The sequence below is a fragment of the Aythya fuligula genome, chromosome 1 (genome assembly GCF_009819795.1).
Source record: "Aythya fuligula isolate bAytFul2 chromosome 1, bAytFul2.pri, whole genome shotgun sequence".
Taxonomy (NCBI): Eukaryota; Metazoa; Chordata; class Aves; order Anseriformes; family Anatidae; genus Aythya; species Aythya fuligula.
The window spans coordinates 117,662,371-117,806,549 of record NC_045559.1 but is presented as its reverse complement, the minus strand read 5'-3'; the positions used below and the strand labels follow the sequence as shown (position 1 = coordinate 117,806,549).

Genomic DNA, 144,179 nt, shown 5'->3' with positions numbered 1-144,179 from the left:
ACCTGCCAAAATCGTAAGACTGAAAACTGTAAGGCCAGCAGCTTTGCTAGAAAATGTCAGGCAGCCAAACATTTTTCGGAAGAACAACAGAGTCTATTTTATCTTGGGCAGCATTGTTTAAAATTGAGTTTCTAAAGTCCCCAGGTTTCCATTTCCAAGCCAAGGCTAGCAGAGAAATTTCCCTTCCAAAGGTAAGATACACAGCAACTGCAAACAGGGATTTAGGGAGGAACGGCCGTCTCAGCAGTCATTTTGAACATTGGTATCTTTTGACGTTTTAATACTGGTGGCAGTGATTCACCTGGAAGAGAGACTTAGCTGGGATTTGTTTATATGTCTTCCAAACACCGAGCGTCAATCACCACTCTTTCATGTTTCCGCTTTTCCTCCACAGGAAAAGCTCTCAGGGCTTCTGCCTTCCACTGAATCATCATGCGGCACAGGTTTTATTATTTACTCCCCATTCATTGTGTTAGGCAAGCTTTTCTCTCCTCCAGCAGCTTCATTCTCTGCCGACTGAGCAGGGCCTGAGCTGCAGGCGTGCTCCCAGGTTCTGGGTGAATGAGGGGGCCTCCATTTCCACCCGCACCACTCAGAGGCCAAGGTCGTGCGCAAGAAGGCAGAAGGCAGCACAACTGGTTGGGAAAATGTCTATGAGTATGAGGAAACGGCATTATTGGAGACTGCAGAAGAAAGCTTTGGGTTGTTGTCTGTAAGAGAAGTTAGCTCAAGGGACTTTTTTTTCATGCAGCATATGGAAATGTTGCTTTGGCCAGATCCTAGGGATGGATAAAGGAGGCATTGCCACACACCGATGCTCTCCTGCTGGTAAGCAAATATCATGGCCTTTATTTGAATACACAGGCATAATAACTCTTTGGCAGATGACTCATAAACACTACCAGGAGTTCCCTTGAAATTAGGAACATTCAAGTATTTCTCCACTTCAGGAATTTTTCTGGCCCAGGAGCCTTCTCCAGTCCGGCCATGCTGTTGAATTGCCCACCTTCCTTTGAACCCGCTGCTTGCAAAACCAGGGTGGCAGCCTGTGCTCCCGGGCTGGGAGTGCAAGGCTGGCAGGAGGAAGACAACGCACACCGTGGGAGAGGAGCAGCACTGAAATAACAAAATGGAAATGATCTTCCGTGGCATGGAAGCAGAGCGGTGGAGTCAAAAAGCAAGGCCGTCCTCTCCGCTGGATCATCACCTGCACCATTTAAATGCAGACAGTCATACAGTCCTCGCAGGCACGTTTCCTGTTTATTTCAGCTGGAGGAAGTTAGGTAGCAGAGAATACAAAAGGGCCAGGCAAAGGACCTGCCCCAAATGATGGCTTGTGCAGCTGTCCTCAGAGCAAGGCGAGGCTGACAAAGAAGGCTGCAGAAGAGAGGGAGCTTAGGCCAGTAGAAATTCTTTTTCCTGCTCCCTTTCCCCTACTGTCTGATTTCCCTCCATGTATCTTTCCCCTGACTTTTGTGTCCTGCTTCCAATCTTCTGACTTCAAAAAAGTTGTGGTAGCTCTTTACCTACCTGGTCACTGTTTCCTGCACAACCGAGTAAAGAGCACAGCCTGAGCAGGAGCGCTGAGCATCTTGCTGCAGAGCCACAGGTTGTCTGGGGTGAGCTTTTACAGCCTTGATTTCCTCTCTTCTCCCCTCCCTGCCCCAAGCTTCAGTTCAACGCAGACCAAGCTGTCCACAACACGGTCCCATGCTGCTGCTGAGAGCTGTCAGTGAGCTTTTTTTCTTCTAGTGGTTGTACATCTGTGGTCCAACAGGCATGTATACTTCATAAAACTTCTTCTATAAAAACACATGCCTTTACAGGATCCAAAGAGGTTATTTATCACTAGCCTAAATTTTCTCCCATGAAATGTATGCCCGAACTTAGGCATCTGTTTTTGCCCAGATAGACTCATAGCAATCTGCTGGTCCCTAGGGACACGGGGTTATCGCTCCAAACACTTGAAAATGCTTCCACAGGGCAAAGGCTTGTATACAGACCAATTACTTATCTAATGCAAAATTTTCTGAGGATCACTTCTTCCATTTAGAGAAGAGTCAAAAAAAAAAAGAAAAAAAAAAAAGAAAAAAAAAAAAAGAAACCTCTCAAAAAAAATAATTTTCAGTTGCTCTGTACTAAAGGAATGCAAGAGTACTTGTCGCAGTAGTCACATTAATGTACTCTGTAATTCTGTCTGGAATGGGAAAGGAATATAAACAAATTATTTCATACAGTGTGGTTCTGTCTGTGACAGAGAGGAAGTGAAACTGTTCAGTGACACTATTTAACCCTTGGAGGATCAAATATTAGCAGCCCAGCTTAAATGACGGCATTGTTTTGCATGTTTTCTCTTCCCAAGTAGAAGCAGAGGCAAGGGAATACACACTCTTTTCAAGGAGAAACAAGCTTTCAGAGTGTATGCCTACTTCCTTTCAAAAATATTGCAGAATGAGTGCGTGCCTTTTTCTGAAACTAGGTAAATATGATTTTGTGCCCCCTCATTTAAACTAAACCCCAGCTTAACCCCAAAGTTAAGGAGGACTGTTTAAGAACTTATTCTAAGCATAAGTCTAAGTTGAATATATTGCATACTGTTTTATCAAATAATACAAGGGGAATTTAGTAATCTGTGCTGAACTGTGACTCTTCACGCAACTTTCTGAGTGAGAGTGTTTATTGCCATCAATATGCTCAGCAGCCCATCACCTGCAGCCCCAGAACAAACGAATCAAAATCCGCAGTCAAAACCTGTGCTGGAAGAAATAAAATGTGCAGACACCGAGGCCAAGCACAATAGGTGCCACTTCTTGTACCAGCTGTGCACGAGATGTCCAACCAGTGCACTCTGTTGACAAAATATCCCTGATATGGGACAGGGCATGGCTGAATTGATAAAGCTTTCTGGGTTTCTGCTGTAGCAGAACCACCACCCCTTGGAGGAAACAATTGCTGCCAGTGGAAGTGCTGTATTGCCAGTGTCACTCTGTTTGCACAAGGGGTTTCTTCTGGCAGCAGTGAGTATTTTGCCTCGTTATGCCCCTGGGAGATGTAGGTGCGTTGGCAGTTTCCCATCGCTGGCAAAACGCTATGACGGAGACCTGGGCATCCACACTGAATAGTGCTGATCCACACAGTGTTATTTCTGAACAATTATTACCTTCAGCATTTACACAGCCTTAAAGGTAGATTACTGTTCAGAATGAAAATTGAGTAGCATCTACCTTTGGCATTTAAGTGAGCCAAATAACAGTTTTCTAAACAAGCAACAACAGCGAAATAGATCTTAAGACTCTAATGTCAAAACAAACTGCATTACAGGTGTCAAGGCTAAGCCATAAAGAAGCAGCTGTGTGGTCAGCATCACACTGAATTCATCTGACAGAGCTGAATTTATGGCAATTTTTCTTCTTCTTTCAAAAGTTTTTTGTTCTTTGTCCTTTGGAGAATGGAATGCAGCTCCTTCTTTCATCATTACCTTTCCCTCCAAGTCTGACGCAATTTTTAGTTACGGCTTTATGATGAGAATGTGTTTATGGTTCTGCAAACATGCAGAAACATTTCCTCACGTTTCCTCATCCCTCAGGTCCCGGGAGAGAAATGATGGGATCCATCTGACCAAGTGTGTGCTCCCGCAAGCCACAGAAGGCTCTCTGGAGTGTCAGCTGGAAAGAAACAGGCCCTTGTAGGGCACAATTCCCTCGTTTAAAAAACAGCTGCCTTTGGAGAAGGCAGCCTTTTTGAATTTTCAAAGTATTTATCACCTTTACGTGTGTGTATCTACATCAGGATGGGGTGAATTGCATCCCGAAAAGGCTTGCTTCCCTCCAGTTGGCTCCAAAGGGAGCCTTGTCAGCTACAGCAGGTGTAGCTGTCTACACCACAGAGGTCTGAAGTTAGAAGAGACCAGTCTTGCCCCAAAATGTCGTCCTACCTCAGCCTCTTCTGTAACACGGCTGCACAGACATGCAGGTTTATCCTGTGCTATAGGCACATAATGCCAGTTGAGCATCCCTGGCTGCCTCTGCCACGAACCCACCTGCAGGTTGGCCTACGCACCGAACTTTAAGCTCTTCAGGTCCACCTCTGCAGCTGGTGGGACTCACCCCGAATGTGAACGCTTCCTTTAGGGCTGCAGGTAATGCTAGCCTTGGACGAGAAAGCTGCTGCATTAGCAGTATGACAACAAACCTGAGCTGTCGGGGATGGCCCTGTTACCGCCCGCCAGATATCTGCTGGTAACCAACCCCCCTTACACACACAGCCAGGCTCCGCAGTGGTGTGGTGCAACTCCAGGTGTGGTTTGACACGATGGCAGAGCCTGTCCAGCAGCTCACTGCGGCTGCACAGGCAGCCCCGCTCCCCCTCTGCAATGCCCCGGTTCCCACCCCTCCGCCTCCTCCTCCCTGACACTGGGGCTCCTCCTTTCTACCAAAGTGGGTCGTGGTTTTCTGAGTGCCCTAAATACCAGTTTTCTGTTAATCCCTCTTTTTTCTCAAGTAACTGTTGCTTCATCACCACTTTGTCATCCTTAGCATTACAACAGGAGATCTGTTTGATTACTTTGTGTAATCTGAAGTGGTCCTCGGTCTCTGGTCCCTTTTCCTGTCCTGTTATTTTGGTAGCTGGAACCAACGAGGGACCAGCAAAGCAGCTGGTGGGAACATGACACGCAGCAGCACGAACTTAGCTGAGTCAAGCCTGAATCCCCTCCCTAGGACCTCAAATAAGGCTTCAGCAAAAGGGCAGATATGGGCACAAAGCCCATGCTGAGTCAGAGAGGTCGCCAATGCTGTCATGATCATTTTCACGACCATCACGACTTCTCTGCCTGGGTCCAAAGAGCACTGGGACAGAGCCAGGGACTTGGGTCTTTTTTTGTGTGTTAAATGATTTGGATGGCTCTGTTTATCTTGTATCTATGTGATAAAGCCATTCTGAAAGACTTCTAACCAAAGCTGCTGTGGAAGTCACTCGCCAACGCTTGGTTCTCTGACAGCCTTGAGGAAGCTCCCAGGGTGAGATGCCACCAGATGATCTCAGTCCTTGTGACAAATAGCAGCAATTGTAAGGGAATCCTGAGGTGTCACTTGAAATGAAAGGTTGAACTGAAGGGTGTACTGTTTGACAAGGCGCAGACACCAAAGGAGGTTGTGCTGCTCTCCCCTTACCCCCAGTCATCCCACCCAGCCTTGCTGAGTCTGCCAGAACAGCTGGTTCTGGGTTCACATGGCAAGATAGCACCAGGAGACTGACCAGGTTGAAAACAACCTTATTTTCCCTTTCCCTTTCCCTTTCCCTTTCCCTTTCCCTTTCCCTTTCCCTTTCCCTTTCCCTTTCCCTTTCCCTTTCCCTTTCCCTTTCCCTTTCCCTTTCCCTTTCCCTTTCCCTTTCCCTTTCCCTTTCCCTTTCCCTTTCCCTTCCCCTTTCCCTTTCCCTTTCCCTTCCCCTTCCCCTTCCCCTTCCCCTTCCCCTTCCCCTTTCCCTTCCCTTTCCCCTTCCCCTTCCCCTTTCCCCTTCCCCTTCCCCTTTCCCTTCCCTTTCCCCTTCCCCTTCCCCTTTCCCCTTCCCCTTCCCCTTTTTCTTTTTTCCCAGGGACAGAGAGAAGCTGCTGGAAGTGAGCAGAACTATTCCATGTGATAGCAGTATCTATTTGCTTAAACACTGAACAAGTTGCACACCAAGGAGAAAGGTAAAAATGACTGTCAGCAAAAGTTTAGAGGTGGTTGTTAAGTGTGTGTCCTATCAAGACAAATTGTTCCTAGAATGTAGTAAATGTTAATTATTTCTGCATGGCAGCTCTAGAAAGGGCAATGTATTTAAGCAGCACTAGAAAATGTGGTCTATCTACCAGCTTCAAACAGTCCCTGCCGACAAGCTTCCTAATTTGGGGCAGTTTGAGATGTCATCCTGCAAAGGAGGTCTGAGCAATAAGCAAAACACATTGGGACCTTAGTTTCAGTTCTGCTTTGTGTTGCTTGCAGCCCAGTCATTTTCTAGTTACAGCCTTTGAACTTTTCACAAGCACTCAGAGTGCTCGATTTCAGGACTGGCTGGTAGGCAGGATGTGTTGCAACTGCCAGGAGAAATTAATTGAAAGAGAAGTGTAAATGAACACCAGTAGCTGCACACGCACACACACAAACACATCAATTTAACTACTTTCATTTAGAAAAGATTGAAACAAATTGGTACAATCTTCTTTATGGACAACATTAGAATGCAGAATGCATTTTGTACCCTGTCAGGTACAAAACCTGAGTGTTTGAACTGCACCATCGCCGATAAAGGGAAGCTGTAGCTGTGACTCTCTACCAGTTATAAGATGCAGTTACAACAAAATAGGTGTAAAAGTAGCTATGAGCTACCCATATTTTTGTAGAAATTACCTCCACATGCATTGCACTGAATTCAGTTGGAGTTGCTGACATTTCTCCTGTAGCAAAGTTATCATTTTGTTTTACTGTGGGGTTTTCATTAATTTGTCTGGGATGTATCTGCATGGATGTCCTAGCTCTAACAAAGCCACTAAAAATCTGTCAGTGATGTCAGGATGACTAGGAGTTCACATTAAATGATTTACCGCAATGCAAAAAGAATTTAATAAATGCATCTCTGTAGCCATTGAATTCTGGCTATTATGTAATTCCTGAAACTTCATGGACATCCGTATTATGTGTACTCAGCACACAGGTTAAAAGGTACACGCAGAAATGTATTACTGTTTCAAAGAGAACAAAATAGCAAATAGCCTTGAGCAAAATGAAGCACAGGATCATGGAGCCATAGCATGGTTTATGTTGGAAGGACCTCAAAGACCACCTGGTTCCAACCCCCCTGCCATGGGCAGGGACACCTCCCACCAGACCAGGCTGCCCAAAGCCCCATCCAGCCTGGCCTTGAGCACCTCCAGGGATGGGGCAGCCACAGCTTCTCTGGGCAGCCTGTGCCAGGGCCTCACCACGCCCAGAATATAGAGTTTTTTCCTTTTATCTAATTGAAATTTACCCTTTTTTAGTTTAAAACCATTACTCCTTGTCCTATCACTACACTCCCTGACAGAATCCCTCTCCTACTTCACTGCAGCCCCCCTTTAGGTACTGGAAAGCCACTATAAGGTCTCCCCAGAGTCTTCTCTTCTCCAGGCTGAACAACCCCAACTCTCTGCCTATCTTCATAGGAGCCCTCTGATCATCTATGAACATACCTAAATAAAATTTATCTTGATTATAAAGACTGTATTGACTATAAAGACTATACTGAAACAGGGGTTTTCTGCTGATGAGCATACCATAAATTATTCCAGCTCCGTTTTCAGATACTAATAATTATAATTAATTATGAGTTGGAGCAAATGGAGTCAAAGATAAAGGGTTAGAGGCATCTGTCCAAACATAAGTGGTACCTACCATCCATGCCTGCTTCAGAGACCGGCCCATTGGCTGTGCTGAGGCAGAGCAGACACAGGTTTTGTGGGAGTGATTCCTCAGCCTACAGCAGACCAGGATGAACTTACTTCTCCACATTTTACACTCCCAAATGCCCAAAAGGACACCTCCCGATGCTTTATTTGCTTATTCAGTTTGAATAGAGATCAGACATCAATCTTTACAAGAGGAGAGAAAAATGTGGTTTTCTCAAGTGTGACTGAAAATAGGAAATTACGATGCCAACAGCTGCTCGGTCTGACCTCTGATATAAATGCTGCCATGGGCGTTTGTGAACACATTTAGGAGAAAAGGGGAAAATGGCGCTTGTTAAATTGATTTATCTGTGTTAGCTATGCTGTATGAAAGTGCTGGCAGTCAGATTACCTCTCCTAATGCTGCAGTGAGAGGCCACATCCCCTGCCGTGTTGAACCCAAATCACCAGATTAATCTGGGAGTCCCTGAGGAAAAGTGGGGAAGTTCCAAAAACATCGACAGCTGGTGGAGGGGAAGTTTCAACAAACTCAGTGCTTCCCCAGCACTTAATCCTAGTGCTCAGGAAATGCTTGCAGTCTAACATTGGAGCAGATTTTTTATGGGGTTAGTTTATGTCGCTTGGAGGATTCATGTGACTGTCACTGCTGGGTTTTGCTTTCATTTTCAGTAGTACTGAATTTTATGGCCTGATCACACCAACCCTTTCATTTTTTATTCAGTTTCAAGTCTTGCAAGGGGATGGTTTCTAATATGCCTATAGTTAAAGGCAAGTTTACCCCTGAGCTGCATAACAAACTGATGTGACATCTAATACAACCTGTTTTCCATCTCACAACATTTAGTTCCTCAGACTATAAGCAAATACATCATTTGTCTAGAAAGGACTTTCATTTCCTTCTGATGCACATTACCTCAAGAATTATTAAACTCGGGGCTTATTTTGCGAAATGCAATTTCCGCTTCATCCAACAACCCCCAGTGGCTGCTGGCGGGGCTGTGCACGGTAGCAACAGTGCCAGCAGAGCTGCTGGGCTGCGAGGATGCCCATGCACATCCTAAGGTGTGCAGGGAGAAACTTTCTCCTCCTCACTGCTCAGAAGGACATGGCAGGAAGCAGAGGGCTTGGTGCTAACCTCTTTGGAAGTGCAAACAGGACTTCAGCTGCTCCCTGCCACCTCCCTGGGAAGTGCACAGTTCACAGTAGCTCTGAGCATCTCTATCCCTCTCCATAAATATTGCCTAAAAATAGAGCTGAAATGTGACTGTTTAAGATATAGCTTCATGGTAAACAAGGAAATTGAACACATAGCCATGCAAAGCTTTGTTTATTTTTTCTGTTGGGGTATGTAAACTGTTAAAATGTATTGACTGTAGTTTATTATTTTGGAGCCAATTCCCAATAAGTTTAAGAAAACCTTCTGCTCTTAGGCTGCTCCAGCTTGCTGCAGATCTCATTGGCTGCTTGCACATCTATGAGCTTTTCTGCAGTAGGCATTTGGATTCATTTAGCTTACAAGGTAAAAATGTCGCAGACATATGCCAAGTAGTATAAACATTTATATTATGATTGCCTAAAATTGTCCATTATAACCTAATTTTCAATTGCCTATGACTGAGGTAAACATTTTCCAGTTTTTAAATTAGATTAAAAGTAGGAGTCCATTTTCAAGGCCAAAAGACCCCACTCAAGAAGCTCAGACATTTAAAAATACAGAGACACTGCCAGTCTAGATAATGTCAACATATTCTTATTTAAATGTATGTTGCTTAAGCATTTCTACAGATGATCAGGAATCAGCAATTTCAGCCCATTCATAGAGCTGACAGACTTGTCTTTCATAAGTCTTTTGCATGTGCATGGTGGACATGCTCAGAGCCACAGGGAGCATCACACACTGGACCTGCAACAAAGATCTGGGTCTCTCAGGCAGGACGTACACTAGGCCTCGCCTCCAGTACTGTGTGCAATTTGGGGCACCACAGTATAAAAAGGACATTAAACCATTAGAGAGTGTCCAAAGGAGGGCTACAAAGATGGTGAATGTGTATGAGCAGCAGCTGAGGTCCCTTGGTTTGCTCAGCCCCGAGCAGAGCAGGCTGAGGGGAGGCCTCATGGCGGCCTGCAGCTCCCTCACGAGGGGAGCAGAGGGGCAGGCGCTGAGCTCTGCTCTCTGGGGACAGCGACAGGACCCGAGGGAACAGCATGGAGCTGGGACAGGGGAGGGTCAGGCTGGGGGTTAGGGAAAGGGTCTGCACCCAGAGGGGGGTCAGGCACTGGGACAGGCTTCCCAGGGCAGTGGTCACAGCACTGAGCCTGCTGGAGTTGAACAAGTGAAAAACACTCCCAGACATAGGTTTTAATTGTAGGTACTCCTGTGTGGAGACAGAAGTTGGACTCTATGATCCTTGTGGGTCCCTTCCAACTGGGGTTGTTCTGTGATTCTATGAAAACTGTGACTTTTCCAGGCTTGCGTGGCCAAGGGCAACCGTAATTCTGACATCTGAAAACCCTTGAGCACCTCAGTTTGCAACCTGAATGATCCTGCAGCTCAGTTTGCAGTGTAAGCATAATGTGATGTGCCTGCAGCCATGCCCATAGATGTTTGCCATTTATACCTAAAGCTTTCCTATGAAGGCTTGGAGAAAGACTGACCAGGAGTGTCTGGCAGGGCAGATTCTTGAAAGTCTGGCAATAAGGGATTTCAAAATCCTAATGATCAGTCTCCCTCCTTTCCCAGCTTCCTCTGGATGCTCACAGCTGTGTCCTTCTCAGCTGCTGCATGGGAGAGAGCAGCCGTGCCAGCAGGAGTGGGAGGAGGGGTGAGACAGAGATGTGCCAGACAGTTGACCCCAGCTATCAAAAAAAAAAAAAAAAAAGCTGCTGCCCTCTCTTGTTTAGAGATGATCAGAGGCTGAACTGGCAAGCTTGCTTTAATGATGACTGCATATCCACTGTAACCTGCCTTCCCACTCGCTCATGACAATTTGTGGAAGTAGCACGTTCCAAGTATGAAGGAAGACTCAAATGCAGCTGAACCTTCTCTGGCACAGCTCTCCATGTCTCCTGTGCAGGACTCCTCCTAAGCCTGTAATTCCTGGGAGCTGGGACACTTTGCCATATGTGGTCTTTAACCCTGGTGGCTGTTCTGCTGTTCCCCGTGGTTCACCTGTGCTATGACAAGCTAAGGAAGTCTCCTGGCATGCAGGTAGCTGTTAAGAAGAGCATGCACAAAGTCTCAAGAGTCTATGAAAGAAAGACACCAGGAATCTCATTTTTTTTGCCAAACCACCCCAGCTGTTCACTGCTATCATGCCATTTCTGGCAACTCTGGCTATCGATAGGACTGTCAATGCTGGGAGCAGATCAAACATGCTGACCAGAAATACTTTCAGGTGGAAGCTGCTAACTGGGCTGCCTTCCTTCTCTAACACCAAAGATTCGCAGACAACCCAGAAAAGATGTAAAAAGGACAAAAAAACAAGAGTATGGAAAGCCACGTCTATGTGGATTGTAAAAGATCATGTGAACCTTTAGAAATAAGCAATGTCTCACCCACTCTTTTTTTTTTTTTTTTTTTTTTTTTTTTTTTTTTTTGTTAATAGATCCTGAATCCTGTGTCATGCTGCCCTGCCTCCTCTCAGCAAGCCTGTTGTCCCTGGCATGTTTCCCACCTCATGTAGTACCTTTGGCTCCCTCACCACCACTTCCCTTACAGATACCTCCTGGTAGCCTGGACCCTTCCATAATGCAGGGGTTCATTCCCTAAGCCCCTCCATCGGACTCTCGGCTTTGTCTCATTTCTCCAGCATTCCTGCTGTTTCCCCTCCCGGCATGGGAAGATGACGCACACGCGTTTGTCATGCAGCAGGAATGTCAGTCAGCCTGTGAAGGTAGCCGAGAGGGCAAACTTGGCATTTTTTCCCCTGCAACCGGCTGACCCTTCCCCTCACTGATTTGTCATGCTTTCTTCTGACTCTGAAAAATCCCGCTGGAGTATCACAGTGACTCTATACACCAGTCTGAGATGCCTCTTCCTGGCCTTGCAGAATCTTCTCCGATTTTTGTCTTTATTGGCATGCCTGGAAAATGATCCAGTAACCTAAGCTTAAAATTAAAGCCTTGGTAAGTTATCATCCAAACCCTACGATATGGGCAGCCAACTTTGCTGTATGCTTTAAAATAAATATAAAAAAAACATGGTACAGAGTGCAGTAATGTTTACAGATGTCTTTTTACTAAATTTACACCTACAGTTTTTGCGCAGCTGATCTTGCAAACGACAAGCACAGGCATACTAAAAATAAGCTGGAAACTGCACAGAGGAACAAGGATGGAAAAGGTTTTGTTGTTGTTAAGGACTGCATGAAAGAGGGGAGGCGATGAATGCACTGTCTTTCATTGCCTCAGCAGGACAAGAGCTGTGAAGGGGCCTAAGCGTGCTTAGTGCAACAGAAGAGAAAGCGAGAGAGCTGCAGATGACATCCTCCCCAGTACGCAAAAGAGGAACAGAGACTATGAGAAGATGCAACAAAGCAGGGAAAAGGAAACATGGAGACAGTCGGAGAGTCCCTGGAGCAGCGGAGGAGTGGAGAGGAGTGAGACTGGGAACTCTGAATCCTCTGTGCAGCTGCCCTGGTCACAGCTCTGCCTCTCTTCTGCCTAGGGTGGACATCAGGAAGCTGGGTTATGCTCCCACAACTTCGAGCTGCAAATGCACCTGCCTGGGGAGAGACTGCAGCTAGACCAGGCAGGGAACACATGGGACCATGCCGCATGGATAAATGGGAGTTTTACCCAGCTCAAACTGTTAGGACAGGAGACAAGGTATGGGCATGTAGAGTGGTTAGATGTACTCCTGACTATATACCATATGTGTGTGCCTTACTCTGAAGAATGTAGCATTCCTAAAGCATGCTATAATGTGGGAGTCAGAGCAGCTATTATCCCTCATCCTTTCAAACGGGCAGACCTTTTCAGCAAAGTCCCTCCCTCAGCAAGAGGGGCCAGGAGGACATGAAAAACTAAAGGTCCAGGGCAGCTGGAGTGAAGAAAGGGAAACCAAAGAGAGAAAAGGGATCCCCCCAGTGAACCACATGTGGTGGAGGCAGAAGGGGGCAAGGGATGGGCAGCGGGGAGAAAGGGAGATAAAGTTATGATGAATGGCGTGGGAGATGCAATTGTGTTGCTGAAGATTGGAAAAGAAAAGGGCAAATGCAAAAAGAAGCCAGCAGAACTAGAGGAGGGAGAGAACATGCGAGAAGAATTGAGTGATGGAAAACCTTGGAAGGGAAAGGGGTATTGGGGTTTGCAGCCCTAGCTGTAAGAAAGCTTGATCTCCAGCTCTATGGCTTGCACTTGCATCCAGTGGTTGAAACTTGCTTAGAAGTACAAACCCACGTCTCCCAAGTAGTGATCATTTCTTCTGGGCAATAAAGAAGCTCAGAAGTTGGTAATGCTCACGCTGAGGAATTTGGCACTGGCAGTATTCGTTATCGGGTGCATTTACAAAGGTCCCCATCACCAACAGTACCTGAGCACACAAGGAAGTTGACAGAGTCAGGGCAGCCAGGTACAAACCTCCCCGCAGCATGTCATGTTCATTGCTAACAATTCTGCAGCTCATTTGAGACAGCCTCTACCAACATTACTGTACATTATAGATTTAAAAGAAACTTTTCAACACATACATTTAATTTGTGTTCATAACAGGAGATGATGATTTGAAAATATTTGTGAAGAATTACCTAGATCTATGCCAGATTTATATATATATACAAATATATATATGTTATTTTTTTTACATCAAAAGCATTTATAAAGTAGGGGAGGCTGATGAAAAAAAAGCTGATTTTTAGATTGCAAATACTGTGGTATCATGACAGCTTTTAACTGAGAGTTGTAGCCTGTGTGTTAGCACTTTTATTACAAATCCTTGCTCAGCAGCCGAAGGAGCTAAACCAATTCTTAGGTTCTCTAAAAGATCTTTTTAATTCTCCGCTCTCCCTGTGGGAGACTGGAGGCCAGGTATTCTTTCCACTTGAAGAGTAGGTACCTAGAATTTTTGACAAGTAAAGTTCTTTGCAAGCAGGCAGATGTAGACTACAATCAAACACACTTGTTAGGAGTTATTTCATTAAATACAGAAATTAAAAGTAGTTGCTTTTTATCCTATGTCACTCAATTTCTCACACATGTTAAAACAGTTATTCTTGAAGAAAAGAGCTTTTTCTTAAAAAAAAAACAACAACAACAAAAAAAAACATATTTCCATGCTCACAATGGAGTAAAGAAACATATTACTGATAATATTACTGTAACAAAACCAAGTAACGTGTTTAAGTACACACCTACCAAAATTTAAAATATTCACTCAGTTTATGTATTGGTGGATGAAAAATAATTCTTCTAAAACTCAGTCTGTAGCAATCTTTTCCTGTTTTTGTGCAGAGTGTTCTCAGATGTGCTCTGGATTTGGATAGTAAATGCAACAGGCAGCATGATTCTAACTGAAAAGGGAAACCTTCATCTACAAGATTTTAGCCAAAGAGAAGTCACACAATTGCAGGCAATGTCAGAGGAGAGTTGGAAGGACCTCCTAAGAAGCCTGTAGCTTACCTCAGCCAATGTTTCAGTGGTAGGATTCCTACAATGACTTCCAAAATATCCACCCTCCCTACAGAATTAGGAAGAAAAAAAAAGAAAAAAAAAGAAAAAAAAAAAAAAAATAAGCAGAAAATAATCATTCTTAATCCTTAATATAAGCATTATTAAACATTTAAATTTCCCTTTTAAATATGTCTGTTTTTGCTTTTGTAGCCAGTGCGTGTTTCCTAATTTTATCTCAGGAGACAGTTGTCTAAATCAATATTTACTGCAATGATTCAGTATAACCACTAAATCAGACATATCTCTAGAATCATAGCATCTTAATATTTTATTTTAAAAGACATCAATTCTAAGAATTGGGATACAAGAAATATAACCCTGAAATTGTCCGCCCTCATTTATGCTCACTGGACAAAGTTCACTGCCACAAATGAGCTTCTGTAAAGCAACACCATCACCTGATTTTTATCATTCCTTTTAATCACATTAGATTAACAGCAGCATAGAAACCATTCACCACTTGTCATCTAATAATAAGAAGAGGAAAAATACCACCAGTGGTATCCACATGATGTATTCCTTATGCCACCAGCTCTCCATTATCTAGGACAGCCTGGGCCTGAGATACACCATGGATGTGAAAACACAGGGGCAGTGCTGTTGCAGACCCAAGAGTCACTCTGGCATCTCTGTACTGCATTCCAATTTCTACAAGAGCTTGTTAGCCAAGCCGGCTCCTCACAGATAAGATACAGAAATAAGACCATACCACTGACACAGTCTGCTCACGGCCTGGGTAATCTTCCCACAGGCTACAGAGCAGGAATGATCTGAGCAGTGAGACTCTCAGAAATTTAAATCTGAAGTCTTAGTGATCTTGAGAAGGTATCCTCCTTGTTGACTTGTTCTTTTCTTTTCTTTTCTTTTCTTTTCTTTTCTTTTCTTTTCTTTTCTTTTCTTTTCTTTTCTTTTCTTTTCTTTTCTTTCCTTTCCTTTCCTTTCCTTTCCTTTCCTTTCCTTTCCTTTCCTTTCCTTTCCTTTCCTTTCCTTTCCTTTCCTTTCCTTTCCTTTCATTTACTTTCCTTTCCTTTCCTTTACTTTCCTTTCCTTTACTTTCCTTTCCTTTCCTTTCCTTTCCTTTCCTTTCCTTTCCTTTCCTTTCCTTTCCTTTCCTTTCTTTTCCTTTCCTTTCCTTTTCTTTTCTTTTTCTCCCTTCCTTCCTTCCTTCCTTCCTTCCTTCCTTCCTTCCTTCCTTCCTTCCTTCCTTCCTTCCTTCCTTCCTTCCTTCCTTCCTTCCTTTGCCACCAATCACTCATGGTACCAGCAGGAACAAGATAGCTTCATCACCTCTTTGGTCAAGGGGTTTTGGTGGGTTTCAGATATATCTTAGAGAGGCAGAGAACAGAGCAATTGCATGTATCTAATATCCTAGACGAAACAAAACAAAACAAAAAACAGAAGACCCCAACCATCTGGAAGTGTCCCATCTCACAAAATAAAAATTCTTAGTGATAATAACTCAGGATTTTCTTTCTTTTAGCTTTTCCTGTGTTAGTGAGAGTTGAGGAGGTTTTAGATCAAATTACTCCTTTTTTTTTTTGTGTGTGTGTTTGTTTGTTGTTCAGTTCCTTCCTATTGCCCTACATTTTGAGCTTTTACTTTCTAAAACCTCAGAACGTGGTTTTGCCATCTGGAAGTTCCTCACATTAGTGCTTCCATTAATAAAAAGGAAAAACCTGATGTATTTCCTCTTCTGTTTTTGGAGTGAATCCTCCAGGACAGAACACCCTCTTGCTGGTTGCATTAGCAATATCTACCCTTTGCATCTGTCATTTGTTGTAACCTTTTCTCCTTCATTATCTCATTTCCTATTAGAAATGAACACTTTTTAAATGTTAGATACTGCTTCTATCAGTGTGTGTTACCACTGGCAAAAATACAACAGGAGTGCAGCTGGTGGAATTGTGCTATTCTGGAGACACATTTAGAGTTTTTAAATCAAACCGTTTGTTTTTCTTTCATCCTTATGCAGAAATAGCTCCTTAATATAATAGGCATTATTTTGAAGAGACACTCAAGCACTAGGTGAGGATTTCCCTTTTGTTATACACTCCTGACTGTCACGTACCGTTTTGCCTTGAAATCTATGTAGGGAGAAAAAAAAAAAGTCATTAAGAACTTGTATCCTGTACAGGAGAAGATTTTACTCAGAGATGTCCATCCTAGTCTTCGGGCCATTCTCCAGTCCTACCAAGCATGGAATCAGAAGCTCCTCATAGCCCAAGGCATACCAATTAGATCTAGGCTGCATCTAATCAGATAATGTAAAACTCAACACTTGAAAAGGAGAAGAAATAGCATCTTCAGCAAAATCACTGGTGTCCCTGGATCCTGTCCCTATGTGTCCAGGAATGTAAAATACTTCATCCAGTGCATGATAGCAAGCAAAGAAAACAAAAAAGAAAACCCTTGGGTTTCAGAAAGAATTCATTAAAAATACCTGCAGAGGGAGAAACACCTCCATGCTGGTTGGGGAACGTTTCTCACAAAATAGTCCTTCTGTCCTAATCCTTCCATCCTGTTCTTCAGGAGGAGCCTCCTAAAGATGAGCCTGGGAACTATGGACTCACTTATAACTCTGCCCAGTCCCAGAAACCAGAGAACTAACATGAAGATATTTCTGACATTTTGTAATCTCTCTTCCCCACAGTTAACCTCTCCATTTCCTACAGGGAGTAAAATACAAGTCTCTCTTTTTCCCTCAGGAGGTAGAAAACCTGAAATTTCTCTGTCTCATGCATTTTCCTCTCTCCATCAGTTTGCCCCATACTTCCCAGGTACCAGTCACCTTTATTTTTAAGCAATGATGTAAGTGGTACATAATCAGCTAAACTCTGAGCAATCATTCCCGACTCACATTAATCTTTGACATTATTTGCTTTTATTTCAGTTCTGAAGAATGGCTTTGTATATCAAAGTTTGTCTAAATTTCTCCGCTATGACAGTTGGCATTAAAAAAAAAAATCCTCTTCCTACAAGCCTCATAGCCACAGAAAAATAGTCTATCATTTTTATCTGATCTTTCTTAATCAATATATCAATGCTAGAAAAGACACAGTACACTTTATAATTATTTTTATTTTATAATTAAGCATGCACAGTATGTAATCACTTAACAATACACTACGTACACATGTATGACAGGGAAGGACTTAGCCTGTGCATTATCCTTTCACATTTTCTCATGTGTGAGCAGCTCTGTAGTTGTAACCCTTCATTATGCAATTGTAAATATTTATCTTTGTTTCATACTCCTACGAAAATTGACACAACTCATGTTTTGATTATGATAGATTTGTTAACTAAAATTTACCTCTGTTAAACACATCATCCATTTTTACTGTACAGAATTACTGTACTGTAACAGAATTGACAGATTAGATGGTCATCTTACAGTGCTGGTGATATCTACGAAGTCAAAGTTTTCTGTGTACACAGAAGGAATAGTAGGTCAAAGCTACTTAGTATGGTGAGAATATGGGAGGGAATTTTCTGACTGCAATAAATGCTTTCTGACAATCTGCAAGGGTGATTATACACTTTTGTATTTGTTTTAAATAATATTTCCATGTTTATATGCAGGAATTTCTTAAGTGAATACATAGTGCTTACTTATGTAAAAATAATACTTTTTTTCTTTTCTATCTTAAAAAACAGTTGGTTTTAAAATTTTGTGTTCACAGAAGCTGAGTAACACACTGAATGTTTCCTAATTTTTTGCCTCTTAACCCAACAGTAGATTGCAGTTGGAGAAACTTCCTTATGTGTTATATACCAAGAGAAAAAAATGCGCTGCTGCACTTCAGCTCTGTGGGAAATAGTTAAATAGATAACTGTAATATTTACTAAGATTAAGCTTTTATAAAAACTAAAACTTCTACCTTGTATTTTTCTTCAATGAGAAAGAGAAATATGGGATTTAGAAAAAATAACGGGGTTTTCTAGCATGTTCAAAATATAGCATGCTGTGCTCTGCTGCATGAAATTGGAAATGAGAGAATTGCATGAAAATGCATGAAATGAGAGAATCCAAACAATATTCATTGAAAGTAGGCAACTTACTCTCCCTTTATATTTTTTTTATCCAGCCAAAGTGAGAGTGAATATCGCCAATCACAAATTTAGATGGTCTTTCATAAACTCTCAAAAGAAAGATGAGAAAGGCAACAAGACATTTTCTGTTCTCTGCTGCTGCTGCTTTCTCTGTATAATATGAAGACAAGATGCAGTCTCTGCATGTGTTCCAAGACAACGTCAAGTGTTACAACAGTAATCCTCAGTGTCTGAGGTACCATTTTTGTTATTGACTGGGAGATTATAGGGTTAGAAAACAATATTGTTTACAGAAAATTAAGAAATAAAGTTTAAGATAAGTTTATTATTATTATTATTTATTTATTTATTTTCAATTTGCAATGGTTTTGAATGAATTAGGTATTTCTCCCAGGTAATAAGATGTGCTAATGCGACTTAAAATACTTGATACTGAATTTTGCCATTGAGGAAATGGCTTTCATGGTCGACCTTTGACAGCTGTTAAAAGTAAGTGAACAAAAAAGTATCAGCCACACATAGGAGAAAAAAAAAAAAAAAAAAAAAAAAAGTAAAATTTTGGTGATTTCTTCACATGTATGAGACTGAGCTAGCATGTCACACAGTAATTCATGTAAGCACCATTGACATCTAAATTTAGCACCCTTAAGACAACTACAAGAGGCTACATCTGAAAAATGTTTGCAATGTGATGAACGCCACATTCCCTAAGTCCAGTTTACATTTTGTAAATTAATTTTAAAACAATTATTTTATATATATATATATACGCAGTTTCCAAGAACAACTTGGACCCCAAACCTTCAAACTGCACATAAACAATGGTCATCTTGTAATTTCTACTGTCTGATACAATGAATTAGGCCTTTGAAGCAGTAAAACGAGGAATAATGCTTGACTGAAGTCAAACAGTGAGTATCTTCATGTGCAGGACAGATACTCTCTGAGAAGACCAGCCATTTCCTGAACAGCTGACCAAGATTCGAGTCATACAAATGTCCATGAACGCTCAGCGAAGGGCACGTATCGAACAGCTGTTTGCTGTTAGGATGAGTGTTCTCAAGTACTGTGTAGGTAATATTTGGACAGTGCGTCCCATTGTGTAGGATAAGCTAGAGAAACTGTTCTCTGGACATAATTCTTTCTGCTCAGACTCCCAGTATCACTTCTATTTTCTCACCCTATCTTTCTCCCCCATTAGCTGCGGTGGCACCTCGTCTGTGTCTGGTGGAACAGATAAGTGGTTGTCATCAACCCCACTACATGAATTACTCATTATATCTGCTCTCTGAATCCTTCAGAAGCCCTGGACAGTACATTTCTCTTCCTGTGGACTGAGCTGTTTGTAATACACTTGCTGTCCAATTGCTGACTAAGGGAAAAGTGAATGCCAGGCTTCCTCCGGGCCCGACCACAGGCACTTGCTTGCTGGCGCACTCCTTGGTCAGCCTGCTTACAGCTGCAAAACTCAGTTTTGTCCAGACATCCGACTTTCTGAGAACCCCAATTTCACAGCACCGAATGCTCGCAGAGACTGAAAGCTACGCTTATGCTCTCCCTGCAGTCAGTGGAGGGCAATGGTTGTGTGGGGTGGTGCTGGGGGGATGTCCACCTTTCCCCATAGACTGCTGCAGGATGCCAGGCGGCACCAGGGGATGGGGTGCCTGATTTGTACGTGGTTACAACTGGGTGAGATGTACTCAGCTGAAACGACTATTGTTCAACATGTTACGAGCCTAATTCTCCTTTGAAACATAGAGAGACTTACGAGGGGTTTAGCCCATTACGTAGGGGTTAGATCTGTGCTAAACTGCAATCAGCTGCGGTCTTTCGGCCATATGTTTTTGATGCTTCTAACATTCCTTGAAAAGAGGTTCAAGGAAAACTTTGAAGTCTACTATTCCTCAGTGAAATAAATACTGCTAATGGCATTAACCCATGCACATCAGTCAGACTCTCCACCTGAGAATGATAAGGAATTAGTCTGTCATAATGATGTATAGTCACAAATTAAAATCCCTAAGAACTGCTGGTACTTTATCATTCACCTACTACAAATCTTATTTAGAGGAGGAGAAAAAAAGCAACAACAAAACAACAACACAAAACATCGGTGATTTAAGACTTTTCTGTTATTTCAGAAAATAAAGAAGTAACTACTTTGTCTCCAGGGAGTTAAAACTACAAATCTGGCGGCTTGTTTTAATTTGGTTTTGTTTTTTCAGTTACAGATTTTTAGAAAACAAACAAGCAGCCAAGCAAACAACAACAACAACAACAACAAACAAAAAAACAGAAGTACAGAAGTACCCCTAAAGGTGTATTACTACATGTGCATGTAAAAGTATAAACACAGGAGTAGACAAACAAATAAAGATTATGATCTGAAATCTGACTCTCATTTTACCTTCGGAAATAACCAACAGTGAGTTTAAAAGCAGAAGAAATGCAGAATTCCAGCAGTTAAGATTTCCAAAGGAAAATTAACTTGTTGGTATCAGATTTGTCCATTTGGTCTCAATTTGTAATTGTGAGCAGTGCAAGAGAGAGACGTAATGACAAATCAATTGGAATTTTAAAGTGTGTTAATACTCAAAAAGGCAATATGCAGAAATAAACTATTCTTTACAACATAAACTCTGGCTTTTCACGTGAGGTTATTTCCATACATATACATACCTTCCCAAAATAGAATGTTAAAAAAAAAAAAAAAAAAAAAAAAAGGAAAAGAATTATTGCTCTGAGAAAAAACAGACTGCCTGTGGATGATAAAGGATCTACTTATGTTTTGTTTCAATAGGCCAACTGATACGTCTAGTAAAAACAGACAAGCTTTGATGCATACAAGGCTGTTTTCAGATCTAATAAAAGATACTGCCCCTCCTCGCAGGTTTTGGCTTGCTTATAGCCTTATACCATTTTGGCTACAAGGCCAGTGTTATTGCTCAAACAACACGATCGCTGCCACTCACCTCCCAGGTAAAACAACACTACAGAAGTCCTAGTCAGAGCCCCTTCATATTTATCACACATTTTAAACGTATGTAAGCTCTCAGAAATGCTATAGGGCTACATGAAATACAATATGGCATAAAGCTAATCTGCATTGTGTTCTGAAACGACCTGTCACAGTGAGATAGTGGAATAGCAATACAGTTGCAGTCACCAAAACTCTTTAAAAATCAGCAATGTAAACTGAAATTTCCTTACTTTTATTGTTTCATGGAAAGACAAATAATGCTGTTTTAGAGAAGCTTTTGACGATGGGAATTATTTTTGTGGCTAACTGACAAAAAGATAGGGACAGAGGAGAAAAAACTTCTGACAAAGAAGAAAAGAGTGGAGGGACAAACATGTAACTAAAGGTTCCAAAACCCTATCACTCTGCACGCTGGACTGTTAAATTCCTCTTTAGACTGAAACAACAACAACAAAACTTTAATTCCAGGAACGGAAAAGAAAACTGATTTTACAACATTACGAACTTCCTTAATGTACATATTTGGGGGTTTAAACTTTTCTGACAAACTATTTCATAAAGCTCGGATAGAACTGTTGATCGAAGATGTGAGACAACGGGGCCGTGCTTTGGTTTGAATAATGTTAGTGTGTTTGTTTCAGATTTTGTGGTTTACTCTTGAATAAGCTTTTTCTATTGTTTCTTTCTCACTGATAAAGGTCACACCTCTGCCTTGTTTTTCCCTTCCAAAACTGCAGTAGCAAGCTTTGTCCTATCAGACTGGCCTGTTTTGAAACTTTTAATGGTTTCTTAATGACACTGGGTTCACATGATCCGGTTGTTTCTCTGTACCCCTGCCTATCAGTTCCCCTTGAGCCTTTCGGCCAGTCCCAATAAACTTTGAACGAGGGACAAAGGCTTTCAAGGAGAAGTTAATTCCTACAAATTTTAGGAAGATGGTTAGCAAGGGAAGGGAGAAACACAAAAGAAGCATGCACTAGTGGAAAGGCAAGTAGGATTTAGCTATTATACACCCTGCTTGCTATGAGCCAATTAAGCTACCAAGTAGCCCAGCATATTTAACATGAAGCAGACACTTTTAGCATGGTAGGGATGTAATTCAAGGCTGGAAGGAGCTCAGGGCTGGAAGGGTGTAAGACGCCCTTGCAGGAGAACAAACTTCCTTAGTTCTGCTGCTCATGTGGCAACCCTTGTGCTTAGAAACTCTGTGTAAGTGAAAATGAGCCTGATGTGCAAGGGATGTCATTTTGCGGACAGCAGTCCCCCTCGAGTTCATGCTGGTGCAATGACAAACACTGTGCAGAGACGCATTCAGAAAAAGTGAGGAAGTTGCAGTAGTTCAGGAATCTCCGAAATTCCTAGCGGTTTGTAGACAGTGTTCTCGTCTAGAAAACTTAGGAGTGACATTGACAAGCTTTAAGAACCATTCCTGTCTTCCCTCACTCTACTCATCAGGCTGGAAGGAAGTCAGACTTTGTTCAAGGTTCATGTGGATGAAGAGGACCATATGGTTGTCAAATCAATTTGCTGAACTCTGTCCAAATCCTATGAGACTGATACTTTTCACATGGACACCACATGGTTTATCCGAGGACAGTTCGGCTAGGAACCAGCTAGGCAGGAACAATCAAGTACACTGAATTGCTTCCTCTCCAAAAGATGGACAAGATGAAGTTTGGGGTCTGCAAATCAAAGTTTTCACAGCCGGTCTCTGTGATATCTTCTCAGAGTCTCTGTTTATGCCATTCATTTAACCCTTATTTGAACAACTAAACAATTAACAGAAAAATATTGTGGCGTATTTTTCTTATTATAAGAACGATTCATAATCAGGGACCATTCTTCCTTCAACTGAAGGGACCAAGGCTCCCTACTGAATCTTTTTCTTATCAAATTTCTATGATTTTTACCTAAGTGTGCATTCTTTTCTAACTGTAAGTATGGAGCAGAAGCTGTGTTTAACAGCTTCAGCAGTGACATTATGGGCTCCCTGCAACATGACTGTTAACATCTCATGCAACCAGAAATCAAAAGCAGAAAGATGGAAAGTTATGAGTATGAAAAGAAGTCATGTATTGATGCGAGGAACAGCAGTTACAGCAGCCATCTCAGTAGAAAATGAAAGAAAATGTCCATACTTGATCTTTATTCGTAAAAGAAAAGAGATACAGCTTCACTCCAGAATGGTTTTTACAACTTCTTGATATATCACTCCTATTGGATTTTATTTTATTTTTCTAATTTTGAGTGTTAATCTGTATGTGCACTGTCTGATACCTCAGGGTGACCCTCCAGACCCCAAGTTTATTAAACACAGAGCAGTATGGAGGGCACAGATTCCAGAGGAGGCCTGGAGTATGTAAACAATAGCTAAATTTCTAAATTTACTGCTTTTCGAGTCCAGCTTTTTTCCATACTGAAAAGCCTAAATATATAGTGTCTAGATACATTAATTATATGTTAAACACTTTAAACTCATCCTAAATTTTATTATTAGGATAACTTTATCAGTGTTTTCTTGCCAACATATTGGCTACAGAAGGCAAAGTTCTCACTAAGGTGCACGGCATTTTCCTGTCCAACACACTGATCACCTCCCGCTGTTGGCTGGGAAATGCAAATGGGCCCAGGCCCTGAAAGCATCATGGGCCCCTTGGCAGCCCCACAGCCCTACTTGTGACCCCATTTCATCCCATCCCAGCCAGTGTGTGGGGCTGCCCCCCAGCTGCCCTGCCGGTGGTGCGCAACACCGAGCACCTAGAGCGTGAGTGTGAAAACATCAAACACCGCCTGCCCTTACTGTGCTGCACGCGGGCTCCGCTGTTTTACCCAAGCTGAAAATATCCCTTAATTGTCTACGTAGTGTTCTCTTCACCTCTGTGATATGATAATGTTTTTGCACGGGAAATGGTACTTGTGAAAAATAGAAGTTCTTTTCTGAAAGGGGAGATATCCTACAATTCTCTGTCCTACCAAACGACACACATCCACACGTCATTAGTGCCAAAATGCTATATAAAATATATGTTGCATAAACCAAAGACTTGGGCAAGCACGAGCTATTATTTTCCTTACTGGTGCTTTCATGCAGGCTTAAATAAGTCAATGAAAAAATTATGTAAACCAACAGCGCTACTCATGTGCTTAAGTGATTTGTTGGATTGGGCCCAAAAATACCGAAAATGTTGCAAAGATTGATCCTTGATGCGATCCCCTAAAACAGATCTTAATGTCCAGGCAGTGACTTGTTTGGTTTTCAAGCGGCATTTTATTTCCTTGTCTGCTGCACTGCCTACTTTGTTTTCTGAACGTCAGTGGATATTACATAGTACAGTGCCTAGGGGGCTGAACCGGAAGAAAAAAAATGATCTTTTATTGGTCCGTGGTAACAATCTGCTTTCTCTTATAGGTTTTTATTCTTTTATGCTCCTGGGTTGCAAAGCTCCTTAGCATTACTCTGGGTGAGCAACTTTACTTCCATATATTTAGATCCTGAATTTTATTTTTGGTGCAGTATTAAGAAATGGGGATAAAGGCACCTATTAAGAGAGACATTTTCTAAATTCTGACTCATTCCTTCTCTGTTTCCTTCTACATTTCTTTTGGTTTAGTCAATGATGAACACAATCAGCCTGCCTGCGACCGGTTTCACTTTTTATTTGATAAGGCTGATTGCAATGCCTGAGCTGGAAAGCCTGCAGGGAAATGCTTCAATTCCCCACGTTCACCCACTGAACTAAAAATGTTGCAAAAGCATTTCTAACCATACCAAAGGTTGTGTACACAGGGAAAGTAACCAGAGTGACTACTGAGGGATGCATTTTTCTGGCATAGTTCTCTGCGTGGACACCTCTTTGAGAACAATCAGTGAGTTTTGCACGTGCCTACTGACTTCTGCCTTCATGCCATGGATTCTCTAATCAGCAATTTCCTCTAACGTGTAGCTTTTTGTTTCCATATCTGCTGCAGAGATAAAATTGTGACATGGATTTGCAGTTCCAGGAGGAAAAGAAAAAAATAAAAAAGAGAGAGAGAGAAAAAGTGAGATTTTTTTCCAGAGGCCAAACAGTGTCATACAAGCCGAGCCAAGGTGATCCCCTCAGAGAGCCCTGGGAGCCAACATGAGCAGGGACAGGCACAAGTTTTGGTTCAGGAGAACGGAGAGGGTTCCCCAGCCAGAGGTCTGGTGCAGGCTTTGCTTGTTTAGCAACCACAAAGTGCCATTGCTGTCCCAATATCTTCTTTTATTTGGTGCCATAAATAGCTGTCTACTTCAGCCTATCGTGACCTTTGATTAGCACGGCTACAAGCAACTGCTGCTCTGTCAAAGCACTTTAGAACGTACTTTTAAAACAGGAAGGAGGTCAAATATAAAAGTTAAGAGAATAAACATGGCATAATGCATGTCTTATTTTTCTGCACACAAACACAACATTTCTCTTATATCTCATTACAGGACAGTAATGCTGTTCTGCAAACTGTACATAAAGTAGAATCTAAAATAAGAAAAATACCACCAAAGGTCCCAGAAAGCTGAAAAGGAATCAATTCTTAAGTTTGTTCCAGACCTAAGGTTTCAATTAAATTAAACAAAGCTTCTACTCTTCCTCTTGGCTGAAAAAACAAACAAACAAACAAACAAACAAACAAAAACTTCTTTACAAGAGGGAATACTTGCTACAAGTTGCACCAGTATTGTTTCTAGAAGTGTTGTTCATCTCCCTCCCCCTTTTTGTTGACTTTTATGTGAACCGACAGTCAATTTCTTGGTGGACAATTGCCCACATTATAAAGCCCCACTGATGTGTCACTATTTGGCTCTGCCAAAAAAGCCATAATAGTGAGAAGGCACATAATATTTGGCATGCCATTAAAAAACGGGGTCTAACTAACAATAAAAAGAAAGGAACATCAATAAACAGAGCGGTTTATTTTTTAAGGACCAAGAACCGTCAAACGATATACAACCAAAATTGTCTGAGGTGCGCTCGTGCCCCTGTAAGTCATCAGAAAGAGTCAAGGGCTCCAGGGAGAGAGAACTGAGGCAAGAAAGTTATATGCATTATGGCTGCAGGAACTTTAAACGCTTCCTAGGAGGATAAACTGGATAAATTGGAAATAGGAGGGAAAGCCTAACCGGTAAGGCACAAAAAAGGAGTGAGGAGGCCAGGCTAACGCAACCATAGGCATGAAAATTAGTGAGATAAAAGGGCTGCTGTTTCCAGGATTAAACGTATTTCTGAAACGAACGGGCGTACACAGACTTTCACCACGGTTATGGCTTTATTATTGGTGAGGAAAGACGTGCTGCAGGCTCCCTCCCCGAATAATCCCCGTGACCAACAAGCAGCCTGACTGAGCGTAACTTTATTGGAACGGGGAGTAACGGCAGGCACCACCGCCTGCTTCCGAGTCACACTTTTTTTTTAACGTGAAAACAGAGAAGGGCCAAAAGATGACGAAAAAGGACAAAAACAAGGCGTGAGGCGCCGCTTGAGGTGAGGCGAGACCGTGTGGGACGGAGCGCGTCGCCGCGAGGCTGCCCGGCGGCCATTTCCTCACGCCCCGCTGCCGGGCGGGGGGCGGCCCCTGAGGCGGAGCGGGAGGCGGGGGCGCGGCCGCGTGACGTCACTCGGCGGCCGGCCCGGCGGGTCACAATGGAGCCCGCGCGGGCCCAACCGGCGTGAAACGGCGGCGCGCGTGACACGCCCCCAACAACCCCCCCCCCAAAAAAAAATAATAAATAAAATAATAAATAAAAATCACAAAAAAAAAAACACAAAATCGGTGTCTCTCCCTCGCGTGTGCGTGTGTAAAAGTGTGTGAGGAGCGCGTGTGAGGGCCGCCGCCACCGGGGCCGCCATCTTGTGCAGGTCCCCGCGAGACTGAGGAGCCGCCGCCGCCTCCCTCCCTCCCTCCCTCCTTCCCCCCCCCTGCCCCCGTCCCTCCCTCCCCATCTCCTCCTCGGAGCCGTCAGCGCCCGGCGCTCCCCTCCGCCGCCGCCGCCGCCTTCCTTCCTGCCCGCCCCCGCCCAGCCCAGCCGAGCCCCGGGCCCCCGAGGCGAGCGGCGCGGCGCGGCTGCCTCCTCCTCCTCCTCCTCCTCCTCCTCCTCCTCCTCCTCCTCCTCCTCCTGCTGCTGCTGCTGCTCCATCCCCCCCCGTGGCCGCGGTGCCCGGACGGGGCGGAGCGGAGCGCGCAGGCCCCGGCCGAGCCCCGTCGGCAGCCGGAGCGCAGCGCAGGGCGGCCGGGCAGCAGCTGGTGACGCAGGAAAAACGCCCGAGCCCAGCCGAGCCGCGGGGACGGAGCGCAGCCGGGAGCCGCAGCGGCTTGGCCCCCTTCCTCCTCCTCCTCCTCCTCCTTCCTTCTCTTTCTCCTCGCCTTTCTCTCCCGGCGGAGCGGAGCCGCCCCCCTCGTCGCCCGAGCCGGCAGCGCGGGGCCTGCCATGAGCCCCGGCGGCCGCCGGGGATGAGGCAGGCGCCGGCCGCGCTCCGCCAGCAGCAGCAGCAGCAGCGGGCGGCGGGGCTCCGGGCTGTGGCAGCGGCAGCCGCGGGACGAGCAGGGGACGACGCCGTGCGGGGGTGAGTGGCGGCGGCCAGACCGGGGCCGGGACCGGGGCCGGGTGGGGCCGGGAGGGCGACGCGTGTGGGGAGCTCCCCGGGGACGGGGTGCAGCGAGGAGGAGGAAGGAGGGAGGAAGGAGGAGAAGGAGGAGGAGGGGGCGATGCCGGGCGGCAGGCCCCGCGCCGCCGGTGTTTTGGAGGGCAAGGGAAAATGGCTGACGGCTGCTCAGCCTCGGCCTCAGCCTCCAACGGCGGCGCCCCCCGCCCCGTTCCTCCTCCTCCTCCTCCTCCTCCTTTTTTCCCCCCCCTCCTCCCTCTCTCTCCTCCTCACCGGCCGAGCCCCCCAGAGGCAGCCGCTGGAGGGCCGGGGGCTGCCCGGCCGCCCCGCTGGGCAGCCCCCGGGTCTGGCTGGGCTCCGCAGCGAACGCCATTACTGAGGTGGAGTGATTGGAGCCGCCTAGGCCCGGGCGACGCCTGGAGAGCAGGCCCTGCCGAGCCGCCCGGGCTCTGCCCTCAATGAAAAACCCCACCAGCAGCACCAGCTCCTCGCTCACACCCGCTGTAAACATTATTAACGCGGAGGCCACTCCTCTAGCCTCGGCTTCCAGCTTAGCCCGGTGTCGATGCACGACAAAAAAAATACCCCCTCCGTGGCTGTCCAAAATAAAGCGGCTCCCTCGGGTTATTCTGGGGGACGCCGGCCTCTCCCCACCAAGTCCGAGGGGCCACAGCCGTTCGCTGTTATTGTCCTCGAGAAAAGCGAGGGTTTTGCCGGTAGGATGGATCGCCGGTGTCTGCCTGTGTTGGTAATCGCCCCGCTAACGTGTGCCGACCCGCTTGGTGCACCGTTGTTTGGCTGCCGAGGGAACAGTCTCCCAAAATCGTTCGTTTCAGTCTGGTTTTCTTTGTAAAAGAGTTGAGGTGGACTTCAAGATGCCATATTTGATTTTCAGCTTGCTCCTTCAGAAGTTCGCTAGAGTGTTTTGGAGACGTGCGGCGATACGCAACATGCACAACTGTGCAGGAGGAAAAAAAAAATCTTTTGAAAAATAATTCTTCTAATTAAATATTCAAGGGACTCCCAGGCTCAGCTGCCCTCGTGTTGTCTGTACAACCTGCTTTACATTCACAGCTCTGCAGTTGTATTCGTATTGGACGTTTGTATCGGCCCAAAGACCTCTCTGAAGTCACAGGATCAAAGCTAGCACAAGGCCCACTTTTGCTGACCTAGTTACAGAACTGGGGCCTGTTTTTTTGTTGTGTTTTTTTTTTGTTTTGTTTTGTTTTTTGAAAAGCTTTTGAATTTAGATATTAAGATGGTTTCTTCAGAATACAAGTAGCAATACTTGTTATGACAGCTGGACCAGGTAATCTGCATTTTCCAGCAGGCTTCTCAAATGCCCAACAAATGGATGTTGAAGTCGTTATGTTTAGGAAGGGCCCAGTGATGGATTTTTGGACATTTGACCTGTATCAATTATGGAATTCAAGTGACAGTAAGGAGTATTAGGGGTGACTGAAATCTGTAGCCAGCTAACTTTTTCTTGATCTTTTAAGGTTCTACTTTGAGAAATTGCCTGGACTCGCCAACATAAATGCTCCTGTTCAAGTAACACACTTATTTCAGCAAAATCTAAGTCGTGTATGAGTGGGGGTTCATTTGTTTTTCTTTTTTCTTTTTTTTTTTTTTTTTTTTAAAAAAAAAGCAATGCCTTTGATTCTGAGTCGAAGTAACATTGTTTTCTGGAACCAACAGAGTACAATAGCTAATATCAAGACTTTTGGAGAAGCACGTCGAGTACATGCATTGATTGTTCTGTTGCAATACCCTGGACCACAGGGATGCCTAATGATAGATTTGAACAAAAACGTAAACATAATCATAAAGCTGCAGTGGAAGAAACTCACAGATCAGCATGATTGTTTTGGAGGGGGGAAATACAGCTAAAAATAAACATGTAAGATTGTAGCATAGTCACTTTCCTCTCTTCAGTATCTTCCATACCTTTCTTCTTGCCCTTCGTGTAGATTATCTTCATGGTATTTCTTTTGGGTAGTCCCTGTTTTAATCTTTCCAGGCTGCTGTTTCATGTCTTGCAGAATTTGCCCTTGTGGTGATACTTCTGCCCATTGAATTGACAGGAAGACTACATCTGGAGGTGGTAATCAATGAGGATAGCGGTCCCAAAGCTGTTTACTGTTTCTATATCTGTAGAACACCATCACCCTTATGTAAACATTTTCTTTCCCACATTGTGGTGCATTTGTATTCAGAAGTAGGCCAGTGCAACTTCTCTCTGTTCAAACGCACACTTTAAGGTTTATCTGTTTTGTGTAGCGTGCTGGAATTCTTACGAGTGAGACTCGGGACAAATGAAAACATTGGATTGGTGCACAGACATTTAAGAAAGTAAAGGTACCTTTCTTCCAAGACAAATTTAAAGACGTCTTTCAATTTAAAATTGAAATTGGGACTTTGCAGCATGAATACAACTTTGAATAAAAATAAGGAGTTCAGTTACTTGTTAGTTGGAACAACTTATTTTTAAATGGCCATAAAGTTACATTTCTGTCAGGTATGTAATGGTATTTTTATTTTTTATAAGTTCCTTTGGGAAATATTTCTGGTCTTCCCTCTCCAGTTTAGAAGTAAGTTTTGAACTTGCTTCAGGTATTTGACTAGTGAGTGCTATTGTGTTTGGTAGGATGTTGTAGGTTTTGTTTTGTTTCAGAGACGCTCTTTTATATATCCTAATAGATCTAAAGACACTGGATATATTTTGAAAACATCCTGAGCAGGTTATCCCTATCTGTAAGGTAATTGAATCAAAGCTGTCCCTTACTGTTTTTCGTTAAAGCAAGGTTAAAACAGCACAGAAACCCAAACCCCCACCCCCAGCACAAACTATTACATTTACCTTAATTCATTTCCTTGTCAGCACAAACATTGCTTAATCAAACCAGTAGTCTTGCTTACCCAGCACTTGCGGAGACCAGTGTTAGGTGGTCATCTGAAGATACAGGAAACCTCACCGGGCTTCTGATCACTTGGGAAGTTGTACGTGTGAAGGCTTTTGTGCCCTTTAGAAAATTATTTCCTGGATGTTAGTGTTTGTATTCATTTGAACATGTGGGCATGGTTTCTCTTGGTCAGGAATCCATATTTTTCTTACACTATTGGTGCATCTCTGCTTGAAGCTCTGTGTAGGTCCATCCGTTTTTATTATCCACATTATCTTTATTTAAAAATGGAGTTCAGCATCTTATTCAGAACACTTGAGGGTATGTTACAGGAACATAACTTGATGATATCCCCTTTTTGCTGTAGTACCTTGCCTTTTGCAAAACTGGCAGTGCTGTGTGCATTGCTGTGGACTTCCCTTATTTCATACGTAACATTTGTGGTATATACATACGCAACATCATCTCTTTTTTTTTTTTTTCTTTCTAACTAAACTTTCTTATGCGTGCTTTCACCCTGACACAAACTAATGAGAAAAAAGATAAAAATTAAGCTACAGTGTTGTACCTGCCCTGTCCCACCAGTGTAGAACATTCATCACGGTTGTTATTCTGCTCTGTTTTGAACACTTCAGTGGTTGCTTTTCTGCAATATCCAGTAGTGGCAAATGTCCATTGGTTAGCAGGCTGGTTGGGTAGTTAGTTATGTTTAGGAAGGGGAATTTGGTAAACCTTTGCATTGCAGAATGGTAGTTACAAGAAGTGCTTTTTTTCATAGAGCAGCAGGGGATGGGAAGAGGGTCTTTTCATAAACCTATGCTTGCATGCAACAAGACTCAAGTTTTTGTACAAATGACCTGGGAAGTTTGAGCTACTTTGAGTTATAAAAATGCAGTAACATCTTTCATATATTAAATCTCGTTTTTGTTCTCTTATTCCTGGAGGGCCATCTTGAAGTTCTTACGCTGTTATAAGGAATTACAGTTTCATAATGAGTCGAGCTGTCATTTTAAAACTCTTCTTTTATATTGGATGTCTCAAAGTTCTGCTGTGTTCAAGGCTGGAGCTTGACTTGGGAATAGGCTTAACAAAGATTCCCTCTGCACCTCCTGACAAGACTGTTTTGACTGAGGTCCTCTTGTTTAGAGTCGTGGAGAGATAGTGGCAGAAAGCCCTTCCATTGTGACTTTACTCCTGCAGAGTGTCAAATGTTGTGTTTCCTAGACATGCCAGTGTCCCTTGGGCCCCACTCTGCGTGTCCAGCACTTTCTGTGCAGTAGGTCTTGTTTGGTATAAATCGTTAAAAACATAATTATCGGTGAGTTGACAGGAGAGCTGTTAGTAGCTTTGCCCACAACAGAAGAGGGGAGGAAGGTAAATAAGATGTTAAAGTAGACAGTTGTGACTTAGTGTAATTTTTTTTTGATAGAGAGAGAGCTTAATGGCACAGACAGTTCCTTTTGCATTTTCTGTTGTGAACTTTCTGGTATTTTCTCTTTATATGAGCCCATTAGTCTCGTTTTATTTGAGAGTTGAAGTCAGTCGTCTTGGTATCAAAGCTTTTTGGCTACCAGCTGTCTTCGATGTGTTTTCAAATAAAAATTGGAACGCTGGGAATTAAATATACGTGTGTGTGTTTGTGCCTTGCTTGCTGCAGGAAACATCACCGCGCCGTGGTTTGCTTTAAGGATAAGTTATTATTAATTGTGAGACTGATTAATTGCTTTGTTTTACTTCTTCGTTATTACACCTCTAAAAGAGATCTGTGAGATATCTTTCATTTTAAAATCTAGTCATGTTTTCAATGCTAGTATTTCTAACTTTTTTCATGCAGTTAAAATGTAAACTGCTTACCAGTAATGCATAGCTATCAGGAATTTTGCAGTGGAATACTTTTGTTTGTGGCATCCTTGGTCTGTTTACAAAACAGTCAGTAAGCCTGTTTTGTGATTTCGTTTTCCTAACACGTGTAACTGCCAGGAGAAAAATGTGGGTTTCTTGCATGTAAAAAAGAAAAAATAATAAATTAAATTTAACCTTACTTGACATCTTAGCAAATAATATTGTCTGGTAGCTAGCATTTAGCCATGAATTTACTCATAGGAGGGGAATTCCACATTACATCACTTCTTAAAGATGTACGTCTATGAATGGAGAGCTCTCAACTTTTTTTTTCTAAAATTTTTTTAAGCTGATACTCAAAAATATGTTGAAGGCAAGACACAAACATACGACTCCTTAATATTTGCTCGACTTCTCTTACTCTCTGCTGTATCCTCTAAAATACTTCCTGGATAAAAACTCTGCTATAAACTAACAAGTTTTTGTTGTTTGTTTTGTTTGTTTTTAAAGATGGACACTTCAAGATATTGAAAAGTCCATGGTGGCAATTTCATGGCCAACTTTTCATTAGGCTTCGATGTAAATATCCCAAACTTAAATACTAGAAAATATTCCCTAGAAGAGGCTTTCTTTTACGGAAGTAACACTTTTTGTAACAGCTGAATGCCAACACGGAAAGGCATGGAAATGTACATTATTAATTCTGTAGGCCTCAATCCTTAAGACACTTAGATGCTGCTCAATTTTTTGCCTAACTTCAATGGGATTAGACGTGGGATGAGGTAAAGGTGTTATTTTGTGGAAGAGTGGTCTTAGCTATAGCACTCTGAAATGACAAAGGAGTGTTAAGATGTGTTCCCTAAAGAGCAAAGTCGTGGTGTGTGTGCCAGGTAGGATCCCTCAGATCAGGAGGAGGGGTAGGATCCCAACCAGCCGGGCTTTTTTGGTTGGAGGGGAACACCTTTGCCAGCACTGTGGTGTAGGACAGTAGTGACAGATGTGTATTGGTTGTGAGTGGAAGTTTGCTTTTTGCCCACTTTCGCTAGAAATGAACATTTATGGTGAAGGGGGGAAGTCTGTCATTTTTCTAACTCAATACGAGAGTGAACGCTATTGTCAAAATGTTCTGGCATCTCAGCAGATGAGCCTTTTGTCTTTTGGTGTTTAATTTTTCTGCTGTTGTAGCAATGAAATACTTCAATTTTTAATACATTTCAGCAGAAACAAGACCGTGAATTTGAATCTTAAATAAGGAGCGTGGATCTGCTTGGCCTATTATTAGGTGACTAAAGCGATGAGAGACCACAATTCCAATCAGCTAAAAGAGCTTAAACTACAGTTTTATTTGCTAGAAGGCTTCGTATATTTCTAATTTAGAAATAGAATGTTAATTGGTTGCTGATTGCTGACCTTTCTGTTTTGTGCATGTTCCTGAATCCTCTGACTGTGACGATCTCCACAATATTTCTGTTTATTTATTTTACAAATTATGACACAAACTCCCTGCAGCTTGAAGGTGAAAACTCCGGTGATTTATTCGATAGTTTCAGGCTCCACTTTTGCACAGCCCTCCATATGCCCGCACCCGTCTTCCAGACAGTGCTTTATTAATCGCAGTGGGACCTTAAACTCCCAGGTGTTTTCCCTTGCTGCATGTAGTTGTTTATACAGACGTACACACGTATACCATCAGATATTTCTGAGGTGATGCACAGGCTTCTTTCTCCAGGTAAGGTGGGAGCGTCAGATTTCTTCAGTGCTTTAGAGCTCTCTTTGAGTTTCTTCATGATAGTTCTGGTACTTAGAGAGGAAGATAACCTCCAGATTGTCTGAAAGCGCTCTCTGTTTTTATTCCTACTGCAGTTTAGCCAGATTGCTGTGGTTGACAGTTTGTAACGTGTCTAGTGAAGATGTAACTCGAAACATGGATTCCCCTTATGGCATTTGAGAAGCCGTTAATTCCTTTACCTTTCCTCCCTAGTCTAGGATTGGGAAAACACCTAGATTTCTTTTCATACAATTAAAAGGTCAGAAGTAAAAATGAAAAGCTTCGTTTTCCTCAGTGGCAGTAGATGCAGGAAGGCCAGCAAAGTGGGAAGGAAACCTTGCCGTGGTAAGGAAAGTTACTATGACTCGTGTTTTCAGCCATGGGGAAAAATGTGCTCGGTATCAGCCTCTGCTTAGCGGGTATGCCACTGAAGTTTTTTAGTTATCTGCCCATCCCAAGATTTTTGACTGGATGAAGTAGATTTTGGTAATGCACCCTGTCATGATTTTTCCTTTTTCATCATATTTTCCCGATAATGCAACATTTAGAGAACTGGTAGCAGCTTCTGGATACAGTGCCTGGAGGCAGCTGAATAGCACTAGCGGATGGCCAACCTGTTAGTTTGGTTTTGTTGCTGGCAAGCAGTAGCCAAAATCAGTTTGATTTGCAGATTTGTTTGTACTTCTGAAAGTTGTCTTTGGAACTGTGCTGCTGTAGAAAATTCAGTGTAAATAAAGCTGATGTCTTCAGGTTTCTGAAGACTTTTTGCAGTAGTTGGGCACAAAGGAAGGAGATAGAAGATGAGGTAAAACATATCTAAAATTGAAATTGTACTCAGTACCTGTTGTGCCGTTTGTATAAATGCTAGGTGTTTGCTTACGTGTGTGTATCACTGGGGAAGACTGAGATGTTGCAGAAGTTGTGTACATTATTGAGTCCAGCAGCAAGTAGCTAACAGCTGGGAGCAGAGAAGTAAAGTCTCTGCTGTCAGAGTTGCTTCAAACTTCTAAGTATGTTCTTACACTGCCCTACACGTAAAACAATTTGAGGGTTTTAATGTTGATAAGCCCACGTGGTTCCTCATGAGCCTGAAAATACAATATAGAGTAGTCATTCACGCTTACAATGAAAACTGTCTCTTCTATTTTCTGTTGTTCTAAGTTTAATTTTTTGCTTTAAGTATGACTATCATATATTTTTTAATTTCTAAATGACAGTTGTACAGTAGGATTCTTTATGGTCTCTTATCTACTTAAGCTTCTCTAGTGTATTTGCTACATGTAATTTTTCTTCTCAGAACTTCTGCACTTGAAGTAGGAAAGAAAGCCTTACCAACCACCTTAAACAGTTCAGTTGCAAGTTTTTCCATCGATCTGAAGGAATTATGAAGAACTTATTTTTGGGGCACATTTCTGTAGACTGGTACAGTAGATATAAAAAAAGACTTAAGTGTTTGTTTCACAACCTCTGAAAATTTTTCTTTTAAGGTATCTTAAACATCATGAAAAAGAGTTTTAATAAGAAATGGACTTTTTTTTAACTTTGTTTACATTTTTGGAGTTTGGTCTTATTCACCTGCATGGTCTAGTGTTGCTTAACTGCTCCGTGGTGAGATTTTATTTATCTTGTCAAACTCCTAGCTATGCCTTTACCTTTTTCTTTTCCTTCCTGAATATCTTCTGTTTAGCCCATTGTATGCTTCTCATGCCATTTTTTTCCTTGGCAATGTTACTTGTGAATTTGGAGTGCCTAACTATTTAAATGCCCATCTTCCTTTGGAGTTTTTTATCTTTCTCCCTGTCATGCCTGCATACTGCTAGGTAGCTAATACTTCATTTTCCTCAGATTGGTAGGGCTGGGTGCATACTTTGGGCAGACTTCCTTGCTTTTGGAAGTAAGTGTCTTATTTACAGACAACAACTTGTCACAGGTATATATAGCTGGTGGCTGCTTTGTCACTGCTAAGCTTGTAAGTATGAGGTACTGTATTTTTGGCCAGATACTTGATAAATGCAAGTGAAAAGTTTAATTTCTCCCACGGCCTACTCCCATATTAAGACTTAAATAGAATTCAGATAGGAGTATTACTCTTTTTTTGACCCATCTATTGTGTGTATTGTTTCATCAGGGCTTGTGGTTTGTAGTACTTCGGTAAAACCCAAAGCTTGATTTAAAAAGCTTCCATCGTGCCTTTTCGGTTGAGTTATCAGGTGGCTCAGGGAAGTCTCTTGAAAATTGTGTGCTATGTAAAGCAAATGAAGCAGAGAGCCTTGCAAAAGTGCAAAGGTCATGAATGATGTAAGCATTTTATGATTTAAGGGTGAAATTTTCACTTACCTGCAGGTGAACTAAGAAGATTTCTCTAAGTGAAGGTGGAAAATTCAGCAACCCAAGAATTACATTTTTCATTAACTGCTGTTTCCCCCGCTTAATTATGAACTCTTCTTCCCATTGAATCCCCGACTCCATCAGTTTGGAAGATTGATTGAATGGTGTTGTCATTCAGTACTTTATCTTTTGACTTAATTCTGCAAATGCATGTCTTACATCGGTCTAACTCCCATACTGATTAGATTTATTAATCTATTAATAACCTTTAGAGGAGCTTTTCATTCTCAACCTTTAAATTTCCCAAACATTACTGTATTACTTCTCACCTCACCCTGTAAATTAAAAGGCTTGTGTTGTCTTCTGTTTTATTGATGAGGAATTATAACAGTGCTTCAAAAGTGCCTCCTATTGTAATGTTTCTGCAGATTTTTCTTAGACGTTCTTTCGTTACAGACACAGCTTATGTTGGCTTAAGTTGCTGTTCTGCTTCTTCGCTCTTCGTCAGTTTTGCCCATGTGGCTCAATACCCAGAAAAATGGGAAGAAGATGAAGAGATTAATCTGAAAAAAACAGTTCCTCCAGCAAGGTGTATGAACAAGACAGGCAGAATTCGGTTCTCAGGAGTTCTGTATAGCTGCCTTAAAACTTTGAGGCTTTTCTTTGGCTCTGAAGTTCTGTTTCTTTTCCTGTGAACACCATTTCTGCAAAAAATAAGGTATGGGCAATTGTTCTTTCTTGTCCCTCAGTTGATAACCGTCCGTGCAGGGGACTTGCTGATGGAAGCAAACTATTCTGAATAAAATTAAATTACGATGGAAACTAGTGCACTCTGAAAATCCCGAATTGTGGAGGAGAAAAATGGCACGTTGAGCCTTTGACCAGTTTAGAGAGCATTTGTCTGTCTGTCTGTCTGTCTGTATCTCGCACACAGGGTTGTTAGATGGAAATTCCTTTCGCTGAAAGGTGCTGAGACTTTGGCTGTCATGGTGGGTACAGCTGCTGTGCTCAGTTACTCACACTCTCAACTCCAATTCCAGTTTTTTTAACCTGTCTGCAGACAATAATTAGATTATGCAGTCTTGTTTACAGGTTTGCAACTGGCCATTTTCTTTGTCAACAGAAATAAAACTTTTGCCTGCTTCTGAGTGATACATCTTGTACCTTCCCTCCTGCTTTGTCACAGTTTTATGAGGTAGTGGTGAGGCTATTCAAAGTGTTGCTGCTAAATCAATTTTCCTGACTGCGTGTCGTTTGCTATTGTTCATTCCAGTGGTGTTTCCATAATGTCCAGGGCAAAGAGGATTTTTTGCCTTTACCTTCGTAATCTTCTCACCCTTTGCCCTATTTGCTCCGGCTAGTTAATGTGACTTTCATGACTGAACTTGTGCTATTTATGAATTGACATTCCTGGCATTTGTTGTGTACTAATCAGCTTTCTCTCTGCGCTTTTTCCTGTGTACTCATTATGCTTGAGAAGAGTATCGGTCTTCGTGATGCTTCTGCATTGTCAAGACCCAGCTCTTGCCCTGGTGTTTGTGAGCTTTGGTTGCTATCGTCACTAGTTACCCATGTAGGGTTTCCTTTCTCCTCCTCTCTCAGATCTATTTCATGATGGATTTGCACCCATGCTAAAAGAATCGGTTCTATCTGTGGATATATATATATATATATATTCTGCCTGCTTCTTGTGCCATTGTTAGTGCTCACATGGCGTGTGATCCAGACGAAATCTAAAATAATTTTCATTCCTTTCCCCCAGTTACCTTTCAGCCAGAAGGGTTTCTTGATGTGGCTGACTATGCGATGATGCAAGGGCTAATGCTAGCAGTGAGGAGGTGGCTGGGATGCAAGCAAACAACATGGCTCTCCTGCTCTTCTCCTGACAGTTGAGACTTACCTGATTTCAAGCAGACTGTGAGACCGTACCTGCAGCTAAGGCTTGTCCATGTGCCGAAATACAGTGAAATTCCTGTTGGAAAATCTACCAGGGTATAACACTGTTATTGGGGAATAAGCTGGCCTTTTCTCACTGAGAGTCCAACAATACACGCTGAGGAGTTTCACTTATGCACTGTGACGGTACAGCTCTGTCACTGTCACGTTGTGCCACTGTGGGAAGTGAACAGTTGGATGCTCTTGTTCTCTCCTGGCCCGTTCATGGATCCAGCTGAAAACTGGTGTCTTTATTAGTCTGGTTTGTGTACTGGAGGGAGGTGGTGCTTGTTAGCAAAGGGGCTTATGTGACTTAGTGTTTAACCATTTTCTGTGCAGGGAGAGGAGTAGTTGTGTGGGTTTGTTTTGGTTTTGTGTGTTTGGGAGGGGGGTTGGTTTGTGTTTTGTTTGGGTTTTGGTGTGTTGTTTTTTTTAGTAGAATAAGTTTTTGGGTTTTAGTCTTAACTGCAATGGAATTTTTTTAAAAAAAAAAAAAAAAAAAAAAACAGCTCAGTCCTTGGGATATAGTAGTACTAGTAGATGGTTATCTTCTGCATTTCCCAAGAAGGGAGGTTATGGCATGCTTTCTGATAGGTTTTACAGCTACAGGAATATTAAGTTTCTGGGACAGAGGAGCCACTGGGCTGTGGGTATGAAAATAACTCTCCTGTTTTCAGCCCTATGCTATCTTCATATGCTTTCGGGGGGCTTTCTTACTTGTCTGTATCCGGCTTTCTCTGCTGCTACCCTTTTGGCATTTAAATCCAACAACCACCTTCGTTGTACTGGCAGAAGGAGCACGAAGACAAAACTGTTGCTCCTGCTGCCACTTCTTATTTCCCTTCAGAGAGGCCAGGATTTTAAAGGGGATTTGTTATACAAGTCCTCTGGAGCAGATAGATCATTTTCAGTGTTTCCTGGAGCATTCAGCCTGCTTGGGCAGATGGCTTGTATGAGTTTAATTGGAATAGAGCATATTTCAGGCAGGCAGGCTTCAAAAAAAATTCTCTCTGCAAAATCTCCAGGCTGAGGTAGGCAGTTGGCACGTTGAAAACTAGTTGGAAGTTTGGCTAAGCTTGTTGAGCAATTAGGAGCAAGCAGCATATAACCAAAAGATCAATTTTAATGCTGGTAACACTTTCATCTGAATCTGAGGTATTTTAATTTATTCTTGATGATGCTGATGGTAATGTCTGAGTGCCTGTGCTTAGTTTGTGCTTTCTAATTCAGTATTACATGAAAAGCAGAGTTAGAAAATGCAGTGAAATGAAGGCTGGTACAATACTGGGAATTCTCCAAGTGTTTGAACACAGGGATTTTTAAATGTCTACGTATTTCATAAAGTTAAATTTGTCATGATTCAAGAGTATAAAATGCTTCCAGCTTAACATCTGGCTTAGGTGCTGTACCATGCTTTAACTCTTTGCATTAAACCAAGCAGTAGGTTTTCTGAATTCTGTTGTTTAAGGGAGAGCTTGTATAAGGTATTGATAATGGCACGGGACGTTATGAATATAGACTTTGAATAATTCTCTTTAATGCAATGTTTAAAGTAGTTTGGTGAAGCCCTTGAGTTCTGCATAGAACATGAAACACAAAGGGAGTCAGAAGGGTCTAGTCTGATTTGGCAGGCTAACTTCAAACTTCACTTTTCTAACAGAATCCTTACCGTGTAATTTATGCTGTTGAGTTGCTTGGGAGTCTTAAGTGCGCTATACTATAAATACTTTCATGTTCTAAAGCCGTAGTTGAAATGAACCTGAAAGATGCCATTAAGCTTCCCTTCCACTGCTTGAGGAAGAATGAAGGTCGGAGAGGCCGTGCAGCGTCTACCCATAGCCTGGTAGGACACAGAAACCACAGCAGAAATAAGAGCAGCCATGATGTATTAATGTCCTTCTGGCAGAAACCAAGCACAGGGATGGCAGAGAGCATGGGGAATCGTAACGTGAACATTTGTACAGCTCTGCGTTGAGCAGGATCTCCCAAGGGTGGAATGCTGGAGTGCTGCTACCTTTTTCATTCTATCCCGCAGCAAGAAGTTGTGAAATGTATGAAACTGCTCTGGTATAGCAGATCAAAGGGAGTACTTTCGATTTAAACTCTTTTTTTTTTTTTTTTTTTTTTTCCCATCAACTTTTCTTCTATTTTTGTCTGCAGTTGCAGATGTGTGAATTACCTCTCTTTCCTTGGAGGAGGAGCTGTATGCTTCTTGGTTTCAGCTTCATTCCCCTTACTTACAAAAAGCCGCTAAAAACCCTAGGATTTCTTTGTGGGCCCTGCAGCAAAGGAAGAACACAGTTTTCAAGGAAGTTCTGAAGGTCACTGGAGCTGGAGGGTAAAGGGCCTTAACAGTCATTAAGGGCTTGAGCCCAGTTCCATAATAATTTTATATTATTTTGTGGACACTTCTTGGAATTCACAAACTCGTGCTGTTCTCTGGTTAACAGTAGGACCTGATTTAGAAGGAAACTATAGAACTTAATGCAACCTGAAATAACAAGAAAAGCTGCCTCCAGAAGTTGCAGAACTAAAGTTATGGATAACGATATAATGTTCAAAGAAAACAAGATCAAGTTAGGCTTAAGCTACTCAAGTTAGGCTTAAGCTACTGAAAAATGTAGTGCTGACATTCATCTCTCAAAGGCAAAACAAAAGTGAGACTGGCAGTTCTTTCACAAACAGAAACTTTGGCCGCCCGTTTCTTGAGCACTTGCTTTAATGCTTTAAGAATGGAAATTCCTCCACGCAGAAGAATGCAAAGGCAACAAACCGTTTTCTTTTTAGTTGAGTTGCTTAGGAGGAGGTTACATGTTAACAAAAGCAATTTTTCTTTGTTTTAACATTACCTTGTAGTTTATTGCTGAGTACTTGCTTAAGAAAAAACACCACCTCCCCCAATAAAACCAACCAGCCATCTAGATTTTGGGGGTAAAAATAAAAAAAAAATAAGGCTTTACCGCACCTTTTCTTGCGTGATTTGACTCCTTTTAAGAGCTTTGTTCTGAGGTGCTTTTTTGGTTTTGTTTTTCAACAATGAAGGCTTACCGATATTCTTTCCTGTTTATAGCTGGTAGTAATTTTTTTACACCCCGTTATTACTCATTTTGTTTCAAGCATACTAAGCCTGGCCATTCATCCCTGTTTAACTGGTATTTTGCTAAAATTTCCAATGTAAAATCATGACAGTGTCACAGTACTTAGTTCCTCCTGTGTCAGAAGCTACAATTCCTGACCCCTTCCAGTGTGTTATCCCTGGGAGAGTGGCACTGGATGGAGTTACCCAGTGCTCTGGGCAGGCATTCAGTATCCTCCTATCTCACCTGGTATGAAGAACAGCGTTACTGAATTTATTATTCTTCATCATTTACAGTTTCAGAGTTATGTTTAAAGATGGTTTCTGCATCTGGGCATTAGTTTTTAGTTGAAAATGTATCTTAAAGCTGGGAGGGGTATCAGCTGGTCTTCTTAGCTTTGTGTACTTTTTCAAACATCCAAGAAATGTTTGAGTGCATAACTAGCCAAACTTCTGCAAAACACCCATTTCAGGTGTTGGTTCTGTTCTTGCAGTCTGCTGCTTGAAATCTCTTAGCATGAAATAATACCTGACTGTATTTATAGCTTGGGGTTTCCACACTGTAAAGGACTTATGTTGTGTGGAAAGCTACGCCTCTCCTCCAAAGTTGTAGGGTGGCAGCAGGTCCTCTCTGTTCTTTATGACTTTGTTTACGTGCCTGATTGGCAATGAGTTTTTTCTTTGAAAAGAAAACGTCAGTAATAAATGCAGCTCATATAGGACTTGCCTGCTGAATTCTCAGTACTTTTTCTCCTCCGATAGGTTCAAAAGTTGAGCGAGAGAGTAGAAATGACAGCCTGAAAAGGACATCTTTATTCCCTTACTGTAAGGGGGTGAGATAAACAGCGGTTCAAAATCCCAGAACAAGTAGGCTGTCTCAGAAGTGGCTGCTGTGTCCTGTGGCCAGTCTTGTAATCACTTCAGATATTTAATTCAGCATGTGACGCTTTCTTCTCACCGGGCAACTAATTCATGTGGAGGGTATCTGTGTTGTTACTTGTTTTTTTTTCTAGATGTAAAAGGCTGCAATTCACAAGTTTCTTACCAGTTCTGCAACCAAAATGATACGCTTCTTTTAAAAAGATAACGATCCAGAGATTTATACTTGCTAAAAACATACAATTGTGGTGTTCATATTTGGTTGCTTTTCTAGAATAAGTATTCTTCCAGTCATGTTTCCCAATGTACACAAAAATTTTTATACCCTTTCTTTTTTTTCCTAGTCAAATGACCTGTCACTTGGCTATGTTAGTGCACATTTTATTGTGCCAGGCTTATCAGATGATAATGAGAACTCATCACAGGGTAATCTGTGTATATCACCCTGTTAGTTTGTATACCATATGTAGAATTTATGACAGATTTTATAGCTTTTTTCCGAGTTATCAGTAATAATGAGTAATACAGGATTGAGAATTGATAACCTGTAAGGTTTGGCTACGAGCATTTGTCCATGTTTGTTAAAGCCCTGTTAGTAGCTTCACATTTAATCACTGGATATAGGTTTTTCATTTTATTTAGGAAAAGCTGTTTTGTTTACTGTAAACATATTCAAAAAAGCATATAAAAATGCAGGTAACTTTTAACACCTTTCACGTTCATGATAAGATATTAGCCTGATCTTTCTTACTAGACTGTAGGAAGTTGCATTAGTGGCAACAGGTTTATGTCCAGAGATGGTAATTTGATTTCCTCTCTCTATTCCCCCCACTTCTCCCCCTCTTCCGTTCTGTGCTATTTTGGACGATATCCTGTTTTCAAAGATCTAGTAGAAGTCACATCTATAGATTTCTTAGGGTTCTTGATTATCTCATACTAAACGTATAAATACTAAATACTCAGATCAGCTTCACACAAGAGTTTTTGTAAGATGTTTTAATGTATTACATGAAAAATATTGGAAACAGTTTTTTATCTTGTGTTCAATCTCATAACAAAATGCATCAGATTCAGAGCAGAAATATTACTTAATATGGCAGAAAAGCTTGAATTGTTTAATGATTTCTATAATGATTGCCAGAACATTTTAAATATATTTCTTAATTATGTATGATGATAATATGCTGGGAAATCCATAAGTGCGGATAAGGATTAAAAATTAAAATAAATTTGTGGACTGTACATTAAATGAATTGGTTGGGGAGGGGGAGTGATTTAGGAACACCTCATTCTATTTTGATAGTATTTTGTAATATATTTACCTAAAAACTAATCGTGTTTAGAAGTGCAGCAAAAATGAGGTGTTATTTACTGCCTGCATTGGTATACAAAGCTTTGTATTCCACTGAAAGTTTTAAAGACTCAATATGTCAAAAAATTACCTCTGTTACCATTGCTGTCCAGGTATTGTTTCCTGATCCGCTGCTAGATGTTGTCCCAATGAAGAACAAGAACAAAACTTTCAGTGCCATTACAGACTTACATAGTTTGTGTTTGCTCTTAAAAAAGTGTATTAATTGGCAAGAATTGGAGGCTGTGTCGTGCGCATGCTCATGCAGGGAAGACACGAAGATGAGTACTGCTGTGTAAACATACATGTCTGGTCTGCTGTCTCTTTCAGACTCCGTAATGCATCCCATTCCCCAAACCTTTAATTCGCCTTTTGTAGTGTGCTTGGGCAGCTCATAGGAGGTCACTGATACCTCAGTGTTAGGAATTTTTAAAATTTCCTCTGTTCCCTAGTGCATTGCTGTAGGAATTCATGCCTTGCTGAGAAAAGCTTTCATTTTTAAGTGGAATTAAGTCTTTATTTTTTGCTACCCATAATAATGAGAATGTATTTTGATGTTTCACATTGACTATTGAGCATCCAGTAATAATGCTCTTTGTAGCAAAAAGGCAGAGCAGTCAAGTAGAATGTGAAATAACGTTAAAAGTTAATTACACCTTTTCAAAATCAAGCAAAATGAAATCTTTTCAAAAAGTCTAGTAGCGTAGCATCTTGTAATTATTAACATTTGGATTAATTTTTTAAGGAGCAAACGGGGTTCTTAAGGTATTGGGGACTATAAACTTCACTATATCACTTTGAGAGTTGTAACTACCACATCCATTTTAAAACTGGATAAACAATGTGAAGTACTTAATATGGCCATGACTGAGCAACAAATATAATAAGGAACTGAGAGCATTTTATCCATCCTTGTTGCAAACATTAGACACATTCTTTACTTCCTTGCTCCAGCAGTAAGTAGACATAATATAGTGTCTCTGTAGATGGGAGAGTATCAATTGCAAATGTGTATATTCCTTTTAATAAATCCAGAGCACTGTCTAAATATAAACATGAAACCACGATTTGTCCTTGCTTACAGTGTTCCACTGCGGCCTGTAAGGGACTAAGATTGCAGTTGGATCCACGATATCAACTCGATCCTAATTGGCTCTATTGCCAGGAATACATTTTTGGAATGCAGAAGGGCAGCTTCCTAAGTAAATAAACTGTAGCATAATTGGAAAAAAAAAAAGTACAGCATTGTGTTGCTCAGCTGGGAAAGATTGAATCTGACTCTGAAGCAAACGTACGTAATAGAATTCTTAGAACTGGTTTTTAATTATTTTTTTAGTTTTGAGGTTGTTTCCTGTTGAAGCTTGTTCTTTTAATATAAAGGTGGAAGGAAATCTTACCCACTTCTTTTGCATATTCATTGTGAATTCAAGGTCCGTATAGTAAATGGAAGTCATAGCTCAAAACATTTAAACAGTTTTTAAAACAGATGGTAGCATTTTCCAGATAGAAATGACTCCGGGTTACTAAGTGTGGTATTCTTAGGCTGTAGTGCATGCATTTACTGGTGTTTTGTTTTATTTACATGACTTCTTGATGTGCTTGCAAAGTCTGGTTTGTTTATACTATTGTGACCAAAATCATCCTCTCCCAGCGTAAAACACACGTCATCTCACTACTTACCAGTGGCTTGAATGTAGTTTCTTGATCACCTGGAAGCATTTAAGTACTTAAGAAACAGAATTGCAGGGTCTGTAAATTGTACATCCCTCCTTCATCCGTCATTCAGCTGCAGTAAGTGTCGCTGAGGACACAGTTTGATAGCAGTTGAGCCAGGGGAGCTTGCACAGAGAGCTCCTGTGAACAAAGGAACAGTCTGCTCAGTGAGAGGCCGTCCCACTCCAGGCTCTGTCTAGGGCAGAGTCCTGACCATGTACATGCAGAAGAGCACAGCAAGGCCGTGGCTGACGGGAGCCTGGTTAGTTGCCATAAAATTTGCTGGGTTTGTGTGTACGGCATTGACTGTGTTATTTCTTGATGCTGTGTCTTTGGCATTCTACTTGATCTACCGTCACATGAGCAAAACACTTTTTCTTCTTCAGAATGGGAACTAAAATTGACTTTTCTGTTCAGTAGCCAGAGGAATGATGTGCATGATCTGAACACTTGACCTCTTGCTGATACGCTCTCTGGGGAAAAAGCATCCTGTACCTTAAGTACCCACTGGTATACTGGGACTGAACTTCATTGATTCTTGCCTTTAAGTTAGACAATCCTTCTGATGTTCTAAAGGATATCCTTGTTTGTCTGTGCATGTGGTGGTTTTTGTTGTTGTTTTTTCTTTCTTCAAGTCTTTTGGGAAGTTACTCCATGTGGAGACAAGATGTCAGTTTTACTGTCCTGATGTGCAGGGCCAAACTGAGTTCTCAGCCTTCACTTGAACACAGTTTGCTTTGATTAAAATTTCTTGGGCTTTAACCTTGGCATTTAAATGAGATCAAGACTCATGGGGCAACTTCAGCCATGGGAATGTGAGAAGAGGGTTTACTTCTGATCACCTGATGAGCCTGTCCATGTGAACCACAAGCTGAGGCTTCTTGTTGTACCTGGAAGAGTGAAACGTAGCTGGATTCTGCTCTTCATCACTATGTCTCGAGTCCATTTACAGAGGAAACCCGAACAGCAAATGGGATGGAAAACTTCTCAAAAGGTGAAATAATTCACATTGATTTTGCAGTAACAGAGCTATCAAAAAATTTTGCTCTTCGCATCGTCAGTACTACTAGGACCAGTTGTGTTTAAGTGACTGAAAAATCCTGATTTCCATATCCCTGTTCTTGAATTACACAACACAATCAGTATCACAGTTCTCATAACACGTGAATTAGATGCTTTCATTTCTCTCACATTATTGAACTTCGTTTTCTCCGGATCTTGATTCACATTAAGGCTCCAGTCTTTGAATGTCCCTAGAACTTTAAATTTTCCACGAGACTCCTGCATAAAGTCCAGAGTTACCTAAAGCACAGGTGGAAGACAGTAGGATCAGGCTGTCACATCTCTATTTGTGTAATGCAAATTGTATTTGTTGATCAAGCAGCATGACGCATCATTGCTTGAAACCAGCATTTTCTGCAGCATTCCTGTGCAGTCTCTTCAGCACAGAATGCTGCATAGCTGGTACCGGACAAGCTGAATGCATTGAGGCAACTCCTCCTTTGAGAATGCATTTAGGCAACTCCTTTTTTGAGACTATACTTAACGCGGTTGTGAGCTGTGGTCCCTTTGCTTTCCCCTTGACCTGGCAGCAGAAGGTGATGCTTTGTTACGGAAGCTCGTTCTCTGTGCTTTTACAGTTTGCTCAATTCATCTGAATGGTACATGTAGGAGCTCCGGGCAAGCGAAGCTGCATACCAAGAAGTAGATATAGGTTAGTTTACACCTGTCTCAACGGTATTTTATTATTATTTTGACATAATGTATTGTTACCTGCTATAGTTGTCTAAGTTCCATAATGCACTTCTTTACTGGGAGAATGAATGAATTGTCTTTGTAATATAAATTATTTAAAATAAATAACAGTTTCTCCAATCGCTGCTAATGGGGTATATTTTAAACACCATTGTGTGTTAGGCACCTCTTGCTCTACAGAATAGTAGCTTACTGATGACTTTGTATGAATCATGAATACGTTTCAATTTTAGTGCCTGTCAGTGTTAATGAGCAAGTTGCTGGGACCACCGGTTTTATTTGCCGATGATATAAATCATTTCCTCCTTCCTGAAAGATACGAGGCACGGAGAAGGAGGATAATGATAAGTCTGTGGGGGTGTGTATAGAATGTAACTGCTGAATTAGGTCAGTGTTACACTGCTGGGAACCTGTTTCTAGACGAGAAGGTGTTCTGATAGAAACGGAGGAATAGGGCAGAAGGTCAGGTTCCAAAGTCTAGAATTTTTAACCGAGAAGCACGTCACGACCCGTGTGATGAGTCAGGATTTATGAGGACTTGAAGAAGGCAGTTCCCAGAACCCTCTGTGAAGTGAGGCTGCGATACCTTTCAATCGAACATTTGTACTGCAGCAGTTACAGTTTTTGTACCTACGATTCAAAAGCTCGTCTTCTGTGAGATCCTGGTAAGAGAGGAATATAGCTGTAAATGTTGGGAAAAACTCGTTGTATTCATTGTAAATTCTTAGCACGGTTGTGTGATTTTTAGAAAGCTCTAGTCTTACCTGTCAGGTAGGTTAGTATCCTGGGGTACATTGTTACCACACATCCAATGGGTTTAGTACTGGGGCACATATCTTTGCTCATATATCTACTCAGATCCATTTAAATAAAAGGTAGGGCTTCGGTAACGCACACGAATGATGAGCTGTCTTTTGAGGTCTGCTGCTGTCATCTGTCCCCGTGTACTTCCTTCTTTCTGGGATTTGAGAGTACATGTAGCTCACCTGGGAGGAAGGCTCTGTGTTATGGGGTATTTTGGTGACATCTGAGGGAGTGAGCAGCTGAGGCATAGGTGTGCAACCACACTGAGCTATTTCTCATTCCTCAGCACAGAGACCCTGACACGGGCAGAGCACTGCCTGCAGTGGCCGCATGGGCAGCATGTGGAGTCGAAGCTGCGGTCGTCTTTTCCCAGTGTGACTGATGTGGCAGGGCCCCAGCAGAAGCAGAACTTTACCTGGAATTTAATGGCAGATCAGCATGATGTAAAGAAATGGGAAGAAGCACGGCGAATCAGGATTTGCTCAGCTGGCAGTCAAAACTGAATGTCAAGGGGATTTATTTGTCTTCATAGCCTCGTGCATTGCTTGATTAACAATGGAATAGTTAGTGGGGCAGGTAATAGGTGTTTGTCTCCATCCTGCCACTGTATCAAGACATCCATTCAAAGCCTTTGGATGAGGATGGTAATTTCTTTAAACCACTGCTTGGTAGGTTGAATCCTAAATCAACTCTAGTAGAAATGCGACAAAAATTACCACAAAGTCTCCACAGGATTCAGCTGAATACAGGCAGTTAGAATTGCTTCTGTTGGGCTACCTGTGTGCTCAAAATGGGATGGCACTGCATCAGTTTCCGTGTGAATATGGACAGGTTAATTATAACTAGGTGGAAAGGTTAATCTTGGGCTGAGCCAAACTATATCACAGAATCACAGAATTTCTAGGTTGGAAGAGACCCCCAAGATCATCGAGTCCAACCTCTGACCTAACGCTAGCAGTCCCCACTAAACCATTTCCCTAAGCTCTACATCTAAACATCTTTTAAAGACTTCCAGGGATGGTGACTCCACCACTTCCCTGGGCAGCCTGTTCCAGTGCCTCACAACCCTTTCGGTAAAGAAGTTCTTCCTAACATCCAACCTAAAACTCCCCTGGCTCAACTTAAGCCCATTCCCCCTCGTCCTGTCACCAGGCACGTGGGAGAACAGGCCAACCCCCACCTCGCTACAGCCTCCCTTGAGGTACCCATAGAGAGCGATAAGGTCGCCCCTGAGCCTCCTCTCCTCCAGGCTGAACAAGCCCAGCTCCCTCAGCCGCTCCTCGTAGGACTATGTGTTAGTGAGTTTTAATTCTTAACATTTGCAAGTGAATAATCTGAATTAAAGAAATGATGGGAATTCAGAATTTCATGGTTAATTGGTTTGACGGAATTATAATTAATAAAACATAATGCCGAGATGAAAGCAGTACTGTGTTCTGTGAAGGTGTGCAGTTCGATGCCTTCTCTATATCATAAATGGCTAAATTGGTGCCTGAAGTGGTAAATGACTCCCTTTTACATGTACTACTGCTTAAAATACCTAAATCGATAATGATTTGTGCTTACAAAAGCATGTTTTCTTTTGTAATTAGAAGGAAAAATTAAAATACGTGGATACTGTAAGAAGCAATCAGACTGCTTATTGGAGGTGCAGTGGTTTCAGTTAGCTGCCGTAGAGCTTGAAGTTACTTCTGTATCTCTGAGTATATCCCAGAGATAATGGGGAGAAGAGGAGAGGGAAGTGAACAGTCCTTGCAGTTGTCCTTATCTTAAGTATTCTGACATGGCCAAACCAGGTGAACTTCTCCCAAAATAAGCTTCTGTGGAGAATGGGAATATAGTATGAGTAGTATACATAGACTGTCATGATTAGTGTCTTCAGCAAAAAGTCACTATGTAGAAGGAAGAAGACGCACCAGAAAGTCATTTCTGTAAATGTTCTGTATTTGCTGGTGTCTACAGAATTCTGGGTATTTTTACTACACAGATCTTGTTTTAACCTGTGAATTTGCAAGATTGTGAATAAGTTGGTCAATGCAATTACTCGTTTTCTTCTGTCTCCTGGTTAAATTACATCACATGCCTTGGGCAGAAATTAATTTACACGAACGCTTTGCCCAGACTTTTCAACAAAGCACAGAGGCAAAATCTGAGTGTAAGTCCATGCTAGTTGCAAGGTCATTGTAACGGGAGAGCTGCAGTTTTGTCCTGGCTTAGCACTCGGATGAGCATTCTGTGGTTTTGCAGTGTTTCCAGTTCAGGTAATTACAGAAGCTGAAAAATAATCAGTGTTTGTTTTTTTTTTCCCATACTCTGCAGTGGTTCACTTGAGGATGAGTTGAGCAAAAGAATTCGAATCAGAAGGAGATGAGACGGAAGCAGCTCGCATGGCACGCAAGGCGTAGGGGAATCCCAGGTGTCAGAGGTCGCTTCCTTCTGCATTTTAGGGGCAGCCTAGACCAGGATTTCCACCCTTTCCTCCCGGCCTCTTCGCTGCCTCAGTCAATGTGCCAGCACAAGTTTTTATGCGGCCAAATTGCAGACCAGACCTGTTGAGGAAGGAGAGAGGTGTTTATTGTGGTCATAGAGTTGGCTTAGGGCTGTTGAAAAACACAATGTAAGTTGGCAGAAGTTTAATTTCATTGGCTTATGCAGGCACTTAAAAGCCTCAGTCAGGTAATGCAGAGGAACTGAGTGCATTGAACTGTGGTACAGCCTGTATTCACATGGTCGGAAACTTAGTCATGCTGGTATTTTCTACCTAGCAAGCTTTCTGAACTTCATCGGAAGAAAAATACTCGGATGAGGGCACTTAAAAAAAAAAAAAAAAAAAAAAAGAACACCAATTAAAACAAGTTAGTTTTTTAAAGTTGCGTTTTAAAAGTCAGATTCATTCTGAAGAAAACTTGAGTTGGTGATGCCTTTTGCTCTAGATTTAGCAGGCTTAGTAAACTCTATGAATGTAAGCCCTGAAGGGTGGGGATGGATTACAATTGACTGTATTCCAAGGACACAGTTTTGTTCAGATGCAAGCATTAGTTTAGTGGCAATGTTAGAGTTCTCTAAATTTGTTGGTGATAATAAGATCAGGGGCCGGGTAGAGGAGGAGGGGTATATTTGGTCAAAATTTGCACTGTATTTGTAACCGGCCTTGCAAATTTGCACAATTTAGGAAAGGATTTTGAAGTGTATTAGAGAAAGACAGCGACAGCGTTGAAAAGGAACTGGCGTGAGATGTTGTAATGAAACAATTGGTAATATGCGTAGTGTTTCAGCAGAAACTTTAACTTGTTAACCTGAGTAGAATAAAACAGTTGAGTTGGAAGAGGCCTTCTAAGATCTTCAAGTCCAACTGGCTGACTGCTTCAGGGCTGACCCAAAGTTAAAACTTACCATCAAGGGCCTTACCCAAATGCCTCAAATGTGGGCGGGCATGGGGCATCAACCACCTCACCAGGCAGCCTGTTGCAACGTTTGATCACCCTAACAGGAAAGAAATCTTTACTGATGTCCACTCTGAACGTCCTCTGGGGTGGATTTGTGCTGTTCTTGCATGTCCTCTTGTTGGTTACCAGTGAGAAGAGACCGGTGCCTCTCTCTTCACTTTCCCTCCTCAGGAGGCTACAGGGAGCAATGAGGTCTCTCTTGGCCTCCTCTTCTCCAGACTGGCAACCCAGGTGTTCTCAGCCTCTCCTCACAGGATGTGCCTTCCAGCCTTTAACAACTTTGTTGCCCTCCTTTGGATGCTATCAAGGACCTTAACATCCTTTTTGTCACAGTGGAGTCCAGAACTGCTCATGATACGCAAAGTGAGGCCGCACCACCACTAGAAATGGAGAATCTCTATTCCTGGCCTCTTTTGACCAGCTGCCTATGCTGTGTTTAGTGCACCCCAAAACTTGGTTTGCCTTCTTGACTTGCCAGGGCGCACTGCTGGCTCATGTTGAAGCTCTTTTCTGAATATCTGCAGCCAAGCTTCAATACCTGACAGAAGGGTGCAAAGAGGACGGAGCCAGGCCCTTTTCAGTGGTGCCCAGCGCCAGGACAAGAGGCAGCAGGCACAAAGTGGAGCCCAGGAGGCTCCCCCTGAGCAGCAGGCAGCACTTCTGTGCTGTGCGGGTGAGGAGCCCTGGCACAGGCTGCCCAGAGAGCTGTGGGGGCTCCTCCTTGGGGACCTCCAAAGCCCACCTGGGCACGGCCCTGGGCAGCCTGCTCTGGGGGGCCCTGCTTGGGCAGGTGGCCTCCAGGGGTCCCTGCAAGCCTCAGCCGTGCTGTGATGCTGTGAATCAGGAGCTTAGCAGCGCCAAATCACTCTTCCTGAAAGCTTAGAGAATTCTTTTTACCACCCTACTTTTTTTTTTTTTTTTTTTTTTTTTTTTTCCCCCAAACGTTGAGTACTCTTGTTGGTTTATGTAGCACTTGGAAGTCTGAGTTGGTCTGGAACATAACATGGTTATGTAGTGCCCTGTGATAGAGTACGTAGTTGTTTGTGTAACTTAGTACTGCTATTTTTGATAAATTATTATAGAGTAAAATAAATAAATAATAAAACTTTTTTTACTTAAATGATAAATAGTGAAGTTTAAATATGTAACAATTATTGAACTGTTGGTATATTGTTATTACAACATCAGTAACTAAATCTGATATCCCCACTTCCATCTAATCACCTAAAATACTTGGTGGGGGTGAGATGAGCTTTGTAGTGGGCTTGAGAAGTCGACAGATCCAGGTTTCCATAGGCACGTGCTGGAGCTGGAACAAGGGAATACAGGTCAGATGCCCAGAATGAATACTGGTGTGCTTACAGAAGGTTGGCTGCAGACTGTGTTAGTCTGAACTGAAGTAGAAACAACCTCCCTTAGCTCCCCTCAGACAGCTGCAGTTGGACACAGTCGGGAAGAGAATATTGGAAAAGCTAACAGATGTGCTGGTTTACGCTTAGTCAGGTCATGAGGTATGCTTCTTTGTGGGCCTAGATCAGCGCCTTGAATCCCATTTGAAAATCTACTGTAGCAGTTTAAGCACCATTGTGTCAGAGTAAACAGCTGCATGTGTTTGGCTGTGTGTCAGTTTCTCGGTGGTGTAACGGTAATTACCAGGATAATTTTTGCTTAGAGTGTTAAAATCATGTTAAATATTTCAACTGTTACCTTTTGATGTCAGTTGCACTCAGTAAAAAGAAATACTAAGTCTAAAATAAAAGATCCTCTATAGCAGTATATACTTTTTTTGCTGTGCTCTTTTCCAGGTGTAGATTACTTTTCTTTTATGTATGTGGCAATGTAGCATATTGTCTTTTCTTTTTTTCAGGTTATGCAATGGTCTCTGCAAGATGGCATGTTCTTGAGTTGGAGCTTTTTAAGGCAAGCATATGCTGGTACTTCAACTTTACTAAGTGGACTATAATTTCTTCTCTCACAACAACTACTTAAGCAGACAAAATTGCAAAGATCTGCCCTGTGTCGAGTATGACAGCCACGACTCGTGGCTCTCCGGTAGGAGGCAATGATAGCCAGGGCCAGGCTCCTGATGGACAGTCCCAGCCTCCCCTCCAGCAGAATCAGGTATGTTACTGACTATCAAGTTATCTAGCAATAAAGGAGTCGTTTCTTTACAGATGGCATTTATGACTTATTTGAACTGTGAGTTTGTATAGTCCTCGAGATGTCTAGTGAAGTTAGCTATTCTTTTTTTCTTTCTGGAAGTACAAAAGGAATTTCAGGGATGGAGGCAGTGCCATTGGCAAATTAGGTACTGTTAGGGAGCATGCAAAAAATGCTGCCTTTTCAGGCAGTGGCGTAGCTTTTTCAAGCATATTTATTTTGAAAAATAAGTGTTCTTGGAATTATATTGGAAGATTGCTTAGAACTGCATTGTTGTTGTGTCTGCCACAGACTGGTAAAGCTACTCTGTGACTTCAGTTCTGCAAAAGCACTTTTGGGGTAAAAGAGCTTATGGGCATAGCTATCTCTTTATTATCAGCTTCATCTAAGTCTGTGTTCATTGCTCTTGACTACCTGAACCCCATAGTGTGTTGTTTGTTGTTTTTTTTTAACGTGATATCCTGCTTTCAAAAGAAAATGAAAAACTTTCAGATACACTACATGATAATGTGATGATGCTTTTCTGTCAGGCAAAAAAAAAAAAAAAAGGAAAAGATGCATTTAAACATTGTGACCAAGCCTGGTTAAAAGAAAAGCCACACTTTTTCATTTAATGCAGTATGAAGGTGATGGTTTTTTAATATCGTAGGATTTAATGTTTGTTATTTCTTGAGAATGAATTGTTCCTTGGTATGTATGTGGTGGGCCAACAGGTAAGCTCCCACCCATTTACTTGCTCTCTCCATCTATGTGGAATGGGAGAGAGGATTGGAAGGAGAAAGTGAAGAAATTTGCAGGTTGTGATGAAGACATTTTTAATAAGTGAAGGGGCGGAGGAGTAGGAAGTGATGCAAAAGCCGTCACACACCACCAGTCAATGGATGCCCAGCTAGTCCCCAGCCTGGTGCTCCCCTGGGGAAAAAACTGCCCTCAGTCTTATTGCCAAACATGACACTAGGGTATGGAATATCTCTTTGGTCAGCTGTCCCAGCTGTGTCCCCTCCCAGCCTCTTGTTCAGCCATAAGCTACCCACTGTGGGGACAGAGTGAGAAATGGAGAAGGCCTTGACACTCTAAGCAGTGTTCAGCAGCATCTAAAACATTGGCGTGTTATCAGTACTGTTGTGGTCACACATCCAAAACCCAGCACCATACGGTCTGCTGTGAAGAAAATTAACTCCATGCCAGCCAAATCCAGTATAATGTGTTTAAAAAAAAAAAAATCTTGAGGTTTTGGTCTTTTTGGTCCTCGTTTGTCTTGGTTTTGGTCTTTTTGGTCCTCGTTTGTCTTCTGATCTTGCTCTTCTGATCTGAACCTTTATTTTCAATTTCAAATTCCAAACAATCCATACTGTTTCTGTACACAAATAAATGTGCATCTACAAAACACACTGTAGTTCGCACAGCCCATCAAAATGGGCTTAACTAATTGTGTGCTTGGAGGTTGGTTAGTAGTCAGCTGCAGTAGTATTCATTTTAAACGTTTTCAGAAAATATTTTCATGATCCTTCTGTGCTGTTGCTGAAGGTTTTCTACCTGAATTATTCATATTTTCTTCAGAAGATATGTAAAAACAGAGCATCCAGGTAGTCTGTTTTCATCTTCTCGATAGGTGACTGAAAGAAAGTCTCAAAAAAAATTCCTCTCTGGGAAAGTACATAAATTCTTAAACCATTAAGATAAAACAATAAACATGCTGTATGCTTTCTATTATTTTTTGTTAATAGATCTAAAATCAAATTATTTTATTACACTGTGTGATAATAGGCATATAGTTCAAGTGATTCTTTGAAATATAATGTGAAGGAAGAAGGCAAAATAAGTGGCACAGGAGTACACGCAGTTCTTAAAAGTATTTTCTACATCAATTTTAGACATCTTCACCTGATTCTTCCAATGAGAACTCCCCAGCTACCCCGCCTGATGAGCAGGGACAAGGAGATGCTCCACCCCAGCTTGAAGATGAGGAGCCTGCATTTCCACACACAGACCTGGCAAAGTTGGATGACATGATCAACAGGTACTTTCATACTCCATGCTTTTTTTTTTTTTTTTTCCAGTGTGTGCAGATTACTTGTGCAACTGTCTTGACAGCAGAAGTAGGATTTGTGCACTTTTGTTTCACTGGATTTCTTGAATTTCCTTATTGTATTGGATTAGAGTTGTAAAGAGAGGCTCAAATTATTATCTTTTTGAAAAGTGGAGTCTTTATCAGGGCTTTTAAAAATGCTTATTTTTACTCTATATTAAAAGTTTTACAAAGGATTGTGGATTCCTGATTTTTAAGAAGAACAATTGAGTTATGTGGATTTGTTTTATTTTGCTTTTGAATATAGGCCTCGATGGGTTGTTCCTGTATTGCCGAAAGGGGAATTAGAAGTTCTTCTAGAAGCTGCTATTGACCTGAGTAAAAAAGGTAAGCTGAAAAAACAATGAATGGATTTGGACCACTCCAAATCTTTGCTTGAGTTCGTTTGAGTTCCTGGTGGAGGCTTAAAAGTTCTTAATTATTACCATTACAGCCCTGATGTGAGTGGCATGCAGAACCCTCATAAAGCAGAAACTTTAATATAAAAAAAAAAAAAAGACATCAATGTAGGTAGAAATTAGGTACTCTATGCAGTATGATTAGCGAGGTTGAAGAAGCTCACAGCAATAAAAATCTTGTCATTCCTGTCCTACCTGTTCTCTGTATTCAGTTAGATATCAGACCTACTGGGTTTGGTCTTCATAACAGATACTAACACTTATAGAATTATTTTTTTTTGTTTCCAAAACCAAGTTGCTCATCTAGCTTTCCAAATATCTTGCTATGCATTTTTGTTCAACTTCGGCATATAGATGCTTTTGAGACTATTAGAGGAAAAGTTAGAGCATCAAACAGCATGACTTAGTGGTAATTCTGCCATACTGCTTGCTGTAGCTAACTTACTTGGAACTAGGATAGTTCCCTGTCAGGATTGAGTATATGTTTGCTAAATTGACAAATTTGACCCATGTTGTGGAAAGTTGTGTTTCTTGAAGGTTGTTCTGGACAATATTTGTAGCTCCAGTGTTTATGTAATACCTCAAGTCAGATAAAAATACTGTTCTCAGCTATCTATACTTACCAGCCAGTTGTGTTTTATATATAGTGACATACAAAGTGCCTGTTCCTTACTGTGACATAGCTAGACCAGGATGACTTCATTTCTATGATGATAAAGGTTATTCTTAGGCAGTTTCAAGAATAAAAAGCTGGCTGTGGTCATTAAATTCTTGGTTATCCTAATGTATTTTCTATGTATTTTTTTGCTTTGGAGCTCTAGAGAAACAAAAGATAGGCTGCACCCAGGTGATCCAAAATAGGTTAATTATACGCTGTTGCTAACACTGATTTATCAGCTGGAGTTGCATTTGGAATTGGCTTTCATTGCATGTAGTGAGATCTGGCAGGAATTTTAAGGAGAGTGTAGAATTTTTTTTTTTACGAGATCACACCTGTTCAGGAACAAAAGAAATGGCAACTTACAGAAAGAAAATGCAGCCTTTACCAGTGCCTTAATTTTTTTTTCTGCTTGTTATTTATGAGAGATGTATGTACTGCCAGCTGTTAGGTCATGAAAACAAAACAAAACAACAACAAAACAAAAAAACATGTCAGCGCAATGCAATGAAGTAATATGAGCAGAATGAGATTCTTGGCTACTCTTAACATCATTGTACTTCACAAAAGCATCATACATGGCTGAAAGTTCCCAGTCATCTGTTTCTTTCCTCTTGAAGCTCTGAAAAACAGTGAAAGTCTAAGCATGTACTTGCTACAGTATGATTTTATTAAATCAGTGTCTAGTTCTGAAAAGTGCTGCTGCATTGCTATTTAATTAATGTTCCTCTTGCCCTCTAAATTCCTTTGTGTGGTCATTCCATGAAAGCTGTTAGAAATAGTTGCTTTTTAACTGTTATAGTGTTAGTTACATTATAGATTTATTTTTTTCCCGTGATACTTGAAGTTGTGCAGTGGCTAAGATGGCACTTACTTCTTTTTAAAACAAGTTTCAGTTCTCAAGGCATATGGTAGGTTGCTCACTTGCTGTAACAGACACTGCTTTTCTAATTCAGAACTTGGCTGATGCTGTCTGTTTCAAGAAGTAATAAAAACGATTTTTATGTAAATTTCTTAACTGGAAAATGTGTTCTGCTACCTCAGTAAGATCAGGAACTGGACATCTTGCTACCTATCTATGGACGTGTTTTTTTTAACCGGAGGTGTTGTATTTCAAGACAAGAACTGAAAGCAGAAATTGAAAATTAACCAACTGTTAAACTGCATACATTTTTATTATGATCTGTAACTCATTAGAGCCCATTGATTTTATTTTGTTTAATCAAGCACCTTTACCTTTTTGTAGTGGTTAGAGTTCCTAAGTAGCTTTTCTTCCTGATGTTGCCAGTGGCCATGGGCATTGGCTTTCTGGAGTGACTCTGGAGTAATTTCTTTCATTGTGACCCTGTCTTTATGGTGATGTTTGCATCCTCTTGAAATTGCTTCAGGAACTAAAATTGAAAGGAACTTAACAGAATTGAAAGTACTTATTAAGAACAAAATTGCATCATTGTTCTGTTCAAGTGCAAGGAGCAAATTTGACAGAGTAGTATGAATCCTGTCTAGACTGTGACTTGCATTATTCCTGGCAAATGCTTGCTTTTATGGAAGATTATCTCTTTATGTGTAGACATCAATGAATTATTCTTCATTAAGCAAGCCATAAGACTATCAAGTGATAGTCTGGAGTTTCTATTTGAAAAACAGCATTGAACAGCCATACTGATGTTTATTTTCACATAATTCTGGAATGCTTACAAAGTGTTTTGAATAATGGGCCTTGCTCCAGAAATAAATGTCATAATGATTTGGATGCTATAAATTTATAAGGGAAAAAATGGTTCTTGTTAGTTTTTTTTATAGGCTAGAATATTCTTCATTCTTTCTTTTAAAATCTCATCGGCTCTCTACTGCTGTCTTTGTTGTGGATTTTGTTATTTGTAATATTTACATTCTGTTTTTAACATGCTGCCAAAACATCTCTGCACAACACACACAAGCAAGGTGCAATGCAATTTAACAATTTGTAGCTTATTGAAACTGAAACGAGATTTCACCACATAACTTAAGCCTTCAATTTCTATCCCAAATCTTTGGCTTTGTTGAATTGCAAAGACTTACAGAGGGTGAAAAAGTAGAGGGGCAGGCCCTAGAACCTATGAAGGGGAAAAAAAAAAAAAAAGAAGGCTTTTTCTAAAGATCATCTTTCTGGATGTCCACTTGCAATTCTGTTGGACCACCCTTGAGTGAACTTAACTAAGTACTTAAATACTTCAGAACATAAATACTTGTGATAATTAAGAGTTCTTCAAGGTGCTAGAATCCGAGTGCCATGTGTAGCCACTGCCTCCATGGGCAAGTGCGTGTTCCTCAGGGCTTATCAGCTCCAGGTCATCTTCTGTTCTGCAGGGCCTGAGCCAGCCCTTGTCAAGCCACTGAAAAGATCCTTTGCTGTACTGCCCAAGGCTTCAGGTTTAGGGGGGACTTTGCAGGCCTAGTGCCATAACAAGGCATGGAGCCAGCTCAGGTTTTGGGGGTTTCCAGCTGTGAAGTTATGAAATCCGGAGTCCTAGAGAGGAGCTGTTTGATTCTGCTTGGGGCTTTGGTGCTCCACCTTTTCCTTTTCCAATCCCCCTAATTGCAGCTTGCATTTACTGTATGTTGCACATCGCCTTTTTAATTCATGTTTACTTTTTTTCTCATTGCACAACCCTTCTCTGAATACACAGCTCAGAGCTGCATGCATGCAATTCTGTCTTGTTTTCTTCCTCATCATTCTCTGCCTTCAGAATTTGGAAAATGAGCGAGAAAGGGCTGCTTGTGGTCTTACCTAAGAGTTACTGATATTGAATCTGATTCAAGCAGTAGATACCAGGTGACTAATAGAACTGCTGCTTCTCTTCTCACTGCCCTTGGATTGCTCTTCCTTCCTCTCCCACCCTGCTGTCTTCCTGTACCTTGCTTTTGTTGATTCTCCTGTCCTTGTAGATACCCAGTCTTGGTTCCTTCCATGAGTAGCGTATATTATTTCAGCAGCACAGAGCATTGTGGAAGAAGGTAGAAGGTCATTTTATATCCAGGAGTTAGTTACACAGGTACCTTTCAAGGTTCTCCAGCTTTCCTTTCTTCCCAAGTTCAGTGAAACACAGAAAGGACAATGCATTTTGAAACATAATCTGTTTTGGTGTTCCTAAACTTCATTTGAAAAGTCTTGCTGACTGAAGCTGTCCCACCATTGTGGGAGGAGGTGGTGCTGGAAGTACTTGAAAGTTTTAGAGATTTTAGTGCAATGTACTGGTATTCAGAGGAACATCAAAATCACTTGAGGGCATGCTTTAATTTATGTTTGAGAACTAAGTTCATTGTTAAATTTGAAAGGAGCATTTCCTCTAGGTCAAGTTGAGTGGGTTTGGATGCCTTCTCTTGTCCTCTTCTTTGTATGTAGGCTGAAGTTGTCATCTTTACGCTCTTGGGGAGTTAACTTAAAGTCCTTTGTTTACTACCAATGTAGAAGTTTGAGGCAGAGTCCATGTTATAATGTGCAGGTGTCAGACTGAGCTAGATGGGAAGCTAATGTGGAATTTTTGATAGTTGGCTACACAGTGTATATCGTGCACCTCTAGTAGTGGTAGAAGAGAGAATGCTGGTGTAGTTCTCAAGGTGTAACAGTGACTTTCCAAAGATTCTTGCTTTACTAGAGCTGCACCCACTGTAAACATAGACTGCCAAGCCTTGTTGTGAGAGTTTGGAAAGGCTTTATGGTGTGTAATAATACCATGGTGGACAGATGTTATGTGATCACTTTTGAAAGGAACCTTTATTGTACTGTTGTTTGCGAGTATGAAGAACTTCAATTTGATAAAAATAAAGAAAATACTGTACTGATTTTTGCTACTATACCTTTAGTTTCACAAGCATGGCAAAAAACTATCATGTTTTTCAAAATAATTGAAAAATAAGCTAGAGGAGTGCAGTTGTTCAGGTGTCTTTACTAGAACATTAATTCACCATTTATTTTGTCCATTCAATCTTACCTAAGTTTGGCTTCATACAAAGTATCTCTTAAAAAATAACTCTGAAACATTGGACACCAAACCTTTGATGTCTAAGTCACTACTTTCAGTATTTAAAAGTTTGTGTAACAACTAATGAAATTACATATGTAATAGTTGTGGCTGGTTTTCTTTTTTTTTCTTTCTTTTAAAATAGGCCTTGATGTCAAAAGTGAAGCATGCCAGCGATTTTTTCGAGATGGGTTAACAATATCTTTCACAAAAATCCTTACTGATGAGGCAGTGAGCGGCTGGAAGTTTGAAATCCATGTAAGTGGTTTTGTTTGTTCTGTTTCTGAAAAACATAATAATTTAAGTGAGAATGGAGACTGCATTTGTGACTGAGGAGACTGAATGTCAGAAATCATCACAACTGGGAAATGGAAATGTTCTCATATACGTGGCTCTTGGGAGGAAAAATCACCCTTGTTGCATCATTATTTCATCTTTATTGCCTCTGGTGTCTTTGGAAGGGAATAAAACACAAGATGATATGGACAGGAACTGAACTTTGAATGTTCAGTATGGCAGTTCTTGTTCGCAAGACTGTCTTTGGTCAGATGTATAGAGAAGAGACCTGCTTATTTTTATGTGCATAGTATGAAAACTTCATTTTATTTTTTTTTTAGTAAAAGCTTTCATCAGTCTTTAAATTCTGAATGTTTGTAGCAGCTACTTGAATGTGAAAAGCTGCCTCTTGGACAGCTGGTCAGGTGCCAAATGAGAAACTGTAAAGATCTTGATAAGCAAATTGAAATCTGTGAGAGGGATGGGTGGAAGAAAGAAAAGTCAGTAGTTCGGTGTTGATTTGTGAGTGTTTCAAATAACCAAAAATATTTGGGTCTTTTTCCCAAATTATCTTTTTAGCTGAAAACAGATATAAGTTTTTTTTTTTTTTTTTTTTTTTTAAACCCTTTATTGGAGGAAGTACAAAGTTGTAAGTACAGCATTGTAAAACTCTTATGCAACTCTGCATGCTAGGTGCAAATGGTTCAGAGTTTATAGTTCATGTTGGAGTAGTCACCTGCCATATTGTTTGTTTTTTCTTAATAGAGATGTATTATTAACAACACCCATCGACTAGTTGAACTCTGTGTGGCCAAGCTGTCCCAGGATTGGTTTCCCCTTCTTGAACTTCTTGCCATGGCCTTAAATCCTCACTGCAAATTCCATCTATACAATGGTACGCGTCCCTCTGAAACAGTTCCTGCAGGAGTACAGCTTGCTGAAGATGAACTTTATGCCCGTCCTCCTGACCCACGATCACCAAAGGTATCAGCTTTTTCAGCCCTGAATATTGAAATGCTTATTTTATTACCTACTGTTACCTAGCTACCCAGTAGCCATAGAGAAGTGTTTGGGAGTAGGGGGGTGTACTTGATTTTTGTATATCAGTAAAATGTTGTGCTGCTTTTCACTCTTCGATCAATCATGATTTAATACATGCTTGCTCTTCTGACTCTTTCAGTCTTTGGTCCACAATGAAACCGAGTTGTGTTTCTGTGGTAAACTGGCACAAGTCTATTGGAATGCTATTCCTACTGTGTTAATGTGATTGCTTGTATTTGCCAGGTGATGGATTTAACTTCTCATTCAATGAGATTTTGTTGGTGACACATCTTAAGGAGGGGATTATGTGATAACATAGGAATTTTCCCTCCCTTTTCTTAGAGTTCCAGAAGATGGGAGCTAGGGATTTTTTTTTTTCCAACTGGCAGTTCAGATCAGTAATTTATTTCAGTTCTCGGGTCTGAATTTTTCAGTATTGTTTGCCCACTGGTATTGGTATAAATTCAGGAGATACATGAATTAAATTTTTGTTGCTTTCTTCTTTTTTTTTTTTTTCTTTTTAGTAGAACTGGTAGCTATTGATATGTGAGAACAGAAGATAAAGAACTCTGTGTCCTTGGACTTCCTTGCATTGCTAGCCTTGTTTGTAAGAATGTTATTTTGTGTTCTTGCTGCATTTTTATGCAGCATTATCACATCCAGGACCAGAAAAGAGTATCAGAATCATCCTGTTTTCTGTAGAAATTTAGCAGCCAAGCCTGAAGTACAGGCATTTAAATTCTTATATATTTGTTAAATTTCCTTGAATATCTAACATACTGTATGTTTGCCACGATAATGGGAAAAATAGAGTTGTCTATTTCTAAGCATTTCCATAAAACTGAATATTTAAACAATATAGGCTCATTCCCTGATAATTGTTACCTTCTAACAGTTTATTCTGTAAATAGTTTTTTAAAGTAATTTTGTTACCGATAGGTACTTAAAAGTACTTCTAGATGGTTATTTGTAAAAGTCAGATAATAACTGATTATTATATTTCAGGGTTGGCTAGTAGATCTTATCAACAAGTTTGGCACATTAAATGGATTTCAGATCTTGCATGATCGCTTCATGAGTGGATCAGCATTGAATGTTCAGATAATTGCAGCTCTCATTAAGTAAGTTTTTTAAAGAGTATGTTACATAGTTCAAGTTTGCCAAATATGTTTAATAGAATAATGAATTAGTACGAAACTGAGTCTTTTGAAGCACTCCCATTGCCACACCTCTTAACTAGTTGCCTTTAACTTTGATGTTTCGCATGCTTGTAAAGAGACTTAAGTTTCTAGAATAAATTGCTCCTTACTATCTTAATATTATACAACTATTGATTATGGCATTTGATGACTTTTTTCTTTGTTTTTAGGCCATTTGGACAATGTTATGAATTTCTAACATTACATACAGTGAAGAAATACTTCCTTCCAATTATAGAAATGGTTCCACAATTTTTAGAAAATTTAACAGATGATGAACTGAAAAAAGAAGCAAAGAATGAAGCCAAAAACGATGCTCTGTCAATGATAATCAAATCTCTAAAGAACTTAGCTTCAAGAGTTCCAGGACAAGAAGAAACTGTAAAAAACTTAGAAATATTTAGGTTAAAAATGATACTTAGGTAAGATGCTACTCCTAATATGATATGATCCCATTAATATTTATTTCACACTTCTTACGTTTAATTTCTCTTACAGGTTGTTACAAATTTCTTCTTTCAATGGTAAAATGAACGCACTAAATGAAGTTAACAAAGTAATAACCAGTGTGTCATATTATACCCATCGGCATGGTAATCCTGAAGAGGAAGAATGGCTCACAGCTGAAAGAATGGCAGTAAGTTCTCCTCTTCATCATAATTCACTGAATAGGTTCTCTTCCTTCTTATCACTTAAACTGTAGAAGGATCCGTATACGATGGATCTTGTACAGTACTTGTTTTCATATGTCATGTTGTAAACAGTAGGTATTGCATCATAGTAATAAGTCATTTTAATATCTTTCTGTGAAAAATGCTGTATTTGTTTCAAAGCTTCTGTTAAGAAATATTTTCAGTGCTGCTAAAAACGTGCTCTAAAAAGGGATCCTCGAATAGCATGTTTTTTATATAGGGTTTAAAAAGGAAAAAAAAATAGATGAAACAGGTGTTATTTATTTGAAACTTCAGTGACACTGTACCTAAAAATTGAACGTTCATTTAAATAAGAGTGTAGTCCACTTTTTATGCTTCGAATTATTTTCTTCTACTCAGAATTCTGAATGATTACACTCCTTTCCACCTTTCAGAAGCTGAAGTGTGTGGAAAAGTAAAATGTTCATCTGTATTCTTTTGTACAGAAAGTTCTAGACATAACATTTTGTGATTTTATTTAACATTCACAAACTTTGGATACTGTTCTATGCTTGAAAGCATATGTGACTAACAAATAACATGAGCATGTATGAAGTTAGAACAGTTTTGCTCTTTTAATCTTTGCAGAAGAACTTATTTTTGTTATTTTTGCACTATTCTGCCTCAGCATTGTAAATAGCTAATGGTTTATAATCTGCAGAAGGACTGCTGGCAGAATGGAATCATTGCTAAATTTGACCTTTTCAAGCAACAGGGAGAAATAGCTCTTTTCTTATGTACTCTTTATAGTTTGGCATCTCAGACAAGACCTCTGTTTTTAAATGAAAGTATCTAGGTTTATATATTTTGCAAGACTAGATTGAACATTTTAAGTCTATAATGAAGGACACTGCATTGGACAGTTTGCTGTGTATGTTTTTCTTTTTTGATGCTCAAAGTGCACACAGCTTTGTTTCAGTTGGAACAAAAAAATAAGTGTATGAAGCTATTTTCAGTCAATGACATCACTGAAAAAAATTGTATCTACTCAAATAGTTTGAATATTTGCCTCTAATTCAATTAGAAGCATTAAAAAAAATGCAAGTGGAAATACATAAATAATCTAAGCTTTTTACACATCAGTCTTTGCTTATGCCCTTCTTGTGTGCTATAGTATAGGGCATAAAAAAGCTAAAAGCGTCTTAAAATGGTTTTGATATTTAATGATTTTGAATCGGAAAAGTTTTGTTCCTTGAATAGAAGACCTAACTATTCTTCCTATTGGCTTTTTGTTTGAATTTGTCTGAACTTTTTTTATGCTTAGAGTTCATGATTTTAATATGCCAGGAAAAAATATCTTCCTTAAGGTATCACAATGTTGGGCACGTTGGATTACTTAAAACACTGATATTTTTAAAAGAGGAAATTAGAGATAAATACCTTCCTCTTGTTCTTAATCTTTCTAGCTTCTCACAATCAGAATATTGTATATAAAAACAATCCTTAACAGTCTGATTTATTATTATTTTTTAATTTGCTTAAATACTGATAGCACTTCAGTAATTTGAGATGGCATTACTTTCTTTTTATATTCAGGAATGGATCCAGCAGAATAATATTTTATCAATTGTGTTGAGAGATAGTCTTCATCAACCTCAGTATGTAGAGAAGTTAGAGAAGATTCTTCGTTTTGTCATCAAAGAGAAAGCCCTCACTTTGCAGGATCTTGACAACATTTGGGCTGCACAGGTAAAGAATTAAGCTGCTAGTCTGCTTCTGAGCAAGAAGGAGCTTATTCTATGTCATGTACTGAGAAGAGGAAGACTTGTGCTTCTTATGATTGGTACCAGACAAAGCTGAAGAAAAATCTGAAATCGAGTGATGGTCTTTTTCAGGATTCTGTATCTGAGAATTATCTTCTCAAATGTGGTCAGTAAAAGAGATCAAGTATCTATGTATACAAAGTCTTAAAGAACAGCATCCTCTGGCAATCTGCTTTTAAGGGCTTAAGGGTCCACAAGAGCTGGTTACTTCTCAAGAACCACCTTATAAAATCACAGGAGCAAGCAATTCTGGTGTATCATAAGTCAAGTAAGCCGGGTGGGAGACCATCTTGGCTGAGTAGGGAACTCCTTTTGGAACTCAAGCAGTGAAAGAAAGCATGTGGTCTCTCTAAGGTCACGCAGGAAGATTACAGAGCTGCAGTTTGCATTTACAGAAGAAAACACAAAGGCCAAAGCTCAACTAGAGTTAAAGCTGTGCAGTGAGGTTTCAGATAACAAGCAAAGCTTTTTAGAAGTATGTTAATAGCAAGAGGAGGTCTAAAGAAAATAGTGGAACATTACTGGATGATGCTGGTCACTCTCCAGGTGGGGCTGCACCTACACAGTGTTCTATGTAGTTCTGGGCTCAACAACTTAAAAACTTAAGTGTTAAGATACTTGACTGTGTCCAGGGGAGGACAACAAAACTGGTAAAAGGGCTGGAGGGCGTGTCCTGTGAGGAGAGGCTGAGGACACTGGGTTTGATAAGCTTGGAGAAGAGGAGGTTTTGGGGTAACCTCATTGCTCTCCACAACATTGTGATGAGAGGAAATGAAGAGGGATGTGCTCATCTTTTCTCTTTGGTATCTAAGTGACAGTTTGCATGGGTATGGGGCAAAGGTACATCAGGGGAGGTTCAGACTAGACATTAGGAAAACCTTTCTTACAGTGAGAGTGGTCAAACATTGGAACCTGCTACCTAGTGAGGTGGTTGATGCCCCATGCCTGTCCGTGTTTGAGGCATTTGGATAAGGCCCTTAATGATATGTTTTAACTTTGGGTCAGCCCTGAAATACTCTGACAGTAGGACTCGGTCTTTGTAGGTCTGCTTCAGCTAAAACTAATTTATTCTATGATTCAACTTTATTCTGTGATCCAACGTTATTGTTGGTAAGTCTTCAGGAAACACCAGAGTTGAGCAAAGTCTGAATTATTGAAAAAGAAAAAAAAAAAAAAAAAAGATTATGATGTAATGTTTTAAAATACAGTAAAAATATAGATTGTTATTCTCTAAATTTGCTACAGTTGTTTCACGTGTTTGTTTTTGTTGTTTTTTTTTTGTTGTTGTTGTTTTGTTGTGTTTTTTTTTTTTTACTCTTTTTTTTTTTTCCTGAGCAAGGAGCTATTAATGAGGCTTACAATAATGACTGTTCTGGAAATTGTTTAACAGCAAATGCTTTCATTTGTAATTTTTTGAATATTCACTTGATTACTTAAATGATCAGTGAAAATTGGCTTTCTAGTCTTGGGCTGCATGAGTTAGATCCCATAAAGGGCAGTTGAAGAGACATAATGATTATTAAATATTGAGTATACAGAAAATACACAGAAAATGAAGGGTAGTTTTAGGATAGAAATAAGCGTGAGAGCACATATCCTTGTTCATAAATAATTGGTAGTAAAACTGTACGTAATTGTACAAGCCCTTTAGTCAGGTCAAGTGTGGGAAGGCTAAATCCTGTTTTCAAGATAGAGGGCTAACACAGCAATTGGGTACTACTATACCCCCTGTTAATATGTGTTTACAGTCTTCTGAACTGTAACAGTTTGACTTAAACAGATTATAGGTGTCCATATTCAGGCACCCCCTGTCCAGGTTTGTTTAAAGCACTTGGGACTGCAGGCAGTGTAGTGGCAGCTTGACTTGACATCTCTGATGTTTCAACTTCGTAATCTCTAGACTTCAGTTCCAGCACGATAGTAACTACATAGGCTGAAACTTGAGACTTTTTTTTTTTTCCTACTTATCCTCAAATATCATGTAAAAAAAAATACATCTTGTAACTCAAAGCAATCACGGATCACTTGAATTAAGGTGATCATACTGTTTGTTTTCCAGACTGTCTGTGTAAGAAATCTGGGCAGTGGGGAAAGATTTAGAGAAGTAATTATGCTACTTGTAGGCTTGTGTTAGCTATATTAGAGCCTCACCTTCTATAGGAAAAAGTAACCAAAATTTGCGCAGAGGGAATCTTAGTCAGTTAAGTAGATTACTCAGAGGCCCTGAAAACAGGAACTTGTGGATAAGTTAAAGCCATACTTCTGCTGTTCCAGAAATGTATGAACAAGTGGTGCAACCCTTAAAAGATAGGGATAGCCCACCACAACAGTTAGAAAATAAGTATAGGAATAAATCTTCCATGCTTTCAAATCTGCTTTACTCTGCTCACTTTTTTTCTTGCTTTCAGTTGGATTGTTGCCACAGTGCACTTGCAAGTTTGTTCTGTGTTTTTGTATTTCTTTTTTTTTCCATTGAAAATTGGATTCAGTAGGCCTTACTCAGGTAGATGTTTTCACTGTGGCTTTAGCCATGAAATTAAAACAGACTTAAAAAAAAAAAAAAAAAAAAAGGGGGGGGGGGAGGGTCGGGGTTAAGAATAGCCAAGTCTGCTAATATAGATTTTTTTTTTCCATGTTCACTACTTCGCATGTTTAGTAGTTTTTAGTAGTTCTTATTAAATGATTGCCTCTAAGAGCAGCTGGAGCATGAAATTCGGTAGCGGGAGTTGATTTACTGTGTAGCTTTATATAACAGGCAGGCTATTTTAGCTCTGACTCAGTGCAGTACTGATGTGGTTTTGCTTTCAGACTGGAGCCATTATGTTTTTGCCTGGGTTTAGAGGGTGAGCATGCACAAATTTACGGTTAATGATACAGTAGTGCCCTGAGAATCTCAATATACAACTGGAATAAAAATAAGTAGTCCATGAGAAGTAATAAAAATATGCTACTTTTGGCCTTAGAAGGCAACATAAGCTTTAAGTTTTACCGATCTTATGAAGACGGTGTTTACAAAATACAAATATGTTTGATTCAAGGAATAATGTTGAAGTGTCTAAAGGCAAGAATTAAGTTGCAACCTGTTGAGTTACAGGAGTTCATCCAGATGGACAAGAAACAAAATCGCAAAGATTAGTGTTGAGATTTTATTACTTACATTCTAGAGCATTTAACTGGAACTCTAAATGGGCTTCCCTGTTTCCATACAGTAAGCTCACAGTTCACACACCAGGTTTTGTATCTCCTCTTGCTGTGTTGTGCAGCTCAGTACATGCTTCTCCTTTCATATGTTACACTAGAGATGTTTTTTCTGTCCTGTACGCTCTCAGTTTTTCTTTCTATTCAGAAAATGGACTGCTAAGACAATAAAAATAGATGTTTTGCAAAATTGAGTGGTATAATTGGTTTAGTAATTCTTTCTCTCATAATCTGACTGATAACATGAAAATGAATGTTGCTACTTGTTTTTTTTGTTTGTTTTGTTTTGTTTTTTAGTAAATTTAGGGCCCACAATTAAGAATTCTACAGTACATAAGCGGCTGTTTTTGTTGTTTTTAAGTGAACTACTGATGCAAGCTTTTAGAAGGAAATTATTTCCAAAACTGCTCAAGCATGTATTTTTAATACTGTAAAAGATTAATTACATCAGAGATTTTTTTTTCTGTCTTGCATATTTTATTCTACACTTGGAGGAAATTTTTCTATAGTAGAGCAGCTACTGATACATATAGTCCAAAACTGTTGTTTTTCATGATTGTAGATTTAAGATGTGCTATCCTGCTGGGAATTATAGGAAGGAAATGTTCTTCTCACCCAGAGTCAAAATTCAGTTAGCTGTTTTTTCTGTATTGTCTTGCTTCTTAAATGTCAAAATTGTGATATAGGCCAACCTAATATAAAATATTATCTAGTATATAACTCGACTTTGCCATTAGTTGTTCGGTTGATAGATTTTATAAGGTTATAAGCTGCTGTTGGCTAACAAGTTGTTCATGAATCTGCTAGCACAAAAGAAATATTTTAGCCTAAGAAATCATGTGGAAATATGTGGAAATACTGAAAATGCAGCTTAAATGAAATGCAGTGAAATTTCATCGAAAGTAGATTTTGAGTCCTTTCCTTTAAAAAAAAAAAAAAAAAAAAAAAGAGAAAATACCGATTTGTAAATTTAAATGCTGGTGTAGACTTCATTTTACCATCCCAGATTTAAAAAATAAATATTGTGACTGCAGTAGTCATAATTCTAAATAAATACTTGTGTACATGCACAATGCACACACTTTTTGAATAGTTACACATACAAGGCAAACTTAAATAATATGATTTCCCAGTGAAATAGATACCAGTTTGACGCTGCTCCCACAACATCAGCTATTATTGCTGAGCACTTCAGACAGCCTTCTTGTAAAACCAATAGAGGATGTCGTACTACTTGAGTTAATATTGATTGTTACAAACGTTGGTCAATTCTTTTTGTCTTCTTGACAGGCAGGAAAACATGAAGCCATTGTAAAGAATGTACATGACCTCCTGGCAAAATTAGCTTGGGATTTCTCTCCTGAACAGCTTGATCATCTGTTCGATTGTTTTAAGGTAATTATGCATGTTTTGACTATACTCAGGAAACGGATTGTGAAGTTGGCTACAGATTTGTGACTCTTTCAACATGTTCTTTATGTGGGCAGTTTTCTTGTGTTAAAAGGCTTTTCTGTATATAGCAACAATTTGTAATGTCTACTGTTGAAACTGCTAGATTGTGTTACACTTTATTGAGCATCCACTGTGAGATTTTGTTTACTTCTTGTCTAAAGCAAAGGTTCATTATGCTAGTTTAATTGATGACCACTTCTGGATAATGCACATACATGCTGAGGACTGTAGGATTGCTAAATGTCACTTCAATACTATGCATATTGACCTTTTCAAATAAATTACTTACATTTAATACTGTATTGTGTTCATTCAAAATTATTAATTGTTGGTGGTTTGATAAATAATGTTTTTATCTTAGTGTTAGAGTACCTTTCATGATATTTATCAGTTATTGCTACTTACCGTCTTCAAGTAGAGGAGGAAGTGAGGGACTCCTTTCCCCACTTCATCTTTATCATGTAATAATTTTTCCCTGGTTAACATACACATAGGAGGAAACAGTCTCAGGAAGATAAAGTAAAATGTTTATAAACATAGAATGACTCGATTGTAGCCATTACACAAAACAACTTGTTTCTGAAAGATTGTGTTATTCACTGGCTTTTTGTGTATGCTAACATTTACATTTTTAGCTTCTAGTAGTAGTCATATGGACTGTTCTCCTGTTGCACTTTCAGGAGGTGAGAAAATGCAAGCGAGCTTTGTAGACTCAGTTTTCTGTTTTTAGATAAATGCCTGACAGTAACATTTTGGCTTTCATGCAATTTGTGCTCCAATTAATGGGTGACTTCTGATTTAGTAAATACGAGCGGAATGCTCCATAATTTAGATATAGACATAAATGCTCAGAAGTTTTATGGGTAAGCCATCATGTCTGACTCAGAGATGGATATGAAGCAATGTTATATTGATAACTCACTCAGAAAAAAGGTTAACTTGATAGAGAGAGCACTTGTTTCTGTCAGATTCAGAGGCACCAGTAATACTGCATTTTTACTCATTTAGTGATTGTAAGTTAATTAGGAGTGTTTTAAGTATAAGCACAGGAGATTTGAGAAAGCATTTGTAAGAAACAGCTGAGTCCAGTATGTTTTGACTACTTGTGAACTGGTCAGTGTTGTTAACTTTTACAAGCATATCTGTGGTGTTTATATAAAGATTCTTAATTTCTAAGTCTCAAAGTTAAATACATTTTAACTGTAAATGCTAGAACTGTTCAGTTTTGACTTAGGTATTTCTGTAACGTGGTATTTTTAATGAAAAAATGTGAATACTATTTATATTTTTACATCATTTTTAATTGTTCATGTTACAGCATATGAGATTAAAAAAGCGTAACTTTGATATTGAATAAAATCTTTCTTTAGGCAAGTTGGACAAATGCAAGCAAGAAACAGCGTGAGAAGCTACTTGAGTTAATCCGTCGTCTTGCAGAGGATGACAAGGATGGTGTGATGGCGCACAAAGTGCTGAACCTTTTATGGAATTTGGCTCATAGTGACGATGTACCAGTTGATATCATGGACCAGGCTCTTAGTGCCCATATTAAAATCTTAGATTACAGCTGTTCACAGGTGTGTAATCTGGTATGATTCTGTTCTGAAATCAGGCACTAAAAGTCCTCCCCATTCCCCCTCCGTCCCTCTGCCCCCCACCCCCAAAAAAAAAATGTAAGGGTGTTGGTAATACAGCAAAAGTCATCCAGAATATTTAATTCATCATGCTTAAAAATGAATCTATTATACAAATTTACAGCCATTGGCAGGTTTTGTTTTGTAGTTGAGAAACTGCTCCTCATGGTTTCTTGATATTTTATAGCAGTTTAGTCTAACCATTAGTAGAACTATTTGAAAGGAGAAAAGGCAAATTAATTTAAGATGGATGATCCTATCTAACTGTAGTTTCTCTTGAATATGTACTGAATTCTTCAGTGGTTGTTGCAGGAATAGTTTGTATCACACTGATGGCTTCTGCTAGGATGCAGTGCTGTTCAGATAATCTTAAGAATGAATGCTTGAGAACTAAGCTGGTCTAGTAGTTGTGTGGCTTTGTATGTTCTGTTCTGTTGTGGAAGCAAATAAAGTAGGGGAATGATTATTGTTTCTGAAATATACTTGATTGTGAACACTTGTTCTTTAAGGATCGAGATACACAAAAGATCCAGTGGATAGATCGTTTTATAGAAGAGCTTCGCACAAATGACAAATGGGTCATTCCTGCACTGAAACAAATTAGAGAAATTTGCAGTTTGTTTGGTGAAGCACCACAGAATATGAGGTAAGAATGGAATGCAAATACCGTGTTGTCTCTTATAAGTTGAGAGAATTGGAACAAAGCATTTTTTTGCTTTTTTCTTTTTTTAATTTTAAATGAGAGGCAGGGAGACCTTAGTTAAATCATTACATGTGTTTGAAGATGTTCTTTTGTGTTTTAATGTGTATAGACCACATCTAAAAATTAAAATACATAGTGTTTTGTAAGAGAGCATTGACATGAACTCTTCTTCTGAAACATGCTTTTACTTGTTTTTAGAAGAATAGTAGTCTGATTTGCAGATATTTGCAGAGAATCTGGATTTGTTTTCTGTTACCTATGGGCTTCAGTGCTTAACAGTGAAATTAGATTACGAAGTATAAATAAAATATATCGTGTATAATTAAAAATATATATATGAAAAGCCAAAAAAGGACTTGCTCAATGAAACCAAGTTTCTAGATTTTAAGTATTTTCTCACTACAGAAATTGTTTGCCAAAAAAATTTTGTATCTGCATGAGAAATTTTACAAACTTTAGGAAACTGTTGTTTATTTATCAGTGCTATACAATTGCTTTGTTTTCATTCCTGTAAGCAAGTAAACTATTCAAATCGACATTGCTGTTAAAGTCTGCTTACAAGATCTAGGCAGGGAAAGTTGAAGAAAACAAACCTTCAGTTTGCCCAACACTACCTTCTTACTGATACTGGTTGAAGTAGCTGTGATGTTGCATTTCTGGCTCTTGGAGGCTTCTTTATTAATTTAGTTTGCAACATATTTCTCAGTTTTCATGACCCTTTAATCCATTACAATTTTTCATTAATGATTGCTTGTGGTTTTTGCAGCAAGGTCACAAAGATACTAATTTTATTAGCACATGTGTCTGTTTTCTGTGTATTAGTTCTTAACTTTTACAGGCTCTAAGATCTAGGGGAATGTAGCTACCTGGTTACTTGTGGTACTTGTTCCAGTTGGACACTTCTTAGCATAGTGCCTGAACAAAAAAGTTTTGCTTTCAATTCTTGAAGCAGAGCTCATTCAAGGCACTGATTGGGTTTCTGCTCTGAACTAATCTTGGAAGGAACCTAGGTTTTGTGTTTTGTTTTGTGTTGTTTTTTGTTGTTTTTTTTTTTTTTAGACTACAGAAATTTAATTTTGTTATAAGGTAAGCATATGTACAGTTGGATGGCTTGAATCTCTCCCTACTTTTGGTCAGATCGTCTCTTCCATTTGTCAAACTTCATTGATATCTGCATTGCAGTATGTGGTAATATGTCAGTTTTATGCAGAATTTGAAAACACATGAAGTAGGAAAGAAAACTTTGGATTAAGGTTTTTAAACAGGGAACTCTCATATGAAGAAGCATTTATTAGGGAGATGCATTTGAGGGAGTTCTTTAATCAGAAATTATTGTACAGGTGACAGGGACACCATAGTGAGTTAAAACATGATTTTGAAGTAATTAGTGACTTTCCAGTCCTCCAAGTTCCAGATAATTTGTAATATTGATACAGTTGGGAAACTGTAATGCATGCATCTCACACACATCAACTTAAAACCTAAATCTCTAATGTCCTTCTAGAATTTGGGTTGAAGATAGGTTGAAACAGTTGGTCATTGTGACAGTTGTCTTAAAATATCTCACAGAGCTTTCTGTGTGTGACATTAGTTCCATAATCCATATACTACTCTTTTGGGTGTTTAAATTCATTTGCAATTAAAAGTTTAGTCCAGAAGGAGTAAGGCTGTTGATGGTTGGCAAACATAAGTATAAATTACCTTCTGTCATTGGCACTGTAGAGATTCTTTTGGGGAGGAGGATCTAATTGTTGACAGGTATTTCTGAAGTTGAGCAAAGTGACAAATAGGTTATAAACGTTGCCAAAGCAACTATAACTTCCTGACCACAGGGAAACACTGTATGTTTTGGGAGTTTAGCTTAACTAGAATTGCAGTAACATTAGAAAGTAGTTCTTGGATAGGTGCAAGGATACCAGTTAATGTTAAGAAATAGTCAGCTTCGTTACTCAGTGATTCTTAGGGTACAGAAAATTACCCATTTTTCTGTGTTGAAAAGGAGAATGTCTCCAGTAGACCACTCTCAAGTGCTTAGGCTTGACCTGTGTCTACCCTAGCAGTACAAGGTTGGTCTCCAAAATTACTTGCCTAGAAGAATTAACTGAACATTGATAGGACCTTCTGTAACAGTTTGAATTTTGTAACTGCTTTAAGACAATGATGAACTTAGTCTCAAGTAACTTTTTTTTTTTAACCTAAAAGAAGAATTTGCTGGTTTATGTCTCTGGACCTTTAATGTCTGTTTTTAATGGTAGATAGCATTTACTGGCTTAATAGAAAATCTCTCGACTTTGAAAGCTGAGTCATATGCAGTATTATGCGAGGCAAGTTATATGGGATAAATCTTACTTTAAAAAAAAAAAAATCCATTTAAATTAAGTTGGTTGGGTCTTTGGCTTTGTCACTGTGAATATTTTTTGTAGAAAATAAAGACAGTCTAATTACTGTATGTTCTTCTTAGCATTTCCAAAGTACTTTGGCATTCATTTCAAAATGATACCTTTTCTTCCTATACGTTGGCTTTTGCTATCCATTTAGCAGAAGAGTAATGGAAAGACAGCAGTTTTGCCCTTAACATCCACTTTTCATGTTTCTCAGTTTATTAGTAAAGCAGTATATTATAATGGAAACATCATCAATTAGCCCAACCTTAGAGGCTTATGGAATGATTTTGTAGTTTTCTGTGGAATTCGCTTTAACTGTAGAAAGCAAACTTGAAAAGTCTTGTCAAATTAGTTTTTTTTCTGTGCATTTGTACAGTCATCTTGCCTTTGACTCCATCCTAGCAGATGATTAAAATAACAGCTCACATGTTGCTCACACATACGATGCAACAACTCCTAGCTCATAAGTCGAGTTCTTACAAGTACCGACTTTTTGAACTGGTTGCTAACCCAGGTGAATCCAGATGTCCAAATTTTCTGTTTGTGCATGTGATTGAGGGGTGTGAGGGGCAAAATGTGAAGTGTATCTTGGAAGATCTACTTAGTCTTCTGCAGATGAAGCTTTCCCTTGGCTATATTTGGAGAGATGGATACAAATAGCTAATATTATGAGCGTATGAACCAAGCTATCGGCATCTAAATTCAACAAAATACACCTTGCTTATGCTCATTCCCTTAAGTGTTTCACCACCTGTCTTTCCGAAATTGTCAAAGTTCTTCGTTAATGTTACCTTTTGTCAATACATCTTTCTCTCTAGAGCTAGTGTCTCAGGTAGCCACTAAAACAGACATACAATCTTTTGCTGCTTTTACTGCTAGTTTATACTTAGATGGGGGGCTGACAGAGTTGGAATGAAGTGTACTTGGAAAGTTGCTTATGGTGAAAACAAAAGACATTCTTTCTGTATATATGAAGTCCTGTATGTTTTCTGCCTTCATGCTTCTATGTATTTCGTTTTCTGTACTGCAGACTTCTGCTTTTTTTAACACAATTCGTGCTTTAAATGCCTCTTCCAAGCTGTTCTGGAAAACTCTGCATATTATGAAACAATCTTTTGAAGATGTCTCTGCTTAGCAGGCCATATTCTGTTGGTAGCAGATAACAAAATTACTGGATATCTGGGAAGAAAGTTGATGGCTTCTGTCTTTTAAACCCAACTTGACAGTGATCTTTGTTCTGATGAAGCAATTGAGCTGTTGTCATTACATCTACAGTGCAGCCTGGTTATCAGCTGCAAGATCATTAGCAGCTGATTATGGAACTAGGATTTCTTGCCTCCCCTACTGTTCTCATACTGCGTGGTGATATTGCCAAGTGTTGTAGCTCATGTGGTACCGAGACCAGGTTCCCCAGGAAGGATGAGAGTTCCTACCAGCAATCTAGTCAGCTAGCTCTGGAGTGTACTCTGAGAGTTGGAGGAAAGGAGAACAGTTCTGAAATCTCAAATATTTCTTCTGGGCAGGCTATTGGGAACAGCAGTACAACAAATAGCTCCTTTTTCCCCCCTTTCTCGTAGAAGAGCCATGCAAATTTGCATTGGCTACGCAGCCAAGATGTGAGTGCCGTGATATAGAGGAGTTGAAGCATTTTAAGGTTACTCTGCAGGGGCAATGAGTAGTCCCACGTTCTAGAATTTGATAGTGCTCATGGCATGTGGGTGTTGTACTCAAGCTGTGTATTTGCTCTTGCAGTTTACTTTTGCAAACTAAATACGACTAATATCCTTGAAGAGTAGCATTTTGGTCAGATTTTTTATAGTAGACATAAATTATTATTTATTTGTGGTGTTTCTTTTGAACTTTCTTTTTTTGTTGGTTTTTTTTTTTTCTTACACTATACGTTGCATGTAACTGACTTTTTGTCTGTACCAACTTTTTTAGATATTGTCAGGGAAGGAAAAAAGCAATGTAGAGTTGTGCAGCGTTTTGAAGTACTGACAAATATAAGACTGTGAGCTTTCATTCTGAAAATGAACAGTTTTAGTTTGTTTAAATATTAAATTAAGAAAATAATATCGGATGTGGAGGAAACTGTGGTTATGCATATTGTAGCTGTACTACAGCTGAGAGTCTCCGTCTTTACTGTGCGGTTTGCAGGAAGGTATTTCTATTCCTGACTTGCTGCAGATATTCTGCCTCCGGTCTATTTAACTGCTCAGATTGCTTCGATACCTTTCATATGTACTACAACTGTATAATCCTCATTATGTAACTGCTTTTAATAACTGGTAAAAACCATTGATGCATCAGAAGAAAAATAAAAGCATTGTCAGAGACCTAGTATGCTTTTTATTTTAGATATTGTAGCAAAGTTTAGAACTTGCATTGAAGACATTAGTTTTTTGAATTAGCTTATGGACTGTTAGGTGCAAGACTTCTCTGTTTTTTTCTTACAACACTTATATTTTAATTTCAGTCAAACTCAACGAAGTCCCCATGTGTTTTACCGACATGACTTAATCAATCAACTTCAGCACAATCATGCCCTAGTTACATTGGTTGCAGAAAATCTCTCTGCCTATATGGAAAGCATGAGGCAGTATGCTAAAGGTAAGTTATTAAATAAAAATTGGCCTCATAAATACTGTGTAAAAACTCCAGTTGAAAATAGAGTTGAAAGCCAATTCTCCTAACGAAATAACTGTTATTGTTTGTTCACTCAATTTTAGAGCATTTGTGGGTTTGATAGCATTTGTGGTGTCATACTGGTCAAGAAAAGCTTAAAATGCAAATGGTTTGTTGGTTCATTATTGAAAACATGGTGGTCTACAGCACAACATGGGGAAGTGACTGCACAGGTTTATCTGTGAGTTGATAAGCATCATCTTGCCCTACTTAGATTAGGGTGGTGGTTTTTGTGGAAAGCCATAATAATAATCTTGAATATACTCCCACTCCTAGTTTTGAATTTTTGTAGGGTCCTTTGAGAAGTTTAATAAATTCTGTTTGAAGCCATTGTTTGGAAGTTGTCACAGAGAAGGACTTAAGACCACAGTGGTACCATTTTATTTTATTTTTTACCATGCAATTCTGTTTCTGTTTATCTGCTTTCTTACTGTGTTTGGTACCAACAATACTTGGGCAGCATATTGTGTTAGTATTTATATACTTCAGTTTAAACTCAGCCCTGCACTGATGAGTTTGCATTCTTATTCTTGAAGGAAGCTAGCTTTCTAGCTACTGAAGTAGGAGTAGGGAAATGAAGGAGAATGTTGGACAATAACTGTCCCTGTAACGCTGGACCAACAGTACTCTTATGTATTGAACTAAGCCAGCAAAACTGAGAGGAGGAAATTTACCCCCACGTGTGTACCTTGTTGACTGCAACCAAGGACCATTCTACCCTATTCATACACATGCATACCCTACATAGCAGCCTACCAACCTGTTAGTTACATCTCAAAAATGGCACTATAACGTGTAGGAATTCAGTTCTGACTGTTTGGAGAGAACAGGATATGTGCATTTTGGAAAGTCTGTCTGTGTGGGGTTGTGTCTTCCTATGCATAGGTAAGTTGCCTACAAACCTTTAATTCTGTAATTCTTTTAATTTTGGAGTGCTTGATACAGATACCTAAAATTTTCTTTGAAATCTTGTTTTAAGAGTGGTGCAATGTGAAAATGATAGTTTCATCCTGGTGTAGGTTAATGAGTACTACATTTAAGCTTAATCTGCATACCATAGCTATATTTTTTTGTATTCAGAGGTACATGGGAGGGTTTACCCTAATCTAAGTGTTTTCATTAATGATAACACTGTACTAATTAATATTTAAATGGTACTAAATGGTTTGTTGTGTTCTCAAGCAGTAGTGTCTTAAGTTTAGTTTTGTCTGGGAAGGTACAAGAGTGCGTGTGCCTTACTTCATGTAACTTCTATAAGCTATCGGAGTGCTGTTTAACTTTGCAAAAGTGATGCAAAAACACAATTCCATTTATAGTGAGCTTTGCATCTTAACTCTTTGGATAGCTCTCTTTTTCTTGGACTTCGGCCAGTGATGAAAATCTGGGGTTTGGCCTCAGGGTTTTAAAGGAAACACAATCAGCAACTTTCTAATGCATTTGTGTTTGTCCAAAAATACCCTACACATGTTATTCATATATAAACTGTTATTCATTGATTTCAATTAATTTTTAACTCAGAAGCCAAAAAGTCATTTTTGACAATATTTACCTATCAAATTGTCAATGACTTTAGCACAAAAATTAGGCTAATGTCTTGAATATTTTTTTTTCTTAAGCAAAAAACTTCATCCCATTCCCATATTCCTCCCAGCTCCCCCCCCCCCCCCCCAAACATGCACAATGACTCAATAAAGCAGTAATATAAACATTTTTGGCACAGTAGAAATTAAAAATTTGCAAAGAGGATAACTTCAATCTACTCAGAAATCAATTAAATTGTGCTTTCTTGAAATGAAGCTGCTGCAAATTTTCTTCCCATTTATATCAGAGTGCAAAAACAAAGGAGCAATAGTGCAGCTTTTTTTTTTCTTCCTTGGTACTTTGTTTGCTCTTTATTATGTATTACACCATCTACTAATCTTCTAGTTACTATACTAAGACAGTAATACATAATTCCTACCTATACAACTTAGTTCAGGTTTTGTAGAATAAGTAGAGCAGAATACAGAGAAAACAGCATCAAATTTTCACTCGTCCCAATATTTCCACCCCTTCCTGGAGGAGGGGAGAAGATAATGGGAGGGGAGAAGATAACGGGAGGGATGGGAATGAATGAAAGGAGAAGGAAGTTTGTCGTGATTGTACAGACAGATGGTAAGAACCGGACAGCTGTAGAATCAAACTGAGGTGGTGAAAGTGAATGGGACAGAGGAAGAAGATTGAAGGCTAAAACCCAAACAGCCCAGGACAGAGAAATGCCATAGGAAAAAAAAAAAGTCCTGTTGCCAACTCCAAAATCACTGTGTGTTTTGTGAAATTTTTGTATTAGTTTTGAACTTGCAGTATTTTTATTTTATGAAGGAAAAGGCTGCTATAACAATATTGTGTGAAGAAGACAACAGATGTTTCTATTCTGTTATTCATCACATGTCATGGGATAGTGGAATTGAGTACACCCTCAGAAAGTTCTTGGATAACACCAAGCTGAGTGGTGCAGTTGGTAAGATAGAAGAAGGGATGCCATCCAGAGGGACATGGATAGGCTTTAGAAGTGGGTTATGTGAACCTCATGGACTTCAACAAGGCCAAGTGCAAGGACCTGCACCTGGGACAGGGCAACCCCCTGCTCTCCATACAGACTGGGGGATGAATGGTTTGAGAGCAGCCCTGCAGAGGATACCTGGGGATACTCAGAGATGAAAAATTAGATGTGAGCCAGCAGTGCCCGCTTGCAACCCAGAAATACAACCATATCCTGGGTTGCATTAAAAGAAGCGTGGTCAGCAGGCCGAGGGAGGTGATTCTTCGATTGAGGGAGGAGTGTAGGTAGCAATCAGACCAGGTGTAATGGTTTTAAACTGAAAGAGATTTAGATTAGATATAAGGAAGAAATTCTTCACTGTGAGGGTGGTGAGGTTCTGGAACACATTGTCCAGAGCAGCTCTGGATGCCCCATCCCTGGAAGTGTTCAAGGCCAGGTTGAATGGGGCTTTGGGCAGCCTGCTCTAGTAAGAGGTGGTCTTGCCTGTGGTGTGGGGTTGGACTAGGTCATCTTTAAAGGTCCCTTTCAACCCAAAACCATTCTGTGTTTCAGTGATTCTATGGTTTTCTATCATATCCCCTTCTATATTTATTTTGTTTGCCTTTTTAAGGTTAAAGAAGAATCTAATCCATGTATCAGAATTCTCCTGATTATTGGCACTCTACTTTCTATTGAACTCACTTCCACCCTATTCTTCAGAGTCCTCTGTGAGATTAGGTGACTGTTATTGCATCATAATCTTGAAAGAAGGTGTTCTTTTTAAAGTAACTATATTTTTTTATGTGTCTGTCCTTACTCCATCTCCTTTTAATGTAGGTATTTTCAGTTCTTCCTTTGCACTGGTTAATAATGTCTTTGTGTGTATTTTAACAATACTGTTCAGATCTTGAGTTGACATAAATGGTAGAGTATCCTGAATTGTAAGTACCTTTAATTTTTTTTCCTTAACTTTGCAAACACCAGAATTGACATATAGTGTAATTTATTGAGTACAGTAGGTTAGATGTTCTTAATTTTACAGTTCTCTTAGGTTCTTGATTGTTTCTTGATTTCTTTTGCTGTTCAGCTCTTACCATCTTTGCAGATCATCTTTCAGCCCATTAAGTTCTAGACATAGTGTAGAAGCCTAAGGTGTAAAGCTTGCCACTTGTATTTTTTTTCCTCCTTTCTGCTGCTTTTTTGTTCAGTGATAAGTTGTATCTTAGCTCATAGTTCCATCTTTTTGCCTATTGATCAAAGATCTTTTCAAATCTTGAGTGGATTGATAGCCAGTTCTCTTTCATCTTCTGTTTCCTAATGAAATTTAAAAGTCCAAATCTCTTAATGTAATCATTTAGAGAAATTTTGCCATATAATCTCTTATATGTGTTTATCACTAATTATACATTAACTTTCAACTGTTTTTTGATCTGTAGTTTCTCTGGTCATTCATTTGTTCTTCTGCATAGAAAAAAAACCTTGAAGATCACGGTTGGGCTTGCTGTGAGATGCACTGCTAGAAAGTGAATAGGAGAGATATAGAAACAAGCTGAGACAGCGAATAGATTGAATTTTTGTAGTTCAGCATTTTCCAGAAATCTTAAGTACACTCAGATTGGCTTCGGACAGCTGACTGATCTTTAATACTTGAATTCTTCTATCACTGCCATTCTTGATACTTGTGTCTGTGAATTAACATATATTCCCCCCCACCCCCCCTCAAAAAAAAAAAAAAACAGACAGTTGGCCTCCACCCCCAAATAAAAATAAAATAACCACCAAAAAGCTACCCAACGTTTGAAGGTGACTAGTTATATTTTCTCTGCAATTTACTGATCTGCCTTCATTGTTTCCTCTGTTGGTCCCACAGCATATTATTCAAGTTCCCTACATCTAATACTTAAGTACTGTTTGGTTTGCTAGTTTTATATACTTTCTTTAGGAATCTCTTTGTAATTGCCCCTTTATGCTGACTTCATTAAGATTAAGATTTAAATTTCTGAAGGATTTCTGGTGGCTATGTCTCCACTTTCCTAGACATTATCAATTAACTGCTAGTCTTCTGATTTGCCTTTTATAAAATATTTTAAACTAACATCCTTTTTGTACGTAGAGTGCAGTATTTACAACAATTTTTTTCCCCTTAATTTTGAAACACTTGGTGCACTTCAGTTGTTAGGCTTGTATCAAGAAAGGAAACAAATACAATAGGAAATACTGATTTATTTTTCAGTTCTGAAGATCAATTTTATCACGAGTGGATGCTATCATGATACAGTCTCCCACAAGTGGGTCATCTTAGCTAAACATAATCTATATAACTCTTGCAAATAAGTAATACAGTAATAATTAGTTTATAACGGAGCTGTAATGCAACATGTCACGATGAAATACTTCCTACTAGTACATGTCAAGTACCAGAGTCCTGCTTATAATAGAAATACATAACAAAGAAGTGTTTCCTGTTGTGAAGAATTCCAAAACACACAAAGGTGCAATGATGGCTAATTTATTGCTAGCAATTGTTAACTTAATTGCTGAACAAATGGAATATTTTTCTGAATTTGAATTAATTTAATGGTTTTGAAAATCATTCCTCTGAAGAGGGGGGTTACTTTTGTATACAGTCATGTTTTAACAAATCCAGATGAGGATCCTCAAGCTCTGGAAATAAAACTAGTTCTCGATGTAGCTGTTCTCTTCTGTTTTCACGAGGAATTAAAGATCATTACATAAACAAGTTATTTGAGAGACACCTAGATTGTATCTCTTGGGGGGGTTAGAAATCACAATGTGTTTGTGTGAAACAAACAACTGTTTGATAAACAGTATTATGCATAGATTTGACAAATTGCAGATAAGAGTTTGATTGATTGCCTTATTTTTATATTGCACAACATTTTCTGTTTCAAGCTTGTCAGTATTACAGGAATTTGTTTTTGTACTTGCAAGCTTGCAGTAAGTAAGCTTGTCATATACTTTATTCCTCTGTATGTTATCATGTATATAGCTACTTAGAAAGGTGTTGAGGACCTGGAGCTGTGGGTTCCTCTGGGGAGAAGAAACCCTAGAAATGTAAAAACAAGTTATGGAGAAAGATGTTCTGTAATGAAATTAGAGCATCCTTAGGGAAAAACAAAAACAAAAACAAAAAAACCCATAGGATAATCTGAGTGATACGCTTGATATGCTTTTATTTTAACTGACTTACTTCCCAAAGAAAATGTGTTTAACTGAGGAAGAAGTAATTTGAATAAGTAGAATGAAGTTTCTTCATTATTCTGTAGTAGTTTCATTATACTGAATGATGAGCGCATGTATCCGTACATAAGTATTCGTGGATGTGATAAGAGCCCTCAGCAATCTTTGCCTATACCCATTTTAATTTAGAATGTAGTATTAACTGTTAGGAGGCTGCTGAAAATGACTTTCATAATCCTTCCTGAAAATTTATTGTCCCTTGGTATTAATTATGTTTTGGCCATCAGGTTTTCAAATCCATCCTGTCCTTTAGAGTCAGCATGTCTTCTCAGCGTGTATTGTCTAATAAAACTTCTTATATTTGCAGAGCATGGTGAATATGATCCACAAACTGTAAGACCAGGAAGCAGATACAGTCATGTGCAAGAAGTACAAGAACGACTTAATTTCTTAAGGTTAGTTTTGACTTGATCATTTTTTTTGACTTCTGTAGGAATAGCTTAAATACTTGAAAGAAAAAAAAGTCACACTAGATGTTTTTCTTAACTTTAAGCTGTTGTATTAACTTCTTTCAAAACTCGGATGCAAAAATGCACCAATTGAGTGGGTTTTGTCTTGTTTTTGGTTTTCCAGAAAGTTTCTGTGCTAGTATAGGAATAATCAGTTGAAGTTCATTAGCATCTGTGTAATCCGTAACTCTCATTCTGCCCTAAGATATCTATGGGCATTTTCTGTCTGTGTGCAGAACCCTATTGACTTGAATACAATGTGCACGAGGTTACAGCTACATGCATATTAGGATAACGTAGCTGAAATTGTGGAATGCTCCAAGTGAAGATATGCCCACATGTACTTACTTGAAGTACCATGTCAAATCTCAGTCCATGTTCATAAATAGATATGTACTGGTGTCATACACTGATACTAGGTTGTCAGCCTTAGAAAGCATTGGAAAAGATTCACACGCAAAAAAAAAAAAAGGATGACTTTTTAATACTAGCTGTTTGAATAAAATAAAAAAGCAAAAGATCTCTGCTCACAACAGAGCTTCAGTATATTGATGCTATTCAGGTGCAGACTCAAAGCTTTTTCTTGCTTGGTTTTAACTTCGTTAAGACTAGTAAAAATATTTTTAAGAACTTTCATTATCCTTTGTTTTTCTTGAAACACTCTTAGTGTTAACATTCATAATGGAAGTTTTTAATAGTTCTTTAATAATAATTTACCACAAATCAAAAACTTTCAACTAGATTTTTTTTTCTTTTTAGTTTTGACTTATGCTTCTAGTTCTATTCTATAGAATTGATCCCTTATTATGTGGTTTTGCTAAAGTGTAATTGTGAATGACTGCAGAAGTGATTTAATCTCTTACATTGTGACCTGACTTCAAAATGAATTGTTTGCCTTAGGAGGTGTGCATTTATATGTATTATTTATACAGTGCTTGGTATTTTAGTGTAAAACATTTTTTGCCTAATTTTATTCCTTTCTTGTTTGAAATATAATGTTCTGATGGCTACAAACTTTTACCAGGAAGTCATGGGGCTAACTATGAGAGGACTGATGTAAATATAGTTTTCAGGACTGTACTTAGATGATTGTGTGTGTTTGTGGGTGTGTGTATATGTACGTATATAAAATGCATATTCAACTTTTTGCTTGTATTTCTTGCTGAATTGTAACTGTGGATGTCAACTAGACAGTGTTGTTAATTGTCTCTTTGTTTTGCTCAAGATTTTTATTGAAGGATGGTCAGCTGTGGCTCTGTGCCCCTCAGGCGAAGCAAATATGGAAGTGTTTAGCTGAAAATGCGGTTTATCTTTGTGATCGCGAAGCCTGTTTTAAATGGTATTCCAAACTAATGGGGGATGAACCAGACTTAGACCCTGACATTAATAAGGACTTCTTTGAAAATAATGTGCTTCAGCTGGATCCTTCCCTATTAACAGAAAATGGAATGAAATGTTTTGAACGTTTCTTCAAAGCTGTGAACTGTCGAGAAGGGAAGCTAGTAGCAAAGAGACGAGCCTATATGATGGATGATCTGGAATTAATAGGATTAGACTACCTTTGGAGGGTAAGTTAATGGGAGGAAATAGCTGAAAAGTTAACCATTAATTCCTTCTCAATTTTTTTTTTAATATTTTAAGAATATGTAATTTATTACTTATAGACTAGAATTACAAAAAGCATCCTTTTCCATTTAAGTACATAGGTATTGACTCTGCTGTCTTTCCAGCAGGTAAGTTAGTAGCTTTGCAGAGTATTCTGTGGATTTGAGAATTTAATGGGAATTTATTTGAAACATCAAGTATATTTATGTGTGCATATGAGATCAAAAATCTGTATTGTTTAGAAAGAATCATTCATGGTCTGTAGGTCTCTCTCCCTGTGTACACACACAATTCATTTTATGGACTCCATAAGACTTCATAAGCTTACTCATGTTATTCCTTCCAGTATGGTAAACTGGAGTGATTCCAGATGAGACCAAGTGATGACTGGTTTGATTCCTCTTGTATCCACAGCCTTTTGCCTAAACATAGTTATAGCTTTTCGATGGAAGCATTATAACTTTTTTATAAAAGTGCTCTGAAGCTTGCCAAATCCAGTAGTGAAAAACATCAATATCCAATTTAATATTTAGTTTTTCAGTCTTTCTAGTTTTGAAGAGCCGCATGGAATCCACAGTAGTATGCTGTGGGATGGTTGTTGCGACTGTGTTTTAGACAACACGCTGTGTGTAAAGCAGGAGTCTTCAGTAGTTTTGGTTGTGGCTTGTTGAAGGGTTAGGTGTTTTAACCATCATGGTTAACAGTTAAAACTAAAGTAGATTGGGATTTTTATACAAGTAAATTTTCACACAGTGGTTGAGTACAAAGTGCCCACGTAATGCTAGACACAATGCTAGCGTATGTTAGTTGTGGGAATCAACTTAATTGGATCTGCCCTGCCGTTTGGCAGCATGACAACTCATGACACATCAGCCCAGTATCCTGCAGAGGTTGCCTGTAGGGGCTGCTTTCAGTGTCCATGAAGATGTGGTAGATATTAATGGAAATCTGGATTATCAGAAAAATAACTCATTCCCCTATACCTCTCCCACCCAGCCCTGGTCATTTGAAATACTTGAAAATTCTGGTTTTAGATCTTTAATACGGATTGTTTAAGCATCTCAAGGTACATGTTTTATAATGCTGTTCTTAATTCCATAGTTCAAATGCCCAGATATCCTAAAGGAATACTAATACAGAGTTTGCAAGTTTGGTATGTCTGGCTCATTTAAGAATAGTGTTCAAGAATACAGTCAAGAATGCGTTCAAGAATACAGTCAAATATATGTTACTTGAAGACAGACTAGAATGCTAATATTTTAACAAGTTGTCTTATTCTCTTACATAAAAATGGAAATGTAATGTGAAGGTGAATATATAAATACTACTTCCATTGCGTTTATGAAACATCAGCTATTTTTTCTAGCTATAAACTCCCTTTAAATACTTAATTTTTAGTTTTGACTCTTACACAATTAACTAGTATAATTTGTATCAGTTGTATGTAACTAAGCATTTCTGCTACTTCCACCTTATAAATTAGACTTAATATTGTGCCAAGATATTTGTACATAGTTGTTTATAAATTTTATGCCATAAAGTTATAACATGCTCTAATACATTTTTTTGTTTGTTTTTTAATTACACAAGGTTGTGATTCAGGGAAATGATGACATCGCAAACAGAGCAATAGATCTTCTTAAAGAGATCTATACTAATCTTGGCCCAAGGTTACAAGTTAATCAGGTAAAAATAACAAATTATAATGTGATAGAAAAACAGTAGTAAAATTCAGTTCAATGTTACTATAATGCTTGAAAGCATTGAAATTGGGGGTGGTTTCCTTGTTTTAAAGAGTATACTTTTGAGTCCAGCTGTCAGATGTGGAATTAAGAGAATTTTCTGATATGTATGGGCTGAGCTCTGATAATTTTTTTTGCATTAAATTGATCTGTTGTATTTGTGCTTCCTACTTGCAGAACAGCTCATATCATATACTTAAGAAAACTGTCTATTGAACTTCCAGTTGTAGTACTTGCACCACTGTGGCTGGCTCTGTTGAGTGTTGTCACAAGCTAATGTAATAGTTTTTGTCCTGTCCCTTAAAAAGGATCACAGTGTTCTGCATAATCGTCAGGCTGAACTCTAGAAAATCAGATATTTTCTCCCTACGTTAATTTTTGCAGGGAGATGCATTTCAGTGAACAGAGAGAGAACATGAGTTTCTGAAAGGTCAGGGGAAGTAAACTGTTGGGATTTCTCAAATCTGGGGGCGGAATATTGTCCTCCAGACAATCTCCAGTTGATATCTTGCCAGTTTTATTTTTTAAGATTCTCGTTTTCTTAGTTATTCAAAAAAAAAAAAATTATAGACTTCCAAACTGCCAGTTTGGTAGCTAGATCACAGCTGCAGTAGGGGGTACACTTACAGCCATGCAAGCTACATCTTACTGTAGTGGCTGGACTTAGTAAGCATGCATAGATCTGTTTTGCAAGTGGTTACATCTGACACTTCCAGGAAGCGTTAGATTTGCTTAACATACGTGCAAGTATTGGGCTTCAGTGTGCTGGTAGTTCCTCTGATTCTGAGTTACTATCAAGAAAAGTGGCTAATGGATTGGGTTTCTTGCCACAGAATCATAGAACAGCTCAGGTTGGAAGGAACCTTAAAAGAGCACATGGTTCCACCCCCTGCCATGGGCAGGGACACCTCCCACCAGCCCAGACTGCCCAAAGCCCCATCCAGCCTGGCCTTGAGCCCCTCCAGGGATGGGGCACCCACAGCTCCTCTGGGCAGCCTGTGCCAGTGCCTCACCACCCTCACCATGAACAATTTCTTCCTTCTATCTAATCTAATCTCTTTCAGTTTAAAGCCATTACCCCTTGTCCTATCACTACACCCCTGTCAAAGAGTCCCTCCCCAGCTTTCCTGTAGCCCCCCTTTAGGTACTGGAAGGATACTGTAAGTCTCCCCAGAGCCGTCTCTTCTCTGGACTGAACAACCTCAGCTCCCTCAGCCTGTCTTCTTAGGAGAGGTTCTCCAGACTTTTTATCATCCTTGTGGTCCTCATAGCTATAACTTAATATAGTCTGCAGTGGAAGCATTTTCTTATACCTGGAGATTTCAGACCTTTTATGATGATACTATAGGTTGTATGCAAGTCTAGGTCAGGCACAAGGTGATGCTAAGAATCTGGCAGAAGGAAAAGATGTGCTGCAGCTGCCACTATACTTACTGTAGCTTAAAGTCCATTTATGCAGAAAAATAGGCTATTTGGAACTAGGCTGTGAGATATATAAAAAAAAATAAATAAAAATCTGGTTTTCTCTAGCTCTGTGTTCACTCTTAGTGTAAAGAAAGTTAGCCTGTCCTAGACTCTCATCTCAGGATTCTTCAGTGAAGTCTGAGTTACTGAATAAGAGGAAGTCCAATTTAGTATTCCCTGTGCAAACTTCCACTTTTCCTATTGAAGTGCAGGTTTGCTCTTTACAGTTACAGCTACTGATGACCTGTGCAAGGTTTTTGAAGTACACACTAAATTAGAGCTCATTTGCTATGCGAGCTCATTCTAACACGGAATGAAACTGCTTTATGGAGCAACTTAGCGGGTTTTTATTTCTACCATTTGATTATCCAGCTGAATGATGTTATTTAGCATTTGTTGTAAATACGCCATTTTTTTTAAATGTAAATAGGTAGTGATTCATGAAGACTTCATTCAGTCCTGTTTCGATCGTCTCAAAGCCTCCTATGATACATTATGTGTGTTGGATGGAGATAAAGACAGTATTAATTGTGCAAGACAAGAAGCAATACGAATGGTCAGAGTGTTGACTGTTTTAAGAGAGTATATAAATGAATGTGACAGTGATTACCATGAAGAGAGAACTATCCTACCTATGTCCAGGTATGTGGGAAAATGCACTATTATGACTTTGATAGTTCTGTTAACTAAAGTATTATTAACATCCTTGATTTTCTATTGTGAAAGGTTTCTGTTCATAGGTTGTATTTATGGAATTTCAAAATTCTGTTTCCTCTGTATCTCTCTTATCCCTGTATTCTCTATCTGTAGTTTTAAATTTTTTTTTTTTTTTTTTTTTTTTGAAGGAACAGGTATTCTGTTGTACATGAAAGGTACAAGAGACCTGAGAATAACCTTGTTTCTGGTGTTTTCCTCTAGAACAGGCACAGCATACCTTGTGGCTAGGTTGTTTTGGATGTATTTCATTTTTTTCAAATAGTTACTTAAAAGTAACTGGGGCAAACCCTCTTTGTTTTTCATAGTCCTTCCTTACTAAAAACCAGTTGCCAGTGTGTGTCTTATTCCTCAGGAGTTGTTTAGAGATGCTGATCTTACTTGGCAAGCTTAAATGTAGTACTATCTCTAAATGAAATATTCTTTACGTTCCCTATAAAAAGGGAAAGAGGAGAAACGATACTTCAAAGTGCATTTATTTTCTGTATACCTTCACTCTTCTGTTTGTAATGTTAAGCCTTGGGTAAAAACTTGAACTCTAGTTGCTCCTTCTTTAACTCTTTCTTCAGTACAAGTTAAAAGGAAGCACTTAAATCCAATGTTGTGTAGATTTTTTCATAAAGAAAATAATTACCAGAGAAGAAAATTCATCAGACAGGAAAGCAGAAAAGAAGAAAACTAACTGTTGCAGTGTTAGTAGCTGCTGCACATAGGAAGAAATTCTCAAAAAGAAATAAGGAATATACTGAATATATGGATTTATGATGCAGTTAATGTATTTTTTAGTAATGACAGGGGTTACTGCCCCCCTTTTTATATTAAATGCCCTCTTTGTCAAGAAATCTGAAGAAATTCTGTTTCTTCATGGTGTGGTAGTAATTGTAGTGCTCCTACAGGATTTTTATTGTATATATTGATTGCAAGTGCATCTTGTTTACGTGGGCGCTTAGTTTTTTAGACTTTTTCACAGGTCTTGTTAGCAAGAAGCTTTTATGAAGGATTTTTACCTTCTTTCGTTTTATGGGATTAGTTTGTTGGGATTATCTAGATGCATCTTTTGTAGGAGGTGCCCTGCCAGTGGGCAAAGTGTAGTCGCTGCTAGTGTGAAAGTGTTTCATCCTCTTTTTTTTTTTTTTTTTTTTTTTTACTTCTGTTCTAATTTTCAATTTTAAAAGTGGAATTCTAATATAAAACTTTTAACAGCCTTTGACAGAAGGCATTGGTGACCTGATGGCTTTTTCTCATCATAGTATATTTTAAAACTGTTATGTTACTAAAAGAGCAAAGCATAGTTGCCTGTTTGATTGAGCTTTATTTCCTTTTGATCAGAAAATTACAAGCAAGAGAAATGATCTAAAACTTTATAAAAGACTTCTTACAGTTCTGTTAGTATTTATAACCTGACTGTAAAGTTGACTGTTTTAAGGCAGTTGTGCAGCTCTTGAAACTTACTGTATATGTTAAGTTTGCATGATTGCTGGTGCCTTCACAAAATAATGTTATGCTGGAGTATATCACCATATATAAAGATTTGATGAAATACAAAATAACAGCAGGAAAAATCAATGTATTTCATGAGGGCAAAAGAAACTTTATCTGTTTTTTTTATTTTCAGAGCTTTCCGTGGTAAACATATCACACTGGTGGTTCGTTTTCCAAATCAAGGCCGACAGGTGGAAGATTTGGATATTTGGTCTCACACAAATGACACAATTGGCCAAGTACGACGTTGTATTCTCAATCGTATTAAAGCCAACAGTGCACACACAAAAGTAGAACTGTTCATTGGCGGTGAGCTGGTGGATCCTGCAGATGATAGAAAATTAATTGGCCAATTGAATCTCAAAGATAAAACGGTAAGTGTTGCACGTTGATTATTTATTTTGCTTGTCTTTTGTAAATGCTTAAAAATGCCATGTATGGAGATCACTTACTCTTTTGAAGCAGATCCATTCCTCCTGGTAGTATGCCACTAACATTCTGTCAGATGTTTATTGAGTAAAGAGCCTTCATTTTTGTGTAATCTTAATAAAGCTGTGATTGTGTTTTGCAGCTAATTACAGCTAAGCTCACACAGATAAATTCTAATATGCCTTCAAGTCCTGATAGTTCTTCTGACTCTTCAACTGGTTCTCCGGGCAACCATGGCAATCACTACAGTGATGGTCCAAACCCAGAAGTTGAAAGCTGTTTGCCTGGAGTGGTAAGCATGTACTGACGTGATAGTTTAAAAACATTTCTTCCCCTATACTTTGTCCTTAACTAATTATTTTTTGTGTTTTTCTGTTTAATTTGCTTGTTTCAAGATCATGTCACTGCATCCTCGATACATTTCTTTCCTTTGGCAAGTTGCAGACTTGGGCAGTAGCCTAAATATGCCACCTCTTAGAGATGGAGCACGTGTTCTTATGAAGCTCATGCCACCAGGTAAAACTGCATTTCACCCTGTTTTGTCTTGGTGACTATATTTCTCACTTGTTACATAAAAAATGTAATCAGGGAAATGTTTTCTGCTTCCTGCTAATTTATTGGTATTGTAATTCATGGCTGTTACGCTAATTAGGGTTGTAAGTGTACTTGCCAAATCAGTTACTTCTTGCCTGTCATGTAAATGTACATAGTTTGTAATTGAAGCTGGGATTCAGTCCCACAGTGCCATGAAAATAAAGAGAAGCATTCTATTTTAAAATGATTTTGTGGCACTACTTTAGTAGGATAGCGTTTGTACTGACAGAAATCAACAGTGCACAACACTTTATAGTCTGATGTCTGTCAGTCACATTGGTAACTGTGAATGGTATTTGGTTGTTCTAAAGTAGCAGTATTACAAAATGTTTATAAATTGTGTTTTTATTGCAGATAACACTACGGTTGAGAAACTAAGAGCTATTTGTTTAGATCATGCAAAACTTGGGGAAAGCAGCCTTAGTCCATCCCTTGACTCTCTATTCTTTGGTCCTTCTGCCTCACAAGTGCTATATCTAACAGAGGTTTGTGGTGCTTTGCCTTTTCTTTGAAAAATAAAAATCTTCAACTTTTTTTTTTTTTTTTTGACAATCTTTCCTGTAACATTATGGAAATCTAAGATCATACACTGTTTAGTAATGAACAATACCTAATAGTTTACTGGAGTAAACTGGTGCATGGCCAGTACTGTAAAAGCATTGCTTAATAAGTATATCAGGATAGTCTCATGTTTAATCATCCACATTTGAGCTAGTGCACCCCTGTTAACTCTTTGTGTTTTGTTCTGTAGGTAGTTTATGCCTTGTTAATGCCTGCCAGTGCACCTCTGGGAGAAGATGCCAGTGACTTCCAATACAACTTCTTGAAAAGTGGTGGTTTGCCTCTTGTACTGAGCATGCTGACTAGAAATAACTTCCTGCCAAATGCAGATATGGAAACTCGGAGGGGTGCTTACCTTAATGCTCTAAAAATAGCCAAGTTACTGCTAACAGCAATTGGATATGGCCACGTTCGAGCTGTGGCAGAAGCTTGTCAGCCAGTTGTGGAAGGCACAAGTACAATTTCACCGGTAATATGAATCTTCCTTGATGCAAATAGCAACATATTGTGAATTTATATTGTCTGACATGACATCTGTCTATACTCCCTGTTGACAATCTCTTAAAGCAAGTTGCATGTCAAGAACTCACAGTACTGTCAGATAAAGTTGTGTGAGAAATCTTTTTTTAAAAAAAAAAAAAAAAAAAAGAGAGAGAGAGGGAGAGAACAAATCCTGTTTCTTTCTGACTGTAGAAAGTCAGGTGTGAGTTCTGCCAGGCTTTATATGTGCTTTTCAAAAGTTGGCATGATTGTCAGTGCAGCTAACTTCCAGTTTTGAGGTACATCTATCCCATAGATGTGACCTCGGATTCTTTTGGTCTGCTGAGTCTTTTGAAGGGCTCGTGGCTTCCTTTTCAGATCACCTCCATTACCGGTCTAAAGTAATAGATTTTGTGCTTGTTCAACATGTTAGTTTTTCTACATCTGAATAAATATGGTGTAGGTCAATATTTATTTCTGTTCTCTCATAGTAGGCCTCTGGCATAGAGCCCAAAGCTTAAAATTTGCTGCAGTCCTTCTTGGACAGTTGCTTTCATGTATTCCACCTTTTTATTTCTTTAAAGTTCTTTCCTGAGTAGTTGCTTCCAAGCAACTTTTCCTTCCAAGATCTTAGCTACTATTAGTAAACCCTCCCAAGTAACTTCATACTTTCATATCTTCTTTCTTTTTTTTTCCCCCATGTAACAATAAAATACTTTCTTACAGGTAAACCAGGCTACGCATGACCAGGCAGTGGTGCTACAAAATGCCCTACAAAACATTCCTAACCCAACTTCAGAATGCATGCTAAGAAATGTAGCAATACGTCTTGCACAGCAAATATCTGATGAGGTCAGTTAATTCCTTTGCGTATCTTTCCTTTTTTTTTTTTTTTTCCAGAAGTACCATTTTTTTTATTAAGTGTATAGCTTTGTAATAAATGGAATTTCCTCCTTCAATGTCATAAAATGTTTTAGGTAATGTTTTTATACGGTTAATAAGCTGTTAACTAATTAAAAGTATTTCATGAATTATTTCCATATTGAATTATGAAATTTAGAATCTAATAGCATGAAGAGACTTAAGTGAGCTAGGTCTCACACAAGCTCTTTAATGGGATGATAAATTAGGACTTTAGAAACTCAATGCAGTAGATTTAAAGAAGCTAGTGGCACTGAGGTTTGTTTTCAAAAATATTTTTGTGATGTTTTCTTCTATGTTTTGGGTTCTAATAGTCTCTTCTTGAAACACAAAAATCAGGAGGAAATTTTAAATATTAAGCATGGTTTTAAATACTAGAAGATAAGTCTAAAAATCCTTACCAGTGTAGCTTTATATATTGAAACCACTTTAATAATGGAAGTGGAAAAACAAGTTGTGGAGATGGGTAAGGTTAAACAGTGTGCTTTGCAAATATAGTACTCTATTTGTATGGTACTTCATGGTGTGACCAACCATACTTGGATTTCGTGTTGAGTAATATTAGTGAAAATATTAGTTAATTCTGCTGAGTTCTGAAGGTGAAGCTGTAATCAGATCTTCTGCAGCTTACTCTGTCAACTTGATTTGAGATTTCTCTGTTTCCAGTGTGGAAGCAGTGAATGTAATTGTTAGATACGGTACAGAATCTGCAAACCTATCTCCAGAGCATTTCTGAGATATCTAAATAAAAGCAGTCTTATTAGCACAGTCATCTTAATGCTGAAAAGTAGACAGTAACTCTTTTATGAACAAAGAGAATTGTCTGAAAAAGCACAATGTACTAGACTGCAAGACTGAACCATCTGTCTTCCATTAGTGGTGGTATTGCATATATAGGTGATTTTATATGTAAAATCAGCCAGTTGAACTCTGATTTAATTAACTTTCTTCCACAGAAGAAGATCTTTTTGAGATGAGGTATGAATAAGGGCCTTTTAAATGATCCTCCATTTAAAATGGTCCATTTTGGAGGACTTCTAATTAAAACATAATTGCATTTTTTTCTTTCAACAGGCACATCAAAGCAACAAAATCTGAGTATCTTCTACAAGTGGCTAATCAGTGTTGCTGTTTTTGTCTCTAATTTTCTGAAATTATTAAAACCACTGTAGATCTAGATCTCACATATGTTCTAATTTGCCTTTTCTTTTGCTTTTTTGATGGTCAAAGACTCTTCCCTCCTGACATCACAATTAATAAAATAGAAAATAAAATCTGCCATGGTTTCTGTAGGCCAGGCAGAGGACTACAGCAGAGAGAGAAATCTCTCACATTTTTTTTTTTTTTTAAAAAAAAAAACAAAAAAAAAAAAAGGTTTTGGCAGTTCATGATTTTTTAAACTATGATGATGTTAAATTAGAAAATGTTCTTTGTCAAATTTTTCTTGTATTGCTGCTACTGTAGTTTCTTTGCTTGTGACAGGTGAAATACCTATTTTCTTCTAGCTACTGTTAATGTTTAAAAGCAAGAATTCACACTGCTCAGGTCTTCTGATGAGGGTGGCTTATTTGTTAAGCTTTTAGAGTCTCATTATTAAATCTGACCATTAGAAAAATTAAATTTGAAATTTTTGAAAACTGCCTACCATTTGTTTTTAAAGATTTCCCAATCTTTTGACAGTTCTACTTTCAATATGGACTTGAGTTGATGCAAACTATAAATAATGGCAGTAGTATTTTGGGATTAATTGTGTTGAAATGTGCTGTGACTTAAGTACATCAGTAGAAACTACTGGATGTTAACTCAGACCACATCTAAAATACCAGAGTAATTTTACATTTATAAAATGTGTGATCTGTGTTCTTATTCATTTTAAACCCTGTATAATTTGAATTCAGAAGAATCGCTTTATATATTAATGAGGTACTTGGTAGGCTTTAGTTTGTCTACCTGTCAGCTAGTGTGGTAATTAATATCACAGCAAGGGACGAATTCTGAAGTAACTTGAACTTGTTACATTACGTTACAGGCCTATTGCCTTCCAGATGCATGCTTGTTTTTGTTTTCAACTCAAGGAATTTTTAGCATTGAAGTAAAAAAGCAAAAAATGAAATGTTCCACTCATCACTGAAGTATCCAATAGCCTGTTCTCAAAATTTAGACTTAAATTGGTAGCTTCTGCTAGTTAGTTATTTATCAAAAATATTCATTTGTAGCATTATGATTTAAGATTGTGATACATTTAAAATACATGCTACATTACATCAACAAAAAATAAAATATTAACTAAATCAAGTAGAAATGTTCTTCATATTTAAGGAAGAAATCAGAATGTTATAGAAAGTTTAAAATTAAAAAAATTATAAAGTTCATTATTTAGAGAAAGTAGAATCCATGGTAACATTATCTGCAACTGCTTTTTTATGTTACTTATGTTTTTGTTTACTTTGGGTTATTTCTGTTTGTTGCTTATTTTTGGTGTGTGTTTTTTTTCAGGCTTCAAAATACATACCTGATATCTGTGTTATTAGAGCAGTACAAAAAATTGTCTGGGCATCAGGTTGTGGGTCAGTTCAGCTGGTGTTCAGCTCTAATGAGGAAATCAGTAAAATTTATGAAAAGGTAAGACTGTTTTCATTGTGGCTTGATTCTGGTGATGGTTCAAAAATGCATCTGCTGTGTAAATTGCTGTGACATGTTTCCAGTACACTTATGTTCTATACCTAAATAAGCAACACTCATTTTTCTAGACTTCAAATTAGAAAGGTCTGTTGTACAAAAGTTGATTTAAAGAATATATGCAGTCTGTAACAAGAAACAAGAACTAATTCATCTGAAATTGACACTGGAGCACTGGTAAAACTATGTAAATACTAATTACATCTTTTTTTCATTTCATTATGTAGATAGGTAAACCATGGTTTCACACCTGGTTTACATAAATAGTTTGGAGTTGGGATATTTCATGATGTTATCACATGCTGTGTTTAACCAACGTTGCTTATAGTTATGAGAAATAGTAAACTATTTTGAGAGTCATTTAATTTTTTGTTCCTGTTCCCTCAACATCTTGTTTGTCTTATAATATCAATTTTACTGCTCATTAATAGTTTCCTGAGAGTAAAAGGGAAAGAAATGTATAAGGAGATCTAATTTTTGGTGTTACTAGTGGTTGTGTTTAGATGATCTGTTAGAGTACGTGAGCAAAATGCAACACCTTTCAATTTAGCTTATGTAGTGGTATGATAGCATCTGCTTCTGTTGTTACTAGAATGACCATGAAACTAGTTGCCCTCCACACACACTTTTTATTTTGAGGTGATAACTTGCATTTAAAAAGTGGTATGATTAATATGACAGTCCAGATGTGCTCTTCTGTCTGAACATTTGATGTGTATACTAAGAGCAGTAGAGTAGCAGAGAAAATATACCTGACCAAAAGTAAATAAAATTACTTAAACACTTCTTATCCTCCCAACATGCTGACTTACATTACAACTCTTGGTACAGTTGCGAGTATACCTTAAAGTGTAGATTTAAATATTGTAAAGTTTATTTCCTACTTGGGTCAGTGATCAAGTTGCTCGAGGGTAATGCAGAAGGATATTGTCTTATTAAGGCTTAATAATACTCTGGTAAGCCATGACTGCTCCTCCTTCACTAGCAGTGTTGTAGCAGTTGCTTCTGTTAACATTTTGGACATTCTTGTGTCAGATGTGCCTTATTTACTGTGTGATCTTAGAATCAGGTGATGAGGCATTAGAGAAATAGATTAGGTTTCCCTTGATTTTTTTATTATTGTTTTTTTTCCTGTGAAAAATTTCCAGTTAAATTTTGTAAAAATATTTTCCAGCAATTGAAGTATTAAATGAAATTTAACTGTGCATAGGTCTCAGGAAAGGCTTTTCAGAGTTACCTAATACCATTGCTATTGGTCATACTTCAAAGTTGTTGTTTTTTTTTTATTATTATTGTTTTTTTTTTTTTTTTTTATCAATTCTTGATGCTTATATGGAAATAAAAAATAAAAGAGAAATGCTTTCTGTTTCTTAAGTCAACCACTAAACTAGATTTATTTATTTTTTTAACCCTTAAATCGTAAGAGCACTTTAAGTCTAGGGGGGAGAGATTTATAATTAAATGCTAGTTCACAAGAAAAAGCGGGCTGAACTTTGAGGAATCATGAATAAGCAGCGCGTCAGTCTGGTTATGTCAACTGTAACTTCTGAAGAATGTTCTCGAGCAATTTAAGAGCATTCTGAACTTCACTGGTGAATTCAGTTCAACTCTAAAGTCAAGATAATTTATTTTGAGAGCATAGATTTTACAGAATTTCTTCTGACTACTGCCTCAGAAAATACGTAATGGCAGTCCTCTTATTAGTGAATTGAGAAGGACTGCATGCAACTTTCTGTCTGTCAGACTGCCATTTCATTATTTAGCTTAGAGAAGGCCCATAACTTTCTGAAGTACTACTCCAAGTATGCTGTTTCTACAGACAGTCAGCTCCTGTTGTCAGAATATAGAGCAGTACTTTGAGTACAAAATTCACTGTACCTTGCTACTCGATTCCTGCACCCATACAGAAATAATTCCTTTTCTAAACAAGGCATCGGTGCTAAGCAGGCACAGTTCCGAACCTGTTGAAGCATTCTGCTTTTACCTTTGTGTCTTGAGACATCTCAGAATTGCAACATCCTCCCACTGTAGTGGTAGGGACCTTGCCGATATTCTGATTGCACAACTAAAACCAGTGTTTCTGGCTGGTCTGAGACATACTTGTCTTCTGCTGCTACTGCTTATGTTTAGTCCTGTCTTTTGTATTGTTATCCTTTCTTTCTGCCTACTTAATCCTTCAACGTATAAAACATACATTTACTTTGTTCCTCTGGTTAACGTTGCTAACCTGTAGCCATGTTTACCGATGAATTAGGATGGAAACCTACTCACATTTATTTTCTTCAGAACTTCTTCAAGCTAATTAATTTTGACTTAAGTGTTGAAGGGGGCTTACTTCTATTCATAAAGCAGTTATTGGTTACTAGCCCACAAATCAACTCATTGAAAGATTAATCTATGCACAGAAGCTTTGTTATGAAACAGCTGAACCAGGTTTCAGTTTCTTCAAAATAGTGAAGTGCTGAATTAATTCTAGCAATGCTAAGAAGCTGTTGGTAAAGTTAATTGCGAGATTCAGAGCTTTGTAAAACTGAACTTCTTGATGACTTACACAGCAGTACAGCTTTTATCTGTTTTAATAGTAACTACATTCAAAGCTTTCAACTCCAGATTCTAAGTAGTGCAGAAAAGCATCTTATTTAAAAATTAAATAAACAATGAATTGCTGCAACTTCTGCCTACAAACTTCCTATTTAACTTCTGAGTTAAAGGAGGATTCAAACACAAACTTGAGAATCTAAGTACTGGAAGTTCAGGACATCCTGAATAGTGCTTTGAATCACATCTGAGTAAAGTGCATAAAATACATGGCATTAATAATCCCTTAGTAAACAAGTTCGTGGTTTGGGTTTGTATTGGGAAGCTGGTTGGATTTCTCCAGATTTTTTGCCATCCTACATCATGCTCTCATGTTTATTTTCACAGACAAATGCAGGAAATGAACCAGACATGGAAGATGAACAAGTTTGCTGTGAAGCGTTGGAGGTGATGACCCTATGTTTTGCTTTGATTCCAACAGCACTGGATGCACTCAGTAAAGAAAAAGCATGGCAGACATTCATCATTGATTTGCTATTGCACTGCCACAGCAAGTAAGTTTGGATGGTCGTCTTTGTTCACAAGTATCATTTTCCAATTCAAAATGAATAGGTAGCCGAAACACAGAGAAGTGACTTTAATAATTTTTCCTAAGTTACTGTTTAGGAATATAAATCTGTAAGTTGGGTACCTATCATAAAGTGATAATGTACAAACGAGGGCAACAAAGAGCTGGAAAGCATGGCCTATGAGGAGAGGCTGAGGACGTTTGGTTTTTCTAGTCTGGAGAAAAGGAGGCTGAGAGGTGACCTTGTTGCTCTCTGCAACTTCCTGAGGAGGGGAAAAGAGGGAGGTGCTGGTCTCTTCTCGCTGGTAGCCGATGACAGGATGCTCAGGAACAGCACAAAGCTGCATCAAGGGAGGATCAAAGTGGACGTTGGGATAAAATTCTTTACTGTGAGGGTGGTCAAACACTGGAACAGGCTTCCTAGAGAGGTGGTTGATGCCCCAAACCTGTAGGTGTTCAAGAGACATTTAGATAAGGACCAAAGTTTTAACTTTGGGTTAGCCCTGAAGTGGTCAGGCAGTTGGACTCCATGGTTTTTGTAGGTCCGTTCAAACTGAACTGCTCTCTTTTATAAGTCCTATCTTCCATGTACTCTTACGGAGAATATTGTCAAGCCTGACAATGTTCTGCTTGTAGCTTTTGAATAATTAATTTTTATTTTGAATAAAATATTAGGTGCTTTACAGTTTTTCAGAAATTGTGAACACTCACTACATCAGAACACAGAAGTGGCTTAGATGCAATAGAACTTTCCAATAATTACTTTCTTTCCATTATGTACAGTCCTGGCAGTTTGAGGAGGTGGAGGAAGTTTAAATTTAATCCTTTGGTTTTCTCGCATCAGAGCGGTAACACTTGTGACTCATCACATGACTTGCAAACATTTATATAAAGCTGTCACATCGGAGCTGTCATGTGGCACGGTGGCAGCATCGTTGTGGAACCAGTCAAGTTGTAGGTCCCTCAATACGTTTTTCATGGAGTCAGGTTGTGGTACTCACAGGTGACTGGCGTCAGAATTTCAGCACATGTAGGTGAAACTGTGGAGTGTTATAAAGCCTGTGGGATTTTCACTATCAGCACATTTTATTACAACCTGTGATGCAGGATGTTGTATTTTTGTCTGTGAGAAACTTTATGAAAACATCAGCTCAGCAATCAGATCCCATAAAGAGTTACCAATCATTAAGAACAAAACTGACCCCCACCATCCCATGGTCCTTCTGCAACTCCGAGCAATGCAGTAGAACTTGCAAAGATGAGAGAATGGTGACAAGGAAGATCAAAGCTCTGAAATAACTTCCATCTGAGGAACAGCTGAATAGCTTGGGGCACTTTGTATTGGAGAAAAGATAAATGGTGGGAGGAGAATACCACAGAGACCTTTAAAATCAGAAGTAGCAAAGAGAATAAATAGGGAACAGTGTTTCTTTCCCTTTCATAGTTGTAAAAACTTGAGTGTAACATTTAAGCAATGTAAACCTTCAGAAATGGTTTGAGGGGTTCTTTCATGAATTTGTCCAGTGGGGGCTATAAAATCCTACTTCTGGTATTTTTGCTGAATCACAAGCTGCTAGAAGCTGAGAGAACATTCTGGGGAAGTATTACTGCTTGCTTTCCGAAGTGTGTACCAGAGACACTGTCTTAGCCTAGGTACTACTTCGCTCTGACCTCATGGTCATTCTTGCATGTCTTTGAAGCACAATTAACCATACGTAGAAAAGCTCCGGAAGAAATAGGATTCTTCTGTGCGCTTTCCACAGTGACCCGAAGGGCAGAAAACAGTGACAGGCACACCAAAAAGACACTAAAATTTAGTTTCTTACACGTTGTGACACTTTCATAGAGCAAAATATTGATTATTTTTTTCTCTTCCCATGCAAGCAGTTACGTTTATAGGTTTTACAAGACATGATACTAAGGCAATCTTAAAATTTTGAATTCTTAAAACTTATAATAGGTTTTATCTTTTTTTTTAATCCCTTCCCCACTGCAATATAACTGGTTAGAATGAAAGTTTATTTTGATGCTAGCCATTTGAATTTTCAGGGGTCTTTTCTTTAATCTTCTGATGATAAATTTTGATCTCATTATAGATGCTTAGCAAACTACTGTAGTGAAAGGTAAAAGTACTTTTAGGAGGATTGTTTTGTTTTGTCTTTTAGGCACATCTTAGGCTTGATTAGATAGAAACGTAAGTCAACACTTATTTAGGGTTGCAAACTGCTTTTTAAGCTATCCAGTATTTGCTGGTAGATGTGCAGGTTTAGTGGTTAGTTGGTGATAGTTTCTTTTACTTTGAAACATTTGACTTGTGGAACAGATTTTGTAATAGTAACTCATGTCTAAAATATTACTTGGAGAAACAAAATGAATAGCCAATGAATAATTAAAGTATTCTTTTTTTTTCTTCTTTTCTAACACGCAGTTTTAGGAAAATGGCATTAAGCAGTGTGACAGATGAGCACGCTTTTTTTTTTGACTGTTCTTTTTAGATGGATTGTATTCAATCTTTTTTATTAAATGATTTTCAGAACTGTTCGTCAGATGGCACAGGAGCAATTCTTTTTAATGGCTACGAGGTGTTGCATGGGACAGAGACCTCTCCTTTTCTTCATTACCCTGCTGTTTACTGTTCTAGGGGTAAGTTGCCAGAGGTAAAGGCTTAAGTACAATGTAATTCTCTGTAAAAGTAGTAAGACAAAATACGTGCAAAAGAATGTAAATTGCTATTAACAAGTCATTAAAATACAAACTCCTTTTGACCTGTAGATAAGCAGCAAAATCAGTTTCAGTTTGATGGAGGGGGGTGTTCATTTTCTGATAAGAGTTTCAACAATAAACTTCATATATTCAGTCTTCAGTGAATGTTAACCTTCAAGCAAAAATCATTAGCAGATTAGATACGTACAGATACTGCCTTATTTTACTGGGCCTGCTAGGGATTTTAAATTCTGCATGCTTGTGGCACTCTTCAATGTTTGCTCATTTCCCTGTTTCTTCCCAGTGAAGTATAGAAGGAGGTGCTAAACGGTCCAGAAACAAATAAATTGTTAGCAGCTAAACACAATTGTAAACTCCTAAAAGGTTAAAAATTGTCTTTTTTTTTTTTCTTTCATATCATATACATATCATATTTTTTCTTTACTATCAGTTTTACAGAAAATGTTAGTGTTGCACTATAAACAGAAGCATGTATGAATTACAAATCATTCATTTTTGGTTTACGTAGAGTACTGCAAGAGAAAGAGCTAAGCATTCTGGAGACTACTTCACGCTCTTAAGGCATCTTCTGAACTATGCTTACAACAGTAATATTAATGTACCTAATGCTGAAGTTCTTCTCAATAATGAAATTGACTGGCTGAAAAGGATTAGGGTAAGTTTTAGGATCAATTTATGTCTAATAATCAGCTTTTTTATGCTTTGCTGTGAAGTATAGTTTTAAGCTTTACTTAGATGTATTTTACAGTATCCTAACTTTCTCTTAAATGGCAGGATGAAGTAAAAAGAACAGGGGAAACAGGTGTTGAAGAAACTATCTTAGAGGGTCACCTTGGAGTAACAAAAGAGTTGCTAGCATTCCAGACACCTGAGAAGAAATACCATATTGGTTGTGAAAAAGGAGGTGCTAATCTCATTAAAGTAAGCTTTTTGACCTGTGTCGTTTCTTGATTGTTACTTCTAAATCAGTAAGAGAAGCTTTGTTTCTTGTGACCTATAAACACAGAAGGTCCCAATTTAACTGTTTGATGAGGGTTTCTTATTGGAGTTCAGTGTTTTCTTATTAATGAAATATATATTTCATTCTTAAGAGTACTTGAGATTCTCTTTCTTCAGAATCATTGTGTGAGACATTGTAAACTTCTTCCAAGACTCAGCAAACATCACAAAAGGATAGCGAGATAGATGCAGGATAGACCTGTATAGGACTACTCTCTTTCATTACCTCTGTATTTTTTTTTCCACATGTTCTTAACTAGCGCTGTTAATGTTTTGGCAGATTTGAACAAATGCACGACATCTGACCACCTCTTCTATCAGATGTTTTCTTTATATATCTGACATAATACAGCAGCAATGTTTTTTCCGGCAGTAATGGATAAAGAGCTTTAATACTGATTTGGGGAAAAAAAAAAAAAATGACCAATCAAGAATAATACAGGTTTATTCTTAACTTGGGGAAGGAGGTTCCAGTGAACCACTTCAGAGTAGAGTTATTCTGTTCTAAATGTAAAAGCTCACTAGGTTATCGGTCTCAATTTTAACTCTTATTTTTAAGTACTTTTAAGTACTCCAGTTCTCAGTCATTTATATAACAACTTCTGATCTGTTACAAAGTAGTGTGTATTTTTATGTTAATAAGTGATTTATTTTCTTCTGTCTTTTTCAGGAGTTGATAGATGATTTCATCTTTCCAGCATCCAATGTTTATTTACAATACATGAGAAATGGAGAATTGCCTGCTGAGCAGGCCATACCAGTCTGTAGTTCACCAGCTACTATTAATGCTGGCTTTGAGCTACTAGTTGCACTAGCAGTTGGATGTGTCCGAAATCTCAAACAGATAGTAGACACCTTGACTGAAATGTATTACATAGGTACAGCAATCACTAGTATGTAATATTTTAAACTATTTTCTATTTTTTATATATATAAAATGTATAAGTTTTATTTGTATTATCGACTGAACTAGATTTTTTTTATGTTGTGGTTTGTAGCTGCTTTTAATGTTGCAAAATCAGGCCATCAAAAGTTAGAAAAGTTTGTTAGTGTAACCTATATTTACTCTTCTTTATTCATTAATGTACTGACTGCATTACATGATTGTGTATCTGTTACAGCCCCTGTCTCTTAGGAAGAGACTCTTCCTACTCTGATCTCTGCCTATCCCCCTTTGTTCCTACCAGTTCCCAAGAACCTCATTCTGTCCGTCTGCTACATACGTCTAATTGTTTCAGGCTCTGCCTAACCAACCCCAGCACCTCATCAGATACTTTCTGCCTCGTTTTTATGCCAGTGTCTTGGTTGCTCACCTAATTTGTCATCTTTGTACACAGATATAGCTGCACTGTTCTGTTCTGCTTTTTAGTACCATACTAATTCCCTGCTTGTCATAGTCCTTTCTCTAAAATTTTTGTCTCATTTTTGGCTTTGCCTCAGCACAGCTCTACACTTAAAGAACTTTTTCCGTCTTAGTGGAGAAAGATAATAGCAAAAGTAGTATGTACAAAAATATAGGCAAGTTAGTGTTTTAAAAGCTTACAGTCATGAAAAATGGGTGAATTTTCACAGGGATAGCAAAAAGTTTGTGGTTAACACATTTTTTATCAGTAAAAAATATATGAAAGATCTTCTTAAACAAACAAATAAACAAGACAATATTTTGTGCAACCCTGTATAGGATAACTAAACTATTTTGGCTGTAATATTAACAGGGGAAAAACAGGCTGATATTTCACAGAATTTTAAAACTTGCAGAGTTTAGCAAAACTATAAGCAACGAGAAATAGCATCCCATAGTGGGAATTGTCCGCTGCCTCTCACAGTAGCATTGCTGCTTGCCAAGTTGGTGGTATCAGTGAGTCTCTTGAATAGTTAGTTGCCTGTGAAGTTTTTCAGTCTCTTGTTGTTTGGTTCCATTTCAAATGAACGAATGAAAAGGGCGGCTATATGTTTTTCCCCCCTTACCCTATCCATTTTTACTCACCTTTTTCTATTGGGAAACAGTATATTCCTTATCACAGAACAGTTAGACAAAGAAATCTCTTACAAGTCATATAGATAACATTATTTAAAACTGTTTTCCATCCAAAAGCAAGGCATAAGTGAAATATTGTAACATTTAACAATATTATAGATACATGAAAGACCTGTAAGTTGGTTATATATTCTAGATTAATTTCTTTCTTCTAACAAGTCTGTAATGCTTCAACTAAGAAATTTGCTAACGTAGAGGGGAAGACTTATGTTTGGTACGTAGACTGTTTTTTTGTCTAGCCACTGTTTTAGTTGCAGAGCAGAAGAAAGTGGTGTAGCCTTAAGATTAAAGAGAGTTCTGTAATGTATGAAAAGTGTGTTAATTTTAGCAATTAATGTTCTAGTGAAATATTTGTTTTGTTAAATGGCAGCATGATTCAGACTAACAGTGATTTTTTGCAACTGTCCTCTGTACTGCAACTGATAGTCTAATATTTCTATAACAAAGTAATTTTTCTAATCGCGTTCTGCTATTTTTCCTTAGCTTGTGAAGCGCTTACGGAATGGGAATATCTACCACCTGTAGGGCCTCGACCACCAAAGGGATTTGTAGGATTAAAAAACGCTGGTGCCACTTGTTACATGAATTCTGTCATTCAGCAGCTGTACATGATTCCAGCCATCAGAAATGGGATTCTTGCAATTGAGGGCACAGGCAGTGATGTAGATGATGATATGTCTGGGGATGAAAAGCAGGACAATGAGGTAAATTTAATTACATACAACTTGCTAACATCTTTCATCAAAAATACTTTTTATTTTAAAAGCTTGTAATAAACCTAAGTGACTGCTTTCCTTTGCTAGCAGTGGGGACAATAGCATGATATTTCTTATTTGAATAGGCTTGCTGTCAGAGAGACAGTTGAAGAGATCCAAGTAGCAAGGTTTGCAGAATTCCTTCTCATAGATGAGTACTTGAAAGCACCATACACTCTTTCTGTCACTAGTGCTCCACTAATGCATACAAACACATTGTTTACTTATTCGTGTGGGTATGTGAAACACTTTAGATGGTTAAAAAATAAAAAATAAAAAATAAAAAAGGGATATAACCAGCTATAAAATAGCTACATATCAAAGTTAATTGCACAGACTTTTTTTTCTGCTTTTCAGAGCAACGTTGACCCACGAGATGATGTGTTTGGCTATCCACATCAATATGAAGACAAACCAGCACTGAGTAAAACAGAAGATAGAAAAGAGTATAATATTGGAGTTCTGAGGCATCTCCAAGTAATTTTTGGACACCTAGCAGCTTCCAGGCTACAGTACTATGTACCAAGAGGGTTTTGGAAACAATTTAGGTAAATAGAAAATTCATTATTGATGTCTGTTTGCTGGAACACTGAAAGAACACAAAACAAATTGTAGTAGAAGAAATGTTAACAGTGTAAATTAGTAGAATTTCTGCAACTTTGTATCTGTTACCCTACCTTTTCACTATTCTGTAGAAGTCTGTTAAAAAGCCAAAATTTACAGCAAGGTAATTTTAATTCTATCAGTTCTTGAGCTTGATATTTAATCTTTAAGTATGAAGTTTGTACACAAAAGCTGTTTTCTGCTTGGCAGTGAATGAGTGTCAGGAACAGAGTGACAGTTGATAATACTACCTCACAAACCAGTAGTTTTACTCAGTCAGGAGGAAGGATTAGTAGCTTAAGTGATTCTTTGTAAATAAATTGTTGAGGAACAGAATAAAAAGTGACAAGAATATGCTTTTGCTTTCAGACTTTGGGGTGAACCTGTAAATCTGCGTGAACAACATGATGCTTTAGAATTTTTTAATTCCTTGGTGGACAGTTTAGATGAAGCTTTAAAAGCTTTGGGCCATCCAGCAATGTTAAGTAAAGTTTTAGGAGGGTCCTTCGCCGATCAGAAGATTTGTCAAGGATGCCCACATCGGTAAGTGTTTTCGGATTCCTTCTTATAGAAAAATAACTTATGTTTTTATATGAAAACTATAATGAAGATGCTGTAAAGCAGACAACCTTATAAAAGCGAGTGGAGAATCAAGATGTTTGTTTTTTTCTAAAGCTCCTAGAAATTACCTTGTTTTTCCACAGCCTTAAAATTGGTCTTGAAATGATTTGAAATACTGAATTATTACTGCTTCTACTTAACCAGTTTGTATGTGAAGCATTGTGTATTGATTAGGGGAAGAAAAGATACAGCTTTTTCATATTAAAAGTGAAAACACCTCAGGGACCAAATGCAATGTATAAAATTCTGTGACATGGCCAGCAGCTGTTGCTCTTTTCTATCTTCTGTAGTGTGCAGATAGAGCTGACCCAAGTATGAATGTTTTTTTCCAACGAGTAAACTGCATTTGTACTGTGTGTAAGCTTTAGTTAAGCAGAGTGATGTTTCCCTTCTGATTGCTGTTGCATTTTTTTTTTAATAAGAGTTGAATACAGAATACTGGAATTTCAGCTTCGTGTAGAGCATGTATTAAAAACACGGAGCAGACTGAATATCTCTAGCCTGCTGTCTTGTTGATGATGGTGATCAATGACAAACGATCAGGCGTTGTAGGTATTGTAATGTTTTACTCTAGACGTTTTCTTCTGTATCCTCCAGAGATAGATGATCAGAATCATATGCAAAATTCAAGACAGTCTGATGGATTTGTTGTTTCAACAGTTGGCTTCTTTATTATTGAGTTAAATTTGGCATTGCTAACAATTGGCCTTCTTACTGTTCAGTACCTTTTTCAGATCATTTGTGACTTTTACACAAGATAAATCTCTATATGCATTACTATTGCAAATTCTCTTTGTTGTGAAAATTGACCATTTAGCCTTGTCCTTCAATTAGCAAATAAAAAACAGGGAAGAACACTGATACAAACTGATTTTGTTGTGATAATCTTTCAACTTCAGTTGAGTTTGTGTGTGAATTAAAAGAACTTCTAAATGGAATTGTGAAAGTTTCATGGTTTAAAATATATGACTAGAAATAAGTTGAATATTGTGAGATAAAAATGAAAATGTGGATTTCATTTTATGCGTAATGACTAATAAATAGAAGATAAAGATGTGAAGCAGCCTGAGTTACCATTCGTTCCTGATGTTATGTACTATCTCTGTTATGTACTACCTTTCTTTTTGGAACTCTACTAAATTTGCACAACTGTACTTCTTAATAAAAATGTAGCCTGATTGTAGTTTTGGAAGGAGAAAACTGATGATTAGTTTAACTAGTAGAGTATGGCAGATTAACAGGTTTTCTTTTTTTATTGTGAGTTATTTAACAGTGAATGAATATTATTGTTTTGTTTGGTCGAAGTGTTTTAAAATATTAATTTGTTCACTGTTATAAAAACTTTTGTATGCTTGATTGTTTGTCAAAGAAACAGGCCCTGTGGAGTTATGTTTGAATAGACGTGACCTTTTTAATTTTTCATTGCTTGTTTCTCTGTTTAAAAAACAAACACATCCATGCTTGTCCAAGATGCCTTAACTGGTTGTCTCTCAGGCATTTCTGGTTCATTGGTTTTGAGTTTGTTAAAAGGTTGTATCAGAACACAGCAAAAAGTTAGACATAAGTATTCAAAGTGGTGTTTATGAAGACAGCTATTTAGTTTTGTTCAGTTAGAAAAATTAAAAGGCATGTTTAAAATTTTTTTCAAACTGTTGTGTTCAGGTATGATACGATGTTTGTGCTTATTAGTGTAATTCCTGCCAGCAAAGTTCAGCAATTGAAACAAGTATTGCTAGATTTGTATTATAGTACTCTACTTTGCTCTCTGTACTTCTCTTCTACTGGCTCAAGGATGCTGAGAGTCTGTCATGATACTTCAGCTGCTTTAAAAACAAGATGTGCTACAAGATCCAACTTCCACAATCTTTTCGTCAAACTTAGAGACGAGCAAGCAATTGCAGTCTTCATATAGTAGCTACTGTTAGTGCAGATGGAAAAATACAATGTGCAGATACAATAATGTAATTGTAGGAAGACTGCAATTAAAAAAGAGTTCGGGTCTTTTTTACTGTTTAACTCCTTTTGCCAGAGGTTGACATCAAATGCTGAATAACCTATTTGCAGTAGGGTACTATGTAGCAGCATCAACGTAAGTTAAATATGTTTTCTCTTATTGAGAATATGCCTTATTAATAAGTTGAATATGGATCTGAATATGAATAAGTTGAATATGCCTTTCTCTTATATTTGCCTATTCATTGGTAGGTATGAATGTGAGGAATCCTTCACAACTCTGAATGTAGATATAAGAAATCACCAAAACCTTCTTGATTCTTTGGAACAGTATGTCAAAGGAGATTTACTGGAAGGTGCAAATGCATATCATTGTGAAAAATGCAACAAAAAGGTAATGATTCCTTATATATTAAACTTGTATACAAATGTATGGCTACAGCTGTACTAGGTTCAGTCATGGTTTGTGTTTAGGAAAAAGTTACCAAATTTAGTTGTTGATAAAAGCATATGGATGGGAACTAAAGAGCTGATAACTGCCAATGTTTTGTGTTTTTTTTTTTTTTAGGTTGATACAGTCAAACGCTTGTTGATTAAGAAGTTGCCTCCTGTTCTTGCGATCCAGTTGAAACGATTTGATTATGACTGGGAAAGGGAATGTGCAATCAAGTTCAACGACTATTTTGAATTTCCAAGAGAGCTGGACATGGAGCCTTACACAGTGGCAGGTGTAGCTAAATTGGAAGGGGATGATGTAAATCCTGAAAATCAAATAATACAAAACGAACAGTCAGAAAATGAACACTGTGGGAGCACAAAATATAGGCTTGTTGGTGTACTTGTACACAGTGGCCAGGCCAGTGGTGGACATTATTATTCTTACATTATCCAGAGGAATGGTGGAGATGGTGAGAAAAATCGGTGGTACAAATTTGATGATGGAGATGTGACAGAGTGTAAAATGGATGATGATGAAGAAATGAAAAATCAGTGTTTTGGTGGAGAATACATGGGAGAAGTATTTGATCACATGATGAAGCGTATGTCCTACCGACGCCAGAAGAGGTGGTGGAATGCTTATATCCTTTTTTATGAACGTATGGACACGATAGACAAAGACAATGAACTAATAAAATACATTTCGGAACTTGCTATCACCACTAAACCCCATCAGATTAAAATGCCATCAGCCATTGAACGAAGTGTCCGGAAGCAGAACGTGCAGTTCATGCACAATCGTATGCAGTACAGCCTAGAATATTTCCAGTTCATAAAGAAGTTGCTCACGTGTAACAGTGTCTACTTAAATCCTCCTCCAGGTTAGTACTTGAGTGCCATACTTACGGGTTAATTTCTTGCAAGGAGAGCTTTGATTACGTTGTCAAGAATTTGTCTAGCCAATGAAAATTTTACACATTCTGCTTTGAATACCTTCTGGATTTCTGCAATTAGACATCTGTTGCCGAGTTGGTCATCAGTGATAGCACGTGGGAATATTGAGCAAAAAATACTTCAATAACCTGGCAACCATTGGTCAGTTTATGTACTAAGTTACATTAAAATACTTAAGTTTTTGAGGGGTTCTGCTGAAGACAGTTGCTACAGGTGAGATGCTGAAAGATTTCTAAACATCAATAACATGTTACAGAAGGTTTACGTATGCCTGTCTTAAAGCTTACGTTTTCAAATGACACCTTATAGAAGCTAAGGCAGTTTTGATGTTTCCTATTAAAATTTGAACACCCGTGCCAGACAAAATGTTAATCTGGAATCTGTTAAATTATTAAAACTAAATCACTTTTACTTTGTCTACATGTGAGCATTTTGTTTTTTCTTTAGGACAAGATCATCTGTTGCCTGAAGCAGAAGAAATAACTATGATTAGTATTCAGCTTGCTGCTAGATTTCTCTTCACCACAGGATTTCATACAAAGAAAATAGTCCGTGGCCCTGCTAGTGATTGGTATCTTATCTTTTTAACAACAATTACAGTTTCGGAAGTTCAGTGTCTGTTAAAAGATCCTAGTTGTATACACATGACAACAGAAGGTGTTAGTGGTCCGTCCTGTCTTCCACCCCTCCCCCAAATCTGTGGCCAAGCTGCACATGAAAAAGGGGGAAAGTACTGGGAAGAAAATGAGCCTTAAAATAAGCTGCTGAGCTGAACAGCATTTTTTTTTTTTAATAGAGCTTAAATCTGCTTTTTCGTCTGTGACAATAGAGTCTGCATTTTTAGAGCAAAATAATAGGTTGTGTATTTTGACTTCAATTCAGAATGGTTTGTTCATAGTTCAGTTAGTTTTAAACAAAGCTCTTTTCAACCCGAAGTTATGCAGCTAATATTTGAGTCCTGTTTCTGAAAGTCTGTTACTTTCATACTCTGCTAAAAGAGTCTAAAGTTTCAGAGTGCTTATAGATACTGCTAAGGGGCCTGTGATTCAAATCTGTGTGGGGTATAACAAACTGCAATAGCCTTACAGCACCACAGCATTTTCACCACTGTCGTTCGTTAAACTGTTACTGGGTTCAGTAGAGAAGAGAGCAGGTTACTTCTGGCAGAGCTAGGGAGAAAATCTAGTATTCATGATCAATAGTTTCCCAGAAACAAGTAAGTAGTTCTGTAATACATGGCAAATGTGTGCCTCGCTTTCTTCTCCAACATTCTCCAACAGCAACCTTCAGAGCAGTTGTTACCCCTGTTATTTTAAGAGATCAAGAGGTGTTCATATATTTCTGCAGAGGACAGAAGTCACACAAGACCTCTCCAAGACAGATATTTTACTCTTCTTTTTTTAATGATCTGTAAAAGAATATAAATTCCTGATAGGAATAATATGCTTGGTTGCAGGTCTTATACACAGCTTGTAAAGTCCACCTCAAGCATTCTCTGTCATTTACTCCTCCCCCATTTCCAATACAGAGGGAATGAGGACTGCCTGTTTACAGCTGTGTTGAGTAGTGGTTTGGAGGTTAAGGAACATAATCCTTTGTTCATTCTTATGGATGGTAGAAGTGAAATGCTACACTTTAATACCTTTTTTATTGATTTTTTTTTGTATGTGTGTGACTGTAAAAAAATATATATATATTGCTATAAGAGCTACAGTTTATCTGATTGTAAACATTTTGTGAGCAAAAATGTTTGGAGGTCACCTTTAATGTGTATTTTCAAGTTCTGCAAAAAGAATACATCTTTCAATTTATTAGTGTCGCAATCATTAAGTTGTATCGTTTATTTTCAGGTATGATGCATTATGCATCCTTCTCCGTCACAGCAAGAATGTACGCTTTTGGTTTGCACATAATGTCCTTTTTAATGTTTCAAACCGCTTCTCTGAGTATCTCCTGGAATGCCCTAGTGCTGAAGTTAGGGGTGCGTTTGCAAAACTTATAGTATTTATTGCACATTTTTCGTTGCAAGATGGACCATGTCCTTCACCTTTTGCCTCTCCTGGACCTTCCAGTCAGGTATTTAATTTTCTAATGAAAAGCTTCTGAAACTTGTTCTTATTTCTTCATTATAAGTGTTTAATATAAGCTAATTCTGGAATAGATGCATTAGTGTTTACAGGAAAACTGTTCTACATACCGTTAGGCAACTCGACCAGTTCATGAGAGGTGCTGTCAGGGGGGTTCAGTTTCACCTCGTTTGTAAATCTCTGTCAGGACTAAGTAGCAAGAACTTTGAGTTTAGTTGGAAGTATGAAACTACAAAATAAAAGGAATGGCTTGTAGCTAGGTAATGAAAAGGAAAGTGAACCCTTGTTTTCCATTTAGAATTTTAAAAAGTAGGAGTTACCTAGAGTACTTTCCTTGCATTCTGCAACACTGAAATAATCAAAAGTTTTAACTTTGCATAGGAGTAGAAAGTGAATTGCCTAGTCTTATATGCCCAGAACTGCCAAACAAAACACAAAAAAGCCGAAATCTTAATGTTGTAGTTGGCATAACAATGTTTTTGTTTGCACTGTATTGAAATCGAACTGTATTAAAATCTAAGGGAAAAAAACAACTTTTATGAACCTTTGCTATGTCAAATTTTTAAGGTTTTTAATGTCTACAGTAAGACAATTATTTCATTTGTATTATTCCATTTTTTTTTCAGAGTATTTTCACTACTGAATCCAACAAAAGAGTTAGTTTTATGTTAAGGTTACATATATTTTGATAGTGGGTTGTTTGGGATTTTTTGTTTTGTTCTGCAGAAGGCATTTGAGATAAACCTGTAGGTGTGATTTGGTTGTTTATTTTATTCTGTGAAGTTCACAGTGGAACTGCATGTGCTTTTTACAGTTAAAAACTTACATACTTGTATAATTTCTCAGACTTGTATGATACTTAGTGATGCAAGTCTTATTCATTGTATATCTACCTTACTAGTATATTAGCGTATTGCTGTGCTCAGGACTTTTTGTGTGAGGTTCAGAAGACAAGCTGCTAGTGTTTTAAGTCCCTTCTGTTTGGCAGCAGAAAGCAAGAATTAAAAGTATAAACTAAACAAAGATTTTACAGGTTCTGCTGCTAATAATCAAACTTTTTTTTTATAGGCTTATGATAACTTAAGTTTAAGTGATCACTTACTGAGAGCGGTACTAAATCTTCTTAGAAGGGAAGTATCTGAACATGGACGTCACTTGCAGCAGTATTTCAATCTGTTTGTGATGTATGCCAATCTAGGTAAGCAAATCACACACACTTTTTCTGATGTGCTGTAGTAAACTGTTTTTTATTAACTTTTCGGTTTCCCAGGTAATTGCATGAGGATCCAGTTTCTCAGCTTCGGGTAGATTGTTATCATGAGGTGTCTCATAAATTCTCTGTAGAGAATCTGTGCTCTTCCAGTTTAGGATTTGGAGCTTTTGTCTTCCTGCCAGCTTTGGAAGACTAACACAAGAAGGTTGGGGCTATGTGAGCGTGTCCTTCCAAAGACTGTGGGGGTGAAAATATGTGGCAAGAAAGATTATGCTTCATTCAGGTTTCTTTGCAGGGAGGTCACAAGATCCAAGAAGCATGTGGGACTGTCTTAACTTTTGAAACTGAAGAAGTTGAGAGGTGAAAGTTCAGGAAAGAGAGGGATGATTTTTCCATAAAGAAAATGGAGTAGTGCAGATAGTCATGCTTTATCTATGTGCTCCAGTTGTGCCCCATTGATACTAATTTCTTTAGTTAACCAAGAAACTTGACAGCTACAAATGCAAAACTCTAGCTCTGCAACTGTCTTCCCTTTAAAACCTCTTCATGGGACTGAGGAAATAGCTTAATCTGTGCTTGTTCTTAGACATCGCTTGCCAGAATGCTTTCAACATAGACATCATATGAGGTAAAAGAATGCAAAAATCAGGAAATTCCACTCTGAGTTTATCAAGTATTGCAGTTCATCCAAAATAAACACAAGCAAGAAAAGCCAGTGTTTTTGCAACATAGGAAGGCTTAAGTAAAGTTTTCCCAGGCTTGGGAAAGTGTTTCTGTTCTTAAATGCTAGTATCCTACATTTTCTAATGAAAGCTTAAATTAGAAATTGAGTATGATTGCATATTAATATATGTTTGATAAGCATATTTGAATGCAAGGCTAGTAGGACGACCTGTATTTGCAGATGCTACATTGAAGACCCATTACAAACAAGGTGAAATACAACTGACATGAGATGATTATCAATTTTGTAGTGATGAATGTGAAATACTGGCTGTGACCCTTACAGCATCAGTCATTTCTGCTGTGGGTCTTAATTATATCCAGCACTACAGAAAAAGTAGTAGGCATGGATTTAGAAGTACAAAAAACTTGTAATAAATTCTGGATTGTGTAGGTTCTTTGCGTATAAAGTCACTATCCCATATGCTAAGAATAGGATGAAATAATATCCAAAGTAATTATTCAAAACAAAGATAATTTTTGCTTTTAAACTGAGATCGGTGTTACTCACATTCAAATGAATGGCTGTATCATTTTCATATAGCATTACCAGCACACTGAAAAATAATGCTAACCTGTTTCTCAGGTGAGTTAAAACATTGCTGCTTTATGTATTTGTTCTCAGGAAGAGCAATTAAGAGGATTAAAATGTTAGTCAAATGAATTAAGGATTGTTTCTGCACTCCAAGATGGGTGAGGGTAGCCACAGGTTCAGACCTAGTGAATTGTCACCAACCTCTACATTTTACTCTTCCAAGTTATGAGGGTCTTCTATCAGGGGCTGTTTTTCTTTCTCATGTGATAAGTCACAAAGCGTCTTTCTCTACAGCAAGTTCTACCCAAGATATGGTATTATTTATAGTGATAGTCTAATAGACCCTCCCTCTTACTCTGACACAAGATATTCTCATCCTTTTGTGTCAAGTAGCATGAAGTGAGAAAATCTGTTCCCCTGGAAAGCCTACAAAATTTTGTAATACGTATTGAACAGCTCTGCCATTGCTGGTTATCACCTCATGCAGGCTATAAATCTGAGGTTGTGTTGGATTCCTTTGTGGCTGAAGTGTTAAGTAAGTGTATCAATCCAAACAGTTATTTCAGTATTCCCACATAGGATTGCCACAAACATACGCACAGAGTTTTGGAAGTTCTTTAAAATTGTCTACCCGCACAAAAGGAATTTAATATTTTAAGATAACCCTAGGTAATCGTGTTAATTTAATTTCATCTATAATGTACAATATTTTGATGTAGTTTGTCTATCAAAGCATTCTCAGTCAAGCAGTGTTCCATCATTACCCCCAGAATGGACTTACTGTCACTATAGAATAAAAAGAGATGCCATTCTGCTGTAACTTTTTTCTGAGTTTTCCATGTCATTCAGCGCATTTTGTGTTATTTGGTGTGTTTGAAGGCTCTGACTAGGAAAGCACTCAGAATGCAGATGAAAAAGCATAACCTGATTTTATTTCTGGGGCTGGTTGTTAGCCTAATCTACTCTGCAAAGAGAAACAAAGAAATACTAAACAGTTGTGCTTGTCTTACTACTGTTAACTGAAAGCATCTATGTGGATGTGGAGTGCTCATTCAGCAAAATATACAATCCATTCTGCCTGCAACACCCCAAGTTGTGTGAGAGAGTTCCATTCGTAACTACAAAACGATCTAATATAACCAAAAAATACTGTAAAACAGCTCTAATAACATGGTATCTGGATTCCTTCATCCTATTAGAACGATGGTAGGTAAGGCTCAGTTGTATTTCAGATTAAGAAAAAACTTTGCAAATGTATGAGAAAGCATGACTTTTAACCAAACTGAGAAATAGAATATAAGATCGAAAGGGGCATATCTTGTTTAATGGTAAGTATGTGCAAGGTACTTTTGCAGTGACACCAACTGATTGATTGAATTAGTTGAATTGTTGGTTGGCTTGGCAGGTTTTTTCATTTTGTTTTTTCTCTCCTTGAATTGATTTTTGTCGCTCTTATTTACACTTACCACAAAGTATGCCACAGTTGGAAGTGTCTTAAATTTGTAACTGATGTATCTAGCTTGTGATGGACAAATCATGGAATATAATATGGAGGGTGTTCATCCTCTTCTGAACCCCACTATAAACACTTATTTTAAAAAATGACTATTTTTTGTCCCAAAAGACTTCTCTGAAACTTTGCTATTAACACAAATGCTAGTTACTGAAGCGTTAATGAACGCTATTAAGAAATTGTAGTCATCTACTGCTCTTCTTCATTGTGATTTTTTTCATCTGAACATAATTTCTTGTGCGTCTTACGGATTTTCTTTTTTTCAGAAAGCATAATGATGATAATAAAAAACAGCAACTGCGAAGTTATCAATTGTGTAGTTATTTTTCTGAAAAAATACATTGTCGGTGCTAAAAATAGGATTTTTTCTTAATTTTTTTTTTTTTCCCCTGTAAAGGTGTAGCAGAGAAGACACAACTTCTGAAACTAAATGTTCCTGCAACCTTCATGCTTGTGGCTCTGGATGAAGGTCCAGGCCCTCCAATTAAATACCAGTATGCTGAACTGGGGAAGCTATACACTGTTGTGTCACAACTGATCCGTTGTTGCAATGTGTCATCGCGGATGCAGTCTTCTATCAATGGTATGGTAAATTTTCCACTTTCCTGAACTATTAATTGAGTATATCAATAAATGTCTTTTGTACATATTTTGTTAACTGTGTATGAAATGGATCAGCTGGAAAAATATTTGACTTCTGTGTATAGCAATCCCTTTGTTTAAAGGCAGAAATGTTTGTTTTAGACAAAACTGATTTTATATGCTGACAAACTGAAAAACAGATGAAACAAACCTTGGCTTACTACTTCAAGATATGGGAAAACATCTAAATAGTGAAGTAGTTTTTTGCTGATGCAAGATATTAATGATTTAGTTTAATAGTTTAAACTCATTGCAAAGACTTGCAAAAGGTATTTTGATTCTGAGTAGAAAATAATAAATGACTTTCATGTTACCAGGAAAAAGTAATCTGTACAGGAAAAAATTGTACCATGTTCTGAAGTACCTAATAGCGGTTATTGGTAAAGAGATAATGCTTTGGATAGCTCTTGAAAATATCTACTTGGTGCTCATTTGCAGAAAGACAAACAGAAGCCACCACTTTCATTTATAATAGATGAAGAATCAGTTAGAAATTAATCTACCACAGTATAAATCATTAATATCCCCACTAGTTGAAGAGAATACACAGTTACTTTTGAGAAATGGTGACAGAATATTCGGCTATGTGAATTTTATAGCCTGTATATGTACGTGTTCTATATTAAGCATAGTTTAGAAAACCTAATTAGGAGCCTGTAGAGAAGCTATTTAACAGTAAAGTCATTACAGCTCAATGTGTCAGGCTGTAAAGTCAATAGGCTAGAATGTGCTACAGTAAGATTAATGAACTGAAAAATTTACTGTGCTATAATAAGCTGCAGAATAATTTGGTGACTTTGATTTGGTTTTGTTTCCAGTGTATTATTTGAGGATAAGACAAAAAGATACTCTACCTGTGAAAATGAGTCATATATTCACTGTATTCTTAATGTTCTACTTAAAAAATAAATTAAAAAAAAAGTTTTGTATAAACATTACTCTGCTTATTATTACTGTTTTCAGAGTAAATTTATGCTTTAGCATTGTAAGATGGGAAAGTTCTTCCTTGGACTTCTAAGCATCCTCCTATAATAACTGTAAACGCAACACTATTAAATCAAGAAACATGAGGAGCAAATCAACAGTCTCTCTACACAAAATAAAGCTTCCTAAATAAGCTATATTAATTTTGATTCTTTCATTAGTCCTCTTAATCTACACTACTCAAACTGGAGTGTTATGTTATAGACATTCCCATTGCCTGGTGAAATAAGTAGATGTAATGTGTCTTAAATTTTGATAGGCTTGGGCTGTGTTACACAAGGTTAGAAGCAGATTCTGGAGATAAGAGGATTCTACCATCGAGGAAACTCCCAATAATTCCTCCTGTTGCATATGAATGTGTTTCCAGCTGTTCTGCACTGATTGTCACTGCATAATCTTTTCTGCGAGGGAGTAGTAGTTTTCTTGGGCAGCACAAGTTGAGCTGCACAATCAGAAAATTGAGTTATTTCATACCATAGTATTTTTCAAAGCAAACTGACTGCTAAGTGTATTTTTTCTGTATTATATTGATTAGTTACAATAACTTATATTTTGTTGTCTCTGCACATTGAAAGTGTTCTGGTACCTTTTCATCTGGAATAACTGCTTGTTCCAGGTAATCCTCCGCTTGCCAACCCTTACGGTGATCCTAATTTATCTCAACCTATAATGGCACTTCAGCAGAACGTAGCAGACATTTTGTTTGTGAGAACCAGTTATGTGAAGAAAATCATTGAAGATTGCAGCAATTCTGAAGAGACCATCAAGTTGCTTCGTTTCTGCTGTTGGGAGAATCCTCAGTTCTCTTCCACTGTCCTCAGTGAACTTCTCTGGCAGGTAAAAATAAATGTTAGAAGGAAGATGGGCATATGAATGTGTATGATGCAAGATCTGTATGTATAGGAATGTAATACAATTAAATACTGAGTTCCATAGGGTAGTATCTTCTGTCACTATTTTTTACTCTTGGGTATACATCATAATGGAGTATTAAAATAAATCCTTTTATAAATTTAGGAAAGCAATTAACCATTTTTGAGTTAGGAACACAGTGTTAAGTCCCTCAGGGCTACATATTTGTTCCTCAGGGATCTGCATTAGGACTGGTGCTGTTTAATATTTTGGTACTGCTTAGTGTTTTCATTTGTGATGTGGACAGTGAGATTGAGTGCAACCCCAGCAAGTTTGTGGATGACACCAAGCTGAGTGGTGCAGTTGGCACTTCAGAGGGGAAAGGATGTCAGAGGGATCTGGACAGGCTTGAGAGGTGGGCGTATGTGAACCTCATGAAGTTCAGCAAAGCCATATTCAAGGTCCTGGGTCAGGACAATCCCAAACATCAGTACAGGCTGGGAGAAGAATGGATTGAGAGCAGCTCTGTGGAGAAGCACTTTGCCGAGTACTGGTGGATAAAAAGCTCACCATGAGCCAGCAGTGCATGCCTGTAGCCCAGAAGGCCAACTGCATCCTGGGCTGCATCAAAAAGAACATGGCCAGCAGGTCAAGGGAGGGTGATGCTCCCCCTCTACTCCACTCGTGAAACCCCTGCTGGAGTGCTGAATCTGGGTCTGAGTCTCCCAGTATAGGAGGGAGACATGGACCTGTTTGGAGCAGGTCCACAGAAATGATCAGAGGACTGGAGCACCTTTCTGTGAAGAGAGGCTGAGAGAGTTGGGGTTGTTCGGCTTAAGGAGAAGGCTCGGGGGAAGACCTTACAGCAGGCTTCCAGTACTTAAATGGTATCTGCAAGAATGATGGGGGAGGGACTTATTATCAGGGCCTGTAGTGTGCGGACATGGTGTAATGACTTTAAACTAGAAGAGGGGAGATTTGTGTTAGATACTAGAAAGAAATTCTTCACAGTAAGGATGGTGAGGTGCTGGAACAGGTCACCCAGAGCAGCTGTGGGTGCCCCATCCCTGGAAGTACTAAAGGCCAGGCTGAATGGGGCTTTGGGCAGCCTGGTCCGGTGGAAGGTGTCCCTGCCCATGGCAGGGGAGTTAGAACTAGATCATTTTAAAGATCCTTTCCAAATCAAACCATTCTGTGATTCTAAGTAAGTAGGCTGGGGTGGTCTCTGTATTGTAAGTACATTTAATTCGGCTTTTCTCTCGTTATCGATACAATGTCTTCTTTCAGTAGAATCAAAATTTAGCATCTTAAGATCTCCCTTGTATTTATTTTGAGTATGTATGTAAGAACCTTTTTTTTTTTTTTTTTACAAGTCTGCAAAATACGTGTGGCTTCAGGCTCAGGAAAGAATCATTATTTGGGGCTGTTTTGTTTTTCCTTTGTAATCTCTGTAGGGTTAATCACACTCTTCCACTCCAAATAAGGTTTGTTTTTGACTTGTATCAGCTAGTCTTAAATCAGTGCATTTTTTCTATGTAAACAGAAAGTTTTCTGTGTCCTTCTGTTTGGCACTTGAAAAAAATCATAATAAAATCACTACTAATATTTTACTTAGCCATATATTTTGTGTTTTAGTATGGACTTGAACGTAGTGTCTAGAAGTAACAATATTAGTGGAAAGTACTGTTTTGTAATTTTGTGTTTCTAAAAGTATTTTTCAAGGTAGCTTCTCTGGCATCTCATGATTGGTCCAGATGCTTCAGATCAATTCTGTTAAAAACTAATGATAAAACACCTGTCCTTTACAAAATCTGCTATGTATTAAAGAAAAAAAAAAAAAAAACACCTACCAGCATTTAAACTAATAACAAAGTATGCATTGTATCTTGAAATATTCCTTAAGTAACAGTAAACTTCACATGAATTGTTCTTGTATTGACCATGTAATCTACATGCTTCAAAGAATGCTTTCTTGTGTTCTCTGCATTTTTACTTTTTAAGGTTGCATATTCATACACATATGAGCTTCGACCTTACTTGGATCTGCTTCTGCAAATCCTATTAATTGAGGATTCTTGGCAAACTCACAGGTTTGTAGTTACCTGTCTTTTTATGATTCATTATTATGTTTGATACAGACTGTTTTCCCAGTGTTTCTGTTGCTAATCCTTTTAAGAGGTTTGTTTTAAATTTATATAAATCAAAGTAGAGGGATAAAGCATTTTTTTTCCATTTTATCTCAAATATTGAGACAACTTGAATCTAGATTTTAACCTGTATCTTTCTTACTATTGAGAAATTTGCTACTCAGTCCTATAAGTGCAAGGTTGTTCACACTCAGAAGACGCTTACTAATGTGCCAGTTAAGCTAAACACATTGGTATTTACTGTTAGTTGTTTAGATTGATCCGTGGAAACTTGTCGTCTAAGAGGGTTCAATGATGTTCTGGTCTTACTGCTAACAAGCACAACAATCACAGGAGTGATACTGAGACATGGATGAAGTGTGAACCTGGGAGAAAAGCAGATTTCATAGGCAAAGTATTTTCTACAGCCATATTTCAATAGAATTTTAACTAAAATATGAAGTATTCACCCAGTTTCAAACCTAGTTTTCGTATGTCTAGAGAATAAAGTTTTTGAAAACTTTGAAAAGTGGGATTACTACAAATAATGACTATCCAAGAGAATGCATGTAAGTCAGTTACTTAGAAGTTTTATACAGTAATAGTAGTAGTAGGTGAGGTAACACAAAGCAAAAGCTACTTGTCAATATTTTGAAATATCTCTGTTTCATAATTAGTGAACTTAGATAATACTGGAATTACTAAATTGTTTGCAAACATGTCCCCTATGGCATTTAAAATATTTTAAGTAAGAACACACTTCAAAAAACGACAGTAACAGCAAGGGTATTGGAGTGAACTCATATATACTTGTAGAAGTAGACTACCCTCTTAGGACTATACTCAATTCATTAGTTGCCTAGCCTTGCTTCAAAAACTATTCAGAGAGAAGATGGGGATCTGGCTTAGCACACTCCAAAACCTCAAGACTAGGCTGGAGAGACTTTTTAAATTTTCTTTGTAGGAATTACTGCTTAGGTAAGGGATGAGAATACCTTTTATAAGAGGACTTTTCAAGCTTGCATGTATATGTATAAGTAATGCATTTGTACTATAGTTTGTTTTCTTCCTGCTAAGCAAATACTTCCATGAGAAGTCCTAAGTCTTCTTATATTTTAAGAGGTGTGAAGTAAAAAAAATATATATATTCTAGGGTAGAAATGCAGGTGAGAAGTGTTTGTTTAGGATAGTGCTATGTTAGAAATAATGGAGTATGGAGGAGGTTTAATGTTGCAGTATGACTTGCTGTACTTGAAGATGTACGTCACTGTTATTCTTGAGACTGCAATCTGTAATATAGTGTTCATTGAAATTGTGCTAGGCCTCAGCAGAGGAGTATAAAGTTGCCAACCGCAGTCACCCTCTGATTTTTTGCTGCCACTTCTGGCAGTAGCTTGGAGCGTTGGTCTCTGTCCTGTTCTTAGTTTTGCTCTGATAATCATAGTTTAATAAATAGTGTAACTACTCCATAGTTAAATAGTGTGACTGTCCATAGCAAATAGTAATCTCTTCCAACTTACAGAAAAATAAGAATCATCTGGTCTTAAACAGCGCACATCCTGTAGTTGCTCCATTACTGAGATGTCTGCTGCTGTTCTTTGGTATTAGAACCTCTCATAGATTTCTCTTGATTTGAGAAGTTAATGTTACAAGACACTCTCCTTGTCGCAACCTCTTTACAGGTAGTTGAAGAGAGCAATGAGGTCTCCCCTCGGTCTCTGTCAGACTAAACAACCCCAGTTTCCTCAGCTGCTCCTCATGAGTCTTGTTTTCTAGTCCCATCACCAGCTTCGTTGCTCTTCTCTGCACACAAGCAATGCAATCTCTTTCTCGTAGTGAGGCCTAGGATGTCTGCTGCCTGGGGACTATTTGCTGATTATTGACAAAGATGAAACAAAAATAGGTCTGCTACTTTTCCTACAATGAATGCATCTCTTAGAGATGTTGACAGTGTAGGTTCTGTGTCTCCCTCCAATGGTTTTTCAAAGCCAAAAGCGTGTGAATTTGGAAACCCTGCAAGAAGTGAGGATGGTAATTAATTCCCCTACCCGTTGTTCAAGAGCAGAAGGCACTTCTACCAGAGTCAGAACATTTAGAATGAGTGATTGATCCCTTTTATAATTGCATGGTAAGTGAAGGCTGAATTCTAACTCCTGCTTTTTGTGTTTTTGTTGTTGTTGTTTGTTTGTTTGTCTTTTTTTGTAGGATTCACAATGCACTTAAGGGTATCCCAGATGACAGGGATGGGCTGTTTGACACCATTCAGCGCTCTAAGAACCATTATCAGAAAAGAGCTTACCAGTGTATAAAATGCATGGTAGCCCTCTTCAGCAACTGTCCTGTAGCCTACCAGATTCTTCAGGTAAAAACTTGTTCTGTCTGTTGCTGCTTTTTCTCCAGTTCTGTGTAAGAATAAAATAAAATTAATTCAATTTTCATTGACTTGATGAAATTTTGACTTGCAAGTGAAACTCATGCAGACCTTCTAATATCGTAAGGTCAGTATTTTGTACTGAGCAGTTTGATTAAACTTGCATTCATGTGATGCAGCTGCAAACTGCTCAGACTTCATTTCAAATTTGAAGTTTCTTTGTGCAAAAAAGAGTATTTGAGGGAGTCTTATAAGCAGTATATTGGTGGTCTAGTGATGTCGGTGGTCTGTTCTCTTGAGCTGATATATAGAAAGAGAAATATTTTGAAATAAAATAATTCTGAAGTATTAACTTTTCATCTGCAGAGCAATGGGGATTTGAAGAGAAAGTGGACCTGGGCAGTAGAATGGCTTGGAGATGAGCTTGAGCGTAGACCATACACTGGCAATCCCCAATACACCTATAATAATTGGTCACCACCAATACAAAGCAATGAAACATCAAACGGCTACTTCCTAGAGAGATCACACAGTGCTAGAATGACTCTTGCAAAAGCTTGTGAACTCTGCCCAGAGGAGGTAAAGAACTAATTTGACATCTGTTAAAAACTTTGAGTAAAATATTTCTGTAAATAAATGATCAAAAAGGAGTTACACTTCTGTTGTCTTTAGTTACATACTCCTGTGTTTTTTTTTTACTTCTTGTACTGTTTTTATGCACATCTGTCATGTAAAGAATTAGCAATCTAGAATTTAAATTGACCATTTAAAGTAGATTATGAATGAATACAAAGTCTATTTTTTTCCAATAATATGTTAATAGTGGGAATTTTTATACAACTAAGTATTATATGTAATAAATACAGTTTTTATACAATACAACAGGACTTGATGCTCTTAAAGGTCTTTTCCAACCTAAATGATTCTGTGATTCTGTAAGCTATTGGTGACACTGGGGACAGGGGGCATGTCTTTTCTTTGAGCGTACCTGGAATGATCATTTGCACATAGGATTAGTTCTGGATAGAATAATCATAGTGCGTTTTACCTAAGTAGATGATATGTTTCTTTCAAACTTTAGGAACCAGATGATCCTGATGCCCCAGATGAACATGAGTCTTCTCCACCTGAAGATGCCCCGTTGTATCCCCATTCACCTGGTTCCCAGTATCAACAGGTAAAAGCTGGAGAGTTTGACCCTTTATTTAGAGTCCCAGGATAGCTTTTTTTAGTTGACATTCATCATAAGTCAAATTATAGGCATTTAGCCAGAAGCGTGGTACTATGAAATGGCACCTTTAGAGAAATAAAGATTCAGCTCCATTTTTCCAGGGATGGGTTTGTCATCAGTTTCATGTGAGAATTTTTGTGTTACCAGATCAGAGATTAATCATCCATAGAAACAGCAGGGGGACAGACATCATCCCAGGCTCATGCATACTAAATCTGATTCTGTCTTATTATTCATGTTGATATTTTGTGAGTTGCTTTCTTTTTATTTATTTATTTATTTAAAATCAGGTCCCAACACCTAATTTTCAGTTTGAGTAATTGGAAGTCTTTCATAAAAAAAAAATAGTGTTTTTGTGATGTGCAACTTGATATAAACACTTATCTCCAAATACTTACCAAGTACATACAAAATCTAAATCTGTTTTAGGCTAAGTGGCTGCTTTGTCAATCTACCAGTGGAAAGCCAGATCTGAAAGAAATCTTAAAAAGATTTTTTTTTAACTGATTTGACTCAATTAGTAAATCCCCTCCTTAGATACCATTTTTTCTTTGTTCCAATTAATTTTATATATTCTGAATCTGCTAATTTAATTTCCTCTCCTGCCCAAACCTATCTTCCCTCCATCTTGCTTTCCTTACTTGGTGTTCTCAGCAGAGCAGTTGGTAAGTCATGCAGATTTTCCCACTCCTTTCTGAGCTCCTGAGTTCAGACACATACTGTAACCTCACCATTATCTGTGTGATGTGTTCACTTTCTTGCCATAGACAGCATTTCTCACTAACACGCACAATCCTCATGTTCCCAATTTCTCCACAGTTGTTTAAATTCTGTAAAGCTATAGGTATATATTTTCATTTGCCAGATGTGCGTATGACTTCTAAAATTGGGACAGAGCATCTGGAGAGAACAGCTGGTCTAGATTTCATTCAGTCCTGTAGCATTGAAGTTTGCCCTCTTAAAGATCCAAGTATGCTACACAGACACAGATATGTTTGTCTTAGGAAAAACATTCATGCAAGTTGAATGTGTGAGTCAGATGTGCACAGGTTAATGCCCAGACCACATAAGCAGCCTCTTCCAGCCTCCTCCTTTTCTGCTTTTGCTTTGCATGTAAATGTTTTTTACTCCAAAACTGAAATTACTATTTAACTAATCCTTGTATCTTTACAAGTTGAAAGTCTGTTTACGTTCTGTGTAAGTTAAAGGTAAGTGAAGGATGTGATTCAGAGGGATGAAGGAACTGATGTATGTCCGTACAGATACTACTACAGAAGTTCAGTGTGCTTGATAGTACGTCTCAGTAGTTTGAATATAGAGGTGAAAACCGAGTAACTGGTTAGGAAACAATCCGCATGTTTAAAGTCTTTTTAAAATGTTTATGCTTTATTACAGAATAACCATGTGCATGGACAGCCATATACAGGCCCGGCAGCACATCATATGAACAACCCTCAGCGAACTGGCCAACGAGCACAAGAAAATTTTGAAGGCAGTGAAGAAGTTTCCCCGCCTCAGACAAAAGATTAGTGAAATGCACATAATCAATTAACTTGCTCCATCAAGACTGTGCACCCAGGCCTTACAGTCCAACCTTTCTCTGTGTCTGGCTAATATTTAAAACTAGAAAAACTATTCCTAATCAACATGGAGTGGAGAGTCTATTCACTGTCTTATCTGCAGAAAATTGCTGTCAATATATAACCCGCCTGCAGTGGAAAGTGTATAGTGTTTTGTAATAAATGGCCTGATGCTAATGTGTAAATGGCAAAGGTGTATATAGTATATTAATGTTTGACTGTTAATTCTTAAGCAAGAAACATTTTTTTTGTCTTGATGAGACTCACAGATCTACAAAAAAAAAATCTTGATATATCTGCTGCGCTCTGCAACCAGTGTTGCCTGCCTCATGGCAGTTGGATCAACTCCTTTATGAAAAAGCCTATCCATGTCAACCACAAAAATAGTTTCATGTTAATTCTTTGCCACTGGAGTCGATTTTACTATGAGCAACGTAATGGCTGGTAACCTTTTAATTATTTGGTTGATGTGGAAAATTGGTGATGTAACATTGTTTCTAGATCTTTTTTCATTGCCTTTTTCATTCTGGTATTAGGTTAATCACTTTGAAGCTATAGTTATGCTGTAACATTTAGCATGGCTTCACACCAAGTTAGTGTAGCCAACGAGGGGGAAAAAAAAGTGACAGCAGTTGTCCCAATGTGACAACTGTATCGCTCAGAACTTTTTCTTCTTACACCTAGACTATAAAATGGGGAGGGAAGACGTGACAAACAAGTGGTTTTCAGTTTCACATGTGTTCCTCACATCTGATGTTTGACAGTTCTGTCTCTGGGTGGGATAAAGAACACTTAGTTTTCAGTACTAGGAATTTAAAAGATTTAAAAACAAATATGCAAAAATTTGCTATGCCAGGATGCCTGGAGCATAATAGACTGTATTTGGTGTGCTTGTTTTGTTTCTTTGGTAGAGCTTATTAGATAAACTTCTAACACTTTCCTTCTACTGCATCCCAGTGAAGTGGAAGTCAACAAAATCACACAGTACTTGTGAGTGCCACTGCACCAAGTTAACTTGCTGGTTTTCTGCTCGTTCACAGTTCTACTTGAAAGCAAGAATTGTCTTAGCTCTTTATCCATATACAGGAAATCTTAACATTAGAAGCAGGGTTTAATTATAAAAGAAACTACTGGTTAGTCAACTGCAATTCTGAGGTATCTCTATTCCAGAATAAACATTTGTTTAAAGACTTCAAGAAACGCATCAGTAAATACTGTATTTAAATGAAAATTGGTAACTTGAATGTGTGTAATTTTTTTTGGAACCTGTCTAAAAACCAAATACCCCTGCAAAACAGATACAGCCCACCCTATACTATTTAAATATTTTGCTGTTTTATTTTATAGAAATTATTTTGCTGAATTCACAAATAGAATTTGATTTAAGAAGAATGTTTTGTCCTGTGGTGTGTGTGTTTGTTTTTTTGTTTTTCTTTTTTGGTTGGTTCTTTTTTTTGTTTTTTTTTTTGGTTTTTGTTTTTTAATGGACTGCACAGAAAGATGAATTCTGTGCAGTGGCACTATGCTGAATTCTGGAACAACAGTGACATTGAGATTTCTGTGCACAAAAAAAAAAAAAAAAAAGAAATTGGCCCTTAAGAATAAAAGTAATCAGGACAATTACACTGTAAAAGTTTCTTAATGTGATTTATCTTGTACTTTTTGTATGTTTTTATATATACATATATATATTTAATGAGCACAAGCTTGATGGTGTTTTTTACAAATGAGTTGATAGAAACAAAGCTGCTTATCAAATTAAAGATCTGTAGTTTTGAAACGAACAAAGGAAAATTCAGTCGCAAGTGCATCCTTATGCATTTAGTGTAAGGAAGGGCCACAGGTTTTAGAACATGCTATGTAGCGATGATCACTTTTATGCTTCCATGTTTTCTCTAGTGCTCGAGTTAATTCAGATTTTTTCATAGTTTTTTAGTAATACCATTTTACCTGGACTCAGTAAATCTGGGTAAAGTTTTCCCATTTATGTTTGGGAACGCTTGTTGAAGGTTTTAACTCAAACAATTGCTAGCCTGAGTACATGAGTTGAAATAGTTCATATTTCTTTGGACCAGTAATTGTTAAACAAGCTATCTCAGAGGTGGTGATGATGTATTTTTTACTCTCTAGGTAAAATATATAATGTGCTAGTTCAGCCTTGCCAAATGTGTTCACTTTTAATAGTGCAATGATTGTAGAGACATGTTAAAACCTGTGACATTTTAAGGCTGTGATTTTTTTTCAGTCATACACACCCCTGCCCCTGAATTGAGGGTGACTGCAGTGGCAATTACTTTTCAGGTGGAAAATTGAGAATATTGTGCTTTTTTTTTTTTGTGACTTTGAAGGAGTATAGTCTGTGTTGGTTGTTGCAGCTGCTACTTCTGAACAGCTACAGCTAAAGGTGCAATGTTTCTTTTCACTCTGCGCAGAATTTTAAATTGTATTTAACAAATACTGTACAAACAAAAAGTTTCATGTACATGTTAAACTGTCGCAGCATTTTGGCAGTGGTCATTTTCAGGCGATACACAGTACCTCGTTGTTGATGGCACACTTTAAAACAGTAGTCCTCGAAGTGCCTACGGATTTAATTCCCCCATCGCTGATTTCAGTCCTGTTTTCTGTTTAGAACAATTATTAGGGAATCTTTGGTCTTCCATTAAAAAAAAAAAAAAAAAAGCCAATAAACAGTAGAGCAATTACTCATGTTCCTGACAATGTAAAATGCATAGAAACTGAACTTTCATAAGTGGTTTTATATGGTGGTTAATGTGTAGTTTGACCTAGGGGGAGATCCATAATCTTACCAAACAGAATTTCTCCCTCTGCACGTTTTGGATTGTGGTTGTGTAGTGATGAGGTTTTAACGCTCCCTCCTTTGAGTGTTTAAACAAAACCAGGACAGCCATATGCAAAAGGAGCTTTGTTACTGCTTGTGGATCAGTAAAGGTACAAATCTTCAGTCACGGAAGGGGTTGCCCACAACTCTGTTGCCCCATTGACAAAAATGATATTGCCCAGGGCTCAGTGAAAGCTTATTTGACGCGCACAGCTTCATCTGGTGGTGCGAGCAGGAAGAGGTGCAGCTTGACTTGGAATTTTTTTGGGTATTTTCCCCGCTATAACTACCAGCTCTGAAAATTCGAGTCAGCTCTTTTTAAAACCAGTATATCTTGCTGAAATTGAGCCGGAAAGAGATGCATTTCCACAATGCCATTTCATATTAATTTTCAGAACTTTGGGACATGAGAAAATTGTCTTGAGGTAATTGTTATTACTATGCCTTGCCAGCCACTTTGTTGTGCCTCGCTTGTGTGTTTTGGCTTGTATTTCATGAAAAAGCATTCGAGGTTCGAAAACTTTCTACATATTTCGTCAGTTTTCCAGGAGAGAATAAGAAGAGCCATTCTGCCACAACTAAATGGGCAGAAATCGGCTGCTGTAGCAATTCACTTCATTCTTGGTTTCAATAAATTTTTGTCTACCTCCCGAGTCTTTTGCCAGAAATGAATAGATGACAGATAATAATGAATCATAGGTGATTAACTGTGTAAGGCAAAACGGCTCGTTGTGTTCGCTGGCATGTATTGCAGTTAGTATCCACTGCAGTGAGGCTTTCGGTGGTGGTTAACATTGAAACAAATGAAAGTTAGGGATAAGCTGTACAAATCACAGAAAGGAGTGATACTAGGACGTTTGCAGAGTAAGCATTTAAATATATTTAGTTAAACTTCTAGTCCACACTTGCAAATCCACGATGAAAGCAAAGTCACTCCTGTGCTGAAAGACGCGTACCTTATTTTGGGGGAGGCTGAGACCCTGGCACTGACCTCGCTTTTCCTCAGACACTGCGGGAGTTTCCTGCCACCCGTGGTCCTGCTCCAGCACGGTGCAGTGCCTTGAGTGAGGACAGCAGTAATTTTGGCTCCATCTTCTCACCTTCTGGGCTTTGCATCGCGTTCATGCCATCGTTTTTCTTACAGCAGTGAGGTCTTGGGAATAAAGTTTAAACCTGCCGGCTACCTAGAGTGAAACAAAACAGGTTTTCTGGGGGACAAGCAGTAAATATTTTGTAAATACTGCGTGCTGCCAAATGGTACTGTAATAAACAACGCAAGGGGAAAGAAATCCAGCTGTATCCTCCTGCATGATTGCTGTTCCTCTTGCAAGTAGTCCCTCAAGCAAGATGACAGCAAGCAGAGCTCTTGAAAGCTCAGTGCATCTCTGACATGCTGGAATCGGGACGCTATTGCAGTAAAGATTGCTCTGCAGCAGCAGCACAAACAACGTGTCCCATATATGTCCTTGACACTGTTTGGGGGTGTTCATTACGCCCTCCTTACCTTGTTCTTTGGGGATCATCATGTTAATGTGTTAATTTCTATTGAGACCAGCCCTCTGTTGCAGAGTAAGGTCCTGCGCTACTAGAAGGGCTTCGACCCAGTCTGAGCACTGTCACTTTTTACGCTATGTATCTTCTTAAGGTTCCTACTATAAATGTTCTTTTATTTCTAAGATATAAAAAGCGTTGTGGACTTACCATTTTAAAACGTCAAAGAGCCTCTTTACCCCTTTTTTTTAAAAAAAAAAAAAAAAAAAACAATAGGAAATGTTCAGTCCTGCCCTCCGAGCATCTGTTGCAGCCAGCAGTTCGGAGGAGTGTTGGCATGGATGCCAGCACGTAAATTCAGAGAGCCTTGTCCTGTAATCAGATTTCCCAGTGCAAGTTGGGGTGACTCTTGGATCTAAGGGTTTCAGTGGGATTTGTATGAGTCCCATTAATGTTGGCATCATAGAGTTGATGTGCGGCAGGGGTCAACCCCCTTCGCATTGGTATGGGACAAAATCTTGCTCCTTTATTTACATTTACCCGCAGACGAGCACAGGAGAACCTGTTGCTGGAGGAGCAAGATGCTCCTGTCAGTAAGGGCTAACTTTTTGTTAGATTTTAGAGACCCAACTCCCTATTTTTTAGCCTTTGAATTCCTTAAAGCTGCTTTTTGAGAATGAAGCTGACCTACAGGCCATTTCCTTTGATTGATTTGATATAGCCTTAATTGCATCAGCACAACTCTAAAAGGACAAGTGTCATTCTTAAATGGTTGAAATAGTGGGCAAATGTCTTCTAGTTCCACTAAGGAGGTAGTCATGAATAATGAAAGCAAGATTTTAAAAAAAAGATTTTATGAATTCATCCAAAATCTAGCCATGGATAAATACTCAGTGCAGAAAGATAAGATCGTTCACTCCTGATCTGTGTGCAATTTATAATGTCTGATAATGTTATTTTTTATTAACTTACCACTTGCTGTTCCAATAACTTTGTTTGAACAGCCCCCAGCTGTCACCTGCAGTTTGCAGCTTCCTGCTGCGTGTGCAGTTACACCCCTTCAGTCCTCATCGGAGCAAAATCTTCAAATGTCTGTGTCCCCACCCCCCCCCAGCCCCATACATCCCAACTCTCTAAACCTCATTTCTGTTGCCTTTGTTACGATGTGCTGTTTGTTTTTATAAAAATCACCAAGATGAATGAGTGCTTTACAAGTGTGGTTTCACCCGAGCCATTAAGAGCAGTTAGGTTCCTCTTCTGTAACGATACCTCTGTGGAGGCAGCTTTTAAAGGTGTTGGCCTTTTTTTGTAGCTTTATTCATTAAAGTGCTGCTCAGTTCTTGTCCATCGCTTCCAAATTCCTGTCCACCATTTCTTATAGCTCTTTGTAACCAAGTTTCTCACTCTGGCTTGCCAGGATCGCTTCCCAGTTAATATTTTTCTACTAGAATCGAATCCCCTTCCTCACCGTGATGGTTTTCACTTCTGTTTCTACCTCCATCTGCTGTCAGTTGTTACAGAAGAACGACGTTCACCAGGCTGCCTGGCTCCCCGAATCGGAGCCTCTTGCAGTGCAGTAGCAGTCAGAGCCAGATGGGCTTTGTCATCTCTTAAATCTCTCCTACACTTACCTGGGATATAACAGTTTCATGCTACCGATGGTCATCTTGAATTCAAATAGCTCGTAGCTTGCTGTTCTGGGGAGGTTTTGCTTGCTTGGTTTTGTTCTGCTTCATTTTCTGTCTTGAACAGTTGGTTTCTGCAGGAGGATAGAAACGTTAGGTAGGTCTAGCTAGGATCTGTAAAAAGACGGCTGATTGAAAACTTGGACACTTCTTAGTATCCCTGACTGTATTTAAATACCTGGTAAGTGCTTTAGAGTCCTCCGAGTCTTCTGTAAGTAAATTGAAAAAGCTGAGAAACATCAGGACCGAGTCTTCAAACCGAGATAGAGTTTATGGCTCTCACATTGCACTTAACCTTCCTGCCGGGTGACCGAGGGCAGGTGGAAGAGCAGGAACACAATCTTTTCATGGGAGGCAGGGCACTCAGGCTATGTCAAATCCCTCGGGGTCTGGAAGTGCTGGCTGCGCTTCGCCTGGCCTCACCCCGCTGGTGGCAGCAGAGGCTGAGGCCTCCTGGTGCCAGCTCCTGCGAGCCACGGGGTTCGCCAGGCTGTGAAATCAGTCCCTAGGCCCTTTACCCACAAGAAGATGGTAAGTAGCATACAAGGCCTTTTCTGTTACTTTTTTTTTTTTTTTTCCTCTGAGACGACTTGAATCCTTTGAGTAAACACAGACCAGTGGTAGTGGACGGAGCGAGAGTCTCCGGGAGCTTTTTCTATTCCTACTTTCTACCTCTGGACGTTTATCGCTGATAACGCCGCTGCGAGGGGCTCGAAGAGCGAGCACGGCAGCGGGGCCTTCGGTGCCAGGCCAGTGCAGGCGCAGAAACACCCGCTCAGGCAGGGGCAGCGCCTGCCTCCTGCCCGCCAGGACAGCTAAAACCATCTGCAGCACGGTTGCAGCGGCAGGGAGGCAGGTTTGTGTTGAAATGAAGGCGTTGGCATCTTCCCAGTGGCACCACGGGGACTCGTGAATGCTTCCACCCAGTCTCGTGCTGCCTCCTCACCCACCTGAAGCAGCATGATGTCCTTGGCAACTAATAGTGTTTAAATAGTGCAGTTATAGGGAGGTGTACCAGTTTCTAGCGATTTTGATGTGGTGTTGAATGCTAGGAAGGTAGGGTATTCGTAAGGCAGGCAGCCGCTACTCCACACATCGGCCCGAGTGCTCATTTAGCTACAGCCCTGTTGGTAACTGCTCCCCTGGTTGTGTGTAAGCCTGAAATGCTGCAAGAGAGCCGTGTAACCCTTCTGCGGCCAGTCTGTGAGGAGCCTGGCACCGGCTTCCCGAACACTTCTGCCATCTGAACCAAAAACCTGCTGTTGGAACGTAGCCTTACTGTAGAGCTGTGGAAGAAAACTCCGGTCGTGTCTCTTCTCTCGGTCTTCAGAGCAGTCAAAATTATTTTAATGTAGGTTTTAGATCATGTATATAAATCTGATTGGAGTACCAACAGCAAAGCGTGAATAAAATGTGGACTTAAGAATGGGCAAGATGAGAAGTTTTGTGTTGAATTTATTGAAATAGTACAAAATGATGAAGGTGGTGATGGAAGGGACTCGCTGCGATGAAGATGGGAAACAAAGCTTGGGTCTCCTCAACTCAGCAAAGGAGCCAGGTTCTCTGTTGCCTTTGAACCTATCGTGGCATCAAAAGACTGACGTGGTCGCTGCAGTCACCGGAGCATTTTGCTGCATGAAAACACTCCTGGGTGTTACCAGGTCCTCGTGGCTGCTGAGGAGCTGAGGTAGGCTGCTGAGAAGCTGGTGTGGTCATTGTGCTCCCTGATGTGCTGCAGGGGCTGTCACAAAAAATGAGCTTGCAGTGGTTGTAACGGAGAGCTGATGGAAACTTCTGCTCTGCCCTGCTTGCTAGTGGCACTCGCTTTGAAGACGTGTGAACAAAAACACAAACCAGTGGCCAATTGCTGAGAATATGTAGTATTAATATTAAATTAAAAAGAAAAAAATACATCTGTGTGGAAGCAGGTAAACCACCCAAGTTTATCACAGCTCTCCATGCCTTTGCTGCGACCCACTGCAGTGGATGTGCATGTGAATTCCCCGTGCGTTGGCATGGCAGTGAAAAGAAGGATGCGAGAGTTTTGCGTGGATCCCAACAGATCATTACCACCGGGGGGGGGGGGTTTGTTCTCAACTGGGAAAAGAGCTTTTGATGCAGACAGCACAAAAAGTGGTGACTCCCATAAAGGTTTGTCTGTTCTCGTGTTTCTCTCTGAGAATTCATTAACGCCACAGGACAAAAAAGCCAGTTGTTAATTTGACCTATATAGAAACTGTAAAATATATAATGGTTTATTGATCACCTAGCTCCCTGAAACCTTCCAGAATTTGGGCTCCTGTGGTTTTTACATTAGCTGAAAATACAGCCCAAAGCATTTCTCTTGTTTCTGATACTCGCTTACCTAGTAATTTTAACACCACAAAGTCAGCGTTATACTTTCTATTGCTGAAGTTTGTTTTCCCAAAACTCTCTGGATGGAGTTTTTCTCAGCTTTTTTTTTACCTTGTGCAGTTTTCTTGCATCTCCTTGGTGTTCTCTCTTTCCCCGGCACCGGTGTGCTGTGGATCCTCCAGAAACGCACCGACCCCTGTGGTTTATCGAAGGCAGGCGGTTAATTCGCGGGCATCCTGGTGGCACAGGGGGGTAGATGCTGGTGTAGAAAGCCCTGGAGGGTTGAGCCTGCCTGGTGTGTGTCAGCACAATGTGTGCTCTCTGCCGAGGTGTTGGTGAAGTGGTGCTTCAGAGAGGGGGCATAACGTTAACGAGGTGTTGTATCGTGGTACTTGATGCTTAGGGCTTAGAGTTTTACAGTAGAGCCTCAGAAAAACATTGAGGCAATGCTGTTTGGTCTTTCAGGAGGTGGAAATGAGAAGCACCTCAAAAAAAAGATGGTTAGTGCTTCACTGCTGTGTTTTTTTGTTTTGTTTTGTTTGTTTGTTTGTTTTACAAAGCCATGTACTGGAAATAAGAACTGAAATTCTTGCAAGAACGCTTAAAATCTTTTAACAGTGTTTACTTCAATTCAAGACTTCTTCCAAAATAAGATGTCTTTGTTGCCCTGCTGATCATTACTGGAGGTTATTTCCTTTTCCCCCATCCCCTTTTATTTTTATTTTTTTTTTAATTTTAATAATCAGGGCTGTAGTTTTTGATGTTTGACTATATGTGTAGTAGTTCATGTTCTCTGTGCTGCGTTAGGGCTGGGAATTGAGACATTTGTCCACAAAGCAAGTATCCTGGATATAAGCTAAATGAGCTGATCAGATGTGTGATCTGTCGTGCAGATAGTAACGGCTGGTTTGAGCAAGAGGCTGCTGAATATACTTGTAATGTACGCTTAAAAAAAAATTACTAGGCGTGAATATAAAAGCACGTGGTGAGTTATGGGGATTGGAGAAGCACAAGAAAATGCAACGATGCTGTGTGTTTTCTATTGAACAAGGTTGGTGTTTATTTTGCTAATTTACATTCCAAAGTGTTTTTTTTTTTTTGTATTAAAGCTTCTTCAATAAAGCCAGGAGCAAAGACGTCGTCCGTTTCGCCAGCAGGCTAGCGCTTCTCTCTCTGCTGCCCGTGGCCAGGAACTTCCCGGCACAGAGGGGGCTTTGGAGCTGAGGGGGGGGACCACACTGCTGGAGGCCAGCCAGGGCACACATGGAGGGGAAGGAGGGTAGATGGGGATGCGTGAGGCTTCGCTGTGTCCCTGCATTTTAGATGGTTTTAAACTAAAAGAGGGGAGATTTTAGGCTAGACAGAAGGAGGAAATTCTTCACTGATGATGGTGAGGCTGGTGGGAGGTGAATTGCACATTTCTGGACCTAAATCTCTAGAGTGATTTCCTCCCTGAAAGAACTAAGGGCTGAGACTGCTCTTTCATATTCTGGTCTGTCAGATCTCTGGCAGCCTGTGTGCAGGTACCCACTGCTTCCCCAAAAAGCTGCTCTGTTCGTGCCTCTCCGTTGTATGCCAAGGGGTTTGGCTCAAAGCCCTGGGAGCTGAGGGTTCCCAGTATGACCTCTGCACAATCAGCACGCCCATGGCACCGCCCTGCTGCTGTAGGGGCTTCCTGCAGCCTGGCACTTGTGCCTGTTACAAACTGTGTGTGCATGCACTCAGGCTTCCCATAGCTTTTTCCAACCACTTCATCACGTAGTTTCACCTGAGCTCCTCTCCTCTTCTAGGTCAGTTTGAGAACCCTTGTCCTATGCTTCTGAAATGTTTGCTGCCTCAAGAACCACTTTATTACTTGTTTTTATGCTTTATTACTTGTTTATCCCGTTTAGCACAATTGGGGAATAAGTTCTGAAACAGCTTCCCGAGGACTTCTCCCAACCCTGACTTTTGTTTCCAGGCATCTCGCCAAAGCAGTCTGTGCATACTCAGGCCCGTAAGATACAAACTGTAAAGAAGTTTGCTGCACATTGGAGGCTTATAAGTATTATTGAAGCCCAATTTTGCTATGTGCAGAGCAATTGTTCCTGTTTGGAGAGAGAATGGGCTCAACTCGAGGGTGTGGCTGGAAGCCGTGGCTGCTGAGGGTCCTTTAGGTGCTTGTAACACAGTTGGTGCTGGCAGTTTTTGCACCAACAGCCTTAATGAACTGCTCTCCCGCAAACAAACTCCTGACGCATTTCAAGCACCGTGAAATCACGACTTGGCAAGAGCCAAGTTGGCCATTTGATCACTAAATCCTGCTCTTTCAGGACCGCAGGAAATACAGCTACCTTATCGCCATCCATACCCTGCCCTGTCGCACATTACCCCTCTTTTATCAGCACTTCACCAGCAGATAACTTGGACTTCACACAAGCTCTGTTTTAAAAATTTATTCTTTGAACTCTGCGCTGGGTCTTTAGTTCTCCTTTTCCTGCACAGTCTTTGTTCCACGCAGCCTACCCGTGCGGCGGGCAGCAATGAGACCAACTTTGCGCCCAGCAGGAGCATCTCTCCTGATGGTTGAAGGCTTGCCGATGTGCTGATGGTTGCCACCACCGAAGGGATGTTCTACAGGCTGTGGAAAAGGAAATCCAGTCGTTAATATAAGGAACAACGTGACGTTTAGCAGAAATGAACTGAAGTGAACAAGAAATTTAACTGCTTCAGTTTTGATACAATGCAGAAGCTATCAAGTGCTGATAATTATCTTATGCCCAACTCCCCCCCCACAGCAAACAAATCCTTCCGAAGCAGTAAGAAGGTGAAGGGAAAACTGATTGGAAGTCGACTTACGTTCATGGCCACACCACGGACACGCGGCCAGCAGTTCCTCTTTGCCTTGTATTTATGGTAGGCACGGCCAGCCTTCAGGATAGGCTTGTCGATACGACCTCCACCAGCAACGATTCCTGGAATACACCGCAGAAATGGTAACACGCGAATGCAAGCAGGATGTGGAAGAAATGCTTAAGAACAACTCTGAATTCCTAATAATATTCAGTTCTAAGAATAAGCTTCAGAAGAGCAGCCTCAAATAATTCCAGCTGTATTTTCAGATGAATGCTTTCCAGCCAAGCCAGACAAAATCAATACATAACAGCAGCCACACGTTCAGTGGTCTCCAATCTTTAATTACCGTGTTTCAATCCATACGCACAGCACCGAGTTTAACACTCTTTCTGAAGCATTTCCAGTTTTATTGCTCTAACTTCTTGGCTAACACCAACCACGGCTTTTCAACTAAAGGTGTGAACTGGAAGAGCTCAGTGGACTCGCAAGTCCTTTGAGGTTTAACTGTCTGTTATTTCAGCATTTATTTAGTCGATTTTATTGGAGTAACAGACCACAGACGATGCATTTTGATGCCTTCTAGGTCCAGGAAACCTCTGCTTCCTAACAGTGGTATTTCTACTCACTGTCAGGCTTTGCAAGATATGGCACCTACAACAGCTTAAGCACACTCAGCACTACCCCTGCAGGCCATCAGTGCACCAACAATACCACAGCTGTTGTGAACGTGGCCCCGCCTGGCAGCTCACAGAAAAGATGAGCTCCTAGTTGTCGCTGCTTACCAACAACAGCTCTGTTTGCAGAAGAAATCACTTTCTTGGAGCCGGAGGGCAGCTTCACCCTGGTTTTCTTCGTTTCGGGGTTGTGAGAGATAACAGTAGCGTAGTTGCCGGAAGCGCGGGCCAGCTTGCCGCGGTCGCCGGGCTTCTCCTCCAGGCAGCAGACGATGGTGCCCTCGGGCATGGTGCCGACGGGCAGGACGTTGCCGATGTTCAGCTGAGCTGCAGGGAGCAAACACAGAGCAGCCACTGCTTCACTTGGGCTGCCGGGCAGCACGCAGACCACAGCTCTGTTTCACGTGGGGCCCTGTGCCATAAACGCTTCCGCAGCAACAGGCAGCGGCACGTCCCAGTAGCAGAGTTAAAGCCCAAGTTTCAACATTCAGCATTTAAAAAAAAAAAAAAAAAAAAAAAGGAGACTTCGATCTCCAAAGGAAATCTGTTGGGTTAAAGCAACTGGAAACTACTGCTTTGTAAAGGCTCGCAGCTGCACTTAACCACCCTGAATTTTCTGTACAGAACTGACATCTGCTTTCTGCTTCTTGAAACCTCTCACGCGACACGATTCCAGCCTTAACTCACCCTTCTTGCCGCAGTACACGAACTGCCCGGTGTGAATCCCCTCGGCAGCAATGAACAGCTCGGTTCTTTTCTTAAACCTGTACGGGTCACGGAATGCGATCTTGGCAAGGGGAGCGCCTCGGCCGGGATCATGAATGATGTCCTGTTGGAACACAGACGCACGGCGTGGATAAGTTGGAAAGAAATTCACATTGTAAGAACGCCAAACCCAAATAAATCCTTATCGTGAAATAATGTCTCTGGCCAGGTGTGCTGCTTCAAAGTGACCAGATCCAAACCGTTTTTTTCCTGACGTTCTGCAGCTATCAGACTGAGCCATGAGATGACATTTAACTGACCAACATCACCACGAAGTTGCCCAAACACTCACATTTGTCAGTGGAGACAAAAGCGACAATTTCTGTTTTTTCTTAGCACAAAAACGTTTCTATGCTGCTAGCTGATATTAAGCATACTGAATTATCTAAGCCCCCAAAGAAGGAAGCAGAGATTTATTGTTTCTTCTTCACTCATCAACGTGTCAGATCTGTCCCTCTAGAACAGAACTTTGTTCATTCAGATCCCATCACACAACCATGCAGAGACCACAGAGAAGTGCTGAAACCCCTCAGATGTGCAGATTATTTAGGAAAGCCTCAGTTTCCATGAGTGGCAATTATTGACGTGTTTCCTGCCCTTTTTAATCTTGTTGGGCAAAACCTTCACGTGTTTAAGTTTCAATCAAAGCTACCTACCTACTTCTTTCATCAAACTCAATTACTGTAAGTGTTAAATCTGCTCTTCCTGCACTCTCAAGATAAGCGTGTTCTAAAAGGATGAAGAAATGATGAAGTTCTGGGGGCATCTAGCTAGGTACACACTGCTTGGGGTCTCAGTCACTGACAACCAGAAAACAGCAACAGCGCCCTGCCTGACACACTGGGGCACTGCCCACATGGCAGCACGGCCTTGCTTCAATTGGTTGTGCTTATAATTATAACTTTTGTTAAGATGCAACCTACTATCAGAGCAACTCCCTTCCCTCTCAGGCTTTGTGCATTACAGAGAACTCAGAGTGATGCAGAAGGACGCTCAAATGTCTGCATCAGCAAAGCTCTAACAGAAAACCGTGCTGCTGCCTACATGTCATCCACTTTCCTGCTGATATACAACCACAGATTTCTCATTTAATGTTTTAAGGACCAGATTTAACAGAACATCAGAAGGGTATATAACAAGGAGCCAGCTTTAAGCACGATCCCTCACACACGCGAGGTTTGGGGGGGGGCCACAGCCCCCTTTAGCCGCCCCCCGGCCGTACCTTGACGATGCCCTTGATGTAGCCGTGCCTCTCGGCGAAGTCGACGGCGCGGAGCTTGGCCGGGCCCTTCCTGTGCTTGACGTGGGCGCGGAACACGGACCCGGCTCCCTTCCTCTGGCCTCGGATGACGCGGCCCATGGCGCCCTGCGGGCACAGGCGGCGGCACGGGGCCGCCCGTTAGCGCCGGGCAGCACCCGGCAGCTCCCCCCCCTCCCCCCCCACCGTGTCCCCCCCTCAGCCCTCCCGCCGCCATCACCGCCCGGCTAGGCCGCAGCGCGCCCCGCCGCCCTCCGCGGCGCAGCCCGGCCCGGCCGCGCGGGGAGATGGACGCGGCAGGGCGCGGGCAGGGCCGGGGAGGGCGGCCGAGGGCCCGATGGCGCCGTCCGGGGCCGGATGGCGATGGATGGGGGCGGATGATGGCGGCCGCGCTCCTACCTGCGCTGCGGCCTCGCTGGGAAAGGAGGAGGCGCTGACGTCACCGCGGCGCCAAGGCTCTTCCGGCGCGCGGCGGTGACGTCACTGCCTGGCAACCGGGCGGGCGGGCCCGGCTGCGGGCGGGCGGGGGGGGCTGATGTTATTTATTTTATTTTGTTTTGTTTTGTTTTATTATGTTTTATATTTTATTTTGTTTTATTATTTTTTATGTTTTATTTTATTTATTTTTTTCCTTATTTTTTCTTTTTCTATTTTTTATTTTATTTTATTTCATATTTATTTTATCTATTTTTTCTTTTTTTCTTTTTCATTTTATTTTTATTTTTTCTTTTTCTTTTATTTTTATTTTCTCTTTTTCTTTATCTATTTATTCTTTTTTAAGATTTCCATACTGTCCTGTTCACGCTAAGAAGCGACTTAAAATAAAAAAAAACCCTCTAGCCACTTCACGCTGCCTGTGTTCGATTTTTATCAATACCGTTTAGAGTGTAACTGGGAGATAACACAAAGCACGGCGATTGTCTTAGCGCTCCTAATCAGTTCGTGCCATGGAAAGGTGCAATGGAAAGTGCCTTCATGCCTTTAACACCCCACTATGTCTTCAGCATCACAAGCCCTTCTCCTTCCCAAAGAGGTTGCTACAGCCGACCCAATTCACCTTTTCACTACTAATGGTCTATCTGATTGCTATTTTGCATGAGATTGGCTCATGGCAAATCTGCAGCATAGGCCCCACGTAAGCAATCACTTTAAACTGAACCTAAGCATCCAATTTCTTAACAGCTAACCTTCAAGGTGCCAGCTGCTCAGCCCAAGCCCCGTTTGAGAGATTACAGCTTGAGATACTACCACAAACTGCTGCTGATTTTGGTTTACATTGATGCACGGAGTGACTAACTTGAGATTTTGATTTATGGCTCCTGTTGGCCTTAGATGTGGGGGCAGCTTTTGCAACTAAATCTGACAAAAGTCCAAGCCTTAAGGAACTAACCACATTTCCAAATAATGCCCATAAATCCAGGAGATTATATTGGTCACTCCCCTTTCACGTTCTGTGTAGCAAATTAATTAAGGACTCAGTAATCAATTACACAAGAAGAGACATAGTTGTGTAATGATTTAGTACACTCATTAATTTTATTATCCTGCACCAACTAAACCCTGTATTCATTTTATTATTATTTAATTCACGGTGCAGTCTTGCACTGCTATCACCAGGAAGGTGCAATCTTTCAATTATACCATGGGCTTGGTCAGACACCTAGCAGCTAAGGCAGTGCTGCAACACGGACAGTGAGTCTGAAACCAGAACAGTCCCTTGTTCCTCCCCACCAGCTTTTTGAATACTCTGAATATTTTTAGAGATGTCCATACCACGAGAGCTCTGAGCTCACCATCTCAAGGGATGCAGTTTTAGCCCTTCCTCCTGGTAATGCTGAACTGTTACTACTTATGTGTATCACTGCAGCACCTCAGGCTGTGTTGCCACGTGTTGTTTTTTTCTGGGTCAGGGCATGCTGCATGCCCAGAGATGGTTGCAGTCCCAGTATCACTCAAACCAGCTCTTAGCATTTTTCTGTCAGAGAAAAATGAAAGGAGGCTGGGAACAGTATACATCTGGACCTCACCTCTGCATGAGCTCATGTTTTCCTTAGGGTGCACAGCTGGATGCAAAACTGAAAGCCTCCCCCAATTTCTAGCCTCAACAGAGTTTGGAGATTCCAGGGAAGGAATGTAAATAGATGTCAGAACTGCACCAGTGATGATGTAATTTCATAGTTGATTTCTCCTGCTGTAAGAGATATCTTTGACCAAACACTTTGATTATCAAGGAGTGAGAGGATTGTATTACCTGACCCAGCCAAGTATGGGCTGAACTCACAGTAAAGTTAAATATTTTAGTTAACTTGCATTACCTTCAAATACGCACAGATCTGAAGAAATGCAAGGAAGTAGTTTACACCTATTTGCAATCCAAAACACTGTCCAAACAGGGTTTGTCTCAACAGGGTCACTATGCGTGATACCGTTTGAATCTTGGTGCTGAAGGAAAAGAAGTCCTGTGCACTACCAATGATTACTGTGCTGCTCAATTTTTAGGACAAGGAGGCAGTGGAGATGCCATGGTTTGAAGCGAGGCTGTTTCCCTCCTCACAAAACCCCGTTCCCCGGGCTGACGTTGTCTCCCCATAACCCATCCATTGAGGATTTTGCTGCATGAGGAGGAGGTGACAGTGGCAGAGGCTCAGTGGGACAAGCCCACGCCAGACAGCACAGCATGAGACATGGGGCTTCTCAAAGTGTGGAGAAACATCACCTGCCCGTGTGTGTGCCACCTGGCTTTGTCCACCAGCAGCACTGCTGTGCTGTCACCGTTCCCTGCTGCAGCCTCGAGGCCGGAGATTTTGGGCTTTGGGACATCAGCTCTGGTGCATTGGCTGAAGATCTTACTGCCTTTACTGGAGTTACAGCTGTGTGGGAAGAGGAGCAGAGGCCAGGCCAGCATGCTGGATTTCCCTGGAGAAGGCCTCTTTTTCCACCAGAGTTCTCTGTTGGAATTTGAGGAACTTGAGAGCTCTCAGAGGCCTGGCAGCAAGCAGAAAGCTGTCCACATAACCTGGGCACGTCCAGCACATCTGCACAGATCAGCTCGGCTATGCAAAGGCCAGAGGTCTAAGGCTTTCCAGAAGCCTTGGCCTCTGTGTGCATGCATCATTCCTCTTAGACATGCACATGGAAAGCTGGATCGAATCTGACAGCGCTAGGGAGCATAGGCTACATGTCCAGACCCCAGCTGCTGTGCATCACAGCCTGATATTTTGGCAGCAACTTCCTTCTTTGGCTGCTTAAGCTACAAGATCAAGTTGAGGTGGCTGAGGCATGGCCCCCCATCCTTGCTACCAGGGCAGCAGAGGTGAAGCACACACGCTGGGGAAGGCCAAGTTGTCTGTCTCCTCAGCTGCTTCCCCTGGCCTGTGTCTATCAGAGCCCCTCCTCATGCATCTCCCTGTGGTTGGCCAATTTGCCAGTATAACATAAAATGGAAA

At 39.3% G+C, this 144,179-nt stretch overlaps 2 protein-coding genes across 3 annotated transcripts; one reads left to right on the top strand and one right to left on the bottom strand.

Annotated features, from left to right (window-relative positions):
• The first annotated feature begins 27,322 nt into the window (after positions 1-27,322).
• Positions 27,323-128,220, top strand: USP9X (ubiquitin specific peptidase 9 X-linked). Of its 2 annotated transcripts, none has more exons than XM_032184070.1 (45): positions 27,323-27,703; positions 53,410-53,663; positions 55,577-55,722; positions 56,039-56,118; positions 60,997-61,109; positions 61,893-62,111; positions 63,174-63,289; positions 63,538-63,789; positions 63,866-64,004; positions 65,596-65,748; positions 70,311-70,415; positions 71,843-72,049; positions 72,616-72,752; positions 77,670-77,803; positions 83,968-84,055; positions 85,335-85,677; positions 87,305-87,400; positions 89,351-89,562; positions 91,250-91,490; positions 91,688-91,837; positions 91,941-92,061; positions 92,494-92,624; positions 92,891-93,169; positions 93,907-94,032; positions 96,598-96,723; positions 99,706-99,872; positions 102,421-102,529; positions 103,119-103,265; positions 103,385-103,531; positions 104,280-104,487; positions 106,131-106,351; positions 106,760-106,950; positions 107,375-107,548; positions 109,832-109,973; positions 110,148-110,898; positions 111,419-111,542; positions 112,822-113,047; positions 114,127-114,256; positions 117,440-117,625; positions 119,285-119,505; positions 121,522-121,610; positions 123,852-124,008; positions 124,384-124,596; positions 125,099-125,194; positions 126,644-128,220. In XM_032184070.1, exons 2-45 carry the CDS (start codon positions 53,568-53,570, stop codon positions 126,776-126,778), a joined length of 7,644 nt encoding a protein of 2,547 aa, XP_032039961.1. In that variant the 5' UTR covers positions 27,323-27,703; positions 53,410-53,567; the 3' UTR covers positions 126,779-128,220. The 2 variants fall into 2 exon arrangements, with proteins under 2 accessions (XP_032039961.1, XP_032039952.1); XM_032184061.1 differs by having other exon boundaries at positions 104,280-104,502.
• A 9,405-nt stretch (positions 128,221-137,625) lies between these two features.
• Positions 137,626-141,186, bottom strand: RPL8 (ribosomal protein L8). The gene is made up of 6 exons (XM_032184047.1): positions 141,133-141,186; positions 140,698-140,841; positions 139,398-139,539; positions 138,819-139,037; positions 138,040-138,155; positions 137,626-137,821 (listed from the first exon to the last, which is right to left on the bottom strand). Exons 2-6 carry the CDS (start codon positions 140,833-140,835, stop codon positions 137,663-137,665), a joined length of 774 nt encoding a protein of 257 aa, XP_032039938.1. The 5' UTR covers positions 140,836-140,841; positions 141,133-141,186; the 3' UTR covers positions 137,626-137,662.
• Positions 141,187-144,179: the final 2,993 nt, after the last annotated feature.

Bases quoted from the DNA above. Each gene is read 5' to 3' on its own strand.
- USP9X (XM_032184061.1), top strand. From the start codon at position 53,568: ATGACAGCCACGACTCGTGGCTCTCCGGTAGGAGGCAATGATAGCCAG. The intron at 63,290-63,537 runs GTAAGTTTTTTA...CTTTGTTTTTAG, and splicing joins ATAATTGCAGCTCTCATTAA to GCCATTTGGACAATGTTATG. The intron at 94,033-96,597 runs GTCAGTTAATTC...GTTTTTTTTCAG, and splicing joins CACAGCAAATATCTGATGAG to GCTTCAAAATACATACCTGA.
- RPL8 (XM_032184047.1), bottom strand. From the start codon at position 140,835: ATGGGCCGCGTCATCCGAGGCCAGAGGAAGGGAGCCGGGTCCGTGTTC. The intron at 139,038-139,397 runs GTGAGTTAAGGC...TGCTCCCTGCAG, and splicing joins CGTGTACTGCGGCAAGAAGG to CTCAGCTGAACATCGGCAAC. The intron at 137,822-138,039 runs GTAAGTCGACTT...CCTTTTCCACAG, and splicing joins TCCGTGGTGTGGCCATGAAC to CCTGTAGAACATCCCTTCGG.